Source organism: Phoca vitulina, unplaced genomic scaffold, assembly GCF_004348235.1.
Source record: "Phoca vitulina isolate PV1807 unplaced genomic scaffold, GSC_HSeal_1.0 scaffold38, whole genome shotgun sequence".
In the NCBI taxonomy this organism is placed as follows: Eukaryota; Metazoa; Chordata; class Mammalia; order Carnivora; family Phocidae; genus Phoca; species Phoca vitulina.
In genome coordinates this window covers 14,226,247-14,346,830 of record NW_022589741.1, presented here as the reverse complement: position 1 = coordinate 14,346,830, position 120,584 = coordinate 14,226,247, and the positions used below count along the sequence as shown (strand labels likewise).

Sequence of the window (120,584 nt, the reverse complement as noted above, 5' to 3'; positions counted from 1 at the left end):
CTCAACGTGGGGCTTGAACATACAACCCTGAGATCAAGATTTGCATGCTCCGTGGACTGAGCCAGCCGGGCACCCTTTGCTTTCTTTATGGTGTGCCCGTCATGGGATAGCAGGGACATCTCATTAACAAAGCCTCTTGACTTGAAAATACACGTTGGCTTAAAACCATGAGATCCCCCCCTTTGTTTTTGCCTATGAATTTACAAAAATATACGTGTATTTTTACAAAAATATTTGAAAACACAGCATTCAGTGTTGGAAAGGGTAAAAAGTGAGTCTCAAAATTTGCTGATGTCAGTGTATATGGATACGGCCTTTCTTCATTTTAAGCATACATTAATCAAATGCTTACCATATGCCAGGCACTGTGCTCAGGGTTTTGCCAAGACATCTCAGTTAATTCTCAAAACAACCCTCCAAGGTAGGTGTTATTTTTATCCCCATCTTATACTTGAGCAAACTGCAGCTCGGACAGGTTACCTAACTTGTTGGGTACAGAGCTGAGACTCTAAAGACGTTTTGGCAAAACTCAGTGAATATATAACATCTACTGTGCTGCAGTTATGTGCCAGGGGGTGGTGATGACAGGTGTAGCAAGACGGTCCTTGTGGACGGTAAATGGATGATTTCGGGAGACTGACATTATTATTATTATTTTTTGAAACTTTCTCAGTTGAGTTTATTAACAAATATTCCCAGTGCTATTAGCCAATTCCTCATTATTTTCAGTACCCTCCGACTTTGCAAAATATTTTAAGATATACTGGATCTAGTGACAGGTGCATTCCTACAGATGCTGTGGGAATGATAAAGGGGTGACTAATATAGTTTGAGGGGCAGTGAAGGTCTCCCTGAGAAAGTGACATCCAAGCAGAAGTCTGATGGATGGAATAGCAGAGAACCAGGTGGAGGGGAGGACGGGTAAAGTATTCCAGACAGAGCAGGCATGTTTGAAGCCCCGGTTAGGAAGAGAGGCTCATTTGAGAAACTCTGAGTCCAGAAGGCAGCTAACAGAGAGAGTGAGGTAGGAAACTCAGCAGGGACCAGTCAGGGAGGGATTTATAAGCCATGTTAACAATTCTCAAGGATTATTCTAAATGCAATGGGAAGCAATGGAAAGTTTTAAAACAAGAGAGTGACAGTATCGAATTCTTTAAATGAAAAAAGTTTAAGTGAACAAAAGTTTTAATGACGGAATTAATACATGTGTGTTAAAAAGCAGGAAGGGCACAGAGGGGGATATAACGACAGTCTCCTGCCCCCCTCGCCTCAGCCCTGTTCCTCTCCCTAGAGAAAACCACTTTTAACTTTGTGAACTGGTTTCTTCTGCTGGTTGCCTTCTTATCTCTGAACATGCACTGTCATCATTTGGGTTCTCTGGGAAACAAACTTTGAGATCTGTGTGCAGGAGGCCCACTGAGGGAGCGAGGGAACAGCACCTGGAAGGGAAGGAAGCAGGATTGGGGGCTGCGGGGGGCGGGAGGGGGAGGTGAACTAAGTCAGGGTAGCCAATCCCACAGGGATTTCTCAGGCTGGGACGACCTCCCAGGATGGTCTGGAATTGAGGTAACTGGCACATCATCTAGTCTTGGATGTGAGCTGTTCCCAGAAAGGGGGTAAGGACTTGGGCAAGGCAGCTGCTTCTGCTGAGAACAATGTGAAAGAGCTCAGCTGAGAGCCCCCAGGGGACACAGCGCCCCAGCAGCAGTGAGCAGTCCTCAAGAGGAAGCCTGGGCAGCACCACGTGGCACCCATGTAGTTCACTCCTTGCCCTGCCTGGATCTACTTGCTGTATCATCCTTTCACCCTACCCTTAAACAGCCTTTTCAGGACCCTGCTTGATCTCTTCCCCGAGAAGCTTATAAATGGAAAGTTAGCGTGACTAATTACAGTCCCACTATACAGCGGTTCTGGAGTCCCATCTGGTAGTCCTCTCCCTCCGTTGTTACCCATTCTAGATTGTTCCCAGCCTTGGCTAGCACTTCTGCTAACCTAGGGGAAGACATAGCTTGAGGAGTCTGAGCCCCAAGAGCCTGGTCGCATGGCCTTTTCAGGCTGTGAACCCTTGGGTTTTGTATGTATTCTCCTTGTTCCTTACAGCCCTGACTCCTCCTGATGATAAGGAAGGATTCCTTCTGCTGGGAGAGTGAATCTTTCTTTTCAAGTTTATTTATTTATTTATTTGACAGAGAGAGAGCAAGAGAGCACAAGCAGGGGGAGCAGTAGAGGGAGAGGGAGAAGCAGGCTCCCTGCTGAGCAGGGAGCCCACCTCTGGGCTCTAAACCAGGACGCCAGATCATGACCTGAGCCGAAAGCAGATGCTTAACTGACTGAACCACCCAGGCACCCCCCCCCCTCCTTTTTTAAAGTAAGCTCTACACCCAACATGGGGCTTGGACTCACAACCACAACCCAGAGATCAAGAGTCACATGCTCTACAGACTGAGCCAGTCAGGTGCCCTGAAGTGAATCAGTTTTTTCTTTTGTCTTCAGGTCTCTGGGCCATGGTGAGGAGCAAGTGTAGCTTCGTTTAATAGAACTCTTGCTGTGTACTGTGGTGGAAACATTCTGCATCTGGAAACCATGACCTCTAGAAACTCGGAGTCTGGAGTTACGGGGACAGGAAGCACGAATTTCCTGAATAGTTCACTGGGAGTAACGGTAAGCATGGATACTCCGATTTCCAACCTTTGGTTCCTGGATGCATGTGTTCTACCTCTTGGGGACACAGTACCATATGCTAGTTATTGACTTAAAATGTATAAGTATAGTGCCCCAGGCCGCAGGGTGTCATCTCTGAGTTGAAAGCTTAGCTCTGTCTTCAAAAGGCTTTTCCATTGATCCATCAGCTGGCAGCTTCAGGATGGTGTGGTCTATGATAGTACCAGTGGATCCCATGGTCACACATCCATATGCTTTTTTTATAAAGTGGGTTCCACGGTCCCTAGTGATGCTATGCAAGATCCAATGCTAATGGATCGGACAGTATGTGAACTCTTGGATAGTAGGCTTTGCTGGCAGGAAAGTCAAACCCACACCCAGAATATGTATCAATTCCTATGAAATGAATTAAGCCCTTTCCAGATTTGGTTTGGAGAGGACCCAGTTGTAATTAACTTACCAAGATGTGGCTGATTGGTTTCCTCTAGGGATGGTCCCAAATTAGAGCCTCAGCATTGGACTGTTTGGGCAGCAACCAGAGCTGATCAGCGTTGGTGGGTGGGAGCCCACACTGTTGTAGCAGATATGGCCTCCACCACACATTTATAACCTCGTTGTCCCTGTTTGGGGATGGCCAAGGATGGAGGCTAGTTGACCCTAGCTGGCTTAGTCATTGTCTTCCACTTTGTGTTATAGTGCCTCTTCCACGATGGATGTTCTCTGGTGGTTGTTCTATGACACAAAGACCTTCACATTTTATGATTCCCATAGGTCCGTATACACACACCTCTTCTCCATACTTCCCTGCCCCCAAGCTTCTAATCTTACTCATTCAAGGCCCCTGACCAATAAATAAGCCATTCACCGCTGTTCATGAAGAATCTCTATATATTTTAACACCAGGCCACTTCTCTTTCCACTGATGTGGATGACCATGTATAGTGCCGGATGTTCTGCTTTTGGGGAGGATTTCCCCTTACTACTGTCTCTCAAGGCCACTTCTGAGTAGGCATTCAGGGCTGCAACAACTGATGTGGGCTTACATCCCCATACGGAGCTGACATCTGCCCTACCCCACTGTTCCTCTTTTAGCTGTTTCCCTTGTGCCATTAGAATTCCACAGTAAAGAGATTGCCTGAAATCCTCAACCTCTTCACACAATGCTTTTCCCCATACCTCCTATCTTGCAGAAAGCTTGGCTCCTCTTCTCCTTCCCTCCTCAAGACACTTTTTTTCTTGCTCTTTCTCCAAATGCCCTTATCTCCTAGAGGACAATAATCCAAAGTTTGGCTCCTTGTTCTTCATTGTCTCTTCCAGCGCATTCTATTTCCTCTCCTGCACAAACACAAAACCCTTGTGGAGATGCTGTTGGTGTCCTATGCTACATCCCCTTAGCCCACCTATGACTTCAGCTGCAGCTCTGTGGTCACTTCTGATGCACACTGATGTCCCATCCCGAAAGCCTGTGCAGGCAGGCACAATTCTGAATGGGCAGGAGAGGGTAGGGACTTACTGCCCCCAGAGGCAGCCCTGAACTAATGGGAGAGGAGGTAGTGGATCATGCCCCAGTCTTCTATCGGTTAGAAGATTGATTCATTTCTGAAATACATGGTTCCTCAGAGGGTCTCCTAAGAGACTTGCCCCGCAGGTACCCGGAGTAGTAACTAGCTTACGGAAACACTCTTCATCTGCTGTCTCCTTTCTTGTCTTCCTCTCCCCGCAACCTCATTTTGACTTGATTGGATCAATTCCGTAATAAACTGCCAGTTCTTAAGTCCTGCCTCTGGCTTTCTCCCCCTCTTCTTTTGAGATTTTGTCAACTTACTTCTCCAGCATTCCTTCACATTCACTAGTGACTTATGCTCCTGGTTTGCACCTTTTCTCTCTGCCCTCAACATTTGAGTAATGCCCAATGAGCCATCCTTACCACTCTGGCTTTGCACATTATTGACTTCTTAAGCTTCGATGGCCTCTATCTCCACCCCATCTTACGTACTCCCCAAGACACACTTTTGAGTTTGTCTTCACCTGGGATTTCTCCACGTCTGAAATCTCAAACTTTTGAGCTTTTTATTTTTTTCTTTGTACTGTTTGCGAAATATTTCGTTGACTAGAGGTACCGTTATTTATTTGACCAATCATCTACTGGTGGTCATTTAGGTTGTATATACCTTTTATTGTTGTTATTTCAAATAATGGTGCAACAAAATTCATGTACATATATCTCTCAGCAAGTATAACTGTAGGATAGGCTCCAAGAAGAGAGATTGCTGGATCAAAGACTATGTGCAGCTAAATTTTGACAGATATTTTCAAATTGCCCTCCCAAAAAGTGTATGAATGTTATTTTTCATTATATCTTTGTTAATGCTTGGACTTTTTCTCTCTTAAAAATTTTATTTATATTTTAAAAATGAATCTATATTTTAATCTAAATAACACAACAGTTAAATTAGTACTGCCAGGCTTATAATGAAAACCAATAATCTCCTGCCTGCCTCTTCCACCACTTCTTAAACCATTTGGAGTTGATTTTTGTATATGGTGTAAACTAGAAATTCAATTTCATTTTTTTCCATGTGGCGTTTTTCCAACCTCCATATTTCGTCTTTCCTTTCCCCACTCTTTTGACAGGCCACCTGTATTATTATTATTACTATTAATTATTATTATTTTGACATCGGTATTATATACCAAAGTTTTATATATGTAAAGCTAATGGACTATGCATTATTTTGTCAGTTAATTTTTCCATCCCTACATCAGTACCATACCATCTTAATTTTTATAGCTTTATAATAAATTCTGGTATTTGGTAGAGTAAGTTCTCTGCCCTGATCTTTCTGGAAGTGTCATGGCTAGTCTTGTTTTTACTTCTCCATATATATTTTAGAATCATCTTAACAGTTTCATTAAAAACTCTGCTGAGGGGTGCCTGGTGCCTTGGTTGAGTGTCTGACTCTTGATTTCTGCTCAGGTCATGATTTCAGGGTCATGAGATCGAGCCCAGGGTCTGGTTCCATGCTGGGTGTGGAGCCTGCTTGAGATTTTGAGATTCTCTCTCTCCCTCTGCCCTTTCTCTGTGTTGCTCGCATGCGAGAGTGTGCTCTCTCTCCAAAATAAAACAAAACAAACAAAAACAAAAAAACCCCCTGTTTTTGTTGACATTTTGATAGAAAATGGAGTAGACTTATAGATCAATTTGGGGAGAATTGATATCTTTATGATGTTAAGTCTTCGACTACATGAACATGGTATGGCTCTTCATTTACTTAGGTAATTAAAAATGTCTCTTACAAATGTTTTATTATTTCCTCCATCTAGGTCACATATATTTTTTGTTAGATTTTTGTTGGATATACCTTCATACTACACTAAGTGGTATATATTTTTTTGTTCTAGCTATGTTTTTAGTTGGTTGTTTTTTGGTATAGATATGTATTAATTTTACATCCACTTTCATTGTTAAATTCTATTATTCTTAATTTTTTGTTTGGTAATGTAAAAAAAAAATCATGTTATCTGCAAACAATTGTAGCTTTATTTCCTCTTTTTGTTCTGTAAGCCTCTAATTTATTATTCTTTTTTTTTTTTTAAGATTTTATTTATTTATTTGACAGAGAGAGACACAACGAGAGAGGGAACACAAGCAGGGGGAGTGGGAGAGGGAGAAGCAAGCTTCCCGCTGAGCAGGGAGCCCGATGCGGGGCTCGATCCCAGGACCCCGGGATCATGACCCGAACCAAAAGCAGACGCTTAACAACTGAGCCACCCAGGTGCCCCTAATTTACTATTCTTGTTGTACAGATCTATTTAGGGCCTCCCACACAACACCAAGTAAATTGAGGACATCAGGCATTGTTCTCAATTCTTAATTTGGGAGTGAATCTGCTATTTTCCCATTTAGGATAATATTTGCTGTAAGATTTTAATAGTTACTGTTTATTAGGTTAAGGAACATCCTCTAGTTCCAATTTACAAAGAGTTTTTTATCCTTAATCAGCATGGGACTTTATCCAAGGCTTTTTCTGTTTCTATTGAGATGTTCCTGTGGTTTTTCTCTTAATCTGTTTATGTGGTCAATTACATTTATACATTTTTAAATATTAAACATTGTTGCATAACTGGATAAATCCTACTTTGTAGCGGTGGGGTTTCTTTCTTTCTTTCTTCCTTTCTTTCACCTGGTTGGATTCAATTTGCTAATATTTTGTGTACGATTTTTGCCTCCTGTTTCATGAGTGAAATAAGCTTGATATTTCTGTGTTATAGTGTCTTCATCTTATATATCAGGTTATGCTGGTCTCAGTGAATGAGTTGAATAGTATTTTATTTCTTCAATATTCTAGGAGAATTTAGCTTTTTTTAGCTTGTGAATTTGTTTAGCACTCATTCACTTGTTTTTCAGCTCCTAAAGTTTTGTTGCATTTACTATCTGCTGTTATCCTCTCGTTTTCCTTGTCTTTTACGGGTATATGCCATTTTAGTAGGCTTTAGAAGTTGGAGATAAATGTTTGTTCAGTTTGTCACGTTTAACCTCAAATCTGGTATCTCTAGTTCCTCTCTCATTTATGCATTTATCTGTACAGTCTAATTGAGGGTTGATTATATTAAGGAGTAGGTTCAGGTCTGAGCCTGTATATTTAACTTTATTTATTTATTTAGAGAGGGAGGGAGATGATGAGGGGCAGAGGGAGAGGGAGAGAGAGAATCTCAAGCAGACTCCCCTCGGAGCCCGACACTGGACTTGATCTCATGACCCTGAGATCATGACCTGAGCTGAAATCAAGAGTCTGGATGCTTAACCGACTGAGCTACCCAGGCGCCCCCTACATATTTAACTTTAAATTATGCATTTTAATGGAAGACCTGAAAAGCCCATATAACAATATATAATTCAAAAGATACTTTACTGGGACACCTGGGTGGCTCAGTTGGTTGGTTCGGCTCAGGTCATGATCCCAGGGTCCTGGGATCAAGTCCTGCATCGGGCTCCTTGCCCAGTGGGGAGCCTGCTTCTCCCTCTGCCTTCTGCTCTCCCTGCTTGTGCGCTCACTCTCTGTCAAATAAATAAATAAAATCTTTTAAAAAAAGATACTTTGCCAACCCAGGAGCAGTGAGCACCCCCAGTATCCAGACTGCAGCCTCAAATACTATTTCCCACTAAAAGTAGCCTGGAATCACTGAAGAATTGTGGATGATTTCAGGTCTAGGGCAAGAAGTGTACAAGATGAGCCTGGAACATTTTGTCATGTGTCAAAAGGATTATCATGTGAGAAATTACCTTGATTTTATGGCAGCCTCTTAATGTACTATAGAACAAGCAATCCCACAGATCACAGAACAGAATGGCTCACAGGCAAAATTAAGATCTGTGAATTATTTGGTTTATTAAACCAATGAAAAACATGCAGTGAAAAGCAATGGAAAAGAGAATGGGAAGGTTAACCCCCTCAGGACAGGCTGCCAATTTGTGGAAGAACCAGCCCATGTGAACCTGTGTTATGTAATGTTCATCAATCCCATCTTTCTGCTGCACCAGCCTCTTACAAGGATGGAGTTGTGGGTGAGCCAGGGGGCTCAGCAGATTGATGATGGCTGGGCCCTAAATGCTCTTGCTCTCGATGGGGTTCGGGACACACTACCCCAACTATGACACCTTGGCATTTTGAATACTTCAAGCTGAAGGAATTTGAGAAAATGGCAAAAGCAAGATGGTCACTCTGATCTTTCTCTGCCGTTTTCCCCTGAAACAGGTCATAAAATCCTCATGTAAGGGGTGCTCTCCCTATGCCTGGAGGAAAGGAGCATCCTTATCTAAGCTCCAAGAAGAATCTGAACCAAGAGTCCTTGCTGGATTCCCCCAGTTCACTACAATGACCTCAGACTCCTCAACTTATTCCCCCACAACTGCCCACTCTTCATCAAATGTTGCATAAAATACTCAGATCTGTTTCTTTGAGTTTTCATTTCCTTGTGAAGGCTCCTATGTCACATAAAACTTACATTAAATAAATCTGTAGGATTTTCTCCTGTTGATCTGTCTTTGCCAGTTTAATTTTCAGACTCAGCTAGGGACTGTGAGAGGGTCAGGGAAAGCATTCCCTCACCTACACTCTCTTGTAGGTGCACAAGGGTGAGAATTCCGGGTGATAGCTGGAGCTTACAAATTACATGATGGGCAGCTATGGGTTTTAGCTGTAAATCTTAGGCAGAGGATGCAGAGTGCCAGAATAGGAGCACAAAGGGATAGCTGATTTAAGATCTTATAAATATTGAGTGTCTCATAAATATTTGGTGTTTCGTGTGCCTCGTGAGTATTCAGTGCTGACCTCGTTTGTCCATCTCTTCCCGTATCAGCAGACACCTGTTCTACTCATCAAGGTCTAACTTGTTTCACAAGCTATCTGCTTCTCCACTTAATGTCATCTACCCTCTTTATTTGTCTCATTCTCTTATTTTCTATAACAGACTTGAATATTCTCAACATTCTTAAGTAATAACGGCAAACACATATTACAAGTGATGTAGTTTTTGAATGTTGGTGGGGTCTGGAGCTGACAGCCAAGAAGGAATTCTTGAGATGTCTTTGGTGCAAAAAGATGATTTTATTAAAGCACAGGGACAGGACCCGTGGGCAGGAAGAGTAGCTGCACCGGGGCTGTGAGGCGTGACTGATTTTATACTTGGGAGTTGAAGGAGGTAAGGAGAAAGGGAGGTTTTCAAAAGAACTTTCCTATGCTAAAGAGGACATACAAGATATTGGAGGCCTTGCCAGTGTCATGTTAAGGTGGTTTTCTTTCTAGCATTAACATTAGGACGGTTGGCAGTTTCCTTTTGGAAGTTAGGTTATTCATAAGAATGCTTTTTTCTTGTAAATCACTAAGACGTTTGTAAACTGAGGGAGACTCCTGTCCTGCAGGACTGTAATCTCTGTAAGTTAGCCATTTGTTTTTCCTTCCCTTAGCTTTAGGGCAGCCGGGAGTGCCTGAGGAATGTCACCCATATCCCACCTGGGGGCGGGGGTTTGCGGGGTGTCAGCCTGTGCTTTGCCCTCAGCTTGCCTTCTTTTTTTTTTTTTTAATTTTATTTATTTATTTTTGAGAGAGATAGAGGGTGCACGTGCACACACACACACGTTGGGGGAGGGGCAGAGGGCGAAGCAGGCTCCCCACTGAGCAAGGAGCCCCATGTGGGACTCGATCCCAGGACCCTGAGATCATGACCTGAGCTGAAGGCAGACGCTTAACCGACAGTCACCCAGGTACCCCTCAGCTTGCCTTCAGCTCCTTCAACACAAAGATTCAGAAGCCAATTTGAAGAGGGTCCCACTGGTCAAAGATGGGATAATTTGAGAATCAATAAGGATAATAATTATAATGTTCGAAATGCATCAAACACGTATAATGACATGAGTTTATAATGACCCTACAGATAAACACAAAAACAAATCTGTAGCTGATGCTAGTGCCAACTCATGCTCAAAATGGGTCTTTCCTATATGAACTATCCCACTGGGTAACTATTTAGTAGATGAGGAAGTTTCTCTTCCTAGAAGTAGTCTAGCTAGTAAATGAAACAGGAATGATTGAATATCACCATTTTGCAATACCAAATGAATGAATAGATTCAAGCGCTGAGCATCAAAGACTGTTAATATCACAAAAAAAGGCAACTACACATTATGTACCTCTTTTTTAAAATTGAAAATTAATTAACATATAATGTATTATTAGCTTCAGAGGTAGAGTTCAGTGATTCATCAGTTGTCTATAACACCCAAGGCATTATGTACCCCTTGATGGAAGAACACAGTGCCAGGTGAGGTAGTCTCCCAGAGAAAAAGTTAACTCTGAATCTGAATGAGCCCCAGTGTAGTTTACATCATCGGTTCTTGGGTGTGGTCAACATCACCTGAAATGCGAATTTTCAGGACTGCCCCAGACCAAAATCAGAAGCTGAAGGTGGGGCTCAACAATCTGTTTTAACAAGCCATTCAGATGACTCTGATACTCTTGGGAAGGATTGAGAATCACTGCTTTAAATACAATACTGATTTATAGGAAATACAAAGGAACATATCACACAACATCATGCTGATAGGGGCAAAAAGATCCAGACTGTGGAAAACTCTATCAGAAAATGACCCAGTTCCTTTACATTTAAATTGTATGGAAATGAAAAGAGATGAAGGGGAACCTATATATTAAAAAAGACTTGGGGGCTCCTGGGTGACTTAGTCGGTTAAGTGTCTGACTTCGGCTCAGGTCATGATTCTGGGGTCCTGGGATGAAGCCCCACATTGGGCTCCCTGCTCGGTGGGGAGCCTGCTTCTCCCTCTGCCTGCCGCCCCCCCCCCCCCCCGCTTGTGCGCGCTCTCTCTCTGTCAAATAAATAAATAAAATCTTAAAAAAAAAAAGAGAGACTTGGGGAACATGTGAACCAATGGCAAATTTTGGACCTGATTTGGACCCTAATTCAAATAAACTGTAAATTTTTTTAAAAAGATTTTATTTATTCGACAGAGAGAGAGAGAGGAGGAAGGCAGAGGGAGAGGGAGAAGCAGGCTTCCCGCGGAGAAGGGAGCCCTATGCGGGGCTCAATCTCAGGACCCTGGGATCATGACCTGAGCCGAAGGCAGATGCTTAACCAAGTGAGCCACCCAGGCACCCCCAAACTGTAAATTTTTAAATAACATTTATGAGATAATTCGAAATTTTAACCCTGGATATTTGATATTTAGGAAATGTTAATTCTTTTTAGGCCTGATGATGGTATTGAAGTTATATTTATGGGTGAAATGATGCCTTCAATTTGTTCAAAATAATATTGGCTGGGTGGGGGAAGGTATACATGGAAAAAGGTTGACCATGGGTTGATGATAAGTGGGCCCAGGTGATAGGTACCTAGGGTTCATTATACTATTTTGTCTAAATTTGTATATGTTTGAAAATTTCCATAGTAAAAACTTAAGGAAAGAATTGCCTTTGACTTTGTCAGTCTTTGTGTGAACCCGTGGGAAGAACTTTGGATTTAGATACAGAATCCCCAGAATGAGCCCTAGTGCTACCATTTATTTTGTAGCAAGAGTGGGCTGGGCAGCTGGGTGAATCCTTTCCTGTCTGTTCTCCTCATTTTCTTTATTTGTAAAATACAGTAGTGAGAATTACATGGTACAGTGTGTTCAAATGCTTTGCAAAGAGCTTTGGGAAGGTTCTAGTATTCACTGACTGAGTTCTTTGAATCCAGATATGGCATCGTCTACATCGTCTATTTTTTTTTTCAGCACTGTTCATCATATAACAGGTGCTTTCTAAGTGTTTAGCTTCAGTATTCTTATTCAATTAAGTCATTATTAAATGAATGAATATATAGGTCCACTCCAAATTCTAGGTTTCAGACCCCTAGATCATTTATTTAATAATTTTTGATCACTCATTCAATAATTAAGATTTTTAATGGATGAATGAAAGTAGGAGACACCTTCTGACTTTTAATTAATGTTACATTACACACATTCAAATAAAATCTAATATATATGTTATATTAGAGGGTGGGGCTCGATCCCAGGAGCCCCTTATTTCTCCTCTTATTTCATGATGGCTCCTCTTATTTCATGATGGCTCCTAGGCTGAAAACAGTGGGAGATGGGAAGTTCTTGTGCAGTGTAGATTTTTCTGTCTTGGCGATGATCTTCGGAAAAATAAGCAAAGTTTAAGCTGGGACTGAGATTAGACCTTTACTCTTGCAGCTTCCTTGGGTTCCACCAGAGGGCGCTCCATACTGCTTAGCTTCAGATGAGACTGTTCAGTATTGTCTACTGCGTGCCTATAGCAGTTTTAGGTGCTTTAGATTATACCCTTATCAGCCCAGGTGAGTAAGACCTGGACTCTGCCCTCAAGGAAGTAGAGACAGGGGACGCCTGGGTGGCTCAGTCGGTTAAGCGTCTGGCTCTTGATTTTTGGCTCAGGTCGTGATCTCAGGGTCCTGGGATGTTGGGCTCCGTACTCAGTGAGGAGTCTGCTTGAGGATTCTCCCTCTCCCTCTGCTCCTCCCCCAACTCGTGCGCTCTCTCTCTCTCTCAAAAAAATCTTCAAAAAAAAAAAAAAAAAAAGCAGAGGCAGATGTATAAACAAGTAATCATGGCCAAGTGTAGCAAGGGCTATAATAAAAGTGTCACAAGGTGTCAAGAGAACTATTAACTCTGACTGCAGGGGGCAGGGAAGTCTTCATAGAATGTGAGCTGAATTTTGAAAGGCAAATCAGGGCTCATCAGGTGGGCACAGAATGGATGGATACACATGCGGAGGTAAGAACAAGCATGGGATTAGTTTGGCATGGCTAAGAATAAGGTTCAAGGAGACTGGAAAAAGGGGAAGTGGGGCTGGATAGTTGGTGGGGGCCAGATCATCAAAGGTTTTATTTTTTTAAGATTTTATTTATTTATTTGACAGAGAGAGACACAGTGAGAGAGGGAACACAAGCAGGGGGGAGTGGGAGAGGGAGACGCAGGCTTCCTGCCCAGCAGGGAGCCCAATGTGGGGCCCAGGACCCTGGGATCATGACCTGAGCTGAAGGCAGACGCTTAACGACTGAGCCACCCAGGCGCCCCTCATCAAAGGTTTTAATCCATGAACAGAGAAGAGCCACTTAATGTGCACATCAACTCAATAACTGTATGAGAGATCTTAAGCTCTATGAGAGATTATACCCTTATCATACTTAATGCACAAAATAATTGTTTATTCAAAATTTTTAAATTAAGTAATCTCTACACCCAACGTGGGGCTCAAACTTATGACCTCGGGATCAAGAGTCGCATGCTCTGGGGCACCTGGGTGGCTCAGTCATTGGGCGTCTGCCTTCGGCTCAGGTCATGATCCCAGGGTCCCGGGATCGAGCCCCACCCTCCCTGCTCAGTGGGGAGTCTGCTTCTCCCTCTGCGCCTCCCCCTGCTTGTGCTCTCTCTCTCTCTCCATCCCTCAAATAAATAAATAAAATCTTAAAAAGAAAAAAAAAGAGTCCCATGCTCCTCCTACTGAGCCAGTGAGGTGCCCCTAGATTTTTGTTTCTTAAGGGTTCTCAGGGACCATTTATAAACTTCACAAGATCATCATTCTCATGATTTTATAATCAATGCCCCATTTGGTCACTCACTTTCCCGTACTTTCTTAAGATTTGATCTGTGTGACTTAGATGTGTCCAAACATCAAACTCACTTTCAAAAGCACGAAGATTTGCCATGATTTAAGGATCTCAAAAAAACTGTGGTTCAACCTTCTAAGACAATTCCAGAAATGTTTGGGATGATATCAGCATCATTAGAATAAAAGCTTGCACTGAAGGTGACAGCTTTAATGAATGAATGAATTTTATTTTGAAAATTGAAGTATAGTTGGTATATGATGTTACATTTGTTTCAAATGTTTTATTACTTTATTTATTTCTTTAGTTTTTTAAAAAATATTTTATTTCCTTATTTGACAGAGAGAGATATCGAGAGCAGGAACACAAGCAGGGGGAGTGCGAGAGGGAGAAGCAGGCTCCCTGCCGAGCAGGGAGCCCGATGCGGGGTTCGACCCCAGGACCCCGGGACCATGACCTGAGCCGAAGGCAGACGTTTAACGACTGAGCCACCCAGGCGCCCCTATTTAGTTAGTGTTTTTAATTCAAGTATAGCTGATACCCAATGTCAAGGTGACAGCTTTAAATGAAAATTTTTGCTCTTTCTTTAAAAGAAATACCCTTCCTCTGGTTACTTACTAGCTGATACTGGGGTCTAGCACACTGGAACAGACTTTTCCCTCAGCCTTCCCTGTTCTGAAGCTGGGGGCAGACCCCCACTGAGAGGGGCAGGAGTGCTTTCCCTCTCTCGCTCTGACTCACCTGAGAAGACTCACATCCTGTTTGCCTGGGCAAGTGGCTGGCTGCCTTTTCCACCCAGAAACATCCTGAACCGACAAGTCCAACCTGTTTCTTCCCTTCGAGGCATTAGGCCTCAGTGGGAAGAGGAGGGGAGGGCAGAGGCTAAAATGCCTTAGCTAACTCAGCACCTTTGGTGCTTCTCTGCATTCAACAGGTCCGTGATAGAAAATAGTGGTCCTGAGGCCTGGGGCAGCTTATCAGTGAAAGAACCACCTGACTTTAATTTTGTTTCTGAGTACGACTGAGCTCGAAGGCTGAAGCACTTTAAATCAGAACAGTAGACTCTTCGAATGGAAAGGGCTGGAAGGTTCTTGGAAGTCACCTGGTTACTCCCCTCATCTTATAAATGTGGCAACTGTAGACCCAAGTGTTTAAAATAGGGTGACCCTACCTCCCAGTGTCCCTGCCCCCGTCCTGCTGTCTGCCTGTTTTCCCACGTAAGTAACAGTAATGCCACTTGTACTCTCAGAAGTGTCCTAGTTTGGACGATAAATTATGTGGCCACCCACACACCCTGACTTAAAAGAAAAGAAAGGCTATGAATAGGTGGGGAGCAGAGGAAGAAAGGTTAGAAAGAGACAGTATGAAAAAGGGATAGAGGCGCACGTGGCTGGCTCTGTCAGTGGACCCCGACTCTTGGTCTCAGGGTCCTGAGTTCAATCTCTATGTTGGGCATAGACTTTACTTTAAAAAAAAAAACGGGGGGGTTGGGCGCCTGGGTGGCTCAGATGGTTAAGTGTCTGCCTTTGGCTCAGGTCATGATCCTGGGTTCCTGGGATCGATTCCCACATGGGGCTCCCTGCTCAGTGGGGAGCCTGCTTCTCCCTCTGCCCCTCCCCCACTTGTGCTGGGGGGGCGCGTGCGCACATGTGCGTTCTCGCGGGCGCGCTCTCTCTAAATAAATAAAATCTTTAAAAAAAGGGGGGGTAGAGATGAAAGTAAGAATGAATTTAGCATGTCTGATCTCTTTTTCATTGATTCTGTTGCTAAATTACATTTTTTTTCATGAGATGTTGCTTCTCAGGTAAAAGAGATAATAATAAATATAAGGGCGCCTCGGTGGCTCAGCTGGTTAAGGTCATGATCTCAGGGTCCCACCTAGGGCTCCCTGCTCCATGGAGAGTCTGCTTCTCCCTCTGCCCCTTTCCCTCTACCCCTCCCCCTGCTCACTCTTTCTCTTTCTCTAAAATAAATAAATAACATCTTTAAAAAATAATAAATATAAATTTAAAAATTTTAGCTAATTTGGGGTGCCTAGGTGTGGCTCAGTCTGTTAAAGCATCTGACTTCAGCTCAGGTCATGATCTCAGGGTGGTAGGATCAAGCCCGGTGTTGAGGCCCCCCCCACCATGTTGAGGCCCCAGGCAAGCTCCTGGGGCTCTGTGCTCAGCAGGGAGTCTGCTTGAGATTCTCTTCCTCTCCTTCTGCCCCTCCCCCTGCTCACGCTCTCACTCGAGCTAGCTCTCTCTAAAATAAATAAATAAATCTTAAATTTTTTTTTTTTTTAGCTAATTTGGAGTTTCTTATTACTAGGACTATGGTTGAATTTGGCTGTTACAAGCAAATTGCTACAAATCTATCATATAGGAATACCAAAGAAACAAACCAGGCAAAAAACTCAAAATGGGAGTGGCTTTTTTGTTTTGTTTTTTAAAGATTTTATTTATTCATTCGAGACACAGAGATAGAGAGAGAGAGCACGAGCAGGGGGAGAGGCAGAGGGAGAAGCAGGCTCGATCCCAGGACCCTGAGATCATGACCTGAGCTGAAGGCAGACGCTTAACCGACTGAGCCACCCAGGCTCCCCTAGATCTAGCCTAATATATATAGAATGGTGACGCCTGGGTGTCTTCTTAAACCCAGTGTGTCTTCAACTCCCTTTTCCCCCAAGACGATTGCTGAAAATAGTAAAGAATGAGAGGTGGGGACCTCTGGGCAGGACCCAGGGCAGAACAGTGCTTAGGCTGAGGCCCGGGAAGACCAGAATTGCTGAGTCACATTTCAAGTCAAGACTTGGCGGCAAGCTTGTTTGGGAAGTCTCCACTCGCAGTTATTCCGTAAGCAGGCTAATTGCAAGTTCAGCTTTCTTCTGCGAAGATTAGGTCTGTTTTCAAAGGTAAAGCATGCTGTCTCCGTGATGTTTATGGAGCAAAATATTTGAAGATGTTGGAAAAGGTGAAGCTTTTTCCCACTCTGCCTGGCACGGTGTGGCTCACGTGGAGACTCCGTCTTTTAATTAACCAACAGATTATTTTCCACCCTCTTACTGTTGTAACTCAGTGGGTGCTTGATGCAACCGCTTTTGATTATCTGTCCTTAAATCTTCAAGTGGGTGTAAAACCCGTTAATAATGTCTATTACCTTTAGGAAAAGTAAAGCCTCCTTAGTGTTACTGAGGAGTCTTTATTGCCTTTCTCTTTTACTCGTATTTAAAATTTCCATTACTGGGGCACCTGGCTGGCTCAGTCGGTGGAGCGTGTGACTCTTGATCTCAGGGATGTGAGTTCGAGCCCCACGTTGGGTGTAGGGATTGCTTAAAAAGAAAATCTTAAAAAAAATCAAATCAAATTTCCATGACTTCTTAGAATTCCCCCTACATTTTCAGAATTTAACTGAGAACCCTTGTAATACAATGGAGAGAAAAGAATTTCACCTTCCATAGCTCCTTTCCTGCTGTTCTGCTCTTATCCTGAGCTTGCTTTGTAGAAGGACCAGAGGGTTTGGAATTAAAACCCAGTTGTACCTGGGGCGCCTGAGTGGTTTAAATTGGTCAAGCATTTGACTCCTGGTTTCGGCTCCGGTCATGCTCTCAGGGCTCTGAGCTCAGCGGGGAGTCTGCTCAGGATTCTCTCTCTCCCTCTGCCCCTCCCCCCACTTGGATGTGTGAGCTTGCGCGCTCTCTCTCTCTCAAATAAATGAGTAAATCTTAAAAGGAAAAAAAAAACCCAGCTACACTGTCTCCCAGCTACGTGGTCTTGGGCAAGTTACTAAATCTTCCAGGCTCATTTCCTCAGCTGTGACATGGGGATATTAAGGGGACCTGGGTGGCTCAGTCGATCAAGCGTCTGACTCTTGATCTCAGCTCAGGTCTTGATCTCAGGGTTGTGAGTTCAAGCCCTGCATTGGGCTCCACGTTGGACATGGATCCTAGTTAAAAAAAAGAAAAAAGAAATAGAAATATTAATCAAGTACTTTCTAAGTGTGAGATGTAAAGATATGAAAAGTAAGCTATGTGACAAGTGATGGTTCTTACTATTACCATGCTCCAGCTCCTACTTGAAGTTCCTACATAGGCCATCCTGTTTCAATCCTTTTTAAAAAATTTTTAAAAAGATTTTATTTATTTATTTGACAGAGAAAGAACACGAGAGAGGGAACACAAGGAGGGGGAGGGAGAGGGAGAAGCAGGCTTCCCTTGGAGCAGGGAGCCCCATGCGGGGCTCGATCCTAGGAGCCTGGGATCATGACCTGAGCCAAAGGCAGATGCTTAATGCCTGAGCCACCCAGGTGTTCCCCCCTTTTTTAATTTAAATTCAATTAGGCAACTTATAGTACATCATTAGTTTCCGATGTAGAGTTCCATGCTGTTTCAGTCCTAACGCCAAGACTTTGGCCCAGCCCTGCCTTTTTGTCAAGTGGATGCCAGGTATTGTTTAACCTTCTCGAGCAGCTTCCGTAGTGCTCCCAGGCAGAGTTGTCCTAATTCTTGTGCTATCACTTGCACCTGGCGTGTCCTTCATCATTGCAATGCACTCCATATTGTGACTACTTGTTAAAAGCCTGATCACTCCTTGAGGGCTAAGATGGTATCTTTTCTTTAACCTTTGAATTCCTAAGAACAGCACCTGACTCTTAGTAGTTTGGCTCTGGCGATGGCCTGGAAGTTGGCCAGACCTGGTTCTGGATTCTGGTCATGTCACTAGGTGGGAAACCTTGGGTGTGTACCTGACCTCTAAGTCTCAGACTTGGGCAAATTTCCTCTCTCATTCCTGTCACCAACTATGGCAGACCTCTTCCTTTCTCTTTCAGACGTCTGCTCCTCTATCTCCTGTCTCACTCTGGGGGAGTGACCTGTCTTTCCTAGGAAACACATAAAGGAGAAGCCATTAGGGGAGAACTCCCTCAGGAGGGGAGAGAACTTTATAAACACACACACACACACACACACACACACACACACACACAGAGGAAAACTACTCCAGTTTTTGTTCCCGACCCTTTTACCTTCAAAGTTAGCCTTATCTGGGCTCATTCTGGGGTTCCCCTTATCTAGGCTGACCGTAGAAATTATCTTCCAAACCATAACACCGGAATATAAAAGGGGTGCTATTAATCATTACAGCAGGATAGCAGGTATAAACCAGGACACTCCTGAACAACCAGAACATTCTTTTTAAAAAATTTTTAAATTTTTAAAAAGATTTTATTTATTTATCTGAGAGAGAGAGAGAGCAGGAGTGGGGCGAGAGGGGCAGAGGGAGAGGGAGAGAATCTCAGGCAGACTTCCCACTCATTGTGGAGCCCGGTGCAGGGCTCAGTCTCATGACCCTGAGACCATGACTTGAGCCAAAATAAAGAGTCGGATGCTTAATGGACAGAGCCACCCAGGCGCCCACTGAGTGATTTTTTTTTTTTTTTTAAGATTTTATTTATTTGACAGAGAGAGACACAGTGAGAGGAAACACAAGCAGGGGGAGTGGGAGGGGGAGAGGGAGGCTTCCCTAGGAGCAGGGAGCCCGATGTGGGACCCGATCCCGGGACCCTGGGATCATGACCCACGCTGAATGCAGACGCTTAACGACTGAGGCACCCAGCCGCCCCAGTGATTCTTTTTAATACACAAATCGGATCAGTTCCTTTTTGCTTAAAAGTTTTCAGAGTCTTTCTAGCGTCTTCAAGATAAAGTCCAAACCACCTTAACACTTATCAAGAACTGTTAGGGTCTGGCCTCTGATTAGATTTTCAGCCTCACCTCTGGTTAATCATTCTTTTTACCCTTTTCTCTGTACCTACAATAGGGCTCAGTAGATACAAGAATGAACAAATCTCTCTGAGCCTCAATTTCCTCATCTATAAAATGGAGACATCTGCTTATCTTGCAGTTATGGAAATCAGAAATAATATATGTAACATGCCTACCACAGTGCTGGTTACATAGTAGGCACCTTTTTTTTTTTTTAAGTTTTTACTTTTAAGTAATCTCTACACCCAAAGTGGGGCTTGAACTTGCAACCCCGAGATCAAGAGATGCACGCTCCACCGACTGAGCCAGCCAGACACTCCAGGTAGGCACTTGATAAATGGAAATATTCTTTTTAAATATTTTATTTGTTTATTTGAGAGAGAGAGAGAGTCAGAGAACACGAGCGGGGGTGGGAGGGTGGGAGGAGAGGCAGAGGGAGAGGGAGAAGCAGGCTCCCTGCTAGGCAGCGAGCCCCACATGGGGCTCCATCCCAGGACCCTGGGATCATGACCTGAGCCAAAGGCAGATGCTTAACCAACTGAGCCACCCAGGCATCCCTGAATTAACTCTTTAAAAAATTTATAATAGTATCAACTCACGGAAATAAAGTGAAATAGTACAGAGAGTAAAAGTTGCCCATTCTAATTCCCCAGGTCTCACTCCTCTGAGGCAACCATTCCATATATTTAGATATATTATGTGTATGTGTATAATATAAAAGTAAAGAGAATCATGGTCACACCAGATATATACTGTTACAACCTAGCCTTAATTTTTTTTTTTTTTAAGATTTTATTTATTTATTTGTCAGAGAGAGAGAAAGGGAGAGAGCACAAGCAGGGGGACCGGCAGGCAGACGGAGAAGCAGGCTCCCTGCCGAGGCGCAGTCCCAGGACTCTGGGATCAGGACCTGAAGGCAGACGCTTAACTGACAGAGCCACCCAGGCGCCCCATTAGTGGTAATTTTTCTTTGTTAAAAACTACCAGTATTCTAAGGAATGATGTCTAAACTAGCATAATGTAAAATAATGAATCTCAAACACTTTATAAACATTTACTTAATGCTAAGGAAACTTGGTGAAAGAGGGAATAGATTTTGCCAACGCCTTATTATGAACATTTTCAAACATGCAGAGAAGTGGGAAGAATTTTACACTGAACACCTGTGTACCCCGCCTAGGTTCTTCAAGTAACATTTTATTATACATGTTTTGTCACGCATCTGCTCATTCCTTATCCATCCCTTTATCTACTTATCCATCAATGCATCTTACTTTTCTGATGCATTTTAAAATTAAATTGAAGGGGCGCCTGGGTGGTTCAGTCAGTGGGGTGTCTGCCTTCAGCTCAGGTCATGATCTCGGGGTCCTGGGATCAAACCCCGCTTTGGGCTCCCTGCTCAGTGGGAGTCTGCTTGTCCCTCTCCCTCTGCCCCTCCCCATGCTTGTGCTCTCTCTCTCTCTCTCTCTCTAAATAAATAAAATCTTAAAAAAAATTAAATGCAGGCATCAGGACACATTCCGCTACACACTTCAACATTAACGAGTCCAATATTTATTTATAATTCTTTTTAAAAAATATTGAAATAAAATTTTCATACAATGAAACACACAAAATGTTAAATGTGTACCATTCGAAGAGTTTTTTTCAAATGCACAAGGCTGTGTAACTCAAGTCCCTATCAAAATGCAGAACATTAATATCACTCTAGAAATTTCCCTTGTGCCCCTCCTGTTAGCCCGTCCCCACTTTCCCAAGGGTAAACACTGTTAGGATTTTTCCACCAAAGATTAGTTTTGCCTGTTCTAGAACTTCATATCAATGGAACCAAAGAGTATGTGCTACTTTATATCTGACAAATTTTGTTCAACATTGTATTTTTGAGATGCATCCATGTGGTTGAATGTATCAGAAGCTTGTTCCTTTTTTCCCCTGAGTAGTATCCCATTGTATGAGTATTCTACAGAAGTACCTATTTTTCTGTTGATGGACCCCTGGGCTGTTTTCAGTTCAGGACTATTATGAATAAAACGCCTACGGATATTCTCATACAAGTCTTTTTGTGGATATATAACTTCATTTCTCTTGGATAAATACCTGGGAGTGGAATTGCTAAGGTGGTTAGCTTTATACGAAACTTGGCCTGATAAGAAACTCTCAGATCTCCTCCCAAAGTGGTCACAGGATCAGTTTTCAATATCTTAATTAAGTATAATCACAAACAACCAAATTTACTGAGTGTTTTCGATGGGTACCAAGCATAGAGCTGTATTTAAATACAGTATTTCATCGGATTCTTACACCCAGCCTACGGGGCAGATATTACTATTCTCATTTTACATATGCCATAATCGAGGCACAGAGAATGAAATCTCTGCCCAAGCCCTCACAGCTAGTCAGCGGCCAAGTGTGCATTTGGATCCAAGCAGGTGGGATTCCAGTTTCTGCCTCCTGCCTCCCAATATGTGGTAGTCAAAAAAGAAGTGGCTGGCTCTTTTCTTGGGAAATGAATTAATTTCCTAAGAATGACAATTGGTCATGGTAACCAGAAGATGCTATGTTCATCAATAAACATGATATAAATATAAATTCTCACCCATTATTTCAATGTGGTACCTATGGTGGACAGGGAGGTCCTTCGGTTATCTTCAAAGATACCCATCTCTCCAGCCCTGTGCAAATCCATCTAGCTGCTCTTTAGAGTAAGGGAAGGGTTAAACCTCAGAGTCACTTCTGTGGGCCTGTTAATAAGAGCATGATGCCCCTCCTCTGTAATTAAGAAAGGAGCCCAGGGCTTTACTGGGGAGGTATCCAAGCTGCAGTCAGGTGGGGAGATAGGAAGGCGTTCCCTCGCCTGGTTTTTCTAAGCTATTAGAGCTCAGTCTCAGATCCAGACTTGGTTTTGGAATATCTCTAGGGAATGCAAGGCAAAGAGGAGGACCAAGGGGAACACACCACTTCTTTTGGGCTGAGAGCCCACCTCTCATCTAGGACTCTGACATCCTAGCCTCCCTCTCTCATCTTTGAGAAGCTCACCAGAAGTTAAAAAAAAAAAAAAAGGAAGGAAAGAAAGGAGCTATCGATTGGCACTGCTGTTGGTAGGGGTGGCTGGGAGTCTCTGAGTCTTCTGAAAATGGGTATTAAGTTTGGACTTTTCAATCTGGCTCCTAGGCCAGGGGGCATATGAGAAAGTCGGTAGATTATGTGGTGGTTGAGGTCCCAAGGCTTTTCCTCATTATTTTTAATGGTCTGGTAAATACCAAAGTAATTCCATTCTTTTCAGGTCGTGTCTCAGCTACTTCCAAATGGTGTAGTTGTCAGGATCAAATCCATACTCCTTAGGATGGAGAATGAGGACCCTGGACATCTGGGCCCAGCCTCTCTCCAGCCTCCTGGCCTGCCACTCTTCCCTGAGCACTGGGTTGAGAAATTATTTGTGGGTCCCATGGAGACCACATTTCCTGCCCACCCCCTCCTGTTTGTCCCAACAGGAGTGCCTCTGTTTCTCCTCTCTCTCCAGAATTCCCATTTATCCTTTAAGGACCCATTTCAGGGGGGCCTGGGTGGCTCAGTCAGTTAAGGTCTGACTCTTGATTTCGGCTCAGGTCATGATCTCAGGGTCATGAGATTGAGCCCCACATTGGGCTCCATGCTGGGTGTGGAGCCTGCTTGGGATTCTCTCTGCCCCTCCCTCCTGACTCTCTCTCTCTCTCTCTCAAGTCACAAATATGGTAATTATTTGTTAACATACACACTGCGCCTCCCAATCTTCTTTGGAACTCCGATTTTTCTCCCCAGGCAGAAATCTCTTATTCTACTTTTTTTTTTCTTAAAGATTTTATTTATTTATTTGACAGAGAGAGACACAGCGAGAGAGCGAACACAAGCAGGGGGAGTGGGAGAGGGAGAAGCAGGCTTCCCGCAGAGCAGGGAGCCCGATGCGGGGCTCGATCCCAGGACCCTGGGACCATGACCCGAGCCGAAGGCAGACGCCTAACGACTGAGCCACCCAGGCGCCCCTCTTATTCTACTTTTTATGTCTTGCCTGGCATAGAACAAAAATTAAATATAATCTTTCCTAATAAGAAAACATATGGACAGAAAGTTTTGAGTAAACAAACACTTTATTTGAACCACCCCAAGAGCTAAATCATCTGTTTCTCTTGCTTTGTACAATGCCGATTTCATCTTGTGAAAAAAAAAAACCACACTTTTGCCTTGGATGTTAACATGACAATTTTTACAAATATTGGTACAGACTAGTTATCCTTTATGTCTTTTGAGCCCTCGGTGAGTTTCCTCCTCGCCAGTGAGTTTCTTGGTACCCCATTAGAAATCTTTTTGGGAAACGTGTAGGCGGTTGGGACAGATGAGGTGCCTTCAAAACTATTGGTACGTCATCCATTTTAATGATAATCAGGATTTTTCTCTGGAAAAGTTTAGGAAAAAAAGTGATGTTTCTGAAAACTTCACTCTCCTTCCTTTTCCCCCATTTTCCTAGGCACTAAGTGCACTTTAGACCTTACCTAGAAGCCTCCAGTTGTGATCACAGTCCTGCTGACGGGCTCCCTGGGGACTCAGGGGCAAATATCCTTTTTACTCAGTGTTTTCTCAACTTAAGGAGTCTAGCCATTGGTCTCCTCCCTCCCCTCGCTGGGAGGGGGACTGGGTGACTCTGGAGCCACTCCTGTTAACTGGAAGGAAGGCATTGGGCGTTGCTGGGCACCAAGCCAGGAACTTGAACTCTGCTGAAGAATGGGATCTGGGGGGCTGCTGACCCTCAGAGCAGGGCTGGAGGCCAGCTTGCAGGGCATCTGGCTACCTGGGGGGTGGGGGGTGGGGGAAGATTCTTCTGCTCCTGACAACAGGCAGTTTGTTCGGGCTGCCTGCCCTGATTCCTCTCCTGCTGCTTTTCTCTGTGTCCTTGACCTCTTTGGTAACTCTACCTCTCACCAAGTTTTGCAGTTTGCTCTAGACTTCAAAACCTCAGGCTCTACCTCCCTTTCCTTTAGAGCTGCATTTCTCTGCAAGTTAGAAGCCAGCAAAGAGGATCAAGTTTCCTTCACTCCTTTTCTTTCAGGCTCCTGCAGCTGCACGAGGCAGACCTACATACCAGAGAGGCTCTATTTTATCCCGTCACCATTTTGAAGATTTCCCCCAGCCTGCTGAAGTTTAGGTGGATCTCTGACCTAGACGCTGACAAAGGAGCCACTCTGTTTTCAGGAACACCCACCTTAAGAAAACATTCTTGCTAGGACACTGCTGGTCTTCATTTGGGGGGGCCCCTGGGTTTCTCTGTTCTAACAACTGTTTTTTGTTGTTTACCGTTTTTCTTTTTCTTTCTTTCTTTCTTCTTTCTTTCTTTCCTTCTTTCTCTCTCTCTCTCCCTCCCTCCTCCTCCCTTTTTCTTTTCTTTCCTCTTCCTTCCTTTTCTTTCTTTCTTTCTTTCTTTCTTTCTTTCTTTCTTTCTTTCTTTCTTTCTTTCCTTCCTTCCTTTTCTCCCTCCCTCCTCCCTTTTTTTCTTTCCTCTTCCTTTTCTTTCTTTCTTTCCTCTTCCTTTTCTTTCTTTCTTTCTTTCTTTCTTTCTTTCTTTCTTTCTTTCTTTCTTTCTTTCTTTCTTTCTTTCTTTCTTTCTTCTTTCTCCCTCCCTCCTCTCTTTTCTTTTCTTTCTTTTCCCCACATGATCATGACATCTTTCTCCTGCTGCTTTTCTTTTCTTTTTGGCTTTTCTTTTCCACTTCTGTAATCTGCCTCTCCCTTGGTGGAATTTTCTTCCGTCTTTATGAAGTTTTACCTTTTCCAGTCAGCCTGACCCTTCCTCCCTTTTCTGGCCACTTCTCCATTCCAGGGTTTAATGAGGAGATGTCAGGAATCACCAGAGTTTCTAGGTTGCTAATCCGGGGATTAGGGCAATTCGTTTCTGTTGAGGGTTAGACTCCTGCTCAAGCCTACTTCTTAACTTCAGGTGTAATCTTCCTTTGTCTTCTGCTGCTTCTCAACGCTGCTTTGTTAATCTCGTACAATTAGCCACCCTCTTTCCAGACAAGGAGGCACCTTTTCTCATTTAAATTCCTCAGCTCTTCAGATTTTTCCGGACAGATGGCCGCCCTAAAAATGGCAGATGAAATCTGAGGCACAGAAAAGTTATTATGAAAACCTTTTCCTTGAGAGTCCTCTGGGTCCATGGTTCACTTTGGGTGTAATTTTGCGGCAAGAGCATTAGACTTAAGAGTCAGAAAAGTTCCAGTTTTACGACCTGTTGGCTGTGCAACCTTGGGCAAATCACTTACCTTCTCTGGGCTCTTAGTATCCTCTCTGGAAAAATGGGAACGCTTCATGGGAATATTGGGGAGGTGAACTGGATTGAGATAGTAGGTTAAATGAGCAGGGACGATGTCCTGCTTCTTCTTAAAGTTCTTCAAAGTGAAGGGGTCATTAAACATCGAGATTTGTTTGGGTCCGTTTATTTCAGGGGTGTGTCAGGAGAAAGCTACAAGCTAGGAAAGGCGCAGAGATGCATGTGGGTAACATTTAACTAAAAACTGAGGGTATAGGCTGTAGGACTTTTTGTCCGGAGCGGGTCTTGAGACATTCGGATTGTTTTGGAGTCGTGTGAATCCGGTCTAGGCTCCTGTGGCCCCAGGGAGGTGCTTTGGGAAGCGGAGTCACTGCGAGGAGATTTCAACATTCACTTCCCAGGCCAGCGAGAAGCCTGCTTAGAAAACAACAGTGTGTGCGGGGGGCCAAACCCAAAGCTGCTGGGCCGTTCCAGGCTGGTACCAGCTCCTCTGGCTGTCTCTGAGGCCATCCAGAAGCCAGAGCCCCATCAGACGGACTGGGACCTAGAGAGCAGACTGCAGGGCTTGGAACTAAGTGCAAACTGCTTGTAGCATAGAGGGCGGGAGGGAGGAAAGGGAGGAAAGGGAGCAAAGGGAGGAGGGCAGTAGGCAGCTGAGGCCCCACCTTTCATTCCAGCGAAGTGCACCAGCAGAGCCGGGATGAGTCACAGGCACTGGTGCTCAGCTTCCCAGTAGGTGAGGGACTGGCTCTTCTCTCGGGGAAAACGCGGCGCTCGTCCTTACCGGCGTGGCCTTGGCTGGGAGCTGGAGCCCTCGGTCTGCCCGGTCTGGTCTCCGGGGCCAGGGCTGGGTTCCCTCATGTATGGCAAGAGCCCTTCGTGTGCTGGGCTGCTTCTCCTTGGCATACAGCTCACAGGTAAGGGCTGGCGGGCTTCTCTCGGCGTTCGCTCCTTCCCTGCCTTCCCCCCCAGAGTTAGCCAAGTGTCTCCCAAGTCGCCAGAGTTCTGTTGGGGAGCCTGAGCCACAGTGACGGTCCGTTCTGGTTTTGACTTTACTTTGAAACTGAAGTTGGTGGGTTGTTTTTGGAGAACTGATTTCGGACAAACAGGTTTAGGTGTGTTTCAGCTGCTAGTGATTCGGGCACAGAGAGGGCTTTCTAATCTCAGGTTACAAACCCTTTTTTGTTTGTTTCTTTTTCCGTGTGGCTACTCTCAACCTCCCACTGCAGGCAGGACTTGGCACTGGGATTTCTGTGTGTGGGTCTTGTCTGGGACTTGCAGTAGCCCTGGAAAAGTTGAGAATTTCAGGAGAGAGCACACCCCCCCCCCCCCATAATTTTGAAACTGGCCCAACGTGCAAGTTCTCAATGTAAATATCACGGTAAAAAAAATGCCACGTGGTATAGAGGTTCCAGGCGTGCAAGCAGAAGCTGGCCTGGGTTGACGAATTCAATTTCTGCAGAAGACTAGGAACAGTATGAAATCATGACCTAACAAGGACCCTTTCTGGACAACTTAGAGGGGACCACGATACACACAATACATAATGCTTAATCTGAATACATGTCTAATTCATGTTATGATTAGTTTTGATTTGTTTCTGCTTTCAATTTTATTTGCCAACGTCTGCAGTTTGCTAGAACAGTTTGCAGTGGGTACCGTGAGGCTGGGGTATGGTGCCGTGGCGAAAGTGAGCACTAAGAAGGCTCGCTGGGTGGTATTTTTAGTTCTGTGGCATGGGAAGGCCACAGGTGCATGTAGGTGGGAGTATGCAGACTCAGGATGAAGTAAGTCTGAGAGCTGGGGCATCTCAATTCGGTCTCGTGCCGCACTCAGACATTTATTTTAGCAGTGTCCGCAGAAATTGTCTCAATCCACATCTTCCCTTTTCCTTTTCTTTGCGGCAGCCCTTGAGCTGATAGCTGCAGTGGAAATTTACACCTCCCAAGTGCTAGAGGCTGTCAATGGGACAGATGTTCGGCTAAAATGCACTTTCTCCAGCTTTGCCCCTGTGGGTGATGCTCTGACAGTGACCTGGAACTTCCGGCCTCGAGATGGGGGGCCTGAGCAGTTTGTAAGTAGATTGTTGTCATTGGCCGGGAGACTCTTGGTTGGGAAAATAAGCCAGTCTGTTTCTCTTTGCCCTTCCTGTGCTTTTCTTAGCAACAAGTACAGGGCAAAGCTGAGAAACAATTCTTGGGACAGAGACAGACAGAACTGAGAGGTCCATCAACGGGAGAGCAAGAGGTTCTTGGGGGAGAGCTGCAGATGGGGCAGTGAGGCTGGCTCCCTCCATCTCGGCCTCCTTGCCCACGTACTGAAGAAGACCTTTGGCCACTTCTCCCTTCTAGGTATTCTACTACCATGTGGATCCCTTCAAACCCATGAGTGGGCGTTTCAAGGATCGGGTGGTCTGGGACGGGAACCCTGAGCGGTACGATGTCTCCATCATCCTGTGGAAGCTGCAGTTTAATGACAACGGGACATACACCTGCCAGGTGAAGAACCCACCTGACGTTGATGGGCTGATAGGGGAGATTCGGCTCAGCGTCGTGCACACTGGTAGGTCGGGCAGGGGAAAACGGTTTGGGGAAACGTAAGAGCTTGTAGAAAAGAGAGGGGTAATCTTTTGTGATGGCTGAAAGGGTAGAGAGCAGGGCTAGCCCTTCAGATCCGCAATCCACAGAGGGAGACTGAAGAGTGGCGGGGTAAAAAAGAGAAGGGCTTTGTTTGGCTGTGGCAAGAAACACGAAGTTAAGCAAACGGACCAGGGAATCTGTTACAGAAATGGCATTGAGATTGGAAAAGAGAGAGGAAGCAATTCTCTGATAAAAGACTAACAATAGATCCATTCATTCACTCATTTATTCACCAGATATTATTGAGTACCTACTCTGTGTCAGGCAGTGTCCCGCACTTGACCCGTACTAGCTCATTTAACTCACACAACCACCCTAGGCGGCAGATACCAATAACAACAGCTCTCCTTTATTAAGTACTCCCACATGCCGGGGGCTTTGCATACATTAATCTTTATATATCACATCAGCTTATTGTGCTCTTAGTGCTCCACATTTTACTAATGAGGAAACTGAGGCTCACAGAGATTAAGTCACTTGTCCAAATTCATGGAGCTGATACATGGAATCGTTTAGAACTCAAACCCAAGCATCTTTGACTCCAAAGCTGTACTCTAAACGAAGGTACCGTATTGCTTGCAATCCGGTAAAGGCAAACCTGGAAACTGCCAGATAACGAAAAGCAAAGACCATAAAACTTCTGAGTTGTAAATCTGGGTTTGAGCCACTGTTATCATTTAACAACTGTCAATAAATCTTTTTTTCTCTCCTTACAGTGAGAATAATATAGCAAGGATTATGGTGAAGATAAAATGAGATAATAGATGTAAAAATTCCCCAAACTCTCGACTTGCACTGAAAAAAATATTTGTTTGCATTGAAAATTATAATAGCTACCACATATTGAGTATTTATTATGTGCTGGCACAGCATGGAAAATTTACACGAAATTTTTTTTTTTACTTTATTTATTTATTTTTAGTGATCTCTACGCCCAATGTGGGGCCCGAACTCACAACCCTGAGATCAAGAGTCCTGTGCTCTTCTCACTGAGCCAGCCAGGCGCCCCCAGGAATAGAATTTTTTAAATAAGAACTCAAGAAATGGATATTGTTACCCCTATTTAATACCCTGAAGAATCTGAGGCTCAAATAAATTAGTTACCCCAAATCACACAGCTAGTAAATGGTGGAGCTAATATTTTGATCTAACTCTCTCTGGTGCGTGCTCTTAACCAACACATAATATTACTACCCAAAATGTATAAGCCTGTAAAGTGGTAGGATTTCCTCCTTTCATTCCTAGTATCATCCTTCGGGGGCCCCATCAATAGGGCTGTGTGACCTTGGAGAAGTCATTTGAGTACCGAAAGACGTATTGGAATGTCCTGGGACCTCAGTTTCTGAATTCATCTGCAGCTAACCTGCATGAACAGGTTAGACAAGAACACATGGTTCTTACACATACTGTGATCACTACTCTGAGAATCTAGTGAAAGCCACGTCTCTGCTTCCCACAAAAATGTACACAGACACACAAAATGACATGGAGTTTGTGGGCTTATGGCTCCCCTCTATCCCTGTCCTCCTTCACAGACTCCAGGCTGGGAACTCCTGGGCTAGACATTTCTCTAATGTCTTTTCTGGCTCTGAGGGTTTACTGAAGTTTATTTATTTAATTTTTCTTTTTTTAAAGATTTTATTTATTTTTTTGTCAGAGAGAGAGAGCACAAGCAGGGGGAGCGGCAGGCAGAGGGAGAGGGAGAAGCAGGCTCTCCACCAAGCAAGGAGCCCAATGCAGGACTCGATCCCAGGACCCTGGGATCATGACCTGAGCCGAAGGCAGACGCTTAACCGACTGAGCCACCCAGGCGTCCCTTTATTTAATTTTTTTTAAAAATGATTTTATTTATTTATTTGAGAGAGAGCACAGAGGGAGACGGAGAAGCAGACTCTCCGCTGAGCAGGGACTCGGGGCTCGATCCCAGGACCCCTGAGATCATGACCTGAGCCGAAGGCAAATGCTTAACCGACAGAACCACTCAGGAGCCCTGGGTTTACTTAAGTTTAAATCAGAAATCTGACTAAAAGACAAGGGACCCAGGCTTCCCAGATTCTGCCTGGTTTAGGGACCTTTCCCTCTAGGTTCCCTCTTGTTTCATTTTATCTACTAGACTATAGTTACTGATTTACTTGCCTATCTTCCCGGTGGGCATGAGTTCCTTGAAGGTAATATCTTTTTTGGCTTTGTATTTCCACTGCAATGTCTGAACATAGTAGGCCCTTAATAAATTGGAATAAATGACTGACTGAATGCCAGAGGTGAGAGGGAATTGAGGAGAAACAGTTTGGGCGCTGGGTTTGATGAGGTCAGCAATAACCTTACCCCACGAGGTGGTTCAACTGGCTCAGTAATTCTCCAAGTTTCAGCCTGCATCAGAATCACCTGGAGGACAGGTTAAAACAGATGGCCGGGCCCCTGCCATTCTGGAGGCGCCTGATAATTTGCATTTCAGAGTTCTTAAGAGTGTTGCTGCTACTCCTGGGACCGTAGTTTGAGAACCACTAAAGTAGTCTGTGTAGCTTTCTTATTGCTCCTAGAGTTCACAAGGTAATACGGTAGGAGAAAGGAAGATTCCATTTAATGATGAAAATACATCCTTCTTCTCGCTTTAGATTTCATCACGTCCCTTCTCTTTTTAGAAACATGAGATCCACTTTTCTTCCTTACAGTCCGCTTCTCTGAGATCTACTTCCTGGCCCTGGCCATTGGCTCTGCTTGTGCACTGATGGTCATCATAGTAATCGTGGTGGTCCTCGTCCAGCATTTCCGGAAGAAGCGCTGGGCTGAGAGAGCTCATAAAGTGGTGGAGATAAAACCGTAAGGCTGGGCAGTTCTGGGAAGTCTTCTTCTAATACTCTTTTATCATGATTCTTGGTATTTTACACTTGGGCTAAATGATTGTTGAACAGATGTTCTTCACTCTGAGTAAGTCTTGTGAAAGAATTCAAATTCACAGGATGGATAAATTAGGGTGTGATTTAGTAACTTTAGAAAAGCTTTCTTAATTAATTTCACAGAAGATTTCATTATAGGCTTTATTATGGAGGATTTGATATTATCAGAATCTGCTTATATAAAACTTTTCTAGGACATTCCTTTACTTTTATTTATTTATTTTTTTGATTTTTTAAAAATTTTATTTACTTATTAGAGAGAGAGAGCATGAGAGGGGGGATGGTCAGAGGGAGAAGCAGACTCCCCGCCAAACAGGGAGCCCGATGGGACTCGATCCCGGGACTCCAGGATCATGACCTGAGCCAAAGGCAGTCGCTCAACCAACTGAGCCACCCAGGCGCCCCGGACATTCCTTTACTTTTAATGTAAAGTGTACATTTGTAAGGACCACTGGGCAGTCAGCAGGGGCGCCACTAATCAGTGCCTAGGAAAGTCAGCCATGCTGATAGAAGGTGCTCAATAAATATGTATATTTTTTGAGATGAAATTTACCTACCATAAACATTCACCTTTTTAATGTGCGCAAAGTTGTGTGACCATCACCACTGATTCCAGAATTTTCATCTCCTCCAGAAGAAACTCCATGCCCTTTAGCCATCACCATTGTTGCCTCCCACCTGCCCCTGACAACTACTAATCTTTCTGTCTCTATGGATTTGCCTATTGTTCAAAGGTGAGGAGAACGTAAAGTGCCCCCAAACTGAGAAGGCACTTTGAAACGAAAAGGAAGTAGGCAACTCCATACAGAATACACAGAGTTTTATGCTGAGTGACTTACTGACAGGGAGGATCAAGAGGACTGCCATCTGGACAGCAGCACAGCTAGTCACCTCCGAAGTCCCATGTTTTAGTTTGATGGTTTTATTTGTCTATTTATTTATTTGACAGAGAGAGCACAAATAGGCAGAGCAGTAGGCAGAGGGAGAGGGAGAAGCAGGACCCTGGGATCATGACCCGAGCACAAGGCAGACACTTAACCAACTGAGCCACCCAGGCGCCCCTAGTTTGCTGGTTTTAAAGGAGCAGGATGTGTGGGGGCGTGTTCGCATACACGTGATTGATCGCTAACGTTTAACAGACCTTCTGGCACCACCTTGGCTCTGCAGAAAACTATGTTATCTGCACCAGTATCTTAATGGGCCCATTGAAATCCAGAATAGGCTCCCTGGACATTCTGGTTTTGGAATGTGACTGTGGAGTTTGAACATTTATCTTTTACATTGCATCTGATACAATACTCTAGAACATGTAGCCCTGAAGAGGTCATCAAGCAGACTACAACAAGATGGTGGGTCAAAGATGGAGTCAGTATGGCCAGCATTTCTACACCTATTCTGGACATTTCATATAAATGGATAATCATACAGTGTGGCCTTGTATGTCTGCTTCTTTGACTTTAGTATAGTATTTTCGAAGTTCATCCATGTAGAGTGTATAGTAGTACTTCATTCCTTTTTATGGCTGTATAATATTCCATTGCATGTACATACCACGTTTTGTTTATCCATTCAATTGATGGACGTTTAGATTTTCTCTACTTTTTGGCCAATATGACTAATGCTGCTATGAACATTTATTTATAAATTTTTGTGTAGACATATGTTTTCAACTGTCCTGGGTATATACCTAGGAGTGGAATTATTGGAACATATGGTTACTCTATTTTTACCTTTTTGAGGAATTGCCAGACTGTTTTCCAAAATAGCTACACCATTGTATACTCCCACCAGCAACATATGAGCTTCTAATTTGTCCATATCCTTGACAACACTTGTTGTCTGACCTTTTTTTTTATTTTTATTTTTTATTTTTTTTTTTAAAGATTTTATTTATTTATTTATTTGAGAGAGAGAGAATGAGAAAGAGAGCACATGAGCGGGGAGAGTCAGAGGGAGAAGCAGACTCCCTGCCGAGCAGGGAGCCCGATGCGGGACTCGATCCAGGGACTGCAGGATCATGACCTGAGCCGAAGGCAGTCGCCCAACCAACTGAGCCACCCAGGCGCCCTGACCTTTTGATTATAGCCACCTAGTGGGCGTGGAGTGGCATCTCACTGAGGTTTTGATTTGCCTTTTCCTAATGACTAATGATGTTGGGCATCCTTCCATGTGTTTATTGGCCATTTGCATATCTTTTTTTTTTAATATTTTTATTTATTTGTCAGAGAGAGAGAGAGCACAAGCAGGGGGAGTGGGAGAGGGAGAAGCAGGCTTCCTGCTGAGCAGGGAACCTGATGTGGGACTCGATCCCAGGACTCTGGGATCACGACCTGAGCTGAAGGCAGACGCTTAACCGACTGAGCCACCCAGGTGTCCCGGCATTTGCATATCTTATTTGGAGACCTATCTATTCAAATATTTTGCCCATTTACAAGTTGGGTTGTCTTTTGTGGGTTGCCTTTTCACTTTCTTCTTCATGTTCTTTGAAGCACAGAACTTCTTAATTTTGATGAAGTCCAATTCATCGATTTTTTCTTTTGTTGCTTCTGCTGTTGGTGTCATATCTAAGAAACCACTGCCTCACTCAAGGTCGTGAAGATTTATGCTTGTTTTCTTCTAAGAGCTTTACAGTTTTAACTCTTCCAGTAGGTCTTTGATTGATTTTGAGTTAATTTTTGTATATGGAGTGAAGTAGGAGTCCAAATTCATTCTTTTGCACCTGCAGTTTTTCAGTTGTCCCAGCACCATTTGTTTCCTTTCCTCAAGAAATATTTACTGAAGTAAATAGAATTGATTTTAAGAAGCCCAATGAACCCAACTCTGATGTTAGGGTTTGACTACAAAGCAATAAAGATGGCTTCTAGGTCAACGCAGATTTTTTTTCTTTTTTCTTTTCTGAATAAGGAGTGGGATTAGAGGCTGGAACTAATGATAAACTAAGGTGTCTGCTTTAACTCCTTCAGGTTCCCACATTGTATCCCCATCTAAAAGTATTCTGGGAGCGCCTGGGTGGCTCAGTCAGTTAAATGGCTGCCTTCGGCTCAGGTCATGATTCCAGGGTCCTGGGATCGAGCCCCACATCAGGCTCCTTCCTCAGTGGGGAACCTGTTTCTCCCTCTCCCTCTGCCTGCTGCTCTGTCTACTTGTGTTCCCTTTCTCTCTCTGTGTCAAATAAATAAATAAAATCTTTAAAAAAAATAAAAAATAAAAAAAAAATAAAAGTATTCTGAAGCATGTAGAGGTTCAGAGACCCAGGGTCATGTGGAGGCATGTGTATTATTAGATAGATGGCACTGGTGGTTTAGCTCTCTGTAAGCTTGGATCTATTCCCAGATGCATTTAATGCTTCCCAAAATACGGGAGAAAATACATCGCCCAAAGCTTTCTTTCTAAGATTTACCTCCCTTGCTTCTTGTCATTTTCACCTGACATTGGTTTCTACTTCTTTGTTACAGAAAAGAAGAGGAAAGGCTCAACCAAGAAAAAAAGGTCTCCATTTATTTAGAAGACACAGACTAACATTCTTAGATGGTGAGGCTCATAAATGAGTTGATTTCTTTCCTTAGCTTTCTTGTCTGGCCCATCTCTAATGTGGATCTCCCAGATTTTAGGACTTCTACATGAAATTAGAGGAGCTGGGTCGGGGAGGTAGAAGTCTTCTATTAGTGTTATGTACAGCTTCCTCTTTGAGTGTGTTTTGTGCAAAGGATGAGGCAGTGAGACCCTACTGCCATGGAAGATGGGAGAATTCTAAGATTATTTGAGGCTTGGTGGTTATGTTTACCATGACCAAGAATAATAAATTCACTTTCAACATGTAAATAAATCTTTATTTTTTTAAATGAAAGAAGCAATATCTGCTTGTTTTATTTTATTGTAAACCAGTTGTGGCATCAAGAGAATAACTCACTGGGTATGTCTGACATTTTGGCGGAACTTTCATACTACTTGGAATTGATTTCAACTCCTTTCATCTAGTTATTGGGACTATGAATCTAATTTTAGTAGTGTGTAGTTTTATTTTTCTAGTTTTCAGGTTTATTATGCTTAAAGGGTAGGATGATTTATTTTTCATATGATCAGAATTTTTCCTATTCTCCGAAGCAGGTCCACTATTATTATTTGCAAAAAGAGTCACATTTTTGTAAACTAAAGCTTCAGGGAAAGCCCTCAAGGATTTATAAAATAGAATACGGAGAGAAATGATTCTGTTGTAAACCCAGAAGAATCTAGTATCAGAGAGAGATTTTACCAAGGGCTATTGTCTTTTTAAAGCCAAGCAGATTCTCTAACAAGTCAGGGTCATGGAAAATAAAGATGGAAATGAAAAGAAATTTAAGGAACTAACACAATCGAGTGCAATGTGACTGGATGTCCTCACTGGATGGATACTAGTTTTAACAAACTAGTTGTAAGAAGATTTTGGTGGGGAGGGCAGTTGGGAGTCTTGAATATGAAAATTTTGGAAAATGGATAATATTAGGGAATTACTGTTAATTTTTATTAGGTATAATAAAGATTTTGTGGTTATAGAAGAGAATGTCCCTATCTTAAATATACATTTATATATAATATACATTTATTACATATAAATTTATATATGTATTTATATATAACAAATTAAAAACCAAATAAATATATGGCAAATAATACAAAAAATGCTTTAAAATTAGGTAATGGGTGAATTCTATACACTGTCTTTTCTACTTTTCTGTGTGCTTGATTTTGTTTATAATAAAAGGGGAGAGAGAGAGAGAGCAGGAGAGAGAGAGAGAGAGAGAGAGAAGGCATGCATGTGTGTGAGTGAGCTATGGATCATCCAAGTGTCCATGCAAGGCAGAGGCTATGAATTAAGGAAATTGACACTGAGAACTATGTAACAAGGATCAGGAAACATCTTTTAAAAGTTGAATTAGGAGGAGAACAAGTCCATTAAGAATATTTTCCTTCACAGTGGTGAACATATCTAATAATATATATGTAATTCATAATTCCAGGTATCTCTATGCACTCTTCCCAAATGCATTATCCATTTAAACTTTTGTATTTCAGAAAGCTGAAGATTCCCAAGAACAAGAAATTTAGGATAAGCTGAAGTTGATGGAAGCTTTTCTTTGGCTTTTCCAGTTGTGACCTGTCTTCCAAGCAGCTCTGCAGTACATAACCATCTAGATGAGCAACATCTCTCTGGAGCTGGCAAAGGCCCTCTTGAGCAGATACCAACAAACTCACACACAGTCTATTACTAAGGTTTTATTTAATTTCAAAGTGCAAATATTTTTCAAATGCCCATTATTAGCCTTTTATACTAAGAAGGTACATTTTTGCCCTTAAACACTCCTTGTGGATTATTAATTGTACACACATACATTGGTATCAAATGAGATGAGAGCCAATTTGTCTGTCATGACGTTTCCTTTAACATACTAGTTTCTTTAGAGTAGCACTTTTGCTACTTAAGTTAATGTGTTTACTCTTTCCTTCTCACTCTTAATTAAAAGTGAGCTAATTCTCCCAGCTGTTTTTGATTGATTAACAGTAAATCTTAAATTCAAACTGTTAAAAGAACAGTTTGATTTTTTCCTGGCTGTCCTTAAGTATGGGACACATCTTGTTTTATTGAATTTTTTTCAGTATCCTAGATAATGTTCATTTTTTGTTTTGTTGATCCAAGTTTTATAATAGCACAAATCTAAATCACAGAGTAGCTAGAAAAGTTTATAAATGCTTGTAGATTGACAAATGCCACCCCAGGATGAATCACTTGTCGCCCTTTTTTTTCTGTGTTGTGAAAAACAACCAAAAGTGCAGGTTTTTCATGAGCGGTGAATACTGTTTAGCTTACTATTCAGTTATCTATAACAACAGAACAAAATCTAAGTTCACTTGCAGACTGGAATCATTAAGCAGTTACATGGAAGGATTCTGAAATAGTACATTACAACTGTAAAAATTTAGGGCTGGTGAAAAAAATCAACCCTATATGATGATAATTTTGTACAGTGTTATATAAAGCTCTGAGAACTGGATGATATTATTTATTTTTTTTCCTTTTCTTTATCTTATTTTTGCTTTAATTTACTTGCTTACTTTGTGGGAGGGAGGATTTGGTATGGGGCAAAGAAATACCAAAACTAATAATATGAAACCAACTTTGTTCGTTTTTTCCCTTATACTAGTAGAGAAAGCAAACTTTATAAGTGGGCTATGGAAAGAAGAGTGCTTTTTAAAGTGTTTAATCTCCCATTGTCTTTCCAAACTTAAGCTATAGCAGCATTTGTTCAAAATGTACAAAACATCTGAAGGTTTAGTTGCTCCCTCTCCCCCATCTTTATAGTCTAATATTTTCAGTTTTTACTGACTGGGCCAAAGATGTTCTTTCTTTTAACAAACTGGAATTTTCAAATAGTTACCTGTATTTAAAGATGCTGAACTTTGATATTTTTTTCGGGTATTTTAAAATAGTTGGTACAATTTACATATGAACCTTGATTCTGATTCATTCCATACCTGTCTCATTTTGTCTTTTACACTAAAAAAGTAGTCTTAATACTTAGTTTTAAAACTAAAAGTTAGATTTAAAGGTCTATATTACCTTTAACTCACATTTTCTATTTTTTTCCATAATTCAGCCTTTGAAAATAACATATTTTTTCAAACAGATGGCCTGGATGATGTTCCGTAAGTGTAATGAACAAGTGGTTAAAAACTCATGGAAAGTCTTTTCCAGTAAAACTTGTAGCTTGTGTCTTGGCTAAATATTCAGGGGTTAATATGACCCTGTTGTTCAGTGTCTTCTTCCTAAAGATAACTTTTGTATTGTAATTTATTTTTTATTGTGCCTTAAACACATTTGTAAATAACCTTTAGTAATAAAGAATTATCAATTATATAATTTGCTTATATACAAATCTAAACATTTTACACAGCAAGTACCAAAAAACAGATGGTTATATATTTTATCTTTACTGAGGAGTTTCCTTAGAAGGAGGGAGTCTGGAAGCCAATAATGGATAAAATTAGTTTATACTGGATAAATGTATATGGATTTCCACATTGCTTTGGACAACTGGGAATTGGGCACGACAAACTACTTAGTTTGGGAACGCTTCTGAAGGAAGGGTATCATCTCTTCTGTTCGGTACTCTTACATTACCTTCTCAATAGAGAAAATCACTAGCTTTCACGTCTGGTAACGGAATGGGAATTGAAAAATGAAAGCTTATTAAACTTTCCCAAAAGCGGAAGCATACTTTTGTTCCCCTCTTGTTTCCATTAAATACACGCAGATTCCAAGAGGACAGGTTGACTAATGATTGGAGCAGGGTACCATCCCATCTTTTTAGAAGAATGGGACAGTATCACTTCATTTCACTTCCAGCACTGAAAACATTACTTGCTCACTTTTCCCACCAAAAGAGTTCCTTTTTTCCCTGTATTTTATGTTGTAGTCATTTCATCATTGCCACTGTAAACATCAGTTTAATAAATACTCAATTTATGTGGGTACTGAGCTGGACGCTGTGATAGCTACCCACAAAACACGAACCAAAGACACTTGAGGTACACATTCATCACGAAGGCCTAATACATATTTATTGACTGATCCTGTATAATCTCCTAGGTCTCTTCTAACTCTAAATTTATAGAAACCTATTTTGAGATAGTTCAAATAAAATAATCTGTAGGGAGTAAAAAATGACTTCTGAAGAGAATCGGAGGAGCAAGACTAGTACGACAGAATTCCATAAAAATAAATTGTAATTTTTCCAAAGTCTGTGGCTTCATTGTCAAGCAAAAGAGAATAATTAATTCTCACTCGAGACTTAAAAAAATCGCGGGTCAGAGCAGGTTCAGGTGTGGCTCTGGAAAGATGCCACGTTCCTATGGCAACTTCAAATCGCCATTTTAAAGTGTTCTCGCGGCCTCCCGCCCTGACGTCACTTCCGGTATCACCTGTGTAGTTACCGGGAGCCGTAAACAAGGTGTGCAAGCATCCGGAGAGCTGTCGGGATGCAGCAGAGTGGAACTGCTGGAGGCCGTGGCTGCGCTCTGTTCCCACTGCTGGGCGTCTTGTTCTTCCAGGGTGAGAGCGCCGGCTGCGTCCCCCAACTTCCGGTCGGGGGGTTAGGGAAGATGGTCGGTTTTCCGGTTCCGGTGGGGGGGTCTCAGGAAAGCCCCTACACGGCTTCTGGCAGTGCGAGAAGTGGGAGCGTGTGGGGAGCGTTTTCTCTTCTTGTAATCACCACCCACTTGAGGGCCGTTGGCAGCTTGTCAGTGCTTTCCTGAGCCCTGGGGAGCTCGACCGCCTTGCGTGACTGCTTTGTATTCTGGTGATGGCACAACGTGCCTAAACCACGGAGGGCGCTGGCTTTGTGGTCACCCCGTGCTATCTTGTGATGAGTTACCAGCGGTTGACTCCGCTGTGGTTTTGTGGACTGTATGTCCTGATTAGGAAGGGGTAGTTCTAGTGTTCAGGAGTTTGTCTCAGTAATTTTGGGAAAGAAAATCATGACTGTTGGTACTTTTTCGTAGGTGATTGTCAGGGCCTTGGAAGTAAAATGTTTATTTTATATGTCACTGAAAGGATGTGCTGTGATTTCGTTACAGGAGAGACGCATTTTGTTGAGGAAAAAGCAACTGCTGTAGCATTTTAGTAACATTTTTAAAATACAAGAAAGCATATAAACTCTTAAAATTTTTAATCTATTAACTAATATCATAAGTACAGTATTCACACTATGGCATAGTCTTAGGATTTGGATAAGTTTTGCTTTCATGCAGTTTTCAAATTGCGTAAATTTCAGCCCAACCTAATTACCTTCATTTTAGGGTGCAATTATGGATTTGTGTGTGTGTGTGTGTATGTGTGTGTCTTCTCAGGAAATTATGTGTTAATAGAGCTAGGATCAGAGTGAATTGTTAACTTCGTAAAATTTCCCTGTGGGGAAGTGGGAATTTCTGAAGGGGGCCTTTGATGTAAAGAACTTAAGTTGTTCTAAATCTTAGCAGGTAAGGCCAGGAAGTTATTTATTTGATGACTAATATTCATGTTGCCGACACACTCCCTGATCCCTCCCAGCACTCTGTCATCACAACTGTCCAGTTTTTCAGCTAAATTCTTTTGCAATATAATATTTAGGCTGACCTATCATTCCAAATAATCCTGGTTTCATCTCTCTCTCCCTCTCACAAATATTCAAATATTGTCCTATTGAGAAAAAAAATTCTAGAAATGATGGGTGGTTTCTTAAACTTGATGTCATTTCATGTTAAAAGCATCCACCAAAGACAGCAGACCAACTAATTCAAACTTAAAAATTTATCTTATGACCCGTATGTACTTGTTTCTTACACTTAGCATGTTTTCAAGGTTCACCCATTTTTTTTTTTAATGTTAGGCAATAGACTTTGGTTTCATACCAGTGTTTATTTGCTTTTCCTCTTCAAAGATAGCACCCATTAAGTGATTAGCTTGTTTGAATTCTCCAAGTTATAAACATGGTCCTGTTTTATCAGTTGTCATAGTACACGGAAACAATAGATTAGACAGCCTAGGGTTCTTATACTTATCTCCATTTAAGTGTGCACTTTTATGAACTAAATGTTGACAGATTTGTATTTTGGAAAATTGGGTGTACAAAGCTGGGAGTTTTGTTTTATCATTTTTTTTCATTCCTTCTGTGTATAAAATTACATATATTTAAATGTGATTTTCTTGTTTTCCTCCCAAATTAAACAAATTGTTAATTTTTATGAGTATTTCTATTGTTGGCTATTTTGCCCTGGCAAGAATGTTTTTTTACTCAGGAGAAAAGATAAATAACCCTAAGCACATTAGGCCTAGGATGAAAATTTCTAAATGAATGTAACAGTGGATTAGTAATTTTTTTCTTATTTTATTTTTTGAGTGGAGTAGACAAATGATTGTAAAACACTTTTAATTTCAGTATAATATATATAGAGAGAAAATGAACATATGGTAATTGTACCGCTTAATGCATTTTTAGAAACTGAGCACACCTGGGTAACCAGCACTGAAATCAGGATATAGAATGTTACTGGTATTCCAGGAGCCTTATACTTCCAGTCATTATCCTTTCTCTCCCAAGGGGAACCAACATCCTGACATGTAGATTAGTTTAGTTCATCCATGGATCTTGCTTTTCTCTATACATTTAAGACCCACTTATCCAGTGTTTAGATTTAAGCAAAATGACTTTACTTATTGATAACTTTGTGGCAAAATCATGCTCATGAATATGGAATTCAAACATATTAACAAGAAGTTGGTTGGTAGGTAGATTTATTAATGGTGTACTTACCAGTAACCAAATTTTGCTCAGAACTTGTAGTTTTTATGCTTATTTTGCAATAATTTTTGTTTCATAAAAAGGAAACTGTGTTGGTTTGGCTCAGTTTAATACTACTGAGCATCGACAATGTGCTAGTTTCTGTTTTGATGAGCTCAGGGTCTATTGGAGAAGACAGACAAGTCAACAGATAATTTTAGAATCTGGTACTAAGAAATGTGGGAGCACAGAAGAGGTGCCCTTAATCTGCCATGAGGAGACAGGGAAGACTTCCTGGATGTGCCACCAAAGTTAAATCTTGAAAGAAAAGTTAGAGATAGGGAATGAGTAAAATTCCAACATAGAGAGGAACATGAACAAGACATAGACATTAAATAACTTTCCAAGCAAATTTTCTGAAACGTATACTTTGATTGGGTTAACTTAAATCACATGTGGAGTTTGTGTGTATGTGACAATCAGTGTGCAGAGTTAGCTGGAGGGACATTAATGAGATTCTGACTTAAAACTGTAACCCATGTATTTCTTATTTGCTCTAAACCAGGGTTGGCGGTTGGCAAACTTTTGTAAAAGGCTAGAGAATAAATATTTTAGGCTTTGTGGGCCATATGGTCTCTGTTGCAACTACTTAAAAGCAGCCAGAGACAATATCTAAATGAATAAATATGGCTGTATTCTAATAAAACTTGATTTACAAAGAGACATTGTAGGCTAGATTTGGCTCACAGGCCATAGTTTGCTGACCTTTGCCCTACACCAGCCATCCATTGACATTATCTCTTGGCCATCTCAGAGGCACATTAAACTTATCCAAAATCAAGCTCATGTTCTTCCCTGCCATGATGGGTATTTTTTAGTCTTTCTTATGTCAGTGAATGGTATTACCAAGTCAGAAACCTGGGAGTCATCCTTGTCACCTCTGTTTCCCTAACATTCCACATCCAATCTACCACCAATTCTTGCTGATTTTACTCTGTAAGTATTGTCTTCCTAATTCTTTCCATGTCTCCTACCACCAACTTAGTTCAAGCTTTCTTTATTTCTCATTTGACTATTGTAGTAGCCTTCTAAGTAATCTCCTTATATTTACTCAACTCCTCCTAAGTGTCTTCCCTAGAGTGATCTTTTAAAAAATGAAAACTTCATCATGTTTCTTCTCCCTCAGTCCCACATTTAAGTATTTTTCATGGCTTCCCATTACTCTAAGAATAAGGACCCAAATCTCTGAGGTTCTGCATGATCTGCTTCCCGCTTACCTCCTAGCCACATCTTTCTTTTTCTCATGCTTTTTGTGTTGGAGCCATACTGCCTTACTTTTGGTTCCATGGCTGACTGTGCTCCTTCCTGTCACAGGACCTTTGCATATGCTGTATTTTCTGCCTGGAATACTCTCCCTTTCCTCACCTTGTCACCCTTCCTTCAGAGCTCAACTCAAAAAGTAACTTCTTCAGGGAAGCTTTCATTAACCACTCCCTACTCCTCTACCATAACTGGTGCAGTTCTCATAGTCACTCTCTGTCTTTGCTTCATAGTACTTACCAGATTTTGTAATTATACATTTGTCTTTATGATTATTTGATTAATGTGTTGAACTTTTGCTGTATTTTAAGCTCCAAAATAGGGAGTGTATTTATTTTGCTCACATTTAATTCCAGGCTCAGAGGGTGGCACAGAACAGGTCCTCAATAACTATATGTTTGAAGAGTGAGTGAATGAATGAGTATTGTCATGGAAGCCTTGGGATAGAGAAGGATCGAGAAGAGCAAGGGGTCACTGCATCAGAGAGAGCCATAAAATCAGGATACAAAAGTACCTATTGGAGTTTTTATCCCTTGGATTTTGTACTTTTAAGACATGATGCCTTTTATCAGAAATGTTAGTTGAGTTTGTATTGTACTATAGGGGCCCAGAAGTGAATGGGAAGGGAGGAAATGGAAATGCCAGGTGTACACTGCTCTTTCACAAAGTTGGCTTAGAAAGGAAAGAGAGGGCAGTAGTTGGTAACACGTAGTTTTGCAGGGTTAAGGAAAGATCATCATTATTTTTGTTTTATTGTTTTTTGTTTGTTTTTAAGGATGGGAGAGACTTCTTTGTGTTTAGAGGCTGAAGGGGAAGAGAGCCCCTTTGCAAAGGAAGAGTTTGAAGATAGTAGAGAGGGTTTTTCTGCTGAAGCAGGGCTTGGAGGGGAGGGATCCAGGGCAGAACATAAGGGGTTGGCCTAGCATAGGAAAAGGGATACCACACACTTTCAGATTGGAAGTATGGATGGGTGTAGACACAGGAGAGTGCATGGCTGGGCAGTTTGTATAGCCTTACATTTCTTGAAAAAGTAAGAGGAGATGTTTTCTTCTGAGAATGAGGGATTTGGGGGTTGCACGGAGGGTGGTGAGAATGGCAGAGGTTGGAGGAATCAGAGAGAGGAGCTGACCGAGGCTGGTTAAAGGGTCATCATGCCTCTTTAAGGGCTCAGCTATAGATGGAGTCCATGAATTTCTCATGGTAACTATCTGTACATTTGGGTGATTTTTCTCCTTCAATGTACATCAGCCACAGGCTAGGAGTGGTCATCTAGGGTTAAGCTTTTCCTGAATGGGTGCACTGGAAAGAGAGGAGTGTAGAGGACTTAAGAATGTTGGAAATACTGTAAAAGAGGAGGAGAGTGGGTGACTGATGAGCACACTTTGTTCCTATACTAGAATTTTTGGTGACCTGTCCACCTCTTTCTCTCAGTCTCTGTCTGCTCCCTTCCCTCTGAATTTTTGCCCTCTAGGTGCTTGTGTGTAACAGGGGAAATAGTCTTTACAAATTGAGGGCAATCAACAGTACATGTGCTTGAGTAGCATTATGTGCTAACTGTTATGAGAACAGAGAAGAAAGAGCAGTTAACTGCACCAGGGAATTTGGGAAGGCATCACAGAGAGGGCTGCTGTTTGAAACAGGGTTTTGAAGGTGTGTGAGCCCTGGGGGGTTGTGGTATGGTAGGAACAGGTAGGATTGGTAGAAATGGGGAGAGCCTTCCAGACAAAGCCATATTCAGGGAGAGGCACAGTGGCATGAAAGTTTAAATTTGGGAAATGGCAGACATTCTGGGCATGGTGAAAGGGATGGGATGAATAGGTGGGTGGAGTGGCAGAAGTTTGGGGCCAGGTTGTCTCTATGTGGATTTTATTCTATAGCCCAAGAAGGAATTATTGAAGGTTTTTGAATGTTTGTGGTGTTCATTTTAATAATAACAGCTAACATTTATTGAAAGGTTCTCTTTCAGATGTTGTGCTAAGCATTTTATGTGTTATCTTATTTAATCTTATTGGATCCTTACAGTGATCCAGTGAAGTAGGTCTTGTCATTCTTCCCATTTACTGAGTAAGGAAATTGAAACTTGAACAGGTTAGGTGACTGTGATTAAAATCTTACAGCTAGAAAGTAGCTGGGCTAGAACGCAAGTCCAGGTCTATCTAATTCTAAATCCGTGCTTTCAAATCTCTCCACTGCACTTGAATTTTAGGATAAAGGAATAGTATGGGGAGAGTGTGGATTATCCATCCATTTCCAGCTTCCAGTTTTTAGAGCTGGAGCTTGAGTTGTGTGTAGGGTGGGTCGGGAGTGGGCTGAAGGGGGTAGTAGGGGCTGAAGGATGAAGGCTTTCCAGGCAGGGGAACAGCATTTGCCAAGTCATAGAAGGAACGACAAGTTTAGCGTGGCAAAGTCAGAGTGGATGATGGTATGGAGGAAACAGAGGTAAGCCTCATCTTTGGGATCGGTCAGATGCTTATTAGAGTTTTGAGCTCAGTCTTGGTCTCCTCCTTTTAAGAAGAATGTGAACAGACTAGATTGTCTTGAGATGAGCAAGAAAAACGATTCAAAGCAGACAGAGGTAAAGGTGTTGATGACTCATAACTGTGTCTGTGATGGGGAAGGTTGAGAGAGTGTAGGCAGAACTGAAGAAGTGCACTGAGCACTTACTCTGGGGTAGGCAGGCTTTCCAGTGTTACACCTGTTTTAACTCATTTATTCCTCACACTGACCTTCTAAGGTAAGTGCTGTTATTATCATTCTCACCAGAGTGAGAAACTGAAGAGTAAAGTTAACTTGCTGAGACCACAGAGCCAGCAAGCCATAGTGCTGGGATTTGCATCCTGCCTCGACTAGGGGGACTGCGGGTGTGTGGATTGTGTGTGGGTTTGCCCTCTTCTAAATCCTTGCCGCTCTGTGTGCCTTTGGCCTGCCAAAAGAATCAGGGCTTGTCGCAGTGGAGAAGAAAGCAGTAAAAACAAAGTGCTGGTGACTTTCCTAAAAATTGGCTCCCTTGTGGAAGATAAATTTCTACTCAGTGTTTTTTGAAAGGGGATTGGTCAGAAGAAAGTGGGAGCTCTTTTTGGGGGAGCTGGAATGTCAAAGTTAGATCTATGAGCCTGTTTTGACAAGAGTTAAATCTCTAGAGCATTTAAAAATGATATTTTTACATTTTAGAGTGCATTAAATTGTTCTGTTTTCCGCCCCATGATTTACTTTTAATGGATGCAGGATTCATTAACTAGCTTTGAGAGAGGAAAAGATAAAACACGACTAGATAGAACCTGGGGGCAGTTTTCTAAAATTCTTTGAAAAAATTTCCTCTTCTTATTTCCTGTTCTCATTTTGCTGGTGGTTGAGAAAGTGGTAGCTTCAGGTAATAGGCAGGCTGTCCTTGGGGGTAAGTCCCTTAGACCACAGCAGCTGCTATAATTCCTGGGGTGTCAGTGTATCAGGGGGTGCACAGCATCGCCTTTTAGCTGCTGTGGGCGGACCCACTTGTTTGTACTGCATTTAACCACAAGTCTGTATTTGGAAAAATGCTGGTGTGATCCGGTTTTAGATTTTTACCCAAGCATTCATTCTGCGATTTAATATTGTAAAATGACAAAAATACTACCCTTGATTCATGCAGATCCCTGCTCCTTGACCTTCTGGGCCTGCCTGAGAAGATATTCATTTATTCCTCTGAGAGCCCGAAAAACGATAGTGTCTCTGTATTGCTCACTCACATCTATCTATCCCACCTAAATGCATACCTTTTAAATGTTTGGGCTTGCTTTGATTAGGTGTTCAAGTCGTCCTTTCCTTGGAGATTAAAGCAGATGCCCACGTCCGGGGTTATGTAGGAGAGAAGATCAAGTTGAAATGCACCTTCAAGTCGACTTCATCTGTCACTGACAAACTCACCATAGACTGGACCTACCGACCCCCCAGCAGCAGTCGTACAGAATCAGTGAGTGTTTCCTATTAAGGAAATGTCTTTGAGTCTAAAGTGGTCAACAGCTCTGGAATCCTTTTATTCCAGGTCCCAGGCATACCTCAGGGCTTCTCATCTTAGAATCAAACATGAGCTTCTGTATAAATAGAAGAAGATAAAGGCATTCATTTGGTCACGTAGGGCTTTTTTTTTTATTCTTCCATATGAGAATCTTGTAAATAAGCTATAGGAAAAAAATTGTCAGAAACTCAGAGGAAACGTGGTTTAATTTTGTTTCCCCTTTGTTGTTTCCTTCTGCATGTTTTCATAGCTTGTTTTCAGATTCGAGGTACTAAAAAGAGTACCTCCAGGACTGTTGGATAGAAAAATTCTATAGGTCCCAGTCATAGACATCTTTTCTCATAAAGTTGCTCATTTCCTGTGGTATGAGGTTGTCTCAATGGGTGTATCTGTTGGTATGTGTGTACTCTGTAGATTTATCTTGGCCTCGTCTCCTAGTGTATAAACATCTACATTGATTTATATGGTTCCTTTTGAAGGAGATGGTGGCACCTTGTGTGGATGACAGATGCTGTTGGTGACAGATGGTCTTGCAGTATTAGAAACAATATACTTTATACACACATATAAAACACATTTATGGTTCATATCCCATTGTGGATGTCTAATTGAAGATTACAGTGCTATAAAAAGCCCTTTCTCTTTATGCTTCCAGCAATATCCTTAGTTCAGGATAGATGCTATCAAGAATGTGAATGTTGTAGCTGTATGTAAGATTGTATTTTTGAAAGTATCCTTAATTCTTTTATCCTGTTTCCTTCATTGGAGAACTTTCTCTTTGATTTTAATATATAAGCTTTGAGTTTTGTTTTAGGACCCATTATCGAATGCCACATAGCTAGGAGCCAGCTAGGGGGCTCCAGCGAAGGCAGCTAGGCTGTATTCATGGTCGCCTTTTCTTTAGATTTAAAATAGTTCACTTTATTTCGAGTGGTCAGAAAACTATGGCTGGCCTTATTTAACTTTGCCTCCTTGGCCAAAAGTAGGACAGAGCAAGCAGTGGGGGATCTTCTTCGGTCAGAAACCTTAATTGCAAACAGCAGTTCCTGTATGGTGCTGTTTTCTGGGAGGCTGGTCAGAAAGCAAGCTCACGCAAGTTGGAATCAGTGGACCTTTAAAGTCACGTTACATGATTGTCACAGTCCAGGTCAGGTCAGTCAGGATTCTGTCAGGCTAATCGGTTGGCAAGGATTTGGGTATCACCAATTTAACTCGGAACTTACAGGTTGTATTAATCTTGAAGATACACAGCAGGACTTGTTTGGTCAGTAAGGAGTTTCAAACCCTTTTATATAGATGCTGATAATCAGCGGTAGGCATTCTTTACCTCCCTCTTTGTGTGTGTGTGCGTGCGTGTGTGTGTGTGTGTGTGTGTGTGTGTGTGTGTTTAAAGATTTTATTTTTAAGTAGTCTCTACACCTAGCATGGGGCTTGAACTCACAACGCTGAGATCAAGAGTCGCTGCTCCACTGACAGAGCCAGGCAGGTGCCCCTTACCTCCCTCTTTGGAACACTCATCACACATGTTATTATTTCTTAATGTCTGTATTTCCCATTAGACTGTAAAATCTGTGAGAGCAGGGACTGTGCCTGTTTGGCTCCCACTATGTCCTTTTGCTTAACACAGTGCCTAGCACATAGTAGGTGAGCCCTAAATATTTGTTGAATGAATGCACGAACAAATGAACTGATAAGTGATTCAACATCTTCTCTGGGAAGTTGCTCTTCAAAATTGGGCAATTTAGTGGTTGTACATGGGGAGGTACCAAGTCTTGAAAGAAAGAAAGGAAAGAAAGAGGAAAGAGGAAAGAAAGCCTTGAACCTTGCATAAGAGAGAAAGATCATGTTGTCTTGTCGTACCTGCCTGGCCTACCACCAGACATAATGAGGTGCTTTTGGTGACAAAGTGTCTGATCATCAATCTGAAGTAGCACCGTTTTAATTCAACATACATTCACTGAGTCCTGATCATGCATTTGGCTTGGGGTTTTTATTAATTGCCAAGATAGATAGATAACTCAAGAGAGGCTTGATTATATTGTACCTACTTTTATTTATTTTGAGATTAAGCAAAAGCTTCCCCTGCCCACTTACTACCTGTGTGCCTTTGAGTAACTCACTTAGTTTCTGGCCTTGTTTCTCTTTCTATAAATTTGGAATAATCATACCTGCCCCATGTATCGTTCAGTGTTGTTATGTGGCTCAACTGAGTAAACCTGTGGGAATCATTTGCAAACCAGAAAGGACTACACAAATAACAGATGCTACTTTAGAATAGGGTTTCTCAGGTTTGGCACTGTTGACATTTTGAGCTGGAGAATTCTTTGTTGTGAGGGGTCTATCCTATGCACTGTAGGATTTTTATCAGTATCCCTGACCTCTACCCGCTAGATGCCAGTAGCACTCTCCCCAACTGTGATAACCAGAACTGTCTCCAGATACTGCTAGATGTCTCCTGGAGGCCCACATTGCCCCCAGTTGAGAACTATTGCTTTAGGACTTCAGGGAGAATTTAGAAGATCTTCAGGAGTTAGGATCCTAGGACTCTTAGGTCAGGCCTTTTCCTGATAAGTTGTATTAACTTGTCTTTTAACCTATAGGAAGGAGGAGAACAAAACATTAAAAAAAAAAAAAAAAAGTCCAACTGAGAAAACCCGTTATGCATTTGTGTTTTATTTTGGACTTACTTATTTTTACATTTTCATTGCATTTTGCAAATTAACTTCTTTTTTTTCGTTTGTTATGGTGTTGCTTTTTTAGATTTTTCATTATCAGTCCTTCCAGTACCCAACCACAGCAGGTACATTTCGGGATCGAATTTCCTGGGTTGGAGATGTATACAAAGGGGATGCGTCTATAAGCATAAGCAGCCCTACCCTAAAGGACAATGGGACATTCAGCTGTGCTGTGAAGAATCCCCCAGATGTGCACCATAATATTCCTGTGACGGAGCTAACAGTCACAGAAAGGGGTAAGCTAACTGCCACCAACCTTCTTCTGCCGGGCTCTGTGACTACCGTGCTACTTACCAGAGAGATCAAGGACAAGCACAGCTACCCGTCTTTGAAAGCCAGTCAGTCAATGGAACATTTGGCCATCCTGAATTGTCTATTAGGATGAATTTCTTAGTCTTGATTTTGCAAACTGAAGTTGTTATTCAAATGTTGTAATAGTTTCCCCGTTATCTATTTTTCATTTTAACTTCAGGTGTCCAGAGGTCTTGTGGAACGCATGGCAGACTCCTAAGTAAATGGAGCCTTGTTATCTGTGTGAAATAGAAGTCATTTGATTTCCCCAGTCTGTTCATACCCTCAGTTATGAAGCCATTTTCTTGCCCATGTGTTGAAAGGGTGCCCCTTTTAATGATGGGAGGCAGCACATTTCTTTTATGTTACAAAAGGCAGCAGTTTCCTTTTAGCATGAAAGTGCAGGAAAGTAGGTTAAGGACTGACCTTTTTTCCTACATTATTCTCGAGTGACTACTGAGTGGTCAATCTAATTCTCAGTTGGATTTGAACCAAAGATGTAGAGATACAGAACTGCATTATGGTTCGTTATAGATGCCTTATCATCTCCTAGGTCTTTCTCAAGTCTGTCTTTTTCTCCCTCTTTCTTTCTCCCTTCCTTTCCCTTCCTCCTCTTTTTTCTTCTTTCTTTTTTTAAGAGGATAACTCAAGGTTTCAACGATACACGTATGTTCATGCTGCAGGCTGAGTAGAAAGTAGTATAGTTTTTTTGGAAGAAAGTTTGGTTGTATTAGATGCCTTAAAAGTGTATGCCCTTTGGGGCACCTGGGTGGCTCAGTCGTTAAGCGGCTGCCTTCGGCTCAGGTCATGATCCCAGGGTCCTGGGATCGAGCCCCGCATCGGGCTCCCTGCTCTGCGGGAAGCCTGCTTCTCCCTCTCCCACTCCCCCTGCTTGTGTTCCTGCTCTTGCTGTGTCTCTCTCTGTCAAATAAATAAATAAAATCTTTAAAAAAAAATGTATGCCCTTTGATCCAGGAATCCCATTTTAAATTTTATCTTAAAGAAATAGAGGTAAATATGAGGATTTATGTATAAGGATGATCATCATAATGTAACTTACAGATTCAAGGAATTGGAAACAGCTTGAATGTCCAGCATTACAAAATTGGTTCAGTAAATGACTCAGTATGGTAGAATACTGTGCAGCCAAGTAACACTTGGAAGGAATTTTTAATGACGTGGGAAAAATTTATCATATATTACATAAAAAAAGGAATTTAGAAATAGTCCATAAAAATATGATCCATACTTCTAAAGCTAGGCACTGTCCTCCCTATCTGCAGACCCATACCCACATACTCCTAGAAAGAACACCGAATGGGTAGATACCAACGTGTCAGTCCTACGTAGTGGGATTACGGGTGCATTTTTGTTCTTCTTTGTACTTTCATGTACTCTCTACCTCTTCTACAACGAATTCTTGTAATCAGAAGAAATACAAGAGCAAAAGTACAATCTAGCTCAGTCAAAGAAGGCCCTTTTGCACGTCCCTCCCTCTCACCTTCCCTTTTTCCTCCTCTAGGTTTTGGCACCATGCTCTCCTCAGTGGCGCTCCTCTCTGTCCTTGTCTTCCTGCCCTCAGCCGTGGTGGTGGTTCTGCTGCTGGTGAGGATGGTGAGGAAGTCTGCGGGGCTGCAGAAGACGAGCAAGTCTGGCTATAAGAAGTCGTCTATTGAGGTTTCAGATGAGTAAGTTCAGCTGGAACCCCGAGCAGTTAACCCCTTTCCTCTTCAGAGCCCTGCTTGGTGGATAGTCCCCAGAGGCCTGAGTCCACCCCTTTCCTTTTTCCCAGGCCAAGTTTCGTTCTGCCGAGGAGTACTAGAAGGAAGGTTGGAGGTGAACCTAGTGGATGTTAATTTGGGGAGAGAGATGGAGGGGTGAATGTAGGGTCCTTGTCTCTGCTTTGGAAATCAGATTGTACTATCTATGGTTCTGCATATAAATTCTAAAGTGGTGGGGTGCCTGTGTGGCTCAGTCGGTTTAGTGTCTGACTTTTTTTTTTTTTTTTTAATATTTTATTTATTTATTTGACAGAGAGATAGCAAGAGCAGGAACACAAGCAGGGGGAGTGGGAGAAGGAGAAGCAGGCTTCCTGCTGAGGAGGGAGCCCGACGTGGAACTCGATCCCAGGACCCTGGGATCATGACCTGAGCCAAAGGCAGACGCTTAACGACTGAGCCACCCAGGCGCCCTAGTGTCCGACTCTTGACTTTGGCTCAGGTCATGATCTCAGGGTTGTGAGATCAAGCCCTGCATCAGGCTCCATGCTGGGCGTGAAGTCTGCTTAAGATTCTCTCTCTCCCTCTCCCCCTCTCCTCTCTCTTTCTCCACCTCTCTAAATAAATAAAATAAATAAAAATTCTGGAGTGGATATCACATTCTTTCAAAATTAACAGGAATTTCCAACAAGTCAGTTATTTTTCTCTTCTCGTTTTGGCACCAAGCTGATGTGTCCCAACAGAAAATGCCTAAGCAATGAGGAAGCCTTTAAGAACAGTCTTGGACAGCAAAACCAATTTAAATAACCAAGATCTGTTCTTGGTCAGCACATGCTCTGAGGGCCTAATTGGATTGTGATTATCAAAGGCATTTATGAAACATCATGTTGGCAGTGAGCAGGCATGGTCCAGTATTTTCCCTAGGAATAAATCTACTAAAAACAGGTGACAAAAGTCTGCATAAAACCCATTTTGATTCTCCATTGTCTTCTTGGGAGGGAAGTCTTCCCTGGGAAGGGTCTAAAATTTTCTTTTTCTGTGCATGTGTGCACATGTGTATTTGTGCATGCATGTTTGCTTCATGGGAGAGAGAGTGCCCTTTATAGGAATCTGTGGCCCCCCCAAAAGGTCAAGGGCTCTTGGTAGAAAGACTAAGATGTCTATTTCTAAGCACGATCTAACAAGATGCCTTATGCTCCAACCTTCAGGCCCCTTGTTCCCTGACATTTCATCTCGTTCACTTCACGTGCCAGATACACAGCTTATTTTCTTCTCTAAATAAGCTACACTCACTCAGGTCTTCCTCCTTTTTTTCCCCCCCACATGCTTTTCTCTCCCTTGGAATCCTCTCCTTCCCTCCGTTGTTTGCCTGGAAAACTCTTCCTGATCCTCCAAGACCCAGCTGAAATGTTCCATCTCTGGAGTCTCCCTGAGTCCTCCCCAGAGAACAGGTCACTCCCTCCTCTTTGCTGCCCTAACAGTTTGACCTTAAGCTTATTAAAACACTTTATTACATTGTGTCATAATGTACTTGTTAGGTTGCAACAGGTTTCTCACACCCATGAGGCTGTGAGCTCTTCAAGGGGCAGTGTTGGTGCTCAGTACATTTCTAAGTGAATGACTGAGACCAGCTCCTATTTACTGGGCACTTGCTTTGTGTCAGGCACTGTGGTACATGGTTTACATGTGGTTATTTTTTATCCCAGCGCTTAAGTAACCTGCCTGCTCACCCTTCTAGTAAGTGGCCGAACTGGGATTTAAAAACGAGACCTGTCTGACTTCAGCAGCTGTGCTCTTACGTGCTCTGCTGTGCTGAGGACAGTATTTGTTCAGATTTGCTTTGTCCTTTTTCTCCAGCACAGACCAAGAGGAGGGGGATGACTGCATGGCGAGGCTTTGTGTTCGTTGTGCTGAGTGCCTGGTAAGCTCATGCCATTTCTCTGTTCACTGTTCATGTTCCATCTTCCTGCATACTTAAGGGGATCCTTTGCCCTCAGAGGCAGCAGAGGATATGCAGATAAGGTCCAAAGCAAGGTATGAATCAAGGTCTTCCCCCAAAGCATTTTGGTCTCAGGGGACCGATTCTAACCGTTATTTTGTTTTCTGTCTCATAGGCATAGAGTGGTGTCCTTAGGTTAGGGAAGGTTAGGGAAGTCTCTGCCTACTGACAGAGAGCACCCTGAAAGAGGAGGGGCCTGTGCTACCAGGGTCATACTAGGAGACTTTGGCTGGTTGGACTCAGAATTCTGAATTGAACTTTCCTGCTGTGCCTCAGTTTTTTTTTTTTTTTCCAGGGAATTAGAGTGATATAACCTTCTAGGTGACTTGTGGCTTTATCAGTAAGAAATACCCATGTTGGAGGGGCGCCTGGGTGGCTCAGTTGGTTAAGCATCTGACTCTTGATCTCAGCTCAGGTCTTGATCTCAGGGTTGTGAGTTCAAGCCATGTGTTGGGCTCCATACTGGGTGTGGAGCCTACTTAAAAAAAAGGAAGAAAAAAAAAAAAAAAAGAAATACCCACGTTGGAAGTCCTGAGTGTTGATTTAAATTTCAAAAGGCTGTCATCCCTCCGTTTTTTAAACTCTGGCTATGATTGGGAGGCTTGTGTGGCTGTCCCAGCGTCCTAGGAGGAGAAACTCTCTGATGTGGTGCAGTTGGAAACAGGTCAAAAGCAACTTATGATCTAATATGAAACATACCTGTCATTGCAGGGTTTAAACTTGAGTTCTCTTTATACTCACTGCCAAGCTCAGCGCTTGGCCAGATGACTATAGCCCAACTGTTCACTGCAGTGTTCTTTGTTTCTCTCTCTCACAAACTGGAGTGTAATAGCTAAGATGAGGGGAAGGTTGAAGAGGATCTAACAATAACCCTTCAGGGTTTGAATACTCTGATAACACAAAATAAGTTAGTGTCCATGATTATCACCATCCACATTTCAGATATTAATTCATTCAGCAGTTATTTACTGAGTATCTGACATGTGCCAGATAGATTCTGGGTACTTAGGAAACACAAGTGAACTTGTGACAAAAATCTCTGCCCTCAGATAACTTCCATTCTTTTCCATATGTAGAAAACTCTCATTCTTCAAGACACAACTGAAATGTCACTTTCTCTTAAAATAGTAATTATTGGTTATTAAACAATAACTAACTAAATCTTTTAAAAAATAAGCAAAACATGGAGTATACCAGATGGTACTTAATGCAGTAGAGAAAAACAAAATAGGGAAAGAAAATGGGATGGCTGGATAGGGGGTATGATATTAAATACCTCACTGAAATGATATTTGAGCAAACACCTAAAAGAAGTAGATAGGATGCCATATAGCTGTTGCAGAGGAACATTCTGGACAGAGGAGATGGTAGGTGCAGCAACTCTGTGGAGAGGCCATGATTGGCATGTTCTTGGGACAGCAAGGAGACCAATGTGGCAGGAATGAAGTGAGCAAGGTGAAGAATAGCATTTGTTGACATCAGAGAGACAATGCCATGTCTTATGAACGTAATAAGTGAATGGAATGAACTGGACTTTTATTCTTAATGAAATGGGATGCACTGGAGATTTCTGAGAAGAGAAGCACTAGGTATTTCCAAAGGCTCACTCTGGCTTCTGTGTTGAGGATAGGTGGTACCATGGTCAAGGGGCCATGACAGTCATAGAGCCCAATAAGGAGACCTTAGCAATAATGCAGGTGAGAGGGGATGGTACTGGTTTGAACCAGGGTGGTAGGAAGTTGTTGTATTCTGATTATAGTTTGAAGGTAAAGCCAGAGGGATTTGTGGATGGGTTTCCCATATCTGTGAAAGAATGAGAGGAATCAGGGATAATTCCGTGGTTCTTGACTTGAGCAACTGATAGAATAAGTAGAGTAGATGTAGACTAGAGCCCTGGAGTTCTCCAAGGTTGATCAGTTGGGAAGAGGAAGGGGAATTGGTAAAGGAGGCTGAGAAGGAACATCCAGTGAGGTAGGAGAAAACCGGGAGGGTTTGCTATCCTGGGAACCGAGTGAAGAATGTGTTTCAAGGTAAAGAAGGTGATTAACTGTGTCAGTTGCTGCTGAGTCAGGTCAAGTAAAATGAGAACTGAGAAGTGATTATTGGCTGATCTGGTGATGTGGAGGTCATTGGTGACCTTGGCAAAAGCAGCTTCAGGAGAATAGAGGGGAAGAAAGCCCGATGGGGGTAAGGTTGAGAAAGAACGCAAAGAGAGAGAACGGTGACGGTGGGTGTAAACAGCTCTTGGAAGGAGTTTTGCTGTGAAGAGATGCAGAGAAATAGGGTGATAGGTAGGAGGGAGATGTGTGTCAAGAGTTACTTTCTGTTTAAGATGGGAGAAATTATAGCACATTTGTATGCTGATGGAAATGATTCAGTAGAAAAGGAAAAAATGATGCTGCGGGGGGGGGGTGGGGTGGCTGGAGTAGCTCTAGGATGTGATGCACAACAGGGATGTTGACCTTAGAGAAAGGCAGGGAGAGAGTATCCATAACAAGAGTAAGGAAGGCCACGCAGATGGGCCCAGATGCAGGTGAGTGCATAAATATGGTGACGGGAGCTCCCGGAAGTTCCCTGCTGACTACTCTTTTCCCAGTGTCGGGAGAAAGCAAGGTCGTCCGCTGAGAACAAAGTGAGGAGGACGTGCTGGAGGTTTGAGGAAAGAGGGAAAGGTAATCATCCAGGAGAATAGGAGAACGATGGGCCAGAGAAAAGTGGTGTGCCAGGTAGTACTAATGGGCCACTTGAGGTTAAAAGTAATGAATACAAGTTTAAATAATAAAAGTAAGAATAATGGTAACAGTAGCTAATCTTGAATGAGTGCTTGCACAGCGCTAAGCACAATGCGAAGTGACTTCCATACATTGTCTCATTCAGTTCTCGTCGCCCTTCTATGACGTGTCCGTATTTTTACTACCCCTCCACCCCCCATTTTACAGATAAGGAAACTGAGGCCTAGAGTCATTTAATAACTTTGCTCAAGGTCACACAGCCAGCAGGGGGTGAAGCTGGCATTGGAACTCAGAGAAACCGAGAAACCCAGACTCCTAGCTACAGTCCTCATGCTCTGCTGTAGACAGGTGTCTTTTCATGTGTGCTGAGGTTTTAAAAAATATCCACCATGGAAAAGGGAACCATTAGGATTTCAAAGCAGAAATTAGTCCAAAAGACAGCAAATATTTCAAGGGCCTTGGAGGCTTCATGGGAACGTAGATGCGCTGAGTCAGTGCTATTTCATTGTTAATGTCACCTCGTGCTGAGTTCCATCGAGGGGTCCTAGCACGACCTCTTTGTCTAAACTCTGACGGTGGCCACGTAGCTACACCACAACTGCTGTTCTTTCCCACCAGGACTCAGACTATGAAGAGACATATTGATGAAAGTCTTCATGATATAAGAAGAATCACCTGCTAGCAGAACATGTCCCGTTCCACTGGCAGCTAAAGCCTCTCAGAAGCAGAGCTGGCTTGGATGGCAGTGCTGGAGGATTCTGGAAGTCATCAGGAGAGACTTCAGGAACCATTTATTTATTGAAGAAATGTTCTTTTTATATTTATAAACTGATTAAGAGCTCTCAGAAGAAACTCATAACTACCCCTTTTAATAACTTATGCTCTAGTTGAATGAAGGAGTTCTCTTCCTGAATTGAAAGATACTTTTTGTTTCCCCTGTGTTTTGAATGTATTACATGTTTTCTTCCAGTTATTTGAGGGGAATCCTAAATGTTGGCCACACCATGGATGCCAAAATATCTTTAAAAAATGAAATGGAGCTCGTAGCTTCCTGATGTGCTACAAGATGAAATGTTTGTTGGGGACAAGTGTCCTTTGTTATTTGCTCCATGAACGTTTTCAGCTATGAATCAGCAAAGAGCATACACTCCTTGGTTTCATGACACCACCAATTGTGTTTGGGTGACTTGGAACCCTAATTTCCATAGAGTTGGCAGGGCCAGGAGTCCATAGTTTGCTTTGACTGTGTTTTTAAAGTATTAAAATGTCATCAATTTATAATTAAGGAAGGGAATGGCGACCTAAAGGGATCGCTTTCTTTTGTCTTGCTAGGTGCAGTTTATTACCTTACTCTCTTATAGCTGACTGATGAGTGGTTTCCTTCTTGATGTCCCAGATCAGAGGCAAGAAAAACTCTTTGTAAGGTTTTTAGTGGGGAATGTAGAGAATATTTTCTCAGTTATTTGCAATATTCTTTTTTAACAAATGCCATTCCGGAGTTCAAATGTTGGATTGGCTTTAATGAGGCTTCTATTTATAGGAAATAATCTTTTTGACCTGAGTCATTCTTCAGAACTTTTTTGTGTTCTAAAATGTGCCAAATATGAGTGAGCTAAGGTATTTACAAACAGTTTTTGCATAATATTTGACATAAGGAAGTGAGATGGTACATAACCTTTACTTCTCATTTCTGTTCTCTGATACCTTATATCGACTTCCTCCATTTTCCCGCAGCAAACGATTTCCAATTTTAATTTACATGGGATTTTCTATAAGCCATTAAGAAATATGCATGACATGTCCAGAAGGATCGACACTGTAGTCCTCTGTAAAACAGCGGTAGAGTTTACTTCTCAATTATGAGAGACAAAAATTTTCCCCTCCTCCATTGCTGTTTTTTTCAACAGGAGAGTCCGTGATTCCTCACTAGGTGGCTCAGGAGGCTTCCATATTACAGCAAATACACCGTACACATTATACAAAAAAAAAAATCACTTCCCCAGGATTTATTTTTAAAAATTTGGGTTATTAGTGCTGGAAGTCATCAGTGAAAACTTGAAAAAATATGACATAGGTTTGGCCTGGCCTCTTTTGTCAATCTAGTCCATACATAAGAGAGTCTGGGTAGTTAATTAGAAATTATGCTTTTTGTCTGGTCACGTAAGGAAGTGGAAGAGGAAAAGGCACATTGACAGTTTATTTCCAGTGTTTAAGCCTCAGAGTCTTGAGCTGCTTGGGCTCGTCTGGGGCCAGGCTACTGAGACAGTCTGACACCTCAGCTGGGAGGGGAAATCATGTTTGAGCAATGAGAGTTAATACCCTGGGCTCTAGATTTGAAGATAGAGATCTAATTGTGAGGCAGACTTGTGGGTCCTCATGTCTCTGAGAAAGATGATGCTGCAGGAACCCAGCTAAAACCACATTTCCTGAATTGAGGAACTGGTTTTATCTCGGTTTTCTTGTAATTTCCTTTCAGGCATGTTGTGAGGATTAATCCAGGCTAGTATGTTTGTCCCTTTAGGTAGATGGTGCTGTGTGGATACTTGGTCATTGTTATTTTGTAGCCTTGATCATGATTTGAACAAGTCCCTTTCTTCTTAAGTGACTGAACAGTAGCATCCTTCACGGGAATAGAGTAAGCTGATTAGTTCATCTGCTCCATGGCTTTTTTAAAAGGTCACATCAGTCCTAAGGCTGCTCTCAGTGTCCTTGCTCGTCTCTCATCCTGAGTCTGGCTTACAGCCTTATGGCTTTTTTTCTTTTTCTTTTTCTTTTCCTTTCTTTCCTTTCTTTCTTTCTCTCTCCCCCAAAGGAGCAAAAAGCAGTATTTGGATACCTGCCTTCTTTAAGGATGGAAAGAAGATAAAGTTGGTTTTCTTTTTTTTTAACTTTTTAAATATCTTCTCAGGTGCTATTCTCTCTCTTTTTCTTCTTGCTGCTCTGGATGCAGAGCACACTGTCTGAGGACCAGCCTTGTCTAAAAAGGAAATTTAATTCTGAAAGCTTCAGACAGGGTGAAAAGCCTTTCAGAATTTTTCTTCGGCTGCTGAAGGCTTTACCCGTGGTTACATTACCTTGTAAGTTTTGCGTATTGAGCTCTTAATTCTGTTACCAAATGTGAATTTATAAAATGCTTTGTGTTTTCCATGTGGCCTGTTACCCCGGGCTTCTTGGAGAATGTCTTAGTTCTCTGCAGCTCCCAAACTGTGCACTGGTGCTTCAAGAGGGAATGTTGTATGTCCCTGTGTAAAAAAACTGTTGGAGGCCAAATCCCGAATCTGAATGTTCTATTGTGTCACTCTGTTATGGTTCCATATGAGAGGTGTAAGAAAACCCACAGGGAGTGGACCAAGCCTGTCATGTAATTGCACTACTGGGGACTTTGCTGCCAGAAGAGGCAGCTCCATTCCTTTGACCCCTGTGTTGGACAGTTGAACTGTTAGCAGCTGCATTTCACTGCATTTTTTGTGTTTGTTTTTTTGTTGGAGCACGTGCACTGTTGGGCCATGTGCACAGCCATCGTGACTCTTGAGATCTTTACCACATCACAATTAATAAACTGCTTTGCACTTTCTGGCTACTTTTTGGTGTGTGTCTACATATAAAATGAGAGCTGTCAGATGCAAGGGGAGGAGGTTGTGGTTTCTAGCAGCAAGCAGCCATCCGTCTCTAAGCTGTACCCCTGCAAGAACCTGCATAGATTCAGTGGTCTGCTGGAGCCAGCTCACATAGCAAGAGCTGATGGTTAAATTTTTAGGAATTCTGCAAGCCCATTGTTAAATGATTGGTAGCTTGAAACAGGCCGTCGTGGGAGTATTTATGTATGTTGTTGCCTTACCATGCAATCATGTAGCATAGTCCTTGAGAGAGCAAATATTCAACAACTTTTCTTTTTATTATTTTTTCAAGATTTTATTTATTTATTTGAGAGACAGAGAGAGAACAGGAGCGGGGTGGGTGGGGGGAGCGGCAGAGGGAGAAGCAGGCTCTCCGCTGAGCAGGGAGCCCGACCATGGGCTCGATCCCAGGACCCCGAGATCATGACCTGAGCCGAAGGCAGACACTTAACCGACTGAGCCACCCAGGCGCCCCTTCAACAACTTTGTGAATGATACAGGACAAGTTCCAAAAAAGTAAATGGCCACGTGTAGGTCAAGCCAAGGTTGAAGGTGTGTATACTGAGAACACTTATTTAGAAGTGGCAACTTAAAAGCAAAAGATATCTTGACGTGAAGAAGCTTTGAGTTCTTATCTACGATGTCCAAATGGCCCAAGGGGTTCACCAGGGGAATAAAGGCTACTTGTGTTCTGTAAATGCTGACATCACATGGTTAGAGGAAATCAACCTGGTAAGTTGGAGGACTGAGCGGGTCTGTCTTTGGAGGCAGGGATTGAGTGATTGCCTGGCTGTATTGCACCTCTGTGTTGAGAGAAAAAAGTGAGAGTTTGCTTATTTTATTTTATTTTATTATTTTGAGGTTGCTGTATTTTAAACAGAGCAAAACGTTTTGTGTGCATCTTAAATTTATTGTATTTTGTTTGCATGCAGCTGATTTCTTTCTTGGGGAATGTTTGCCCGATGCCATTCAAAAACCCGCCCTCAGAGAGCTTGTAATCTAGAAGGGGAGACGGCATGAGCCCTGGTCTGGAATCTGAGGCTCTCCTCAGTAAGTTGAATTTATTACTTCTTTTTAGAACAAAAGTATAAATAAAAATTGGGTCATGGCCCAGATGACAGAAACGAGAACCTTGATTTAGAGGTTCCTGTTTGCATCTCTGTAGCCACCTCAATGCACGCATTTGGTTTGTTCTGAGCCTGGCCTGTGCGCAGAAGTCTGGAGTCGGACTTGGGTACTGCACTCTAGCAGAACTAGCGCGCTGCTTCCCCTGGGTGCGTCTCATCACGGGTAAGCCGTTGCTTTGCATTTCTTAAGAAGTGATTCAAACTTTTCAGAAGCTGGTTCTGAAGGTTTTAATTTGATGGCCACATTTGCAGGGCTCTCAACCTTTGCTGGAAGGGACTGCCGTAAGGTAGGCTGGTGGGTGCAGTTTTCGTTTCTGTAGTGTAGAGTCACTTCTGTTAAGATCCTCAGAGAATAAAGGGGAAGAGGTTTGCTCTTAATGAAAGAGTAGATGATGATGGTGGTGGACTTTAGCTTATAAGTTGCCTCTGTTTTTAGGTAGAGCAGTGACTGACTAGTCCTCCTGACTAGTTGTCCTCCTGACTAGTTGTCCTTCAACTCACAGCAGCACTTGTCCCTCACCAGTTCCTTTCTCCCAATCCTAGACAGGCCAATATTTTTTTTTTTTTTGAAGATTTATTTATTTATTAGAGAGAGGGTGTGTGCACTAGCGGTGGGGGCAGAGGGAGAGAAAGTCTCAAGCAGACTCCACGCTGAGTGTGGAGCTGGACATGGGGCTTGATCTCACGATCCTGAGATCATGACCTGATCTGAAACCAAGAGTCGGAGGCTCAACTGACTGTGCCACCCAGACGCCCCCAGACAGGTCAATATTTAACCTTAAGAAGTCAGGAACTTAAACCTCTCAGTGTCCGTATTCGTCATGCTCTGATCTCATGAAGGCCTATTGTAGGGTGGTTTAGGTGTAACCCTGAGGAGGGAGCAGCAGTAATGACTTCCAAAGTCCCCCTCAGGTTAGAGGGTTGACCAATGTCATTGAGATTCTCTTACAAGGAGCCATGTAACCTCCCTGCCCGATGTAGGATAAGTGGTCTTGGAAGGACCAGAAGTTCGTGCCTTAGGGTGGTTACATGGATTCATATACCTAAAAACAATGAGAGCCTGGAGGTGCGCAGCCAAGAGTAAACTGAGGGGACTTAGCATTGGGGGGGCGGTGGGAGTGGGAGGCGGGCTATGTAAGGGAAGCCTGTGCGGTTGTCTGTTTGCTCAGTGGCTGGTTGTCCCTCTGGGTTGGTGGGGTGGGGGGGGGGCAAACACCTGCTCTCAGACAGCACCTCTCCCTATTTTGTCTTGTGATAACGTAATATTCGGGGGTCATTTTCACATCCTGTGTGGTAGTCTCATTGTCATGAGTCTCTTTTTTGAAGATGTTTTGCTGTCATCATTGTGCCAAGGGAAACAATTCCTCTGCACTGTTAATGATGGGAAAGGGGATCCTTATAGTTACAACTCCCGGGGGTGATAGAAGACATTTGCCAGGAGTTCTATTGTGAAAGCGCCATGAGCTCAGGTGCAAATGTTTGGCCAACATATGAGCTGCCTTACTGTGCAGAATTATCTCAAGAACATCTGCTGGGGAGATGTCAGGACCTGGAGAAGAAGCAGTGTAGAAGCTGAGAATTTAAATGGAGTCTTATTATGAAGGTGCTGAAGGAGCATCTGATGCTTTGGTTGGATTTCTAAAGACTGAGATTCATTTATATAGATATTCTGTGTTTGTATATGTAAAATTCTGAATTTCATTATTCAGATATATATGTTCAGGACATATATATTCGGCATACACACACACACACACACAATAGGAATTTCTGAATATTTGCCAACTAAAGGTAATCAAAACTTGACTAAAGTGTCCTTGGCCCTGTTAGGTGTTGCTCTCTCTTTTGACGAATGGTTCCCAGATCCCCCCTGGGCCTCCCTCTGTGCTAGCCCTGGACATGCAGAGGCACGTAGGCTCAGCTCTTGGCTTCATGGAGCTTATCATCTTGGGAGGTGAGGGTGGAGAGCAAGACTTTAATCAAACAGGCACACAAATAAATAGATAATTAGAGATTGTGACAAGTGCCCTGAAGGAAAGATAAATAGTACTGTTAAAACTTGTGGCTAGGAATCTGACCTGGTGAGCGTGGCTCAGGAGAGAGGTCCCTAAGGAAACCACATTAGCTTGCGATCTGAAAGCTGAACAGGAGTTCATTGGGTGAAGCCGGTGGGAAGAGCATTCAGTCAGAGGAGCAGATTCATCCTGTTGTGATAAATGAAGTTCAGAGAAGCTGGGCTCTAAAACATGGGATAGCTTCACAAACATGAGGAACAGTACCGCGTTGTGAGGGGACAGGTTCTGATCCGGAATGTCTGGGTTTAAATCCTGGCCCTGCCCCTTGCTATGCATTATTAGGCGAGTCACTCCAGTCTGTGCCTTAGTTTCCCCATCTGTGAGGGCCCACAGGGTTGTCGTGAAGATCAAGTGGGTCAATGTGTAAGGTGCTCAGGCAGTTCCTGGCACATCGCCCTCTGTGATTTATTGCATATCAACGACTGATTTCTAGCGTGCTCCTATATTAACTAAGGGGGCCGAAGAAGTCTGGTCCTTTCATGTTAAGGATGAGGCCCAGGGAGATCGAGCGATTTCCCAGAGAGCAAAGAATTAGTTAATAGAAGGTCTGACCCAGGAGGAGAATTTTTTTTAGAAATTCAGTGCTTTTTCCATGAATTCATTGTTTCTCTCTTCATTTACAGAGAGTTCTAATGGTGCATATGAGTACTTTGAACCAAAAATGGTATCTTCTATTCATTAGATTGCACATTTTTTAAAAATTTGTTTGAAAATGGTTGAGTGTGGCTCTGAGTGACTTGAGTTTGGTGACCAGGTTCAGAGTCTCTTTGGGATCGCTGGTGTTGTCTTAGAATAGAATGGCCGGTTGTAGGAGATCTAAGTTGATTTCAACGTGATGGTCACATCGGCAGCCAGCAGCACTTACCCAGCATGTCCCAGCATATGCCAGGCACTTTCCCGGGGCAGTGGCACAGGCCTGGGACACAAGAAGGTATGGTCCTTCTTGAGACTGTAGACTTAGTGGGGTTTGGTGTAGACGCGTAAATCAGTTGTTACTCCTCCAAGTAGATGGTGCATTGCTCTGGGGGGATGTACAAGAATGGTTTGCTGGACAGAGGAGGGAGCACAACCAACTCCCTGAAGACGAATGCATCCAGAATGTGCAGGGGTCTCAGAAATCCAGATATGATGCATTAACACCATGACATGCTATAAAGGAAGTCCTTTATCATGCTCACCCAGGTACTTGGGGGGTGGGATGGGCATCAGAGCCAGAAGAGGACTGTGGCTATCTTGAGAGAGATCTGCCTTTTCATCAGGTGTACTTATGTTTGGGGAAACTTAATGTGACTTTTGGTATATCTGAGTCAGTGTTAATTATTATCTACGTTGTGATGGGATTCAAAAATTGAAACTTGAAAGTTTCCAGTTCATTCTGATTCACCATTTGCCATTCTTCTAAAGGTAGATGTTCAGAACCCAAATCTCTCCTAACACAACAAATTCTATTTCCTATCTGATTTTAGGTTATGAAAAATAAGATCTTATGTGGTGATGATTTCTAACTTTTCAAAGCACTGTTATCTACATTATCATATTTGATCCTTGCATTATTATCCCCATGTTATAGGCAAGGGGACCGAGGTTGAACAAGGTCAACTGACTTCTCTGCATAAATGGGACCTAGGGTAGGACTTCCTTGAACAGTTTGACCCTGATTTTCCAGATGGAGGATTTTGTTGGTTAGAACTCAGGTAAGGACTCTCTTAGGTAATCATTTTTTACAAGTTAAAATGACCACCATATGTGGTAGACTTCCCAGCAGAGCTGGGTAGGGTACTGTGATGGTATTACACAAAAGAGACCTTTCCTCCTTGAAGGTTCTAGGTAGAGTTCCTTCAGTGGCAGGATTTTTGGGGTGCAGGGATCATGGCTGAGACCAGCCACAGTAGGTGGTAGGAACCCAAGGCTGGTTGGATTGCAACTCCGTGGAGTTGGTCTTCTTCTGTTTCATTAAGAAAAATGTGGGGCAGGGGCGCCTGGGTGGCTTAGTCGTTTAAGCGTCTCACTCTTGGTTTTGGCTCAGGTCACAATCTCAGGGTCCTAGGGTTGAGCCCTGCATCAGGCTCTGTGCTGGGTGTGGAGCCTGCTTAAGATTCTCTTTCTTGGGGCACCTGGGTGGCTCAGTCGTTAAGCGTCTGCCTTCGGCTCAGGTCATGATCCCAGGGTCCTGGGATCGAACCCCGCATCGGGCTCCCTGCTCATTGGGAAGCCTGCTTCTCCCTCTCCCACTCCCCCTGCTTGTGTTCCCTCTCTCGTTGTGTCTCTCTCTGTCAAATAAATAAATAAAATCTTTAAAAAAAAAAAAAAGATTCTTTCTACCTCTTCTTCTGCCCCTCCCCACTCTTTCCCTCTCTTAAAAAAAAAAGGAAGTGGGGAAAAAGGGGCAACCCCCCCACCAAAACCTCACCATGGACATTTCATGCAGCTTCTTTCTGCCACAGAGCTTGGTGAATACCTTAACTGGGTTGAAAATTTTCTCATTTGTGTATCTCCTTTCCCACACGTCCTGAACATTATCTGTTTAAAAGTGGCAATTTTAATTTAGTTGGAGAGATAGGCAAAACTTTCATGCTGAGTCTCCTGTAATCTCCTGTTTGTGTGAAACCGTGAGGTTGTAGGATCGCTAGGGTTGTCACCTCAAGAATATCCTGAAATTAGTTGCTTTTTTCCTCTCGAAAAGCCACTTTCATCTAATTTTCCCTAACAGCCAGTCTAAAGTGGCCCCCAAGCGACACTCCAAACACCGCTCTGTTTTGTTTCATCATAGCAGATTCCAGCATCTGCTACTTTCTTGTTCATTCATTTGCCTCTTTTTTTCTTCCCCCCTCCATCTCCCCCCTGCTTACAAACTGCACGTGAGCGGGGACTCTGCCCTTCTTGTTCGGGGCTGCATCCCAGAGCCTCAGACAGAGGCTGGCCCACGGAGACACTGACTGTGGGTTTGCTAGATTAACAAACTTCTCTTGATGCTGTTTTCTGATTTTTGTTTTCTTTTATCTAAAGATTGAAAAATTGGTGAGCAGCATGTTTTGCCCACTGAAACTCATCCTGATGCCAGTGTTACTGGGTAAGTAGAAACCAAGGGATCAAGGAGGGGACTTGATTTCTCATAAGTCTCGTGCATTGTCAAAAGCCAATTTTATATATTTTCGTTTCCCCCTTGGTTTGTTGAAAACGGGAAACCCTAACCTGGAACTTCAGAGTTTTGTTGGAACAGCTGTTTTCGAAGCCAGGGAGCAAGCTCTTTCTTGGAAAGCTGAATCTTCCTGTGTTTCTATTAGACACCGAAGGCCTTTGGGTCCTGAGCTGGGGTTTCTGGGACTTTCCTGTGTGCTACAAAGAACATTTCTCTCTGGGATTCCTGCATTCTCAATTGTGACTTTAAAACCACAGCTAGTCTCAGATTAGGAAATGAAATCACCAGAGAGCCCCAGAATCCCTGCAGCCCCGTGTTCATGCTTTTGCCATTCCAGCCTTCTTGTGGTTCCACAAATGTGCTGAGCTCTTTCACAATCTGGGGCAGTTTCTTTTGCCAAGAGCTCTTCTCTCCTCACCTTCCCCGAGCAAGCCTGCCTAAGCCTTCCTTACCCTTCAGGGTTCTCTGTAAGCTCCACTTCCTTCTAAAAACCTCCTCGGGCTGCCCCCGCAGGTGGGGTTGGACTCTCCTGTTCTCGAACCCTCCGAACCCTCCGTGCTCAGGGCTGCTGCTTGTGGTTCAGCTCTTCTTTCTAAGTTGTTCATCCTCTCTCCCTGCCTTTTCTCTTTATCCACAGATCTAGCTCTGTGGGAGGAATAAATGACTCAGGAGGTGCTTTGCTCTCGTCGTCTCTTATTTTTCTCTTTTTCATTATTATTATTATTATTTTATTTTTTTTGTAACTGGACATGGTAACCTAAATACCGACTCAGCCAAGTACAGAAAGAACTAACTGCCTTTGCTCTAATTCCAGGAAACATAGAGTGTGCACACACAGGCAGGCAGACAGACACACAGACACCCCCCACCCCACCCCCCGGAAAAGAGGATGTATTTAAGAGAATTTGTTTTTACAGGAGCTGGGCTGTCATGCTCTGGGCAGGGGGGCTTTAGGCATTTGCTCAGAGGTGCGGGAAGCAGCCCTCCCAGCCTGAGTTAGCAACCCAGTCCTGGAGCTAGTGGCTTGCTGGCATCAGGGGGTTTGTATTTCTTTGTGGAGAGGTTTGTCCTCCTCTGTAGAAAGTCTCATTTTCTTCAGCCATTTCTCGACCGATGTGAGTTTCTCTTCGCTCCCGCTCCCGTGGCCACTTTTGCTTTCTAGCTGCCCTCCACCCCTCCTGCCACACACAGCGCTCCCCAGACTCAATTACTTGCGCTTCTTACACCTTTAACCACACATCAAGCTGCTCAGTTCTTCCTTACAGGAAAATTCCAAATAGGTTTTGGAGCTAATTTTGATTTCTTTCAAAACAAGCCCCTCCAAAGGGTTTGGAGTTCATGTTTTCTTTTCCGTCTTCCCTACCATGTGCCTGCTGTTGGGCAGGAAGTTGATGCTCTTCTCTCAGCTTGCGTGGAAAGACTGGCACACTTTCTGTTTATTCCCACATGCGTTCACTTGGCTTTTCCTCCATATAAACTGGCCAGCATCTAAACGTGTCTTTCTTGATGTTGTTGTCTCTTTGCATAGAGCACATCTTGTGAAAACAGAAATAGCCATGTAAGGGTTTTCTCTTTTAGTGAAAAGAGAAATGACTTGAGCAATATACAGATAGTGGAGTGGTGTCATGCGTGCAAACCACCCTCAGGCTGAAAAGCCAGGGCTGATGGCAAAGCTGGAATGGGAAGGTGGGGAGAAGACAAGCACAAAGGAAATTCAAGTGGAGAGCCGTGCTTTGTATTGGCCTCATTTTTTTTAAGAATGTTTTTCTTTTTCTTTTTTTAAAATCTTATGTATTTATTGGGGGGGGAGGGGCAGCAGGACAAGCAGACTCTGGTTTGGGCACAGAGCCTGATGCCGGGCTCGATTCCAGGACACTGAGATCATGACCTGAGCTGAAACCAAGAGTCTGACACTTAACCGACTGAGCCACCCAGCCGCCCCTGTATTGGTCTAATTACGAGGACCTGCACGACAGCCAGAATCAGCCAGCCAAGTCAGAGATAAGTTTTTGTAAAGGAACTAGAAAAAAGGAAAAGAGGAAGGAAGCAAAAATACCTGTGAATAGGGAACCCATGGGAAACTAGGAGCAAGAGACATCTCATTTCCTGTTCATGGATGTCTAAATTTGTGACCTGAAAGGAGGATGTCAGGGTTTCTCTTCTTTCTTTAGAAAGGAGCTTGGAGAAAGGAATTCTGGGAAGTGGGGAAGGGACCAGTTAGGAGAATGGGAGCAGATATGCATTTTTGCAGTATGAAGATTGCAGAACCCCTCTGACTTGGGAGGCCTGTGTGTAACTAGAGGTATCTTTCTTACCCTTGGGAATGCCATGCTGGCTTGAGTGACGGGCCTCTGAGTACTTTGTGTCAGGTGATCTGGGGAGGGAAGATGTAGAGTTACTTAATGTAGATTACTTAGTGATTAACTGATTTTTGTTGTTGAGGGTATTTGTCTAAATGATGTCTCCTCTTGCCTTTGACTTCTATAGATTATTCCTTGGGCCTGAATGACTTGATTGTTTCCTCCCTTGAGCTAACAGTCCCTGTGGGTGATTCAGCCCTGCTGGGATGTGTTTTCCAGAGCACAGAAGAGAAGCGTGTGACCAAGGTAGACTGGATGTTCTCATCAGGAGAGCACGCCCAGGTAACAAGGAGGAAATATTACCGTAGAAGCCCCTGGCCAGTGGTGTCAAGACAGTGAGGGGAGAGGGAGAACCAGGTCATCAGGTGCCATGAGATGGTGTTGCAAGAGTTTGGGCTGTGAAGCTTGTCAGAACTGGGCCTCTTCCTAGCTTGGCCCTTTGGCTGTGTAATCAGCTGGGCAAGTTACTCAACCTTGCTGAACTTCAGCTTCCTCATCTGTGGAGATTGAAGGTCATGATCATAATGGTAACGCTTACCTTTGGGTCATTGAGAAGTAATGGACGACATGCACATAAAGTTCTTTTTGTTTCTTTTCTTGATGTCTGCCCTTTGTAGAGTAGTATAGGTGGGTGGGAGGGCTGAGGAAGGTGAGAACATTGGTCTAGACAGAAGAGGCATGAGAATGATGTCACAGGAATCTTTTTTGTGGGGGAGAGGGCCAGATTCTTTGAGCATTCCATGCCCCAGAGTTCACCTCTTTCTCCTTCATGGGGCTGCTTCAGGTGTTCAAGTGTTAGGATCAACTGATACAGCATGGTCTTTCATGGGAGCTCTTTGGAGTGGGAAATAGTGTATAAACCTCATTAGAGGTTCTGTGGAGACATTTGTATCTTAGGATCATTTCTGAAATACATCCTAAGTAATGTGTTACTAACAGTAAGGTCCTGAAGTTTGCTGATGAAATGTTCTTTCTGTAGCTCATAGCATGTTTACTATAATGCTACTCTCACTCAAATTTTTATTAGTATTTTTTATTATAAGAGGGATAGGCCCATGGTGTAAGTAGAAATAAGGATTTCCCAGGGCTCCTTGTCCCAGCCTGGAAGCCACTCCCTGATGATGACTCCTTCACAGGCTGTATGATATGCTGCCTGGAGGAGGGCAGAAAGGGGAGGAGTGACAGCCAACATGCCAGCCAAGGATCGTCACAACTCCCAGTCTGGGGGATTGCATCATGTCTTTGAATGCCATCCAGTCTGGGGGCCATGGCAGAAAACAGGGTGAACATGAGACAAGGTTTTCAAAAGTTCAGATCCCCAGAGTGGTCTTCAGAGTGGGCATTACATTTTACCTTAAACTGTAAGAAGTGAATATGCTTCACCGTTTGTCCTTGTATAAAATAAGGTACTGGGCCATGTCCGAGTTAGAGCGTTGCCTGGCACATTATTATTATTCGCTGGGTACCAAGTACTTTTTTGATCATGATGATGATGGTGGTAGTGGTGATGGTGGTGGTGGTGGTGGTGATGGTGGTGGTGGTGATGGTGGTGGTGGTGATGGTGGTGGTGGTGATGATGATGGTGGTGATGGTGGTGATGGTGATGATGGTGATGCTGGTGGCGGTGATGATGATGGTGGTGGTGATGGTGGTGGCAATGATGGTGGTGGTGGTGATGATGGTGGTGGCGATGGTGGTGGTGGTGGTGATGATGGTGGTGGTGGTGGCGATGGTGGTGGTGGCGGTGATGGTGGTGGCAGTGATGGTGGTGGTGGTAGTGATGATGGTGGTGGTGGTGGTGATGCTGCCACTGCCACAGAACAGGGTCTTTTGGATCCAGACTCCTAGGTCTGGTGCCACTGACTCTAGATTTTCCCCAATGTTGTGCTGCCCTCCAGGATGATTATGTGCTGTACTATTACGCCAACCTCAGTGTGCCTGTGGGGCGCTTCAAGAATCGTGTACGCTTGGTGGGGGACATCTTACACAATGATGGTTCTCTCCTGCTCCAAAATGTGGAAGAAGCTGACCAGGGAACCTATACCTGCGAAATCCGGCGGGAAAGGGAGAGCCTAGTGTTCAAAAAAGCCGTGGTGCTGCATGTACTACTGGAGGAACCCAAAGGTATGTGAATGCTCACTTAGAGAAGGGTGAAGGGGCAAGAGATTCGGCGTGCAAAGAAGGAAGGGAACTGGTTTTGTTGAACAAATGCCATCCTTTGGTCTAGGTACATACCAGAGAGTGAATCCACAATAATTGGTGCTCTTTCATAAAAATAATGAGGATGATTATTTTATTTTATTTTATTGTTTTTAAAAGATTTTATTCATTTATTTAAGGGGGGGTGAGGGGAGGAACAGAGGGAGAGGGACAAGCAGACCCTGTGCTGAGCTCAGAGCCCCATGTGGGCCTTGATCTCACGACCCTGAGATCATGATCTGAGCCGAAATCAGAGTCGGATGCTTAAAGGACTGAGCCACCCAGGCGCCCCAAGAATGATTATTTTATTACCTTACATGTGTTCCATTCTCATGAAAATGCTGTGTAGGAGGTAATGATCTTTTCATTTTGCAGATGAAGTCATTGAGGCTTAGAGAGGCTTAGATGCGACTTGACTAAGGACACATATTTATTAAATGGCATATCTGGTACTTGAACCCTGGCATCTCTGACAACAAAGTCCCTATTCCTTTTACTCTACCCTGGTACTTCCCATCAGTTATCCACATTGATGCCATGTCCGTATCTCGTAGGTTCCCTAGGTAAATGTTCTGGGGGATAGAAAAGAGATGAGATCTCCCTAACTTCTCTGGTCTTCGTTTTCCCATTTGTCAACGGAGAGTGGCTTCATAGACTGGTGGTTTTAAACTGTGCCCTGTAGAAGCCTGAAGGTTCAGCAAACCTGGTAGGCTGAACAAAGGGTGGGAACAGGGCAGGGGGTTAATAGAGGACTGGGTCAGGTCCAAAGTCCTTTCTCTTTTTCCTGTTTTATTCATTGGGCTGCCAGGTAAGAATTTGTGTAAAGAAAGAATTCTGCTGCCTTAAAAAAAGTTTGGAAACTGCAGAATAAGATACATTCTTTAAAAGTATGCATTGAGGGAATAGTCTGTGGCCCCAGGAAAGTTTGCGGTCTAGTTAGGGAGCTAGAATCTGGACCTCCTCCCCTCCCCCAGCTGTTTGGGTCCACTCTGTTAGTGAGCTCCTTTGGAGTACCCGGTGCGCCTCTTCGGTGACACTTGTAACACCTGTCCAGTTGTGCCTTCCCTGGTCGTGTGGGTCTGTATTCTTTGTCCTCTGACCAGCCTGGACACTATGCCTGGCACAGAGTAAGCAGTCAATAAACATTTGCCAAATGAGTAAATTTCTTGAATTAGCATCCCTCACTTGAATCCAGTTTCTAAAAAACAGAATTGTAGAAGGAATTGTAGAAGGTGGCCTCTGGTGCCCTCTCCTCATTTTTAGTACTTTTTTTCTTTTCTTTTTTTTTATTATGTTAATCACCATACAGTACTTCATTAGTTTTTGATGTAGTGTTCCATGATTCATTGTTTGCGTATAACACCCAGTGCTCCATGCAGAACGTGCCCTCTTTAATACCCATCACCGGGCTAACCCATCCTCCCACCCCCCTCCCCTCTAGAACCCTCAGTTTGTTTCTCAGAGTCCATAGTCTCTCAGGGTTCATCTCCCCCTCCGATTTCCATTGACATTTTTCTTTTGATTTTCAAAGCTGTAGTTCTCCAGAAAGAGGAAACGAATCAGCTGTTTCCCCAAGGATTATCTTTGGGCTACTCCTTTCCACTTTGTCTTCTGATGCCTTGCCCGGACACTTGTCCATACAAGCATGGTCTACAAAATGGGCGTCTTTTCCCTCTTTGAAGAGACACAGAGGGCATGAACCGAAAGGAGCATCCATGGAAACAGGCTAGAGCAATTTTAGGGTTAGTCACATCCTTCCTCAGTAGCCAGTGGAGCAACCTGTATTTTTCCCTTCTAGCCAGGAAGGGGGTAGAGCCAACTCCTCAAAATGTGCCTGGTGGCCACTGGAAAGTTGTTCAGCTTGTCTGATGGAGGTTGTCTTCCCCCATGTGAAGCCATCTATACTTTTCTCTACAAAGTTTACTCGTCAGTTTATAGTTGTTCTACTCCTTCACTTCCTTTTTCTCATAGTTCTTATTTTAAATACTATAGGCAATACTCTTTAAAAAAATTTTTTTTAATAATTTTTTTAAAGATTTTATTTATTTGAGAAAAAGAGAGAGAGAGAGCATGAGTTGTGGGGGAGGGGCAGAGGGAGAAGGAGAAGCAGACTCCCCACTCAGCAGGGAGCTGGATGCGGAGCTCGATCCCAGGACCCTGGGATCATGACCTGAGCCGAAGGCAGACGCTTAACCGACTGAGTCACCCAGGCGCCCCTATTGGCAGTATTCTTGCAAATAAAAATAACAGTAGCTTCCTCTACCCTTTGCTGTAGAATCAGCTGTCCTTCCACTGATGGGAGGTGGCACACTATAGTGATATTTTCTTCCCTCAGGCCTGGGTTTATGTGCTGGCTCTGCCTTTTACGGGCCACGTGCCTTTGGGCTCTCTCACCTTCTTCCTCTGAAAATGGGAGAATAACAGTGCATATCTCAAAATATTGTGATGACTAGCTGACATGCTACATACAAAGTGTCTGGCACATGCCTGCTACAATGGAAGGTGCAGAATGGTTTGGTGTTTATTACTGCATTTTATTTTATCGTATTTTTTTTTTCTTAGTAGGCTCCATGCCCAGTGTGGAGCCCAATGTGGGGCTTGAACTCACGACCCTGAGATCAAGACTTGAGCTGAGATCAAGAGTCAGACGCTTAACAGACTGAGCCGCCCAGGCGCCCCTATTACTGCATTTTAAAAATATAGTTCAGTTCTTAATGTACTGTTGGATTTAGAGGGACTTTCCCTCCCTACCGGTATTCTTTGGAGTGAATTTTTATTACTTACAAAATGATTCCCTCCATAGAGTTTCAAGTTCCTGTTTTCTTTTGCTTTCCTCCTATTGTGCATCTCTCCTGCTGGGCAGGAAGTTCATGTGCTCCCAGAGAAACAATTCTGATGAAAAGGTCAGGTTATGCACTGTGTTTGTTCCTTCATGAGCTTTGCCTAATGTTCTTTTGAACAGTTAAGACCTAGGCTTGTGTCTCCCTAAATACCATCCTGCCTTTCTTTTCTTAACTGACTTTGTGGTTGATTTGTGTAGCAGATTATTGAAAAATCAGAAACATCTTGCTAATTTTTTTTTTCAGGAACCCCTCAAAATGACTTATGCAATAAGCATATGACGGGGTCAGCTGATTATACAAATAAGCAGAAGGAAGAGCCTAGGAGTTGAGAAGCCTGAAGCAGGGGGAGAGAGATCTTCTTGCGGGGCGAGTGGGGGCAGGGATTGAAACAGAAAAAAAAACCAAGAGGAAAGCTGTCTATTGTCTTGGCCTAATTAGCAAGCAGTCCTGTGATCTGTACTGTAGCCAGAAATGTCCTAAGCAAGTCCTAAGACAACTTGTAAAAAGAATAAAAGAAATTGAAGAAAATCGCCTGTGAATCAGTTTTTCAGCTAGAAGAGCCAGTGGGTTATACATAAGCATGAAAGTTATATAACTTTCTACTTCCTGTTTATGTTCAGCAGATGTGGGTGTCTAAGTTGGTGAACAGAAGGAGGGGGCCTCAAGATTTTCTGTACTTTATTTTTTTTATTATATTATGTTAATCACCATACATTACATCATTAGTTTTTGTTGTAGTGTTCCATGATTCATTGTTTGCGTATAACACCCAGTGCTCCATGCAATACGTGCCCTCTTTAATACCTATCACCAGGCTAACCCATCCCCCCACCCCCCTCCCCTCTAGAACCCTCAGTTTGTTTCTCAGAGTCCATAGTCTCTCATGGTTCGTCTCCCCTTCCGATTTTGTACTTTCTTTAGTATAGCTTGAATTGGAGCTGGGACTCAGGAGAAATTCTAGAAAAGGGGAAGGAGCAGGGAACTAAAGGGAATCACAGGGCGTTTACTGTAGTATGAAGACCCATCAGAGTTGATGTGTGTGGGCATCCATGGGTACTCTCTTATTCATGGAGTGTCCTGGGAGTAAGAGGCCGCTGGGTACTTTGTCCACACAGGATCATCTGGCTCATCTGTGGAGTGAATGTGTGCAATATTTGGTGGTGACATTGATTTTATGGCTGAGGATCTTTGGCTAAACATGATCTCTTCTGGAAGTTCTTTGACTTTTGTAGATGATACCTTGGGTTTGACTTGAGTTACCATTTTATCCCCAGAGCTCATGGTCCATGTAGGTGACTCGACTCAGCTGGGGTGTGTTTTCCAGAGCACAGAAGAGAAACGCATGACCAAGGTAGACTGGACGTTCTCATCAGGAGAGCACGCCAAGGTAAGGAGGAGGAACCATCAGTGTGTAGTAGAAGCCCCTGGCCGATGGTGTCAGGACAGTGTGGGGAGAGGGAGAATTTAGGCCCCAGGTGCCATGCCGTGCTGTTGCAAGGGGCTTGGGTTTTGGAGCTTGTCAGAACCGGGACTCCAGCTCAGCCACTTGGCTGGGCAACTTCAGCTTCGTGGTGGGAAGAATGACTCTCATGAAGATGACAAAGAAGAGGATGATATTCCTGCTGCTGCTGTTCATCTTGTAGGATTGTCAAGACACATATACTAGATCGTCCGTGTAAAGTATTTGTATGTGTCTCGGCCACTGCATTTTAGTTTCCTTCCTCTTTTCCCTTCCCCTCTTTGTAGAGTCTATGGAAGAAGGAGGGGGATGACTTCTGTGGCCTTGTCTCTAAGCTTTGGGCTAGGCATAAGAATGATTGCATTCTTATTTTTATTTGGGTTAATTTGGTAAGTTTTCTTCTGTGCCCCACTGCCCCACTTATGGGATGGAGGGAATTTTCTTTGTCTTTATGGGTGCTCCCGATGTTGGGATTAGAAGGTCCTGGAGGCCAGGGTATGGAGTGGTTCATGGGAACTCTGAAGCAGCAAGTGGCAAATTAGTTCACTAGACTGTTAGATGTCCTCCGTGCATGGTGATGTACATACGGGTCAAGGTGTGTTGTGGGGGATATCCCAGGTCACTTATTAATAAAAATTAAGGTGCAAAGGAGCTTTTCTATTAAGACATATTCCCAGTCACCCCTATAAACAAGTCACTTGATTCCTGTATGCTGAGTGGGGGTGAAAGGGTGGCGGCATGGTGGGGGATGGGGAATTCCATGTAGTCCCAGGTTCACCTCTGGGAGCCCGTCATGTGTTTAGACGTCAACCACCAAGTGAGTCACAGCAGAAAATAGGTCGCAAAAGAAATTTTGAGCTGTGAGTTCAAAACACAAGAGAAAAGATATTAGGGACCAGGTCTTTTCATTCATGTTTGTATCTGTATACCCATTTACTTTTCTTAAAAGCTTTTAAAAATAGTAATATTTACTTCCCTTTATAAAAAATTCCAACACTTACTCATTTAACAACTATTTTAAGCACTGGTGTGGCAGACACTCAGAGCTCCTGCCTTGATGGGAGACTTATGATCAAGATCAAGGGAGATACACAGTAAAATAAGGAGGAAGTAAATATGTGGTATGTCAGGTAATAGCAAGAGCTATGGAGAACAAGAAAGCGGGCATTTGAGCTTCTTGTTTTACATGGATGGTCAGAGAGACCTCCCTGAAAAGATGCCATTTGAGCAGAGATCTGCTGGAAGTGAGGGAGTGAACCATGTGTATTTCTGGGGGGAAGAGTATCCCAGGCAAAGGGAGTAGCAAGTGCAAAGGCCCTGAGGCCAGTACTCAAGGAGAGCAAAAAGCCCAGTGTGGATGGAGTAAAGTGACCCAGGTAGGTGAGGGAAGAAAAAGTAGAAGATGAAATCAGAAAGGAAGATGGAGTGGGCAGATCATGGAGGGCCTTGTACTTTTAGTAGAAATGGGGGGCCATCGGAGGGTTTGGAGTAGAGGAGTAGCATGATTTAACTTCTATTTCTAAGGGCTCACCTGCTGAGAATAGACTGTAGTTAGGAGTAAGCAGGGAGACAAGTAAGGAAGCTCCTTGCAGGAATTCAGGTGAGAGATGAGGTGGCTTGGACCAGAATGGTAACCATGGAAGAGTTGAGAAATGGCTAGATTTTGGATTTGTCTTGAAGGTAGAGGTGACAGGATTTGCTGTGGGATTTTCAATGTGAGTTTAAGAAAGAGAGGAGTTAAGGATGACTCCAAGATTTTTAGTCTGAGCATCTGGAATAAGGCTTTGCCGTTTACCAAAAAGAGATGGACTGGAAGGAGCTGGTTTGGGGGAATAATTTGGAGTTGAGTTTTAGACATGTTTCAAGTGCCTATTGGAAATCCAACTGGAAATGCCTTAAGAAGTAAAGGTGTACTTTTACTTCCTTTTACTGGAGAAGTACAAAAGGGAACACCCCTTGTCCCCCTGTCCTTCCTTATCCCTCTCTGCCAATGGGACAGTGGTTTGGTGCGTCCTTCACAGCTACACATGCTGTGCGCGCACGCGTGTGCATGACTCATGATGCCTCATACTGTCTGATCAGACCTTCACTGCCCACACATACAGGGCCCTATAAGTCCTGAGAGCCCCCCACTCAACCTTCCCCATGCCCTGTCTTCCTCGGTCCTTGCAATCTCATATGTTGCTTTTCCCTTCTAGGAGGAGGTTGTGTTACGTTATTACCCCAAACTCAGTGTCCCTGTGGGGTACTCCGAGAACTGGGGCCGCTTTCAGAACCGTGTAACCCTGGTGGGGGACACTTCGCACAATGATGCGTCTATCTTGCTGCAAGGAGTGAAGGAGTCTGACCGAGGAAGCTACACCTGTAGTATTCACCTGGGGAACCTGACCTTCAGGAAGACCACCGCGCTGCACGTGATCATGAAAGAGCCCCGGAGTATGTGACATTTGGTTGGGGAGGGATGAGGGGCCTCGTAGCTAGTAGGCATGGCAGGACTAGGGTGAGGCCAGAGAGGCATCTAGGGTGCAGAATTGCAGGAGGCATGACTCTGAGGTGCTGTACTTGCATATCCTGATACAAGTCCTTGTACCCTGGACTTATGTGACCTTCACAGTGATGCCTCCTTCCATCTGGAGCCCTAGGCACCTTGCTTGCCTCCCTCTAGTTCTGGCCCTGCGGGTACCTCAAAGATGAGGGAGCTAATATTTGGTGAACTCCAGCCTTCGGCCAGAACTCACTGCCTGCCCGTGTAATATACCGATCTAAAGATGCAGGAGCTCAGAGATGGACTGGAGCTGATGTCCAAGGTCTTTTTTCCTCGGATGCTGTACGCTGTGTAGCAGAAGGGAAAATGACCCTGAGCTGGTGAGAGACAGCACAGAGCAGACAGAAAACAGGAAGGGACCAGAACCCCACATAGAGGTGTTCTCTGATGAAAGGTTCTCCGTCCTGGTAAACATTGTACATTAAAGCCAGTGGTGTATAGAATAAAGACTCTTTATTGTGTGGACCGAGAGAGGTTGATAAGTGAGGGGTTAAAGTTAAACGGTAACACAGTTAACAGTCAGGATGTGGCCTGTGGACTTTGCCTTTTGCTAGAGCCCTGCGCTGGGGGTTGGCTGTGGTTTGTTGGGGGCAGGGATGCGGGTGAGGAGGGAACACACCTCACTACCTCTGACCAGAGACTTGAATCTCTGGAGACGCCTTCTTGTAAGACATAGCAAAGGGTCCCAGCTGGAGGGGGAAGAGGGACAGATGGATTTCTTCACTCTCAGAAGTCTTATTCCCACTTCACAGAGAAAATACATACCATGAGTGGGAGCTCACTCAACCTCCAAGCCCCGCTATCACCCCCCCCACCCAGGCCTAACTACATCTGCCCGCATCCTCACCTCTCTGTCTGTCCCGCCATGCCAGGCTCCCTTCCGCCCTGGGCTTATCCACACCTCTGTGCTCAGTTAAGTGCTCATTTTCTCTGTCTCAGGAACCTCGCGCTTTCTACTGGCTTCTGCTGTCCAGCCTATAAATACGCTCACCTCAAAACAACAACAACAACAACAACAACAACAACAACAACAAACAAAAATAGGGGCACCTGGGTGCCCTTTTGGACTTCCCATATGGACTTCCATCATGGCCCCCATAGCAGTCTGTGGTTTTCCGTCAGTCAGTTGGGCATCTGCCTTCGGCTCAGGTCATGGTCCCAGGGTCCTGGTATCGAGCCCCGCATCGGGCTGCCTGCTCCGCGGGAAGCCTGCTTCTCCCTCTGCCTCTGCCGATCCCCCTGCCTGTGCTCACGTGTGTGCTCTCTCTCAAATAAATAATTAAAAAAAACCAACAACAAATAAATATGCTCACCTCCTCCTCTCACCTTCTGTCCTTGTCTACTTTAGCTCTCATCCTGTGTCTTCTTCTTAAAACAGAAATAACTCACATCCTATACATTCACCCATTTAAAGCCTACAACTCAGTGATTTTTAGTATATTCAGAGTTGTGCGTCCTTCACCACAATCAATGATCTATTTCTTTCTTGACCCAGCCAGGTAGCTTGCTAAGAGGCCATAATGTGGTGCCTCCTCTCTCACTTCCCATTAATGCCTTAGTGCATTGCATCCCTGCTTCTGCTTCTGCCTCTGCTCTGGCTTAGGTCACCAATGTGGCTCTAATTACCCACCCTCAGCCTTCTTTGCCCGAGTAGTATTGGACACTGTATTCTTTATTTATACAATATATTCTATGTTGGATTCATTCTTCCTTCCTTCTTTCCTCCCTCTCCCCCCTCCCTCCCTCCCGCCTTTCCTTCCTTCCTGTCTAATCCATGTATGTATCCATCAAATTCTAGCCAAATATTCCACAGATACTTCAAATGCAACATACCCAGACCTCCTCCTGCACACCTCTCCCCAGCTCATCTCCACCTCAGTCAACACCTTCACCATCTACACAGCTACCTCGCTGGGTGCCTGGGAGTTGTACCTCATTCTTTCCTTTCCCGTGACCCCCCAGTCTCACAGGTCAACCAGTCCTGTCATTTCTACTACTGACTTTGAGTCTGCCTTCCTTCCAGTCCTACACCACGCTCTAGCTGTCTTCCTCTCTGTCTTGGCCTGTAAGCTTCTAGCCAGTGTCTGCTCTCATTCTCCGCCCCTGCTTGCATTCTCCCTGCAGCTCTCCGTGCCATTTGCTCTAAATCACAAATCTCAACATTCTTTCCCGGTGCTCAGAGTCTTTCAGTGGTTGGTTTCTCCATCATTTACAGAAAGAAAGCCAGACTCCTGGGTGGGATAATCAAGGCCCTTCATGACCGAGACTCTGCTATCTGTCCAGCCTAATTCCCCACCATGTGCAAAAATGCAGCCTTGAGCCAGACCCCTGGAACTATTTCTAATTTCTGAACGTACCATCCTCTTGGGCCTCCAGACCTTGTGTGTGATGCGCCCCCATCCTTTTCCATATCGTCCGCCGAACAAACTTGATGTTTCCTGAAGACTTTTAAACTTTAAAACTGTTGTTGAGAGATTCTCATCTGTTCTGCATAGAATTGGGTACCCTTTTGGACTTCCCATATGGACTTCCATCATGGCCCCCATAGCAGTCTGTGGTTTTCCGTCGACATGTTTGTCCCTCTCCTTGAAGGCACGGACCATGCATTATTTGTCTTTGAGGCTTCCTTGCCTAGTGTAAATGGCACCCAGGAGTGTTTATGTACGTATTTAGAGTGAATTGAGGAAATGAATGAAGGGTACCTCTTCATTGGGTGCAAGTGCCTTACTTGGTATCATGACTATGGGGCTGAGTGTTGTACCATATATCCTTTTGAAACCAACCACTTTCTTATAGAAGGATCTGCAGCCTCTAAAACGTCTGTTATTTTAAGATAGAATTGTTAATGTCAAAGGAAACTCTGCTGTAGGTAAAGTGCTATTCTCTTCTCCCACCCACCTTAATCTACACTGTAGTTAGGGATAAGCAAGGGGCCAGACCTGGTTCTGTATCGAATGGGGACAGCTGGAGTCCCAGTGTTTCAGCATGGGGTGGAGTCTGGCCTTCTCCCCCAACTTCCTGACTTGGCTGTGGTTACTTGGTATAGAACTGGTGGGACTCACAGCTCTTTTCTGGATTATTGAGACCCTCTCATTGTTTTTCTCCTTTCCCAAGCATTGGTGACCCCAGTAGCCCTCAGACCTGAGATCCTGGGTGGTAATCAGGTGGTGATCATCGTGGGGCTTGTCTGTGGCACTATCCTGCTGCTTCCTGTTCTGATATTGATCGTGAAGAGGACCCACAGGAATAAGAGGTACAGGGCTGGGTTGGGAGGCTGGTGGTGCCTCGAACCTGAAGTGGAAGAGTGATAGGGTCCTAACTATGCCATTCTCACAGAAGGGGGTACTTTAAAATAGAATCGTCCGTGGTTGTCACACTAGATGTCATCTCTGTAGTGACCCCAGCCCTCCGCTTGCTGTGTTCCAGAAAAGCCTCGCATGTCCCCACACCCTCCTCTTTCATTTTGGTATTTTACAGAGATTGTCAGCTCTTTTGTAAATGGTGGTCTAAGGGGAGCATGATTAAGAGTATAAATCATATACAAGAGCTATAAGGTGCCGTTCAGTGCCTGAGAGAAATGGTTTTTGAATTATCCACAATACCCACTTCATAGAGAAGATCGGATCCTGAGGGTTGTTGTTGGCTTTATTTAAGGGAGTACATTCTAGGACGCCTGGTGGCTCAGTCGGTTAAGGATCTGACTCTTGATTTCGGCTCAGGTCATGATCTCAGGGTCGTGGTATCTGAGCCCCACGTTGGGCTCCATGCCCAATGCAGAGTCTGCTTGTCCCTTTCCCTCTGCTACTCCCCCTGATCGTGCTTTCTCTCTCAAATTAATAAATAAAATCTTTTAAAAAAATATAAAGGAACACATTCTAATTCTGAGAGGGTATTTTTGGATGGATGCCCTAAGTTGTTGTTGAAATGTGTTGTTAAAGTCTTGAATGCATCCCCCCTTCACCCAGTGTCTCCGAAATGCCCAGATGCCCAGACATAGCAACAGTGTTTCACTGGCCATTGGCAGGCCCATGTCCCTCCATTTACCCAACTGTCCATGATGAGATACATTGCTGGGGCAAACTGGCTCTCTTGCTGAGATGCTGTCATTGGGCAAAGACCCCCATTACCGGGTGCTGCCTTCTGAGTCTCCTTTCCCATGAAACACGGACTCTGCAGAAAGTGCTTTGCCTGCTGGGTTTGCACTTCCGTTTCCCAGGGCCTCTCTGACTTGGTTTGAACTTGGCTGGCCTCTCTGAGGGTCTTTGCTCTGGGCTTGCAGATGGCCCTGAGCCCAGAGTTAGACAGCTGTTATCGACTCACTGCCCCACCCTGGGCCTCAGTCTCCCTCAAAATGAAATCAGTACTTCCATGTCTACTAGCTTACCCTAAAGAAACAATCAGACTGATATCCTGAGATTTGTAAACACAGTTGCTGTAGCCCTGATGATAATTAAACACTGAAATCATCCACAGTGACTGTCAGCTAATGAGTCACTGAATCAGTATTCCACTCGGTGACATAACTGCACAACCCTGAATGTAATGGCATGGGAAAATGTCCCATGTGTAATATGTAGTATGATCTCAGTTTTTTTGTTTTTTTTTTAAAGATTTTATTTATTTATTTGAGACAGAGAGAATGAGAGAGAGAGAGAGAGCACATGAGATGGGGGAGGGTCAGAGGGAGAAGCAGGCTCCCTGCCGAGCAGGGAGCCCGATGCGGGACTCGATCCAGGGACTCCAGGATCATGACCTGAGCCGAAGGCAGTCGCTTAACCAGCTGAGCCACCCAGGCGCCCAGTATGATCTCAGTTTTATAAAAAAGAAAATTATATAATGCTCAGTGTAGCAGCATATACAATAAATATATTTTGTGTGAGCGCACGTTCCTGCGCTGAGAAAGAGTAATTCCAAAGTCTCAGTAGTGCTATTTGAGAGAAAAGAGAAGATGGGTCCCATGAGGGCAGGAGGTTTACTAGGACTTCAACCTCCAACTCCCTCTGTTTCTTTACTATTTGAATTATTTTTACAATGAGAACACACAACCTTGTAACCAGAAAGTATGAGAAAACTATTCCCTCCACTTTGAGACAAAAAAAAATACGGTTTCTTTTCTAGCTTCAACCCTGATATTTATTTATTTATTTTTTTAGCTCTACCTTAGGCCAAAACAGAAAAAAGGGAAGTATATTCAGTGGCAGATGCAGAAGGCAGATGGTCAAGAGATCAAAGGCCAAGGGCTGGGAATGGGCCAGCGAGCTGGCGGCTGGGGATGGGGAGGGAGGGGGGTTGTGGCGCTAAATCTCCTTGGCCACCTCGCTCAGGGGGAGGAGCCCTTTGAACTGGGTGTCGCTGAGCTTCTGTTGCCCCCTGCTGGCTCAGCTACATCTCCCCAGTCCTAGGTTCTGATAACATCGAATCCCCAGGGCGGCGCTCGCTATTAATTCACGTAAAACTGTGTGGACAGAAAGATGTTAGCTAGGTAATAGAGACCTCGAAGCTGTCTAGCCCAGACTCCCTCCAGAATGCCTCCCTGCTCTCCACCAGAGAGAACTAAGCACAAAGTACAAATAATCTGGCAAGATAAGGATTCCCTGCTGCTACCCAAGTGCCCATCCAAACGAAGAGGTCTGTCTTTTGAAGCAAAGAATTTGGTTCTTAAGATAGAGCTTTTTGCTCTATCATGGTGAACTGGGGAGTCTAGGGAGAAGAGTTCCTCTTCTGGGGTCCCCCTCTTCACAAGGCTCTGTGGGGTCTCAGGCAGGCCCCCTTGAATATATAGTGCCCACCAGCTAATTCCGCCTGCTTTTCCTGCCTTGCAGCTCAGTAACCTCCACAACGCTGGTAAAAAACCTGGAGAACATAAAGAAGGCTGATCCAGAGGTAAGGGAAGAACTCAAATCTCCATTTCACTGCTGTGCCCAATGAGGGTGGATACGGCTCCATCCAGGTGGAGTCACTGTCATTCTGCGTGGCCTGTCTTACTCGGTGTTATAGCTCAGCATGCTGGCCAGTGCTGGGCACAGAGCAGGGGCTCGGGAAGTCTTCATCACCAGAGTGAGAGTCCCCCAGGAGGGAGTGGGGTGGGTCCACAGGGCCTTCTGGTAGGGCCACAGGAAAGAGCACTGGACTCAGAGTCAGAAAATCCACGTTCATGGGATGCCTGGGTGGCTCAGTCAGTTAAGCGTCTGCCTTCGGCTCAGGTCATGATCCCAGGGTCCTGGGATCGAGTCCTGCGTCGGCTCCCTGCTCAGTGGGGGAGTCTGCTTCTCCCTCTCCCTCTGCTGCTCCCCCTGCTTGTGTTCTCTCGCTCTCTCTCTGACAAATAAATAAATAAAATCTTAAAAAGAAATCCCTATTCAAGCCCAGCTCTGCCACCTCTCAGAGCCACACTTTTCTCACCAGTAAAATGAGGATGAGGACAAACAAAGTTGACCTGTTTTAAGGTTCAAATAACCTGATGATCTGCAAGGGCTTCATAATCTCTGGGCACTGTGGAACCGTAAGGGATAATTGTGGTATAATCAGGAGTTAAGTGAAGGAGTTAATGGTTCAGATTAAATATTCAGGGACCTTAAGAAAGAGGATTGGGGCACCTGGTGGCTCAGTTGTTAAACGTCTGCCTTCGGCTTGAGTCATGGTCCCAGGGTCCTGGGATCGAGCCCCACCTCGGGCTCCCTGCTTGGCAGGAAGCCTGTTTCTCCCTCTCCCACTCCCCCTGCTTGTGTTCCTTCTCTCGCTGTGTCTCTCTCTGTCAAATAAATAAATAAAATCTTAAAAAAAAAAAAAGAGGATCAAGAAGAACTTTTTCTTCCATTTCTTCCATTCTTCTGTTTGTAACAGAGCTATAAGTAATTGCTATTAGGGTCTGAGAAATGAATTCATTTCCTTAAGCTCCCTTTCCTCCCTCTCTTCCTCCCTGCTTTCCTCGCTCCCTCCTTCCCTTCTTTTAAAAACTCCTCTTGGAATATTTACTTTCCCATCTTTTGCCCTGTTTGTGACCCAAGAGTAGGATTTTGTCACAATATAGTGCAAGGGCCTCCAGAAGGCCAAGAGTTTGTCACTGGATGACATCACCTCCCCAAATAGTGACAGGAACATGAATCACAAAGTACCACCGACCTCACAAATGTGAAGTCCAGCGAGGTCTGTCCCTGCCCCATAAACCCTCTTGAAGAGCTGTCCCCGGTTAGGTGCTGATCAATGCCATCCTGCCATGCCTCTAATTAGAAGGAATTAAGCACAAAGTACAAATAATCTGGCAAGATAAGGATTCCCTGCTGCTACCCAAGTGCCCATCCAAACGAAGAGGTCTGTCTTTTGAAGCAAAGAATTTGGTTCTTAAGATAGAGCTTTTTGCTGACTAGCCAATTTTCTTAATTTTCGGGAAGACTGGGGACTGAATTATCATTATCAATGATCATTTGCTAGCTCTTAATAATCCTCTGGTGTCGATGCCCTGTGAACAGTAGTAGGTGGCTTTTTACTTTGACACATAACATTTGCTGATTTTTAGTAATGTTTATACTATTTCCCCCCACCTACCCAGAAACATGTTTACTCTTCAGTAGCCACACGGGAGCAGACGGAGGAGGAAGAAGAATCCAGTGGAAAAGCAGAGGCCACCTACATGACCATGGTGAGAGCGCTTCTGGGCCCTGCTGGGCCAGGTGTCCGGAGGGTGGGGAAGGAGTTAGCAAAGATGTGGCACTGTAGCTAGATCACCCTGGGGGCGGGGGGATGTCACTCTGCTGAGGACAGAGATTTTTCTACGTAGTAGGGAAGTCTGAGAAGCTGACGCTCTGCTGGATAGAAAAGTAACACCAAACTTGCCATCATACCCAGTCTCGAGGATTTATTTATTTATTTATTTATTTTAAAGATTTTTATTTATTTGACAGAGAGAGAGCGAGAGACGGAACACAAGCAGGGGCAGAGGGAGAGGGAGAAGCAGGCTTCCCGCAGAGCAGGGAGCCCGATGTGGGGCTCGATCCCGGGACCCCAGGATCATGACCTGAGCCGAAGGCAGACGCTTGACGACTGAGCCACCCAGGAGCCCCCCCCCCCCCCCCCCAGTCTCGAGTATTTAAAGGTCATTAGGGCTAAAGATGATTGATTTAGTGGTGAAAAGAGGCACCTTTGTCAGGGAGAAGCGAAGTGCCTCTGCCTCATTAGAGATTGAACACAACCTAATAGAGAGGGTACCACATAGATCCTTGGACAAACGTTGTGTCACAATTTTCCTTCCAATCTGAGAGTCCCTTCCAATTCTTACGTTTTTAAATTCTATGGCTTATGCTGTTTTGACATAATGTGATTGCCGGGAAGGCTGCATTCTGTATAAAAATATGGAGTCGGATTCCTGCTCTCTCCTTCCTCCACTCCCAGGGAAGTACAGCACCTAGAAAAGGCACCCGGCGTGTAGTGAGTAGGAGTAAGGACAGAAGGAGCGAGCTGGCAATGGGCATGGTTCTATTTGTAGGCTAATAATAGGCACCCAGGCCGTGAAGGGAGCCGTGTTCTGCTGGGCTCAGGAAGGCTGGCCTCCTCCGTTTGGGGGACGGTGGCTTGTGCTTGTTCTCATCACACCAGCACTGAGGACACATGACTCCCGGATGATGGCAGCGGAGAAAGATCCTGCTGAGGAAGCGTGAGGTCAGGGACCTGGCCAGGTTCCACCCGGTGAAACAGTAGCCCCACTCTGAAGTCGCGTGCAGTCCTGTTTCCCCCGCTGTTCTTGTCCCGGGATTACCACGGGATGCTCCAGGTGCTGCCGGGCTTCGTGTGGCCTCCTGGACACCCGCTGGCGACAGCTGCACGGTGGCTGCGAGCGGCCCCGCCGGCATGACAGCGGTGGCAGAGAATCTGGGAGGCCCCCCCCACCACCGTGTTCAGCAGAGGTGCTTGGATTGAAACTCTGCGGAGAACAGCACTTCTGTCATTTTGAAACAGGTCCAATGAGGCGAGTGTGATGAGAGGCCAAAGCCACAAGACTCAAAGGCCTGTAGAGGCCGGTCAGGTTGTTTTAAAGGCCGTGGGCCAAATTTGGGAAGCCTCCGGGCGAATCCCGGCCCGCAGGCCGCCTGTTGGAGACCTCGGGCAGAGAGGCGTTATTTGATTAGGGAGCAGGGATAACAACAAACCTTGGATTTTGTTGTTTTGTTGTTGTTGAATTGATTACATTTACTTCAGAGGAGGGGCACCGCGCCGTGTCCCCTTTCTGGGGCCGGACAGCACGGTGGTTAACATCACGAGCTTTGAGGTTGGGCAGACCTGGGCCCCCAGGCCTGGCTCTATGACTTAGACGCAGGTAACTTAGCCTCTCTGACACTCGGTTTCCTCATCCTTAAAATGGGAATCATAGTATCCACCTCCCGGGTGGCGAGGCTGTCACGCATGAGTGCTTGTGAAATTCAGAATTGGGCCAGAGAGATGGAAAGAGCTCAGTATGTGGTCACTATTCTGATGGAAATACTTACACCTGTGCTTTCTTTCTTCCCCACCCCCCTGCAGCACCCAGTTTTGCCTTCTCTGAGGTCAGCACCCAGTAACCCACCTGATAAACGTCAGCTGGGGGAATTCTAAAACCAGAGCAAGACCTTTGAGAAGAAAGGAGAGTTCCTTTTGCGCTTAGCGTGGCAGAGACTCCTCTGTGTGTCCTGAGTTACTGGATGGGTCGTTCCGGGACCCCCCCCTGCCCCCCGAGTTATTCTCCTGCCTCATTGGTTGAAGGGCTGAAGAAGAAGGGTTCAGAACCCGGCAGAAAGACGGGACAGTTGGGAGGGACAGGCCCCGACGGAGGGAAGCATGGATGCCGTCCTTCTGGAGCGGGACGCTGGCCCTGGGGACCCTGGCTGAGCAGCCATGGCAGCCTGAAGCATTCCATCAGGTCCTCAGCTTGGATGGTGTTCTTCATGGATGGGTCCCTGGGAAGAATTGCAGAAATAAAAACCAACCCAAGTGATTCCTTTGGCAAATTACCCCTAAATAAATGTGGCTTGTGGAAACCATCCTGTTTGTATACCCTGGCTGAGGGGCAAGCGAAGGCTGGGTGAGGAATTTAAAGTCAGGAATGCCTCAGACAACCGAAGAGAGGAGAGCCATTCTTGGCTCACACTGGAGACCAGTGTTGGCCCTGGGACCGTGTGGGGGCAAATGGGTCGCAGTGGGGTATGGATACAGCTTGAGGATTTAACCCAGCCCTTGTCGGCCTGGCTGGGTATCAGAATGGCTGGTGGCTCTTTGCTGGGCCTTGCTGGAGACATCTGAGCTGGAGCTTGGGCATCTGTCTTTTTCAAATGTGGAGCTTATGGGCTGCCAAAGTGGACAGTCACTGATGTAGCTCTTGGTCTGAAAGGTGAGGTTCCTGTACTTTTTGGTTACCATTGTCAGATTTAATGAGGTTCTTTTGTTTTTTTTTTAAGATTTTATTTATTTATTTGACAGAGAGAGTGAGAGAGCACAAGCAGGGGCAGCAATAGAAGGAGAGGGAGAAGCAGGCTCCCCGCTGAGCAGGGAGCCCGATGCGGGGCTCGATCCTAGGACCCCAGGATCATGACCTGAGCCGAAGGCAGACGTTTCACGACTGAGCCACCCAGGCGCCCCTAATGAGGTTCGTTTTAAAGATCCTTTGGTTCTCGGGGCACCTGGGTGGCTCCTTCGGTGAAGCATCTGCCTTCGGCTCAGGTCATGATCTCGGGGTCCTGGGATCAGGCCGCACGTTGGGCTCCTGGCTCTGCGGGGAGTCTGCTTCTCCCTCTGCCTCTCCTCCCTTCTTGTGCTCTTTCTCTCAAATAAGTCAATAAAATCTTTAAGAAAAAAATAAATGAAGATTCTTTGGTTCTGAGCTCCCATTTCTAGCCTGGGCTCTGCTCAGGCCTCTCTTCCACCACCGAGGTTCTTCCTCCTTCTCCGCACCCCTCCCTGCCACTTAGCCATTCAGGGCATGGATTTCTGATTTAATCTCAAGTGGAGCTACATTTTTGTTTTTGTGGGGTTTTTTTGTTTGTTTGTTTTGGAGTTGGGGAGGAGCAGAGGGAAGAAGGAGAGAGAATCTCAAGTAGACTCCCCTTGGAGCCTGATGCGGGGCTCTATTTCACGACCCTGAGATCATGACCTGAGCCAAAATCAAGAGTCCAATGCTTAACCAACTGAGCCACCCAGGCACCCCTGGAGCTACATTTTTGGATTCCTCTTTAACTCTCCAAACTTCAGGACCCTCTTATAACACATCCATCATTACCTCTTTCTCTTTTACCAACTGTTCTTGGGTGTCTATCTGGAGTCCTGTAGCCTCCCTTTGTTCTTGGTCAGCCATGGCTGAGAGTCCTTAAAGGCTTCCTTCTCACCTGTTAGCTCTAAATAAGGAATATGTCAATATTTTGCAATACGTGCATCCTGTCCAAGACATACCAGAGAAGTGACACATTCTGCCATGGTAAGTAGAGTGGGGAGAAAGACTCTTTCATATCCTAATAATTCATGGAGAGGAGGTGATTTCATTCCTGGGCTATTAGGTAACATGCTCTCCTGGGCTAGGGGGTCCTTTTCTACTTCCTCAAATAGTATCTGCAGAGGAGGAGGACCTTGAGGATACGAGTTAGGTGGATGGATGGGGATTAATTCTGGTGTTCTGGATCAAAGAGAATAAATTGGGGTGAGAGCTGGAGGGAGGGCTGTGCAGTTACCCACACACTCCTGCAGGGGCGCCTGGAGCGGGGACGTGTGGACACACCCCTCCAGAGGTGGACTGGCCCAGATTTGAACTTGATTCATTCAAAGTTTGGCTTCCATTCTGGGTGGAGCAGTTGTAACCAAGGAGGAGGAGGAGGAAGGCTACTTCTCTCTCCCAACCCTACCTCCCCACAAACCTTTCTTTTACACACAGTCCTCAAGTCAAGGTGGAGAGTGGAAATCACAGCTGTCGAACACCAGTTTTTCCTCACATCAGAACAGCCCTGCGGGGACCAGGAGAAGATCTGTTTGCTCCCCCATGCTCTTCTCCTAGGGGTGGCCGTCTGTTAAGTCCGGGAGCACGAAGGCATATGGCATACAGAATGGGCTTGAAGCTCAAACAGTCCTGGTTCAAATCCTGGGCTCTGCCTTTGCTCTCTCTTCAACGTGGCAGTTTACTTCAGTTCTTTGAGGCTGCTTCCCTTCTATATAAAATGGAGACTCATAGGGTTGTTTGTGAGGACTAAGTGGGGTCACTTAAGTGCCAGCACCTGGTGTGGCCCTCCAGCCCCTTCCAATGTGCTCTTTCCTAGTTGGATTTATCTTCCGGTGATTCAGTCCCCGTATCTCATTAATTTTTATTTCTATGGGCAGGAAACCCTTTAACCCAACACACCTAAATCCCTCTTCCCACCCAAAGGAGGAGAGAGCTAGGAAGGGTTTTGCATAGCTCTGGGGTGGGGGGGGCGTTCCGCGGGTGGGAGAGCTACTGGAGACAGCAAGCTGGATCTCCTTGTGGTAGATCCTTTAGCTAGCGCTTCTGTTGCTTAAATTTGCACCAGTTTAAGTCCCTAGAACACCAAATGCTCCCATATTCAAAGATTTCCAGAAGTATGCAGGCTTTTGCCAAAGGAAATGAGGCCTTGAAAGGGTGGAGGGGGTGGGGCCCCCCATGAATAATGTAGAAGTTGGCAGCCTCAGAGCTTGGCTGTTGGAACTGAAAACACTTCAGCCCATTCCCTGGGGACCTGGAGAAGATGTGCCTCCTGGAAAAGGCTGCAGCCTTCCACCAGCCCTTTACTCTTTGTTCCTGGTTCCCACCCCACTTTGTTTCCTTTTGGCTAGTCAGTATACTTTCATGTCTGCATTGACGGTTTATCTTATAAAATGCTAGCTGTGCGCACGCACACATGCGTGTGTGTGGGTTTGGAAGGGGTCATGCTACCACTGAATTAGCTTAGTTACTTGGAGCCAAAGAAGCTTAGGTTGCAAATTTTGTCCCAACACAGACCAGTTATCCCCTTATTAAGAAAAGACAAAGTTTCTTAGGACTCTTGACCTTCTGTCCAGACCAGCTGGCTTGTGAATGTGGTCTGGTCTTCCTCAAGGGAGATCAGGCAATCCATAACCACTTCCGTAAAACTCAGCTCTCAAAACCTACCTTCTTTATCAAAAAATTAGGGAACTCAAGAGTTTTCTCAGAAAGCTAAAACCTTTCTTTTTAAAAAATATTTTATTTAGGGGCACCTGGGTGGCTCAGGCATTAAGCGTCTGACTTCGGCTCGGGTCATGGTCCCAGGGTCCTGGGATCGAGCCCCACATCGGGCTCCCTGCTCTGCAGGAAGCCTGCTTCTCCCTCTCCCACTCCCCCTGCTTGTGTTCCCTCTCTCGCTGTGTCTCTCTCTGTCAAATAAATAAAATCTTTAAAAAAATATTTATTAGCGTGAGCACGAGTGGGGGAAGGGGCAGAGGCAGAGGGAGAAGCAGACCCTCCCCCTCCTTGAGCAAGGAGCCTGAAGCAGGGCTTGATCCTGGGACTCCAGGATCATGACCTGAGCCAAAGGCCGATGCTTAATGGAACTGAGCCACCTAGACGCCCCTAAAACCTTTCTTATTTTATAGATGATGAGAGCAACAGTGATTGGCCTGTCCCAGAACTTTCAAGGCACCTGTCTGAACCCTGCATCCTATGTTCATGGCCTTCTGAGGTTGGGTGCCATGTTGTCTGCCCACCCATTCCTCTCATTTTTTTTTTCCATGACAGGACCCCTCTGCTCCATATACCTGTGTCCTTCCTGCTTCTAAGCCTTTGCTCTTGGTGTTTCCCTGACTAGAATTTCCTGTCCCTTCTTGCCTGCCCAAATCAACAGTCTTTCAAGGCCCTGCTTCAGTCATCTTTCTCACGTCTTCCTGGATGTCTCTCCGTTTACCAGATTTTATCTCCTAACGTTCTCCATTTGTCTCATGGGTATGGGGCTTCTCTAAGAGATCTTAAGCTCTTAGAGACCCTGTTTTAGGTCTTTTCTATGTGTTTTGCAGCATCTGACCCCATGTGGGTCAATCCCTTGTTGAGTGGGATTCCTAGAAATGGCATGGGACAGCACGCACAGGGAGCTGCTGGACCTGGCTTCCAGCTGGAGTTCTACCCCACCTTGACTGCATAAGTTCAGGCTGATGGAGTTTCTGCCCTTTCCCCAGATAAAAGTAGACAGTCATTTATTCTTATGTGCTCAGGGACAAGGAGGGGCTCTGCTCAAACTCAAAATGAGACCCAACCCCTGTCCTTAGAGAGCTATGATTTAGTTGGGGAGATAGGATATGTAGACAAAAGATGACAATCCTTTCTGATATCCAGGCAATACCGGGTGTACCTTTTTTCCTGTACCCCTTGTTGAGGGGAATTTATACCTTTGACTCCCCATCTAGAATGGAAGGGGGGTGAGCTGTATCTTATTCATGGCTGAATCTCTAGCTTCTAGCCTGGTGTCTGGCACACGGGGGACATTAAGTAGATATTTGAGTTTGTTGAATGAGGGAGTTGATAAACAAATGAGTGAACGTACCAGTGTTGCAGGTGCCCAGAGAGAAGAGGTACGTAGGAGGTAAGGAGGAGGTAAGTTGGTAGCAGATTTTTGGAGAAAGACTAGGAGGTTGCTGAACAGACAAGAGAGGAAGGGCATTCCCAGAGGGAGAAACAGCAAAGGAAGGACACCAAGATGTGAGCGCTGGGCTGGGTGAGAACCTCCCAGTGTGCGATGGCTGGAGATGGGCGTGGGGCAGAGAAGAGAGGTGAGTAAAATGAGTCCATGCCTTTGTTATTCCTCATGCCTTTGTTATTCCTCAGTGGGCGGCTGGGGGCTCTGAAGTTCCTGGGACCAGCATCTCACCCTAAGCTTGCTCCTGCTTACCAATCTCTTCTCCCCAGCCCCCGGCCCTGGCTTCTCATTGCCCCTTGCTCATGGGATGCAAACCTTTTACTATTAGTTGAAGTCAAGACTTGACTGTGCTCAGGGAGCACCTGGAGATCTTATTAAAAATGCAGACTGTGATCTCATGGGTCTGAGGTGGGGCCTGTGGCTCTGCATTTCTCAGGAGCTCCCGCATGATGCTGCCGATCCTGGTCCAGGGACCACGCTTTGAGAAGTGAGGCTTTAAGGCAAACGGCCTGGGGAGGCTCTCTGTAGAATTAAGATTGGGCATTCCAAAGGCAAAAGGCAACTACCTTCCTTTGGATTATTGAGAACACTGCTTCTCCCAGCAGGGTGGGTGACTGAGTGTTATCTAATAAAATATTCAGCGGTAAATGGCACCGGGTAGAAATGCCAAAAATAGGGCTTTACTCCGCCCTTAGCCCATCTTTGATATTGGTCTCTTCATTCTGCAAAACCCCTCTTTGAGTTTCAGCTTCCCTGGCTTTGCTGGCTCCCAGGGAGCAAATGGGCATTTGGAGGCCCAAGTGAGCCATGGAAGGTTCTGGGGTAGCCCTCCTCCTGCCTCACCCTGCCAGCGCATCTCACCCCTGATCTTTTGACCCTCAGTCCTGGGGGATTGAGTTGCACAAAGGCTATTCTGTTATAAATCATACACCTGGTTTCCCTTAGCCAAATTTTGGATAGAAGCAGAGGGACATTCCTTATCTCAGATGTCCCCAGAATAGAAGTTTCTGGACCCTGCGCGAGACCCAATGAGCTGAGTAAGCAGCTTCCCTGAGCCCCACAGTCCCCCTCAGCTGCGTTAAGGAAAAGGAGGAGGCCGGCTACGTCAAACCAAAACTCTCTGGCTGACATGTGCCTGCGGCAGCTCGGGTGGCTGAGCTGCACCCCGGGACTGGCAGCGCTGGGGCCCTGGCTGGGGCTAGCCCTCCCTCTGGGCACACCTGCGGCCGGTGGTGGAGGAGGGCTGTGGCGATGGAGACGGGCCGTGGCCCCTGGAGGACACTCTTCCCTAGGCTGCCTCTCCGCTCCTTTGCTCATCTTCCTTCCTCTGGGCTGTGCGCCAGCCGCAGCCAGACCCGAGTCAAGTGACGGAGTCTGTGACGATCCGGGGGCGCAGAGGCACCTCTCTACCCCTCTGCCTTCAGCAACGGCCACCCAGACCTGGCCCACATCGCTCCTCCCAGTCCAGCCCAGCTGCAGCAGCCTTCACGATGGTGTCTGCTTTCCCCCATTTCCTCTTCAAATTCATTCGTTCGTTCGTTCATTCATTCCTTCTTTGGTTCATTCCCTCAGGCAGGCTTCTGTGTGGTTCGGTCTCACCTGTGTATCGAGTGTCCGCTCTGAGCCAAACACTGCGCTGGGCTCCCGTTCTGTTCCTCCACACCCGCGCTTTAGCACCTTCTTTTTATAGCCGATGCAAAGCTCCCTTGCTTTGTCCATTCCAGTCTTCTCTTCCCTGTGTCTCTAACCTGATGGGAGGTCTGGGGTCTCCTCCCCCCAGTGATAGGCAGTGTGGAATCCTGGAAGTACCCCATGTTTCACACAGACCTCAGTTTGAATCCGGGGTCTGACTCTGACCTTGACTACCTACCATACGTCATCTTGGGTGGGTTAAGTTCTGCTAGCCTCAGTTTCCCCATTTGCAATAAAAAAATAGAGAGAAGAAGAAATCACCTATCCCAGGGCTAGGTTTCAGTTCAGATATCACATGTGAAGTACTTGGCACAGAGTTATTACTCAAAAGTATCAGTTGCTCCCTCTTTAGTGCCTCAATGGCCCAATACAAGTGTGAGGGATTGCTGCACAGGAAACTGTTCTACTGAAGGCTTCCCCAGAAGAGTGGGGGCCGCCCTCTGGGCTCAGGGCCATCTTGGTAGTCCACCCCAAGTCCTCCTACTTGTGATATTTGCCGATTTTCTCCTTCCTTTTTCCAATGGAAAGTTTTCAAACATACACAACCGAAGAGAGAACTATGTGATGAGCCCTTTGCACCTGCCAACAGTTTCAACAATGAACAGCAACGTCCAGACTTGGGTCACCTACCTCCCCCACTTTTTTTTTCGTGGAATATCTTAAAGCAAATTCAAGTCACCCTATCTTTTCACCTTTAACACTCCAGTGTGTATAACAGATAAAGATGTTCAAATCAAAACCACAATGAGATACCATCTCACACCGGTCAGAATGGCTAAAATTAACAACTCAGGAAATAACAGGTGTTGGTGAGGACGCGGACAAAGGGGAACCCTCTTGAACTGTCGGTGGGAATGCAAGCTGGTGCAGCTACTACGGAGAACAGTATGGAGGTTCCTCAAAAAGTTGAAAATAGAGCTACCATACAACCCAGCAATTGCACTACTAGGTATTTATCCAAAGGATACAAACACAGCGATTTGAAGGGGCACATGCACTCCAGTGTTTATAGCAACAATGTCCACAAAAGCCATACTATGGAAGGAGCCCAGATGTCCATTGACAAAGGAATGGATAAAGAAGATGTGGTGTATATACACAATGGAATATTACTCAGCCATCAGAAAGAATGAAATCTTGCCATTTGCAACGACGTGGATGAAACTAGAGGGTATAATGCTAAGTGATATAAGTCAGTCAGAGAAAGACAAATACCCTATGATTTCACTCATATGTGGCATTTAAGAAAAAAGCAGGTGAACATAGGGGAAGGGAAGGAAAAACAAAATAAGATGAAATCAGAGAGGAAGACAAACCATAAGAGACTCTTAACTCTAGGGAACAAACTAGGATTTGTTGCTGGAGGGGAATGGGGTGGGAAGATGGGGTAACTGGGTGATGGGCATTAAGGAGGGCACGTGATGTAGGGAGCACTGGGTGTTATATGCAACTGATGAATCACTGAACTCTACCCCAGAAACTAAAAATATAGTATATGTTAACTAAATTGAATTTAAATAAGGAATAAAAAAAAAAAACAGATAAAGATGTTTAAGAACATAACCGTAATATTTTATCACACCCAACAAAATTAAGAATTATTCATGAATATAATTTAATACCCAGCCAATATTTATTTTTTCCCAATCGTCTCAAAAAATGTCTTTTTACTGTTGATTTGATTGGGTATCAGGATTCCCCAAAGGTTCATATTACATTCGATTGTAAGATCTCTTAGGTGTTTTTACACCAGCCTGCTTTGACATGTTCTGTTTTCAGTGGTAATGGTAGAAAAATGAGGAAGTCCTTATTTCCGGAAAGTCTCCCCAACTCACTTCCCAGAACCCTTTCCAAATAACACAAAACAAACATCTCCTTTTTGGGGTGTTTTTAAATGACAAAAAGAGTTCCCCCCCTTTACAGCAGTTTTGAAATGAATGAGCTCCTCTAACAACTTTCAAATCCCAACTATCATCCAAGAGAAGAAGAAGAAGAAGAAGAAGAAGAAGAAGAAGAAGAAGAAGAAGAAGAAGAAGAAGAAGAAGAAGAAGAAGAAGGAAAGCAGGATTTGCTTTAGTTCTTGTTTTAGAGGGGAAAAAATCCTGGGGAACTTTGTTCTTCTCAGAAAGATTTTTTTTATGCCCTCCCACCTGCTTTTCAAAATCCACCAACCACAGAATTTACTCCATCCCCCTTTTTCTCTCTCCCTTACACACTCCCTCTCTCTTTTTAGCAGCAACATACAAGCCGGCCATATTAGAGAGATGGAAATAAAGCTTCCTTAATGTTGTATGTGTCTTTGAAGTACATCTGTGCATTTTTTTTTAGCATCTAACCATTCATCCCTTGTAGCCCTCGGCCCCTCAAATCACCCTCTCCCATATCCCACCCGACTAACATCTCAGTCTCTGAAAATGCACAGAGATGCCTGGCTACCTCGCCCTGCCTTCAGTCTCGCGGGGCTCAGTCTCTTTTTCTCTTTGGGTAAGTTAGACTGCACATCTGCATGCTCCTGAGGGTCCAGAAGTGTAGCCAAAGCTGGAAGAGGATGGGGGCCGGGGGCAGGGAAGAAGACATTGATTGCTTGAGCTTCCCTTCATGTCCTTGGGAAGGGAGGTACCGAGGACTGGGGGAAGACATTGTTGGGGACTGCATAACGCTGGGACTACTTGGTCACAGAAATGTTGGGTCGGGGGATCTGAGTGTTCCTCAGGGGTGACAGTTATCACGGGAGGTGATTTTTCTTTGGGTTTCCCTGAAACAGACTTATGTGGGGGTGGGGGCAGAGGATAGGTCGATCTGCAAAGTCTCTTCGTGGATTTTTTTTAAGCTGCAGCAAATATGGGGTCCTGGGTCTTCATGCTCCCTTAAGGGGCTTCTCTTGTGGACCGTGATCTTTGGAATCTGGTGGATTTAGGATATTAGGAAAGAATGTTTGGGGGAATGGGAGGTAGAAAGTTGAGTCTGGGTCTTGTTTCCTGGAAATCTGTACCACTGGTTTGTTGAAATGTGTGGGGGGGCAGGTGGGAAGCAGGCTTGAAGTATGATCTCTGCATTGGGAAGAGACTTGCTGAAGCAAGCGCTGATGGAGGCCTCTGGCGTGGGCCAGATGGAGTGGAGGAGGGGGTCAGGTGAAGGGATCAGGAAAAAAAGAAAAAAAAAGGAACTCACAGGCTGAGTGTGGCTGTGGCCCTTTAAGACCAGCCCAGCCTTGCAGACTGCCTTGTCAAGTGATCCGAACGTTAATTTCATATTTGACCACTCAGGACTTCCTGGTGAGTAGGTGGGCTAGAGAGTTATTTGCAAGCCTGCTTTATGGGTAGTTTCATCCTTGCCCCTAAACTTACTCATTGCTGGTGTAGCAGTTGGTCAAGTCCCGGGATTGTCAGTGGGGATATTCCGCATCACAGAATCCCTCTCCCTCCCTCCCTCTCCTCGTCCTTCTCTGGTGTGCTGTGTTGGATGTTGGGCAGGAGTGCTAGGCAGAGACAACACAGAGCCCCTGTCAGCTTGCGTCATAAGGCCTATTAGCTTTGCTGAGTTCCTGGACAGTATTAACAACAGAGCAGGAATGTTACAGAAGCGTGGGCTGTACAAAGAGGAGGAGCCTTGGAATCAGCTCTGGGTTTAAAGCCACCTTTGTCATTTACTTCATGACGGTAGGCAAGTTACTTGACCCTTCTGAGCTTCGGTTCTTTCGTGGGTAAACTGGAGAATGCCTGGGTTTTTCTGTGAGGCGGGCACACAGCAGGTGCTCAATAATAGCTGAACTTTGCGAACGCTTTCCACGTGCCCAGGGGCTGTATAGCTTATTTAGTCCTCAAGATAATCAGTAATTGAATGAGGTAGATGCTGTTATGATCCTTCTGTTATGGATGAGGAAACAGGCACAGCGAAATGAAGTAACTAAGTTACTTAAATTAAGTAACTTAAAGTCACACGACTAGTTCAAGGTGAGCTGAGGTTTGAACCGGTTTGTCGGACTTCTAGCACTTAGCTGTTGAACTCTACTGCCCCCAATGTTCAAGAAACGGTACTGCTATATTAACAATAATGATCAAAGAATCTCAAGTGCAGGCAAAAAGATGGGGAGTTGGGTGGATGACCTGGGTGTAAGGAACCAGGGATGGAGGACACGTGACTCCCTTGGGAGTTAGAGAGAGAGCTTCTTGTGGGAGGGGGACAGTCTTGTGAGAGCCTGATCTAAGCGAAGAAAGGAAGGGGGCTCCATGACCATGACCAGGGTGTGTCTCAGGGGATGATGGGGCCTGGAGTGAAGAGGTCAGGGAGTGGGGGTTGTGAGATGGTGGTGGGAGGAAGCTAGAGCTTCTGCAAACCTGGGTAGTAGATCTTGAACTTGAACTTGACTGATGATATGATGAGGTATGCCCTGGCACACCAAGGCTAAGGGCTCAGGTGGACAAAGGAACTTTGGTGGTCGTAATGGCATCAGCCTCCAAGATGGAGGGACAAATGACGAGGGAGGGACCACATCAGGGGCAGGATTTGTGAGGATAACCAAAGAGCGGGTAAATCATAGAGGATAACCAGCGGGGCAATCTGCCGTACACACAGCAGAAGCATGTGAGACTAGTTTTTAGCTAGAAACAATCCAAATGACTGGACTTCCCAGAGTTTTTCTTAAGACCATGGGCTCTGCAGTCACCAGCCTTGTTACCCAAGTCTGGGTTAAGTGAGGTGAGGTCCTCACTCAAGCCCACTGCACATGTCTTCTGCTGGGGGCAGGGGTCCAGGCATGGAGGGGAAAATGCCTTTCTTTCCTTCCACAGACATTTATGGAGGGCCCATCTGTGGTCACATACTGTTCTGGGGCCAGGGATACCAAGATGAGTAGAAATCAGTTCCCCAGAGCCTCCCAAGGGACACGGGCACGCGAACAGATAATGACAGCACAAAATCACAGGGGCTGTCACAATAACAATCCTAATGATGCTGAGAATGATAGACCTTCGTCAAGGGCTGACTATGTACCAGGCATCGCTGGGAGCTTCCTATGTTAACAAGTCATGTGACCCTCACAACTGCCCTAGGAGTTGGGTTCTATGATTGTCTCCCATTTTACAGATGAGGAAACTGAGGTCTGGAAGGTTAACTCTCTTGCCTAAGATCTGACCGCTTGGCCACAATGCCGTTCTGCCTTCAGGTCACTTGGAAGCGATAGGAACTGGGCTGGGTAGAGGGCCCAGGTGCTGGGGATGCTGTTATTGAGGCATGCCTCATTAGCTGGGAACTGCAGCATAGGTAAGAGGGCCCCAGGTCGAGAAGGGTGAACGAGCTTCCCGACCTGAAGCATAAGTGCAGAGGCATGGAGGGGTGAAAGAAGGTGGGGTTGTCAGGACAAGTAAGGAGTCGGGGATCGCCGAGTGGAAGAAGAATGGAGGGTTGGCAGCTGGCAGGAGAGGAGGCCAGGACCCAGGTTGGTCCCAGATGGCAAAGGGTTGGAAGCCGTGCCCAGGAACCTGGACTTGATCCTGAAAACAACAGGGAGCCAGTGGAGGGGTGGTGAGGACATGCTGCCTGGAGGTAGACTGGGCTAGGAGGCAGAGATCCTGGTGTGGGGGAGGGTCTGAAAGCAGGAGGCAGGGTCTGGGTGTCACACTCCCCCGGGATGCAGGGGGCTGCCCCAGAAGGTTGTGGGGACCATTTCTCTGCTTGGACACTCTCTCTTTTAAACAAGAAGAACATAAACCTACCTCATTGGTTGCTGTAGGGTTGGGAAGAGGAGTGAAGAGAATTCACTTCTGTCTTTGCAGGAGATAGAGCTTGGCAGGAGGTGAGCAAATCTGTGTGATCTCTGAAAGATGGGCTAGTTAGAACAGTGGATAACATGGGGCCTGGGCTGCCCAGATGTGGCCCCAGAGAAAGGGGGGACGTCTGGGTGCCAGGGATGCTTTGGAACTAAAACCAGAAGCCACATCCTTTCTGTGCCCCCGTTGATCCCCATTTCCTTTCTATGAGTTGGAAATCGAGAAACCCAGACCTGGTCCCAAATGGGACAACCAGGAGGACTGGGCTTCCTTGTATGGAGGTCCCTTTAAACAGGACCATTCCCCTCTGGCCAGCCTGCCCGGAGCTAGGGGCTGGCAGTTGGAGCTGGATCTGCCATGTAGACAGCTGGAGGCCTGGTCCCTGGCATGCCTTGGAATGTCACTAGGCCTCAACCCCTCACCCCTGTCTGGAGCCTGGCAGCCTGGGCTCAAATCGAGCTTTGTCATTTACTAGCTGTGAACTTGGGCTATTCATGTAACTTCTTTGTGCTCAATTGCACCGTCTGGAAAGTGGGGTGGTAATAGGGCTGTTGTAAGTATCAAATGATGTCATATCTGTGGTAAGAAAGCATCTGGCCTGCAGTAAGCACTTTCTTGTCATTGCGAAGTCCTTTCTATGGCCCTAGCTGCAGACTTGGCTACTTTCCGGAAGCCGCAGAGTTTATCAGGATTTTGCTTACAGCTCTGACCTTGTTGCATGGTGGTTTCTTAGTCTTTAATGGGGGCCTGGATTGGTGAGAGGCCTAAAACCCTGGTGGGGACTTGGGCTGACGTGGGTGCCTTGGAGTAGGAGTCAGGAACCACGGTCTGGCCCCGGCTTGTCCCTGTCCTCTGTGTGTCTCCCTCAGGGCCTCATTTGCCTCACTGGTGAGGCGGTGGATCTAGGTTCACAATTCTGGAGGGGCCCCTGTCCGGCTTCCTCTGATTTGGTGATCCCAGCCTCTCTCTGCAGGTGGGACCCGCTGAACGCCTCTGACCACTAGAGGGCGCTCGCGTTCCTCCCGGTGATTCCAGCGGGGGCCAGGCGGCCGGGTTGCGGCGGGGGCGGGGCGGGGGTTGGGGGGAAGGGACCCTGCATTGCACCTCGGCTCCCTCCAGCCAGCCAGACAGGACCTCCCCACAGCTCTGCCCTTCCACGCGGCAGGGTGCTGGCTCCTTCACAGTGGAGGGCGCTGCCCTGTGGGGTTCAAGTTCTCATCTGAAGGATGTGGGCTGGGCGGGGAAAGAGGCCAGGGATAGGTCAGCCCGATTCACAGCACCTGCTTTCTGCGGTCACGTGGAGGCCCCTTTTGGGAGGGGGCCCTGGGGAGGTAGCGGCCCTTGGAGGGGGTTAGAGAAGCGGAGCCTTCCTCGGGTAAGAGGTAAGCTCAGGACAAGGCCTTGCCTGCTTCCTTCCCTGCAGATTTCTGTGCCTCTGCAGGGCGCGGGCGGCAGTGGTATTTTCTGCACACCTCCTCCTTGCCTGGCGCTCTGCTAGGTGCTTTCATAATGCTGATGAGAGTGGGGATCCGGGAACTGGGCTTTGCTCTTCTTGGCAGCCCCCTCAGCCTCCCCAGTTCACGCTCCCCTAGCGAGCGTCCGGCCTGCAGCAGGGTGTGCACGCCCAATCCCTCCACCGGAGGCTCCGCTGTGACCTCTGGGGCCAGCCCTTCAGAGCCTCGCCTGTCCTTTAAGTCCCGTGCACCAAGCCCTGGCCACGCATCCTGAGGGGGGAGCTGAGCAGACGGCCAGCCCCGCTCACGGCTGCAGTGCGGCTGCTTCCGGGGCGGGCCCCGCAGCGGAGCGGCGCGCAGCCCTGCAGGGGATGCTTCCGACCCGCGGCTGCGGGGCCCGCGGCGGCCGCCAGAGCTGGGGGAATTCCAAGGGGCTGCCCTCTGTTGGGAGGACAGTGTCCCAGAAGGCCTTCCTGTTTAGGGGGCAGACTTGAGGAGAATGTAGGGTACTGGAGCTGCCAGCCTGCGCACCACGCTTTACGTATTTTCTCTCTTTAAAATGATCATGGCAGCCCCAGGAGGTGGGTGTCATCAGCTGTGTTTTACAGAGCAGGGGACTGGGGCTTGGAAGGTGAAGGAGCTTGCCCACATCCTCCTAGCCGATGGAAGGCAGAGCTGGAAGGGACCCCGTGTCTCACGGCATCTCCTTGTCTAGGCTTTTCCTGCAGCCGTAGCTTCCTAGCCACGCCCTCTGCCCCTCCCCCGTCTGCCCTCTCCCCCCTCTCCACCCCCGGGCGCTGCCGGCTTCCTATCACACTCAGAGAAGAAAATCCTGATTCCCGAGTTCTGGCCCCCAAAGCCCCTGGTGCCTCGCCCCTGCCTAACTCTGGGACCTCGGGTCTTACCATTTGCTCCTTGGTCCCTGCTCCTTGTGCTTAAGACACACGAAACTCATTCCAGCCACTGGGACTTTGCTCTTGATGTTCCGCTGCTTGGCACTTGATTCCTTCAGGATTTGAGATGGCTCACTCCCTCACTTTGTCAGGGGCTACCTACACGTCAGCGCCTCCGGGCAGTCCTCCCTGACTACCGTTAGGAAACAACAAGCTCCTTCTCTTTGCTTTAGTTCTTACAGTGGCTGCCAGGTATCACTATGTAAAGTTACATTGTGATTTTTTTCCTCGTTAGCGTGTGTTCCCTTCCCTAAAACACAAGCTTCGTGTGACGGGGACTCTGCCACCATCGTTCACAGCAATAACCCGTCCCCCCCCCAGCCTAGGCTAAGTGCGTGGGGGCGTAGGGGATGGCTTATAAATATTGGGTACACGAGTGAATGCATGGCTGATACTGAGTGTTACTGCTTATCCCCTATTAAGAAAATGAATCTTTTGGGATGAGGCTTTGACAATATTGGCAGGAAATCTTAGCGTTAAGGTCAGGACTAGGGTGAGCCCAGTGAGGTGCCCACGGTGTGCAGTTTAAGGGGGTGTTTGCCTGATCCTGAGGGTTGGTGCCCCCTTAAATTCTGTGTCCAAGGCTTTCTGCCCCATGGAGATCACTGCCGCTTCAACTGGAAGGGCTTGGGCTCCCTCACCCACCCTAGACTCTGCTCTGCTTAGGGTGTCAGAATGGGCCGGGCAGCGTCAGCACCCAGCTCTTCTGGACCAGGCCTGGTGCTCCTTACCGGATTTGACAGAAACCTGCTGTCCCCACCCTGTCACCCCTTCAGCCTGTGTCAGCTCCTTGCTGGGGAGTTTCCGGGCCTGACATCTCCAGAAGGGGCTCCTGTCCTTGTAGACAACGATGGTCCTGGGAAAGACTTGGGGCCATTTGTCTGCCCCTGACTTGACAGGCGATGTGGTTTCTCTCCACCCCAGCCTTGCTTTACCCCAAGGGCCACGTCGGGTACCCCCCTGGAGCTTTGCCCGCCCCATACCACTCCCTGACTAATTTCGGACCTAAGGGACGCAGCCCGTGGCCATGGCTCTGCTCCACTCCCCAGCAGGTGCAGAACGCTTGCCCCCTCCCTGGCCCTGTGAGCCAGAATCCTCACCAGCTTGTGGCTTTATCCACAGTGCCACCAGGGCGGAGCATGGAGGTCACGGTACCTACCACCCTCAACGTCCTCAACGGCTCTGATGCCCGTCTGCCCTGTACGTTCAACTCCTGCTACACAGTGAACCACAAACAGTTCTCCCTGAACTGGACCTACCAGGAGTGTAGTAACTGCTCTGAGGAGATGGTGAGTCCCGGGTCGGGGGCGGGGTGAGGGAGGGGGCAGGAGCCCCTGGGCACGAAGCCCACATTTCCCACCACCTGCCCCTGCCCTGGACCAGGGCCCTGGGGATCCCGGTGGGCTGTCTCCTCCAGAGGGCTGTGGCAGTAGGTGTGTGGTCACGCCTGGGTGGCCCTGGGAGGGTGGCAGAGACCTGGAGGTAACCGCCTCTCTTCCAGGGCACCAGGTGCATGGCGGGGAGGGGCACTCCTTGCAGCCTCTTGCTCATGCAGCCCCCCTCCCCAGTTCCTCCAGTTCCGTATGAAGATCATCAACCTGAAGCTGGAACGGTTCCGAGACCGTGTGGAGTTCTCGGGGAACCCCAGCAAGTATGATGTGTCGGTGACGCTGAGAAACGTGCAGCTCGAGGATGTGGGCACCTACAACTGCTATATCATGAACCCGCCCGACCGCCACCGTGGCCACGGCAAGATCTACCTGCAGGTCCTCATGGAAGGTGAGGGACGGGGCAGGCAGAGCGGGGAGCCTGCTGCCTGGGGCCCCTGGTTGTCCCCCCCCACCCTCCAGCAGGAGGATCACCCCGCTCCTTGGGAGGGGCTGTGCCCTCCTGAGGGTGGGAGCTCTGGCTTGTGTTGGGGGGAAGGCACCCCTGTTACTTCCTCAGGTCTCTGAGGACTGGGACCTCGGTCATGATCATGATGCCAAGAATCATAAAGCAGCGTTCATTGGTTGGGCACTTGCTATCGAGAGGAGAAGTCAGCCACCTAAGGTCACGCAATGAGTGAATAGTACAATTAGGACTCAAATTTGGGTCTATTCCATCTCAAAGTCCGTGCTCTTAAAATTCTGCATTTTACTGTCTCCCCCTGGGGCTTTGAGGTGCCCTGGGATTTTGGGGTGGGGCGCGGAGAGCTCAGGGGCCTGGGTTGATTTTGGCTTTGACTACAGTCCACACAGAGCGTCCGGTGAGGACCACCCCGCGCATACTGCGGGGAGCAGGGGGCAGTGGACGAGGCTCCCTTTCCCTGCCCTGGTGCTCAGTGGGTCTGTTTCTTTTCCTTCTCCAGAGCCCCCTGAGCGGGACTCCACGGTGGCCGTGATCGTGGGCGCCTCTGTGGGCGGCTTCCTGGCGGTGGTCATCTTGGTGCTGATGGTAGTAAAGTGTGTGAGGAGGAAAAAAGAGCAGAAACTGAGCACGGACGACCTGAAGACGGAGGAGGAGGGCAAGACAGATGGAGAGGGCAACGCGGACGATGGCCCCAAGTAACGCGGCCCCGCAGCCCCTCCCTCGCGTCCTGTCTTCCTCCCACCCTCCGCCCTGCACACCGTGCCCCTGCTTGCCCTCTCTTGGTGTGCTTCTCTTGAACCAGGGTCCCAGGGCCCACCTGGGGCCTCCCAAAACCCTCACTTCGTACCCCCCACCCTGCACCAAGAGTGACCCACCTCTCCTTCATTTGGGAAACCTGCCATGGCGCGTGGGACGTGTGGGCCCTGGGGGGGGGGGACGGGGGAAGAAGTGGGCTCAAAACTGCCAGTCCCTGAGAGGAGGCAGGAGGCCTGTGTGAGGGTCCCAGAAAGAGAGGGGGTGAGGGGGAGTTTGGCTGCCCAGCCTGCCCTGTTTGTGGACTGGTCTGGTGGGCCTCAGGGAGGATCTGCGGGTGGCTGAGGGGTTTAGCTGGGCTGCCTCAAGAAAGCCCCGGCTGTGGTGTGGCTCTGCTCCCCGAGCTGCTCCAGGCCAGGCCGCCCTGTCAGGCTGGGGGCTGCTGATGGGTTCCTATCACTTGGGGGGGGGCATGCATTTCCTGGGCATTGAGGGGAAGCCTTGGCCCAGGGACCTGTGCTCTTACCCCCCTCCACTGATAGCTGCTACCACAGGAGCCTCGTGGGGGCGTTTTCTGTCGGCTGCGAATCTCTTGGGATTTGGGGGGGAGCATTGCATGAAGACTCACTGAGCTGGGCCATGGGTAGGTTGTATCGTTCTAGGTAGTGGTCATTTTTCACCATAGTTAACCACTAACAGGAGACAAATTTCAAAGTCAGCTGAGGTCTGAAGGGGTGGAGGCTCCATTGTAAAATGGAGTTAGTCACAGACCGCCTTATCCAACAGGGTGACCGCCCTCAGCCCAGGTGTGGGGCTGGGGAGGGTGGAAACCATGGCGGAGGAGTTGATGTGCAGGCTGGGGGCTTCAAGCAGGCCTTCTCTTCAAACTTTCCCAGTGACCCTCAGCAGGGTTTTTAGCTGGCTTTTGGGTAGAGACCAGGGAAGGAAATGCCCTGAGGGAAGCGTGAAGGGGCCCTCGGAGCCTGTGAGATCCTGTGGCCATGTTACACCCTCCCTGCCCCCAGGGACTCCCTCTGTGGGGAGGAAATAGCATTTCTGGAGAGCCAACTTTCACTGCCATTTTACTCACATTAAGAGGGAAGTATTTAAGCCTCAAGAGAGGGAGAGAGACAGAAACTGCTGACGTGAACTCTACCTTGGAAGACCCTCAGAGATCAAGGAGGCAAGTCACTCGCTAGAGATGGGGAACCAGGTTCAAACTGATGGACTGAGGGTCCCGCCCTCCCCTCCTCTGGCTCCTCAGTCTCCAGTTTGGATCAACAGAGCCATAGTTTTCCCTGTGGGAAGGGCCTCTGCGGGCTGGTAGACAGGGAGGTGAGGTGAGGGAGCTGGGCTGTCCAGGCCTGCTTCCTCTCCCAGGGCGCTGGGGATGGAGGGATGGAGCGGGAGGGCAGAGCGGCTGGTGAGGCGCCACCCCTGCCCCCAGACTGACCTTCTTTAGCATTTCCTGGCCTTTCAAGGAGCTCAGACCCTGCCCAGGCTCTGGGAGTCAGTGCCCGGGGCAGGAACCGGTCTGAGGAAAGGGGGTGGAGACAGGACTGTGACAGTCTCAGGGACCATTCTCTGCCTCTGCCCATCAGATGGCCAATTTGGGGAGAGAACAAGAGCATCCGGGAGGTTCAGTTTAATTCACTTCAATTCAACATCCATTTATTGAGCATTTCCTGTGTGCCAACTGCCGGGGATGCACACGAAGCCATAACAAGAGTTGGGAACTGTCAGGTCAGCACTGTGGGGACCAAGATTCATTTTTTTTTTTTTTTTGGTGCATCTAATTCCACCTCTGTAACCACTGCTTCCAGGGCTGGAGTTGGAGAGAAGGAAGAGAGTCCCGAATCTGGGCCCTGGGAAGGGAAGAAAGGAAGGAAGAGCTGGGGGGAGGTCCAACAGGGAACAAGGCAACAGGCCAGGCAGAGTGGGAGACGGACAGCCTGGGTGACAGCTCCTGGGTGGGGTGAGGCCAGCTCAGTACCTAACTGCCAATCAACACACTGCCAATGGGGGTGGGCTAAGCCACCAGGATGCCTGGGGTGGGCGGACCCAGGCCAACCTTGGAGCCAACCAGCTGAGAGGGGGGTGATGGGTGGTGGGCATCTCATACCGGCTGAGACCGAGGGCCGTTGTGATACACGTCTGCAGCCTGCAGGTTTCCCTTTTCGGCAACCTCTCAAGTGCTCTCCTCTTTCAGGACGAGCGAGGATCTGTGCTGATGCAGGGCACTTTTCTTTTTCCAGGATGCCTAACATTTAGGGGAAATTTTTGCACGATTCCCTAGGTTTATTCTAAGAGGTCCCAAATCTCCATCAAGAAGCCCCAGACTTCTGGGTTCCTTCCTTTCAACGCCCTGACCCAGTGGGCCCCCCCACCCCTGGCTGCCCACCCTCATGGGCACTTTCTCCTGCAGCCTCTTAGAATCTGTTCCAGAGCTGTCCTAGAGCTGCCTCCCCCAGGGCCGTGAGGTTGGGAACAAGATGGGGCTTTGGTGAGTAGAGGTGGGGAACCGGTGACATGTTTCCATAGCAGCCATTTCTCTACCCTGCTTTCTAGTTTATACCAGCAAGCTGCTTCTCTCCCTGCGCTGTGGGGTCCAGCCCCACTTCCGGCTGCATGTTCCCATCACTGCGCTCTGCTGGGTCCAGTCTGCTGGTTTCCTCAACCGCCCCTGCCTCTCCTGTTGTCTTGGAGCTCCCTGTCTGTCTCTTCCTCCTAATTAAGGGCCACTGTAAAGAGATGGGCTGGCCAACCCATGGGATTGAGCTTCTAAGAACAAAGTACAATTTTTTCAGGACTGAAATGCCTTGAGGTGCCTTGAAACTGGCTTTGAAAATGGCTGTCTGCCCCTTAGCTATGGACTAATCACAGTTATTCCCAATTTATAAAAAGGAAAAGCTGATTGGATCCATATTTTCTCCCCGGAAGTCCCCTTGGGGAAGTTGGGCTGGTAAGTATTTACAAGGTCAGGTGAAGCAGATGGACAATGGAAAATACTGGCCAGGTCCCAAAAGACAGTCCCGGGCCATAGGGATGGCGTGGTGCAGTCAGAATGAGTGATGAATCAAGAAATTTTCCTTGCAACTTGTCTTAAGGATAGACAGCCTGTGCCTCTTGCTGATGTCTTCCTTTATTGAAGCTTGCTGATGCATTTGCACATAGTCTATATATAGGTATAGATATATTCTATATACAAATATAAAACGTCGCGCCACATCCACCCCAAAAGTTATACCGGGTTGGGGGGGGAACCATCATTTCTCAATGTTTTGAGTTGATTCACCAAAGGCAAATTATGGAATGTTCTTATTGCTTTTTGTGCACTTGGAGGAGAAAACCCAACTACGTATGCACTTTCTAGGTTTTCTGTGTTACAGGGTGGTTGGAGGGGGTGGGGAGAAAAACTTCAGTGGTCCTCTGTGACCCAGCCTCTGTGATGTGTCTGCCTTTTGGAGCAGACTGCATTTCTTTTGCAGTTTGTTGTATTGCTTGGATCTATCGGCTACAATAAACAGATCATCTCCCCTGAACATCCCTCGAGTGTGGCTTTTTTCAGGGGTGAAGAGCAGCGTGGGTGGAGGCTTTGCCAGGATGCTGACAGGGACCCCCGCTGCTCCTTTCCTGGTACTCCCGCGACGTTGCTGGGTCCCCAGCAAGGACACGGTCCTTCTGCTCTACTCATGTCGACAAATGGCTCATCTCTTTCCCCCTTTGCCTTCTTTCGGAATCCTGGGGGACTCCATCTACCTCGGAAGCACCTGAAGGCAGGGTGGCTGAACACCCACTTCTTGGGGGCCCTTGGTTATTTCTGGGATGACGACAAACTTGGGCACTGTGACACTGTTCACAGATGTTGCCTATTTTTTCCATGGACGGATGGGCCATCCTTCCTGCCCCCCGTTTCTAAGCTGTGTCTCACTAGGTAGACACTTCCCATGCCTGCTCTGGACTCAGGGGGTGGGGGGAATAGCTGCTCAGGGTCTGCTCTCATGCACCTTCTCGGGTGAGGGGGGCTGGGGGGAGGAGTCAGGTTGTTCATGTCCCATCTAAGTACTGCTGGATCCTGTTTTCATGCTGCGGGATCCCCCTACGCTCAGGATCAAAGATGCCCCCCTGGTGGCGTGGGGGGGGGCACTACTAGTCCAGACAAAGCCGGTCTTTTTCTCTCGTGCTTCCTATTCTTAGTCTCTGCATTTTTTGCCTACACACACACACACACACACACACACACACACACACACTCGAAAGATAAGAAAAGTTTCAACTTTCTGAATGGCAAGGAAATGTGGAAGTGGTTGGTTCTTACTTTTCTTCTGGTTTCTCTGTCATTTCTGTCTACTCCCTGGCGACCCAGAGACTTTTGCCAGTGGTTAGTGGCCAGGTGCATTTTCGAGTATTCCCAGAGGACCCTGACATTGGTAGTTGTGACCCCCGCAGGGATTAGAGCTGCTACCTGAGAGAGAAGCGAGAGGGAGGGGCCGCATTAAACAGAGGTGGCTGCTATTTAACCGAACTGAAGATGCCTTGGTTTAAAAGGATGTCTGTCCTCCAGAGCCCCTGAGTCCTTCCAAGGATGGGATGTCAGAGAGGGTGCTTCTCTACTTAACAAATAGGCAAACTGAGGCAGGGTAGGTGGGCTGAGCAGCAGAGGGCACTGGGGATTCTGGCTGGTTCTTTCTGGGGTGGGGCCAGCATCTTCCTCATTCTAGGGCTTTTCTCCCAGAACACTTTGGATCTGGGCCTGGCTTCTGGGAGAGTTGGATTTGGCTGAGGCATCTCCCTTAAATTGATGTTCTTTAGCTCAGCCTCCTTGGGGCCAGTGTGGGGGGTGGGTACTTCTGATCGCAGAATGAGGTGCCTGGTGGGGGAAGAGCTAGCTCCCATTCTTGTGCTCAGAATTTCTCACCAGCTTTCTGTACCCCCAACTGAGATAGAGGTGTCTGCACAAAAGCCTCTCAATTCCCGCTGCTCCTTCACTTCCTGCTGGAGCCCCCTGCAGGGCTTAGGCGCCCCATCTGCCTGCCCATGCCTGCTGCCTGGAAGAGGAGTCTCCATGGGGCCGGGGAGGGGGTGCTTTCAGAGTCCCTAGAACAGGTCCCGAAGGCCAAAAAGAGTGGGATGGGAGGGGAGATCTTTACAACATCAGAGACAGGAGGGGTCTTGGGGACCCTCTGGCCAAGCCTCCCGAGTATCCTGAAGGGGAAGGTGAGGACCACAACAGGCAAGTGACTGGCTTACGGCCACATGATGAGTCAAGGACAAGACAGGATCTCCTATCAGGCTCTAGGTCGCGGTTCTTCCCACAGCCCCCAGTCTGGGCACAGCTGGGCACAGCTGGGCACAGCTGCACACACCGGCCCAGGATCCTGCCTGCCTCTCCCCAGCTGGGCCTGGGGGCAGCTAGAAGAGGCCCCCGTGCTTCCGCAAGGGCTGTATCTAAAGCTGAGATTCGGAGAGCGGAAGTGTTTCTTCCAAAGTCACACAGTCGGCTCATGAAGAGCCTGCGCTGGAAACCAAGTCTCTCCTCCCCAGGTAAGGCCTTCCCCAGGCTGAGCCATTGCCCATCATCAGACAAGAAGATGCCTGTCTCCCAGCTCCAATTCTGAGTCCCATTCCCACCTCCCCATATTGTGGCTTGCCTCATGTTGGTTTGTATATGGGCCCCTCTTAGACCACTTGTCTCCTTCTCATTTTGCAGGGGTGGGGCTAGTATCTGCAAACCTCCAGGTGAGAGGAGGCTGGGCAGTGCCCAGTGGGCTGTGGGCTGAGCAGCTTGATGCATAGGAGCGTGAGCCCCCGCTAGGTCTCTGGCCCTCCTCCCTGGCATTTTGAGGGCTCAGAAGGTCCACGTTGGCAGGGCTGCAGGAACGCTTCTCAGATGGCCCTGGTGGCATTGCCCCCCCCCCCCCGACCTCTCACCCTGAAGCCCACCAGGTTCTAGTCATTCCTGGCTGCCCACTACCATACTGATGCCCAGGGTGCCAGCCACCTTTCAGGACAAGCTCCACCGGTCCAGTGGATGAGAGCTCCAGGGGACCTGGGGAGGGAAGACTTCTGAGAACTATGTCCTGGCATCTTGACCTAGGTTTGATCCTAAGATAGACTGGCCTAGCCCAGGAGCCCCTCCATTGCAGGGCTGAGGAGGCCTCTGGCTAGAAGAGTGAGAGACACTGATAAAGTAGCTTTTCCTTTTCTCTGGCAATAATGACCTTGAGAGCCCAGGAAGCGCCAGGGAAGGGGGCAAGTGGGCACGGGGGCTCAGCTTGGCTACTGGGGATTCTGCCCAAGGGAGGGGCTTGCCCTTACAGCCCTGGCAAAGGCACCTTGATCCCAGCCACAGCTGCTTCTGCTTCTCAACTGGGACAACTGCCCCGTAAACAGGTGACGCAGGGACTGGGAACCGTTTGCCTCAACAGACTGAGAGCCCCTCTTGTGGGCAAATGGGCAGATGAAGATGGTTTGTTCTACCAGTAGGGGACAGGCTGGTAGAACAGTGGCTGGGTCTGTGGCCACGGGGATAGGGATTAGACTTGTCCCATTCTGCCCCAAGGTGGAACATTAGGGCAGGCGGGCAGAGACAGATATTGATCCAATGTGAAGTCAGAGCTGTGCCGAGGGTTGAGTTTCTCTGAGGTAATGAGATCCCCATCCCGGAAGGTATTCAAGCGTGGCTTGAGGGTGTTGTTGAGAAGATTCATATATCAGGGCATACTTTTAGATGCCTTCTAAGTTCACTGACGATGGCCCTCTGCAGCCCTCATTTTAGGATTCAAGTGATAAAAGGGGTATTAACTCTTGCTTGCCTGAAGAGAAATATGACACATGCACGGGCAAGTTCCTGTCCCTCTGCCTTCTTATGCAGCCACGCTCTTCCCCAGCCTGCCTCTGTGCCCTTGTGCCCCTTTATCCTTTTCATTTTTTCTTGATTTATCCATGGTGGGGAGAGGGGAGGTGGTGAGTGCCTATTCACAGTGAGAAATAGACTGGGAAAGCCTGGAAATTGGGAGCCAGGCATCCTCGGGCACTTCTCTCCAAAGATCAGGCCAAGTGTAAATTGTGTCCTTGGCCCTTTGGCCAGGGCAAAGCTTTCCCTGTCCTTCCAGCCAAGACTGTAGATAGAAGGTGCCAGTCTTCATGGCCTTCTCCTCCATGGGCCCTCCCAGCTTCGCAGAAGTCTCCAGCCTCCCCATCCCCACCCCCTGGCCCACTCACACTGTGGGGGTGCACTGCTGCACCAGGTGCTGTGGGGTCGGGTTCGAGTCCAACCAAGGGGCTTGGAGGGGTGGGGAGGGCTGGGGGGCAGATGAGTGAGAGCTGGCTAGACTATAAGGATAGCCACGTTGACTGAGTACCGACCCTGTGCCGGGCCCTGAGCCAAGCATTCTATGGATGTCAGCTGACGGAATTTTCAGGGCAACTCCCCAGATATGCATTCTTTTCTCACTTTTACCGATGGAGAGGCCAAGGCCCTGCTATATTAAGTCCGTCTGCACACAAGGTGACATGGCCATGGCTGGAGAAGGGCAGAGGACTCAAACCCGGGGCAGAGTGATGCCAAAGGCACCCATCACACAGCGAGAAAGGAGAGAAAGGGGCAGAGGACTGGCCTCTAGCAGCGCAAAGACCTAGGGGTGAGTGGGGGAAGGGTGGCTCGGCGCCAACCTCAAAATGACCGTGGACCAGGTAAGGGCAAAAGTGTTTGGAAGCAGAGGCAAAGCCTTCTCGATGGGCCCCTAACAGCCCACCCCCTCCGTGGCCTGGCCCTTGACACCACATCTCTGTGCCTACTGTTCTGGTCTCTGCTGGCCGCCTTCTCCTCTCTTGGCTTCTAAAAACTGTAAAACCTCTTCTTGGCTCGGAGCGATTGTCTCCCGGTCCTACCCCTCCTCCCAGGCCTGTGTCACACTCCAACTTCTCCAAGTTACCCTTCACTCCGGGGAGCTGCCTCTCCATCTCCCCCACCTTCTTCCCCTGCCATGACTCCCCTCCGATCCACATCCTCCCCTCCCCTCCCTTTGCAAGAGCTCCTGCTCCTGCCCTACAGTGTTCAAAGCAGACAGGATCAGAACATCCAGGGAGTCCGGCCTGGCACTCCACACCGTTTTACACTTCTGTTTTGGTCAGGCTGTCTCAGGGCAGAACCAGGTCTCGGGTCCAGGAGGACACCTGGCCATCCAGCTAACAAGGCAGTCCCATGGGCATGGCAGCTAGGCTGCAATGAATGATGAACCTTCCCAATGCCCCATGCCCTTCCCAGCCCCCAGCCCTCCTGAGCCCCCCACCCCATGCTCACTTGGTGGCAACCCACGAAGCAGGGAGTCAACACAGCTCTGGGGTGCTGGGTGGGGTAGCTGAGACCCTGCCCTGGCACTTCACACCCCAGCGCAATGTGGCCCAGAACCAAGAGATGCCCAGGACTCACCCCATCTCTGAGCTGCGGCGGGGAAGCAGACGTCTGCTCCTAGAAGTGGGCACACGCCCCTCGCCCCTCTCCAGCTTGGGATGCCCGGTGAGCACCTCGTTGGTCAGGAGGGTTCAGCTCCCTCCTCCCTCTGCCCTCCTCCTCCCAATGAGCTCATCTGTCTGGGGCTCCCCACCCCCTTTGCCCGAAAGGATGTTTGGATAGAACCTGGAAGAAAACAGAAGAAGAGGATGGGTGGGATGGAGGAGTTGGCTGCCTACCTGCCTGTGCCCAGAGCCCTTAGAAAGTGGAGGGTTCAGGAAGAGCTTATCTTTACTCCAACTCCATAATGCCAGGTGGGCTGGGGAGCAGCCCGGCTCGGTGGCCAGTACCGGTTCTGTGTCTCGGACTGCTAGACCACGTGCCTGTGGGCTGGTTTGGTGCATGCTGTCCTGTTAACCCCCTCGGCACCTGCCAAACTTCAGTGGATGCCGAGACTGTGGCTGGGGACAGGCCAGCGGGCACTCTGAGCCGAATGGAAGGAACGTGAGGGGGGATGCGCAGGGAACAGATCTGGGTGCACTAGGGAGGAGGCTCTCAAAAGTTTGTGCAGGTGGCAGCCACCCAACCCCAACCCGAGAGGCAGAAGGGTTTGAGGGCATTTAACTTTAAATTAATGCAGGCATGCAGGCAGAGAATCTCTCCCGCATTTCCACGGTCCTGAGGTTGGGGATCTGTATATAACCAGAGGGAGGGCAGCTAAGGGAAGGTGGTGGAAGCAGATCCTGGGGTAAATCAGAGGCCAGTGGGAGAGGAGCTGTGGGGTGGGGCGTGCGGGGGCTCCCCGCAGAGCCCCGTGATCTCTGCCTCTTGGAGCCAGGTCTGCACCACCGCCAGTGAGCTCCGTTACCTGCAAGGCCCTGACAGGGATGGGGACAGGGTCAGGAGCCCGCGCGGGCTTGTGGGGGAAGAGGGGGAGAGGGGCGGCGGGCAAGGGCACGCGGGAGCCAGAGTCGCGAGGCTCCCTGCCAGGCTCCTGTTACTTAGGAGGAACTCCTCTTAAAATAGCTCCGAGACCTCGTAGGAGCATTCCCTTCCCTTCCCTCCCCTGCCGGGGTCTTGGTGGCCGCCTTTCTGAGAACTGACAGGGGACTGAGCCTTCCATCTACCTGCCTTGGTAGAAGGTGGGACTGCCCCGCCCCGGTGTGAGTGCCTTCCCTTGGGAGAGCATTTCCCGGTCGCAGGGACCTGGAGCTCTGCCCCCAGGGGCTCCCCCTCTCCCCGTCCACATGCTCTCCCTCCTGGCTCCAATCCAGCTCCCTGGAGGGCAGGAACTGACGGTCGCCTGCTCTCAGAGAGGACTACCGGACTAAATGTTTCAAAGAATCTATGCGACCCCCTTCTCAGGAGACAACCTCCTTCCCCTTAAATCTGGGCCCTATCTCGTCCTCCCCATCCCCCCCCAAATGACAGCTCCCTGACAGCTCCTTGGCATGGGGCCCATTCCCTCTCTGCATCCCTGAAAACTTGCTCTTCAAGGTATTTCTGAGCCAGGCTGCCCAAGACTTGAGTGTGCATTCCCCATCACCAAGGATCAAGCCTGTCAGGGTGCCACGGGGGGGGGGGGGGCTGTGTCCGAGCCACCATCCCCGCCCTCAAGGGACTTCCAGCGGAAGGAGGGAAAAGAACCAAAGAGCCAGGTGAGGTAGCATGCCTTTGCAACCCCACCCACAGGCGGGGTGTGTGTGTGTGTGTGTGGGGGGGGGCTCTTGAGCTGGGCAAAGGGGGTTAAATCAGGGAGGGTTCCTCAAAGAGATGGTTCTCAAAGGGTGGGAGAGGGGGAGCTCTGACCTTCTGTCACCCTCTCCCCGAGCACCCTCAGGAGGATCCTCCAAACTGGATCAATAGTCTAGGGTTTTGAGAATTTTTGAGGCAAGTGCTCTATAAAAGTAGAAATCTTCTAGCCACTAATGCATTTCTCAAGCACTTTTTCTGTCCGGGGTGTAGAACCCTCCTGATGTTCTTTAGAGGAAAGCTGAGGGTGGAGGGAGGGAATCACAGAGTGGGGGAGGTTCTAATCCTGGCTTTAAGACACACTTTCTCTGTGACCTTGGGCTATGCATTCTACCTCTCTGGGCCCTGGTTCTTCATCTGTGAAATGCGTGTGTCTCCTAAGGATCCTTTGGGCTCTCAGCAGGGTGAGCAGTGAGGCAGTGGGGAAGGTGAAGGGCACTGGGGACACGGGATCTAAAGATATCCAGAGAGCTCTGTCCGCTCCCCTCCCCCTTCCCTGGGCAGGGGTCACTTGCCTTCCCTTTGGCTCACCTCCTCTCTCACCTCAGCCTCCTGTTCTGAGAAACATGAGCCCTGCTGTAAAAATAAAGTGGACGGGCGTGGATGCCTGGCCCTGCTGATCTAGTGTCCAGGACCTCCTGGGGGAAGGAGAGGGCGGGCCTGGAGATGGGAAGAGATTTAGCGTTTTTTTTTTTTGGCCACAGACCTCTTTGAGAATAAGAACTAAAATGGACCGCATGCTTACTCTCTGTCTAGCACTCTGCTAAGAATTTTTACATGCAATAATATCTCATTCGGTCTTCATAGCCAGGTCCACTTCTCATGCTGGTAAGGCCTGGAGAAAGTGTACAAATGGAAATTACCTATGCGCCTAAATATAAGTTATAAATCAAGATAACAAAGTGTTATCTAACCTAAAAAAAAAAGATAACAGTGTTAAAGTTTATCTATTATCCTCTGACTTGATTACTTTTCCTTGACCTTAATTTGAAGACCAGGTCCAAAAAGCACTCTCTGGTCCACGCTCGTGCATGCCTGAGAACGGCCCACTTGCATGTCAAGTTCCAGGCACTCCCCAGCCCCTGCGAGCAGCTGCACCTTGCCCACTGCCTGGCTGCACCTTGGGCAGTGTCGGCTCCTGGGAGGAGGGGCCTGGGGAAGAGGCTGGCTCAGGGTTGAGTCATCCCAGCAGGGAATTCCAGGGTCCTGGATCCCCGGAGGCTGGTCTAGAAGAGGGAGGTGCATGGATCACCCTCCCTTTCTGCCCCACGGGACCCCCTTTTCCAGGGGGGAGATTAAAGCCAGAGGAGGGCCAGAGGGAGGCCTTGAAAGCTCAGGAGCCCAGGGCCCCCGAGGCCCCTCCCTGTGTCCAGCCTAAGTGTGGCATTGTTCTTAACAATCTCACGAGGTAAATAGCATTCCTTTCACCAGAGTACAGATGAGGCTTCTGCAGAAGATTGCATAACTTGCTCAAGGTCGTGCAGCAATAGATGCTGGAGCTGGGATTCGCCTCCCCAGCGCCTAACCCCAGAGCTACGGAACACCGTCACCGCTACACGCAGGAAAGCCAGCGGGCCTCTCTTCTGCAAAAGCAGACATTCAGCATTGCCCAGCCAACTCAGGGCTGATCTCTTTGAAGCCCACCAGGGGCCCCAGGTTAAGAAGGTGGGGGTGTTGGGGAGGCATTTGTGGGGCTTTGCAGGGGTCAGGCCATGAAGTGGGAGCAGGTTTTGGAGTTTGAACCAGCCTCCAGACATCCAAGGGGTGGAGGACCAGGGAGGCAGACAGTATCTGTGACCGAGGGAGGGGGGTCTGGATGGTTGGCAAGGGGCTGCTGAGGAGGATAGAGGGAGGATAGCAGACATTCGCTCCCAAACCACCCCAAATAGCACTCCTCACTTTCCCTTCAAGGTTAGATAAGGATTGCTGGTTAGCAGTCTCACCGCGGCCCTCCCACCTGGCTGTAAACCCCAAACAGGGAGGCCTGCCCTGGGCTCCTTCACCCCCCCAACCCAAAAGGGAGGCCCAGGGAATCTCTTGGAGGAGGGTGAAAGGGCAGAGTCTGGGGGGACAGCCTAGGTGGGAGAAATGAGAAGTAGGGGTGCGGCGGGAGGGTGTAGCCGGACGCAGATAGGGAGTGTCTGGCCTGATTCCCTAGCTGGGAGCATCACGATTTCCAAGGAGTCCACGAAGAAATGGGAGAGGTTGGCGGGCGGTGGGCGGGGGCAGTTTGCAACTGGAAGCTCTGTTCCCGGAGCCCCGAGCCGCGGGGGCGAAGGCGGCGGGCTGCAGGCGCGGGGTGTGTGTGTGTGTGGAGGGGGGGGTCCGCAGTGGGCAAGCCCGCACCCGCTCACCCGCTGCAGCGCGGCCAGACGCGGACGTTCGAGGGGTCCCTTTGCGGCCCCGGGAGAGGGAGTCGCTACCCCCCTCGTGGTCCCCAAAGCAGAACAACACAGCCTTCCAACACCCGAAGAGCATCTACTCCCCCCAAAACTATCCTCCTAATTGGCGGCTCAGCGCCTGGGATGCTGCGGGCGGCTGCGGGTGGCCCTGCAGTGCCAAGCCGCAGCCGCCCAGCCCGAGCTGGCGAGGGAGTGGGGCGCCCGGCCTGCTCCCGGGGCTCCCGGGGGCCGCGAGGCGGGGCGCGCCGTGCAGGGTGCGCAGCGGGCGGGGGCGCCCCGGGCTCCGCGGCGGCCCCCGCCCCTCCTGCGGCTGGAGCGCGTCCAGAGCAGAAGCGCAGCGCCGCTCTCCTCTGCGCTCGCTCCGCGGTCCTCCTCTCGCTCCTCCTTCTCCGGCCCGTGCCCTCCGCGGCCGCTCCGGCAGCCGGCTCCTCCTCTCTCTCCCCCCGCCGCCTCTTGCGCTCTCCCCGCTAACTTTCCCGAGCCCCGACCCGCGGCGCGGAGTTCCCCGCGGCTTCGCCGCGCACTGCAGACCGCGGGCTGCCAGCCGCTGCGCCCTGTACCCCATCCCCGCGCCCCTGGCGCGCTCCGGAGACAACGCGACCATGCCCGGGGCCGGGGGCCGAGGCGCAGCCCGGGCGAGATGGCTGGGCACCGGGCTTTTGGGTAAGGCAGCCCCGGCTTGACCCCTTCTCCTCTTTTTCCACCCTCCCCCGCCCCCGCCCGGGGAGGGGACACTTAGAAGAGAGGTGCCTCGGACCCGGTGGGCTTTGGAGTGCGGCATGGTGCCGGAGGAGCACCGCCGCCACCAGGTTCTTGCCGGCCGCCCGGCTCGGACGGCGGTGCTCCCTGGGGACCGCGCGCGTCCCCCGCCCCAGCGGTGGCAGCCCCGTGATTAGTTCTTCGCCGTCTCGGGCGCCTTCAGCTCCAGGCTTCTGGAGCTACCTCTCGGGGCTGCGGCACGGGTCTCCCGGGTTCCGAGGTTTAGGCGTGCTGGGGGAGGGTGTCTGTGCCCTAGGTGGAGGGGACGCCAGGGGGTCGCACGTGTGAGTGTTGGCATGGTGGTTTCTAACCCCTGCCCAGAGCTGTTTGCAACTTGGATGCTTGCTGCCCAGGCATCGGGCATGCACCGATTGGAGGGGGTGGGGAGGGGTGCGCGGGGGCGGAGGGGGGTTCCCCTTCCTCCTGGCCCTTTTTCTGTTTCTCTCCTCTGCCCTCTACCTCCTCCAGTGCCCACTGTCTTCCCTGAGGCTCCACACCAAGGACTGGAGAGGGTTGGAGGGACTTGGAGGATCGCTCAAGCCCCCTTTTAGGAGGGATCTTGTCTCTCTTCTCACAAAGAGATTCCACGGGGAGGCCCTGTTTAACTTGCTCTCAGCTCTTCATTTTTGGGACGAATATGAAGATCGAGGAGATATATTCAGAGGCCACAGAAGGAACAGAGTCTTAATATCTATTAATATGTACATGATGGTTTTGAGTGACGAGCTCCAAGAGATTAGAGAATAATATTAGTCCAGAATATAATCTCCTCATAAACCGTAGCTGGATTTCAATGTAAACTGACTCCATCTCTGGCGCCTGCACCTCTTCCTGTTTATATTTGTCAGATTTGGCTTTTGGCAGCTCCCCTCTTCGGACTGGGCACAGGATGTAGGCATTTGTGCTGCAAACAGGGGGACGGAGCTTATAAGGGCAGTCGCTGCTGTTTCTGCAAATGTAAATAAACCGTATGCGGACCCGCCACGTTGGCACATGGTAGTGGAGGGGGATAGAGTGTTCTCTCACTCAGGAGCCACTGATTTAATTACATGGCCACAGCTAGAGAGGGGACACTGGTGTTTTCTCCTGTCCCTTTGGCACAGAGCTGTGCTCGTTTCACAGTGACCTAAGGAGGCTGGTGCCTCCTTGAGCTCTAAGGTGCCTCTTCACGGGGGCGGGCACAGTACGGCTGCACGCCCGCTCCCCCATCCCATGTCTGATCAGCTCAGGTTCCCACTGTAACCATGGCTGGGGTAAGGGCTCACTGGGGACTTCACATGCATGCAGTCATTAATCCAGCCCACTTATCAACACCTCTGGCTTCCCTTCTGCCTACTGCCCAGTTGGGTGGTGGGATGCCAGTGACTGGGCCGTTAGAATATTCATAGAACCACAGTGGGAAACCACACTATACACTGGGGGAGGACTGTGGGCAGAGTCTTGGTACTTTTCTCCAGGGGGGAGCCCCCACCTCCTCCAAGGACTGCTCAGCTGGGTAGACCAGGTAGGAGCAGGAGCCCATTGGAGCAGGTTTGGACAAGTCCCTGAGCTACCCTCTGGGAACCCAGGAAAAAGCAGAGTGATTTCTAGGTGGGAGACTTGCAGGCCCCAGAACTGGTCCTGCCTACACTGCTCCCTACCCCTCTGGTTTGCAGAGGGAATACCACCAGGGGTCCTCTTTGGACCTTGCCCAGGAGGCCATTGCTGAGGCCGCCCAGGGGGCATTGCTTTGAGCTTGGGACACGGATGCCATCCTTGCTTCAGTCTGGTCGGGGAGATGCAGAGGCGACTGGTCAGCCAACTGGAGAAGCTCCCTGGTAGCATCAGAGCTGGCAGGAAGTCTGGAAAGCCAATATCACAGAGCTCCCCGAAGGATGAGGAACCAGGGTCCAGAGAGGGAAGGCGACTCGCCCAACGTGGCCAATCGATGGTCAAGTGGGACAGAATCCAGGTCTCCTGGGCTCCGTCAGACGGACTTGCCTCCCAGTGGACTAAAGTCGGCTGAGAGGGAAGGTTAGCAGGATTGTGCAGATGAGCTGAGGGAGGGGTGAGGCATGCAGGGATAGAGGCTTGGGGGCCCAGACAAGTGTGGAGATTGGGCACAGAGCGAGCAGTAGGCTTCCAGGGGTCCTCCACCCCCCAGCCCCCTGGCCTCATGTCAAACTCAGCCTAACAGACTGAGACTACAGATTTCTTCTGCCCTCCCAAGATACCCTCCCTTCAGCAGAGAAGAGTTTCCAAGGTTGCATTATTGCAGCTGAGGTTTCCGTGGGTGCCAGTCCCTTCCTGAGCTTGTAACTGGTAATAT

The 120,584-nt window shown here is 46.8% G+C and overlaps 5 protein-coding genes across 9 annotated transcripts in view; all 5 read left to right on the top strand.

Moving 5' to 3' along the window:
- Window positions 1–26,362: 26,362 nt before the first annotated feature.
- MPZL2 (myelin protein zero like 2) lies at window positions 26,363–38,268 on the top strand. Its single transcript, XM_032428009.1, has 6 exons — window positions 26,363–26,764; window positions 27,755–27,921; window positions 28,199–28,409; window positions 31,159–31,306; window positions 34,839–34,914; window positions 36,436–38,268. The coding sequence occupies exons 1-5, from the start codon at window positions 26,707–26,709 to the stop codon at window positions 34,900–34,902; spliced, it is 648 nt and encodes a 215-aa protein (XP_032283900.1). The 5' UTR covers window positions 26,363–26,706; the 3' UTR covers window positions 34,903–34,914; window positions 36,436–38,268.
- Window positions 38,269–39,330: 1,062 nt separating this feature from the next.
- On the top strand, window positions 39,331–60,191 carry MPZL3 (myelin protein zero like 3). 2 transcript variants are annotated; one of them, XM_032428007.1, is made up of 6 exons: window positions 39,331–39,469; window positions 46,778–46,944; window positions 49,750–49,960; window positions 51,538–51,703; window positions 53,591–53,654; window positions 57,083–60,191. In XM_032428007.1, the coding sequence occupies exons 1-6, from the start codon at window positions 39,397–39,399 to the stop codon at window positions 57,107–57,109; spliced, it is 708 nt and encodes a 235-aa protein (XP_032283898.1). In that variant the 5' UTR covers window positions 39,331–39,396; the 3' UTR covers window positions 57,110–60,191. The 2 variants fall into 2 exon arrangements, with proteins under 2 accessions (XP_032283898.1, XP_032283897.1); XM_032428006.1 differs by lacking the exon at window positions 57,083–60,191 and having other exon boundaries at window positions 53,591–53,749.
- Window positions 60,192–61,088: 897 nt separating this feature from the next.
- JAML (junction adhesion molecule like) lies at window positions 61,089–87,829 on the top strand. 4 transcript variants are annotated; one of them, XM_032428004.1, is made up of 11 exons: window positions 61,089–61,131; window positions 64,854–64,977; window positions 66,290–66,353; window positions 68,910–69,064; window positions 70,681–70,906; window positions 75,099–75,211; window positions 77,482–77,719; window positions 80,943–81,081; window positions 83,651–83,711; window positions 85,378–85,467; window positions 87,342–87,829. In XM_032428004.1, the coding sequence occupies exons 3-11, from the start codon at window positions 66,311–66,313 to the stop codon at window positions 87,411–87,413; spliced, it is 1,137 nt and encodes a 378-aa protein (XP_032283895.1). In that variant the 5' UTR covers window positions 61,089–61,131; window positions 64,854–64,977; window positions 66,290–66,310; the 3' UTR covers window positions 87,414–87,829. The 4 variants fall into 4 exon arrangements, with proteins under 4 accessions (XP_032283895.1, XP_032283894.1, XP_032283893.1 ...); XM_032428003.1 differs by lacking the exon at window positions 61,089–61,131 and adding an exon at window positions 61,274–61,371; XM_032428002.1 differs by lacking the exons at window positions 61,089–61,131; window positions 64,854–64,977 and adding an exon at window positions 61,274–61,371.
- Window positions 87,830–96,350: 8,521 nt separating this feature from the next.
- On the top strand, window positions 96,351–108,450 carry SCN2B (sodium voltage-gated channel beta subunit 2). The gene is made up of 4 exons (XM_032428008.1): window positions 96,351–96,613; window positions 103,427–103,593; window positions 103,873–104,083; window positions 104,655–108,450. The coding sequence occupies exons 1-4, from the start codon at window positions 96,544–96,546 to the stop codon at window positions 104,852–104,854; spliced, it is 648 nt and encodes a 215-aa protein (XP_032283899.1). The 5' UTR covers window positions 96,351–96,543; the 3' UTR covers window positions 104,855–108,450.
- A 9,464-nt stretch (window positions 108,451–117,914) lies between these two features.
- The window catches only part of SCN4B (sodium voltage-gated channel beta subunit 4), a 19,840-nt gene continuing 17,170 nt past the window's right edge, over window positions 117,915–120,584 (top strand). The window contains exon 1 of the mRNA XM_032428037.1: window positions 117,915–118,180. Coding sequence (XP_032283928.1) covers window positions 118,120–118,180 — 61 coding nt within the window. The 5' untranslated portion in view covers window positions 117,915–118,119. The remainder of the gene's footprint in view (window positions 118,181–120,584) is intronic.

Excerpts from the sequence above, each read along its gene's own strand:
- MPZL2 (XM_032428009.1), top strand. The coding sequence starts at position 26,707 with ATGTATGGCAAGAGCCCTTCGTGTGCTGGGCTGCTTCTCCTTGGCATA. Across the intron at positions 27,922-28,198 it reads ATGGGGGGCCTGAGCAGTTT|GTATTCTACTACCATGTGGA; the intron begins GTAAGTAGATTG and ends TCTCCCTTCTAG. Across the intron at positions 31,307-34,838 it reads AAAGTGGTGGAGATAAAACC|AAAAGAAGAGGAAAGGCTCA; the intron begins GTAAGGCTGGGC and ends TCTTTGTTACAG.
- MPZL3 (XM_032428006.1), top strand. The coding sequence starts at position 39,397 with ATGCAGCAGAGTGGAACTGCTGGAGGCCGTGGCTGCGCTCTGTTCCCA. Across the intron at positions 46,945-49,749 it reads GCAGCAGTCGTACAGAATCA|ATTTTTCATTATCAGTCCTT; the intron begins GTGAGTGTTTCC and ends TTGCTTTTTTAG. Across the intron at positions 49,961-51,537 it reads GCTAACAGTCACAGAAAGGG|GTTTTGGCACCATGCTCTCC; the intron begins GTAAGCTAACTG and ends TTCCTCCTCTAG.
- JAML (XM_032428001.1), top strand. The coding sequence starts at position 61,445 with ATGGCCACATTTGCAGGGCTCTCAACCTTTGCTGGAAGGGACTGCCGT. Across the intron at positions 81,082-83,650 it reads AGGACCCACAGGAATAAGAG|CTCAGTAACCTCCACAACGC; the intron begins GTACAGGGCTGG and ends CCTGCCTTGCAG. Across the intron at positions 83,712-85,377 it reads TAAAGAAGGCTGATCCAGAG|AAACATGTTTACTCTTCAGT; the intron begins GTAAGGGAAGAA and ends CCACCTACCCAG.
- SCN2B (XM_032428008.1), top strand. The coding sequence starts at position 96,544 with ATGCACAGAGATGCCTGGCTACCTCGCCCTGCCTTCAGTCTCGCGGGG. Across the intron at positions 103,594-103,872 it reads GTAACTGCTCTGAGGAGATG|TTCCTCCAGTTCCGTATGAA; the intron begins GTGAGTCCCGGG and ends CCCCCTCCCCAG. Across the intron at positions 104,084-104,654 it reads CCTGCAGGTCCTCATGGAAG|AGCCCCCTGAGCGGGACTCC; the intron begins GTGAGGGACGGG and ends TTCCTTCTCCAG.